Genomic DNA, 135,443 nt, shown 5'->3' on the forward strand with positions numbered 1-135,443 from the left:
TCTAAGCCTGCAGCAAAGCCGAGTATATTAGCACCTATAAGGAATAGTATCCCAAAATGTGTGAAAGAAAATATTTGGAAGGCCATCAATGTACAAAAAGCTCACTTTCATTACTTCTTGTCACTAATTATTATTACCATATTACTAACAATTAGCATGTCATGTATTGTAAGTTACCTATGAAGTCTTTACCAATGCAGACTTTAAACCTAGGTTGATGATCTAGGCTTGTGAGCGTTAGAGGAGTTTCAAGATATCACTAACTCATAGATATGTGCATGTTGAGGTGCTAGAAGGACAACCTTGGCCTGACCCTTGCACCCAGTATACATTTTTAGATGCAGCTACTTTTGAAGAATTCTTTAGGCTTTGGACTACACTAGAAGCTTTGGTGGATAGGTTTATTTTAATTTATTTTCTATTAGTTCATTTAATTTACATATGTTTTGTTAATTTTAATTCACAAGAAAGAAGGAGAAGGGCATAAGAGATTAGGAGGATGAATAATTGTCCCTAAACAATGTCTCGTGGGGGTTATGCTTTAGCCAATAAAGTCTTGATGAAAGCCAAGAGGATGAAGAGAGAAGAAGAAGCTCGATCTGATCCTTCTATTCTACTATTTCCACCATCTCCAGTATGTCGCAATGAGAGATGTATCCACGCTCACCAAAAGAAGGACGGATCCTTTTCAAGCGAGTATGCTCGTGATGTTGGTGCTAAAATTATAAGTATAGTGATTTCCCTTTGTGCATTTTCTTAAACATAAAACATTACTAATTATTTATTTTTGTCACTTGTATGTTACAGAATTAGCTTTAAACAAAATAATTTGATGGATCATTCATTCTAGAGGGAGGAATGACATCCTAAATGTTGCTATAAGGAAACTAAAGCATTTTGGATGTGTTAGGGGAGTTGGATCAGGGGTGAGCATAAGAGCTATAATTAGACCACCTCATCAACACCATCCTTCAAGACTTGTGATAAGGGAGGAGATAACTACGATGTTAGCTCAAGAAAGAGCAGAGGTTAGGGCAGAGGATGAGATTACCCTTGAATCTAAATTGCAAAAGATGAAGGAGGAAATGTTAATGATAATGATTTTACAGAAGGAGTCGAGTGCCCTACATACCCACTCTCCTACTTGTCATCTGAGCACTAAAGGAAGTAACATCATTCCACTTCCTTTAGAGGATGATCCAGCTCCTAACCTTGAGCTATGCTTTTTATATGTGGAGGATCAAAAGAAATGCATAGTAGCATGCGATCGCATCCATGAGGTGTTAAAATGCCACTTTTAGAAAGTCGAAGAAGATGTTTGTCAAGGTCACCATTAAAGAGGTCTAAATTGACGATGCTCATATCTCGTTCCCCACTGATGAGATCAAGATAGTAAAAAATGCCAAGGGTACCTTTACTTGTGGTCAAAGAGACTTGTTAGGATGCATTAAGATGTAGTAATAAAACTAATTAATTGTCATGCATTCCTTAAATTTAAGCATGTTTTGCTAAACTTTTTTAATTTAATAGGAGACCTAATTATTTGATAAAGTGGGTCAAAAGACACAGTTGCATGAGCTGAGTCCATAGGACCAATTTGTCCTATTGGCATATGGTGGATTGTTTCCTCCTATTGTCTATGAGCTTTTAAATGACTTCAAACATGCACAAATTATTCAACCATGAAAAACACTCATTCAATACATACATATGTAGAGCTAAACCTAGATTCCTCTATAAGTTGGACAAAAAAACACAAAAAAAAAACTCCAACTAATTTTCAAATCCAGATTCCTAACACTGAATCACAGTCAAAAAACAAAAGGAAAATAATCAACTAGGTAACATAAGCTAATTGATCAAAATCAGAGTAATTTGGATTCATGAATTTCAAACCTATTACAGTAACTGGGAATTATCAAACCTCTCTCGCCTTTAAAGCCTCAGATTACTTCCAAAATTAGCCGTGAATTCCACCAGTTCTCTCGGTCCCCTTCTCCAGAAAATCCATAGATATTTCGATCTCTTCTTACCCAGTTTTTATTCTCCCCCCAGAATCCTCTTTCTTAAACTTTATATAGAAAGTCAACTATCACTTACCATTACATGCTTCCCTCTCAAATCATCATCTCTATTTTTTTGCTTTTCTACCGTATCAACTGTAATATCCTCTTCCTTTTATCTCACTATTAAAACCTAAATCTCAAGAAGTCAAGAAAATAAGACGATAAAAAATCATTAAATACAAAATTCTTATTGGTTAACAAAATGGGAACCCAGAATTATAAATCTAAGTCAAATCAAGTCTTGTAAATAGGCAAAACAGAGTTCGTAAAAATACGGAAGCAAAAGATTATCACATAAGTGGTTATATAGGTGTAAAAATCTGGAACAAGAAAAATTTTGAAAATTTAAAAGGTGTGCGTTGTGGCTCGTTGAACATGCACTGTGGTGTGTTCACCTCTGTGACATGCACTATAGCTTGTGACACCATGCGCTGCAGTGCAAATACACGAACTTTGACAGTGAATTCTACTGTCAATTTAACAGCTTTAAGGCCAACTTTCGACGCGCCCTAATTCTCCATCCAACGTCCAAATGACTGAACTAGGAATCTATAGAAAGCACTTTTCGAGCTCTAACTAATGGCATTAGTCTCAGGTTTAAATTATTTTTAAAACAAGAATTGGACACCCTTTTCAAAACTTACTCCTTTACCTCAACTTTTACAAAAATTCAAGTGTCCTATCCCAAAATTAAAGACCAATGGCCACCAACACCAAATGACCACATTCAACTCAACAAAGTTAATTTGTGTAAAGCACCAAAACCTAAGAAATAAGTCTAGATCAAATTTCCACTACTCGATCCCTTAACTCAAGATCATAGGAAAAGGGAGTTTGCCATAATTTTCATCAAGATTTCCTAAATCATCACATAATATGCACTACCCTCACTTGCATTAGTATTTTGGCCCTATCAACATAACACAAATTAAAGAGCAATCTAGTTGGCAATCAAAATTGACATACATATAAATTACTCAAATTAAAGAGGCCTACCACAAAACGATCATGATCCTAAGCCTCAAGTTATTTTCCTCTGTCCACACTTCTGGAGCTATTTCCTAAAATATTGAAGGTAACGGAGTGAGTATAACTACTCAGTAACTAAGGCCCGACTAGCTCATGCTAATGCATAACAATTAGTTTAAATATAAGTGGCAATTAATATTAATACTCTAGACCATGTGAGATATTTGAAAACTTAATATCCACAGTTTAGCTCACATAATAGCAACTACTGGGAAAATATCGCTTTTATAAAGATAAAGTTGATCAAGTAATTTATTGACAATAATAAAAGTAGAAAAATAATACTCAACTCAAAATGCCATCATTATAAACTCAATATAGACAACAAGTGTCTTTACTAACTATATATATGATCACACCTCCCTTATCACCTCCTTATTCCTCTGACACAAAACTGTGGGCTATAACTTAATGGGATAGTTTGTATTCTTTTACTTCCTAGCCTAAACACTTGTGAAGGGATTACCCGGCCAAGGCGTATCTAACTCACTTATAGATCATGGTTTCCCTTATTTCTCACATTATGGGGTTTCATATACCCTAGACTAACTTTCTCATTAAACTGGTAGATAGCTAGCTAGGTTCGAATCTCTTGTTGAACTAGTGGGATAGTCCCTCGTTGAACCAGTGGGACAGTAAGGATAGAATTAAACTAAGCAATCCACCACACGAATAGGGCCTTACCACATGGATTTCTCATCTACTTCGCTTCCTAGGAGAACTCCCGCCTCTCAAGATCATGCAATAGACATTCATACCATAAGTCATACATATACAATTCATAGAACATCACATTACACAATCATTGGACTTCTCATACACATTTCATGGAACTTTAAAATCCAACAAGTCATTGAACTCTCAAATCACAATCATTATACCTCACACATTTAAAATCATTGAACTTCATAATTACACAATCATTAAACTTCAAACACATTTTATGGAACTTCTAAACCAAACAAATCATTGAACTCCCAAATCACGATCATTGTACCTCAGACTAGTAAAATCATTGAACTTCTCAAATTGTAAAAATCATTACACTCCCAATAACATTAATACAAAAATCCACCACTATTGTTCTCAAGGAACACTTAGCATCATAAGGCATAAAACTCACAAATTTGATCTAGTAGATTTCTTTACAAATTAAGCCACACTTGCATTTCTTTTATTTTACACATTTTAGATGATAATTCATAAATCAATAAACTAATAGACACAGAAGCACAAGATAGAATTCCCCTGGTTACCTCAAACTTTTGAGAGGTCAAAGGTTTCACCCCCCAACTATTCACTCTCGAAGCTTCCAAGAAACTTGAATGGTGCTAATAGTAATTACACTATAAACATTTACCATGCAAAACATCAATATCTATTTTGAGCTATTTTTTACTAGCATTCTCATCATTTCTTAATACTCAAGCTTTATTCTAAACTCATGTAGAAGTATCCATAAGGTTTTTTAGCTTCCCATAACTCTCATTTATAACATTAAGCTCTTAAATGGGCATTAATGAAGCCACATTATTCCTAACTACTAAATTTATGGGAATTTCAGACATTTAATGTCCTCCAACCACCAATCATCATAAAATCATAATTATCAAGTTTACTTAGCTCAATCTACCCTCATTAATTCTATTTAAGTCAATGAGTTTGGACCTATAACCTCTATGGACCGAAAATCAGCCTTAAAAATCAAACCCTAACTTCTACCATTAAGAAAATGGAAGAAGAGAGGAAGATTCAAGCTAGAAGGCTTACCTTGGGTATTTATGAGCTCCAAATTACTCTCAACAATCAGCTTCTTCAAACCCTAGCTTAGCTTTTTCACCACTCCTTTGTTCTCTTTTATTTTCTTTTCTGTTTCACATTAGGTTCGCGACTTAATACTGTAAAATTCTAGCCATATGTCATGGCGGACGCGCAACGGGCCGTGGTACATAGTACAGAGAGCTTTTCCCAAGAATGTTGCCAGGCATACACCATGGCAGACCAACCCCATGCCACAACGTGTGGCACAGAACCACTCCCTTTAGAGATTCTTCTTCTTCTATCCTCGGGTGACCTGATTCTCTTTCAAACCCGTGTTTGATACTAAAATCGAGATCAAACATACTCGTTAGGCCTCTCTGGCCACACACCTTAAAGATTTACTTTACTAACCTTTTTAAGTTTAATTAATTTGGATTTAAAATTGAGGATGTTACATCAACTTTGAATTCACGTTACATGCTTCCATCTCAAATCACCATCTTTGTTTTTTGCTTTTCCTTCCCTTCTGCAGAGTTTTTATCTTTGCCATGTCCATGTGCATCTGCTGTCCTCTCACTTTTCTTCTGGTTCCTCTACTTTTCTTTTGCATTTTCGCACATGTCTGATCTACTCTCCTCTTTCTACCTCCATCTGCTATGTCGTGTGAAAGCTTTTTACTCTGCTCTTCTGCTCTCGTGTGTGGTTCCTTTTGTGACATGTTGCTTTTGCTCTCTTTCTCTCTCATTTCTCTCTTCTCTTCATCTACGCTGACTGAAAGGCATTTAGGGCTTGCTCCTATCTTCTCTGCTTTGTTCTTGGCCAGGCTCAACCAAGGGATAAAAAAGGGGAGTGAAACACTATAGAGTGCAGCGTTTTACTCCCCTTATTTTCTAATTTATTTTTTTTGTTGTTTTTTTAATTTCAAAATTTAGATTGAGAAAAAAAATTTTAATTTTGAATTAAGCAAGAACACCTCTTCTTCATTTTAAGTTAACTCTCACAAATTGACTCCTAATATTTTGAATTATTGAGAGATTTTTTCAAAGATTTAAGCAAGGTTTGTTTTTTTTTTAAAAAAAAGTATAATCCTAAAAAAAGGGGTCAAATTTCATTTTTGCATTTATATATATATTTTTAGTTATTTAGGTGAACTAAAAGACATAAAATCCTGGTTATAAGATTAAGTTCTATTAATAAAATTTTTTTATTTTGAAAATATAATCTTAAAAAGATTAAATTTCATTTTTATTATTAAATAGTGTGATTTTTAATTCTTACATAAGTGACAAGTAAAGATAGAATACATATTTTGATTGATGATGCAATATCTATGAAATGACTTAATTGTCCCTGCCATAATAAGATGTGATTAAATGTGAGACTATCGGATAACAAACACAATAAAATGATTTTTTTAACAATGTGATGCAAATGAAAATGACCAAGTAAAATATAGAAAGATACTGTAAACAATTGACTAGGATTCAAACAAAATATATGTTGACTAGGTGCCTTTCTCCATTTTATTTCTAAGTAAGGATTTCATGAGATGATATTCCTATCTTAGAAATGAATGAAGATAGAATATTTGCAACTTCCTATTCATTCATTGTCAACAGGGCTTACATCAATATTTACAACTTCAATGTATAGAGCAGCTATAAAAGCATCATCCATGCATTAACATAATATTGAAAACCCATTCCAAAAATAACTACATAGGCTGCATGGATATACTGCACCTTCAAATGCATTTACAAAAAAATACCATATGTATTTACAAAAAAATAGCACATGTAGTTATAAAAAAATATCATCTACATAATCAAAAAAATTACATCTCCCTAATATTAATTAGTATAGATTAGGGTTCTTGCAAGTCCTGAAAGTATGACCAGTCTCATGACATCTTCCACAATGATAAAGCTTCTTCTTTTAAAATTGAGATTCACGTCTTTTCATCTTAGGCCTTCCCGGAGGCCTTTTAGTCTTCGGTGACTCCAAGAATGTTTAGGTTAACATATTTGTCACTGTCAATGCATCTGGACATGGAATATCGTGTGTGGACACAAGCCTCATGTTGAGAGCATAAATTTTTTGTTGTGATATCAACTTATAGCATTCATCCATAAATGTGTACACATTTATATGAACCAGCTTTATTGCTGCATATGGTATTCCACTCATTTTCCATGCCAAAAAAGTACATTTATGTTTTGCAATATCTAGATTCAAATGAATTATTCCATTAGGAGAAAATGTTTGTACCAAGATCCAATTTTCTCCATAAAATTATGCATGTAAATTTTTAGCCCTTACAGCTTGCTCCATCAATTTTACATCTATATTAGGTCTTACCTCATCTTTCTAATGCTTCAACCAATTGTGCCAATTATGGACTGAGCAATCTAAAGTTTCTCATAGCAATATTAAATTCTTCCTCATGCCTAGCATAATTAGCAACATCAAATAATTTAAGTATAGCCTCTTTGCTATTCCCTGATGTCCTCCTTTGACTTTTATTGATTTTTTCATATTCTACATTAAAATTTTTCTTCACATGTTGGTAGCAATATGCATGCCTCTCGCCACTAAAAATAGCTTGCACAGCCCTAACAATGGCATTATGCCTATCAAAAACTAATTTTATAATATCTTTGACATTTTTGAGAAACCAAAACCAATCTTTAAATGTTCCCCCACTCACAATAGCATATGCTAGCGGATATAAGTCATTGTGCATGTCATAAGCATAAGCTACCAACAATGTTCCCTTATATAGACCACTTAGAAAGCATCCATCTATAAAAAATATGTGTCAACAACCTTTTTGAAAACCCAAAATACAACATCCATTTACAATGAATAACCTCTCAAATCTATTACTATCGGAGGCATCACATTTTGCAATTGTTATTGGATCAGTTTCCCTTAATCTATCACAAATCCAAGGGATTATCATATAGGAATCTTGTGAAAGACTATGTATATCTCGCAACACTTTTCCTCTTCCCCTATATGCTTAATTGTAGGTCAATCATACACCATACTCTCTGTATAAGTCTCTTCTAATTTATTTGTACTCTTGTCTATAGTAGACTTCAAAGCATCAGCAATGATCGATGAAGTTAAATCTGACATTGCTCAATATGAAACAATAAGCTTGTCCTATGCATTGTGGATGTAATTACTATTGAATCTTGTTACCCTCAAAAACTCACTATACTTTCCTATTGAATATGTTGCAATATTCCATCGCTTAACCTTACACTTAGCAATAAACTTTTTCATATTATTTTTCTTAAACTTATATGAAAACTTGTGCTCAATACTATACTTGTACAAAGTTTGTCTAAAGGCCACTGCATCAGTAAACAATTGGCCCTTACCTACAAACAAGCCTTCCATTTTGCTAAATTCATTTCAGGTATTGGCGTAAGCACCATTTGTATAGCACATTCTAATGGAAAGTCTTCAATCTCAAGATACAAATTAGGTGGAGATAAAGAGCCTCCCTCTAAACCTCCTAATAAATTATCTATCCTGTAGAAAATTACAATCCAAATGCATTAGTAATACTACATTTTAATATTATCTATGTTAACAAAAATAATTAACACAACTTACACATTTTGGTACTCAGTTGGGTCATCCATTAACACTTGTGCAGTGTCTTTTCTATTTACAACTATACATACATGTCCACTTTCTTCATTATACTTAATTAAATGTTCTACTCCATCATCATCAAAAAGATCTATAAGTGTTATTTTGTCAATGCTGAGTGTGAACTTCATCTCACTTTGAATATTTTCACACCCTATAAATGATGATAACATTATTCTCAACTCTTCATAACTTGTCCTTTCCTTTATACTTCTTGTTCTTACACTCCTACCCATATATTGTATACTACCTTAGCCATCATATGTTATTTTTTCTCTTATATGAAAAAAATATAATAGATGTTTCCCAGAACTACTAGCCATCTTTCATGTCAACCTGTACCATACACAACATATTGACAACTATGCATAGCATATTGATAACTTAAACTTTAGCAATTAACAACACACACAATATATTGTCAACTTATATTGCACACAACATATTTACAACTACCCATAGCATATTAACAACTTAAGCTTCATCTATTAACAATACACACAAGGTATTCTCAACCTACACTACACACAATATATTGACAACTACCCATAGCATATTGACAACTTATGCTTCAGCTGTTAATAATATATCTTACTATCTCATGACAGACTCATTAGCTCAACCAAGTAGCACTAGATTCTTGAATATACTATTATTAATATAAGCCTAAAGACCACTTGTGACAAATATATCGATCGAGAGAGAGAGAGAGAGAGAGACCACCTATGACTCCTATACCTATAAGGCAGAAAGAGATAACCCTATTTTATTAACAAACCATAAAACAATAGATTAAATGATTAACAAGGAGTATGTGCAAACTAATCTCATCATTTACCTAGTTCCATGAGGTCATACTATTAAATTCTTTGAAACTCAAAGCTGGGTGCAAGAACGTTCAAACGTTAGTCCTCTTCCTTCACAAACTCTTATATACCTCAAACTAAAGATGATCACAAAAATGGGTTCATACTCTAGCTATAAGATGATCCTTCCATACTTCATTCTATAGATAATCGCAAGATGCACCTTAGTTGTCTTGCCTCTATCATGCATAAAAATGGGTCTTCTTTCCTCTTTCCTTCTTTTTTCCCTTTTAATCAGCCAAGGGGCAAATGGGTCCTTTCAATTTCAAAATTATTTACCCTTAAGGACCATGGAACTTCATGATACTTTGCCTTATTCACGGGACCTAGGAGTATTTAACTTTGATCTGTGGAACCTCATCGTAATTTTTCCTTTTTTTTTCAACCAAGCCTTTATTATAATATATATATATATATATATATTATAAACTATCTTGATTGAATATTTAAAATATAAATATGCTTTAGTTGTTATCATCATCAATCTTTATTTAAAAATAAAATATTATTAGTCCCTTCAAATAAGGGTTCATTTGGAAGAGGTGGTGTTATTTTAACATTACAAACTTTATTTTTATCACCTATAATAAATATTTAATAAATTATATTCTTATATATTAATTTAAAACTTTAAATAAATTATATAAATAAAGTTTAAAAAAGAATAAGAACTTAAAAGCTAGCTCGAGCTCTTAAAGTGAGAGTTTAGGCAAGGTTTAAAAATTCTTTTATACTAAAATCTCTTATTTTTTTTAAACTCAATCCCCAAAAAAATGCAAGCCTAGCTAAAAGGATAGCTTACAACCTCACATTTATTAAGGGCTCTATGGGAAACTTCTTGCATAAGTAGCCCTCTATGCCTATAATTACTATAAGGCTAACATCACAAGTCCAATTTTTAAGCATCTGGCTTCATTTTGTAGACTCCTTTACCACCTCCAAAATGATGCCCTCCATCATTATCATTAGTTTTCTACTCTTCATAGTTCCTCAAACTCATACATTGCAAACTAGAGCTTCCATGGCTATTGGGTCAAAGACTAATAGGCTTGCTTTACTTGCTCTAAAGGATAAGTTAACGAATGATGTTCCTAAAGCTCTGCCTTTATGGAATGATTCTGTTCACTTTTGTAAATAGCAAGGAATTTCTTGCAATCTTCATCATATAAGATTCTTAGCCTTAGAAGTGTCAAATCAAAATTTTAGGGGCACATTTGCTTCAGTATTAGGTAATTTAACCTTTCTTAGACTCCTTAATTTTTCCTTTAATGGATTGCATGGTGAAATTCCTAAAAAAATTGGCTATTTTAAATGGTTGTAGCTTCTCTATTTGTATAATAATTATCTTGAAGGAGAAGTTCCTAAAGAGCTGGTAACTGTTTTAAACTCCAAGAAATGTTATTGTATCGCAATAATTTGATTAGAAAAATTCCATGCGACTTATTGGGCTAAATCTTAGTGGTAATGAATTTATTGGTACTATTCCCTATTCCCTGGGAAATATTTCATCATTGGAGTACTTTTCTCTTTCATTCAATAATTTGGAAGGTAGTATACCTGAATTTCTAAATGGTTTGTCTAATTTGCATGTGCTCTTTCTTGGTGTTAACCATTTTTCTAGTACAATCCCTCCCCTTTATAATCTTTCTTGCATGGAAAATTTTGATATTTCCCTCAAATATTTGTCTGGACCCATCCCATCAAATATAGGCCTTGCTTTCCCTAATCTTCAAGAGTTTAATAGCAGACAGAACATGTCAACTATAACTGTTCCATCTTTACTATCCAACCTCTCTCAATTACAAATATTTGATAGATACAAAAATAATTGTAGCAGCCTAATCCTAACTTTTTTGGGAAGATTGCAAAACCTTCTTCAATTTGTCATTGATATCAACAACTTTGGGAGCAAAGGAGACCATGATTTTGGATTTCCTTTCACCATTAACAAATTATAGTCAATTGCAAGTGTTAGCTTTGCAAGGAAGTCATTTCGGTTGTGTATTGCTAAAATCAATTGGGAATTTCTCTTCACGGCTTAATGTACTTAGTATAGCAATCAACTCCATTTCTAGAAGCATACCTAAAGAGATTGGATAGTTAGTTGGCTTGTTGTCTCTTGAATTTTTAATGAAATTTCTTTAAGGGACAATTCAATATTCGATTGGAAAGCTCCAACATCTTGAAAAATTACTCTTGCATGGAAACCAACTAACTGGGAACATTCTAGATATCTTTGGAAATCTTACTGTGATGTATCATCTTGAATTGTTTGACAATAACTTTGAAGGAACCATTCCAATTAGCCTTATACATTGTAAAGGCATGCAGTTTGTGTACCTTCACCAAAATAACTTGAGTGGCAACATGCCCAATGATACATTTGGTCAACAAGAAAGCATAATTATTCTTGATATGTCTTCAAATTCCTTGACTGGTCCTCTTCCAAATGAGTTTGGCAACTCGAAGCAATCAGTGGAACTAAATCTTGGTGAAAATAATTGTTTAGTGATATTCCAATGGAACTCAGGGGACACATAGGGTTGACACATCTTAATATGAGTACAATCTTCTTCCAAGGAAGGATTTCCTCATCTTTTAGTTCCTTAAAATCTCTTAAAAGCTTAGATCTTTCCAATAATAATTTGTCAGGAACAATCCCTGATAAACTAAAAGATCTTCCAATATTGTCAACTTTGGACCTATCTAATAATCATGCATCTTTGTGGTGAAATACCTCAATTAAACCTACATGCATGCTCACATAAGTCAAAGAAGCATTTCAAAGTGATAATCTTCATCATTGTGATTAGTGGTGCTCTATCTTCTTTTGCCATTTTCTTCATTATTTGCATGAGGAGAAAGCAAAAGAAGTTGTCTTCCTCCTCATCTTCACAAAATAGAAACTTGAGAGTTTCTTATATAGAGCTCCATGATGCAACCAGTGGATTTTCTTTGTCTAATTTGATTGGAGAATTGGCTGTCAGCAAACGAACTTGGTGAACCAAGAAATTTATGTATGAATTTTGCACAAAGATTGGATATATATCTTGATGTGGCTCATGCTTTGGATTATCTTCATCATGATTTTGAGGAAATTATTGTTCATTGTGATATCACCTCCATTTATTTTCAACTAATGTTTGTTTATTTTGCACCATGGGGCCAGATTCAGTTTTAGTGCTCATCCTAAGATAAGCACCGTGATGCTCAGCACCAATTAACACTGCATTTGCAATGCAAATTTTTTTCTTTTATTTTTTTAAATCACAAAATTATTATTATAATAAATAAATATTATAAAATTATTATTTTAATATTTAATAAATAATTAAATTTAACCTCTTAAAATTTGACCTGAATAGTTTAAATAAAAATTTTGGTCTAAATAATTTAGAATTGTACTGAAAAAATTATAAAAATGATCTAAAAAATTTAAAATAAGGGTTGAATCTAGCAAAATAAACTAGTTTCTTATTGTGTAAGAAAACAATATTTAAATTCCTATTAAAAAGAAATACTTATATTTAATACCCGATCATATCTTGAATAATATTACTTCTTATAGATGGACAACTATGCAAAATCAATAAAATAAAAAATATTTAGTCACAATTCTAATTTTTTTACTACAATTCTCAACTGTTCAATTTTTATTTGAACTGTTCAAGTCAAATTTTAACAAGTTAAATTTATTTATTTATTTATTAAACATTAAAATAATAAATTTATAAAATTTATTTATTATTATAAATAATTTTATAATTTAAAAAATAAAAGTAAAAAGTTAATACTGTAAATGCAGTATTAATTGGTGCTGACCACTAAGATGAGCACCAACCGGACCCTGTTGGGCCTTCTCTTTTCCCCCCGACCCTCTCCCTTCCTAACCCTCTGGCTTCTCTTTCCGTTTTCGCACTCTCTCACCCTTTTACCCTCTCTCACCCTCTCTCCTCACCATTCTTCTTCTTCTTCTTCTTCTTCACTATCGCTTTGCCGGAGAATGTTGCAGCATCGGCCTTGGGAGATCTCCATTGTCAAGTTGCTGGAAAAATGCTGTTGAAAGCTAGGCCGAGCGTCGTTGTAAATCGTGGTTCACGGCATTGGGAGGATGCCGTGTTCGCAGTTGTCATGGTCGCCGGAGTTGGAAGCTGTAGCTGTTGTGTTCACCGCTGTCAGAGTCATCGGAAAATGACTCGAGACACCGTAGGTTGCTACTGCTGCTGCAAGGTCTACGACTCCGGCTTTTTTTGAAGCACTCTTGACTGTGAGGGTGCCTCTCAAGCTCGAAGTCTGTATTGTGGAGATTCCTCCATGAACTGAAATCACTTGCTTCAGTTGGGTTTGTGAAGTTGAAATCCCTGCCAGTAAGCTCCACCCACCCTTTTAGCTCGCCTTCATAAAGTCTTGCAAGTTAATTGGGTGATGAAACAACATCAATGATGTGCAAACATTGGAGGTTTGATAGGCCTCTTTAACGCTTTTATTGTATCCTGTGAGATCGAACAAAGCCTCTATCAAAACGAGTTAATAGTATATGGGGAGCATGGTTTTTCTACACGTTCTATTTTAAGCCTCGTTGAATGAAAAATCCAAGGCTAAGATAATTAAGGACAGCAATGGTGTTTCAAGGTTTGATAAATCTGATCGTGCTTGACGTTTTCATGGTTCAATATGACGTGGAAAACATGTACATGTGAGTTTTCAAGGAGAGGCCGGAAAATGCATTGGGCAAGGTGCAGTCGAGAAGTAGAGGGAAGGGGGGGTTTCACAAACGAGGAGATCAAATGAAGAGACGACATGTGGTTGGGTAATTTTTAAAGTCAAACAATTGGTTAAACAAACGTTTTATTCAAAACTAACGGTAGGTGTCTGTTGTTTTGTTTTTATTAATTCAAAATTATTTAATAATTTTTAAAAGAATAATTTATAATTAAATTTATATCTTTATTCAAAAAAATAATTATTATTTAAATTAAAGTAATCACAGATATTTAAAATATTTTAACTTAAGTGAATAAATATTTTGCATATAAAAAGTTATAATTATTTATTTCATTTTAATATTAAAAAAAGTAATCATCACTTAAATTAAAATACTTATGAATATTTACAATATTTGGATTAGTCATTGTTAAAAAAAATATTTATTATTTAAATTAAAGTAGTCACTGTTATTTACTCTCTTTTTTTGGGGTCGGAACTTACTTTTTTATTTTAAATTAGTAGTATTTTAGCTGTTTCACCTAAAAAACAACAATGTCAAAAAAAATTTTCAGGAACTTGAGAAGAATTATAACATTTTATGAGATCTTCTTATCATTTGTATATTTTAGTAGTATTTTTCTGTCATTTTTCCTTCTTTGTTTCTATTTTTTATTATTTTTTAAAAATAAAACCAAGACTCAGCAGTGCTTTTCTTATTTTTTACGAAAAAATTATATATTTAATCTCATATATTAATATGTTTGTTTCTAATTAAATTAAGACATATAAATTTTTTATAAGTTATTTATTATTTCATAATAAGACTGAATACATTGAATATATAAAACTAAGGACTCGTTTGCTTAGAAAGAAATGAAATGTAATAGACAAAATTTTGAAAACAAACAAATTATTGAACTAGTTAAGGTAGTAATTTACAGTTCAATAGTCAAACTAGAATTAAATCACTGTCGAACGAATCATCAATAAATTAATATATTTAATATGTAATTTGAACCCTGAGCTATAAGTCTGAGAGCAATTTTAAATCCTAAACTTTTAAAAGGTGTATTCTAAACTCTAAATGATTAAAGTTGGAGTAACTTTTCCTTAACGATAACTTGCAACAAATATTCATCAAATTCATTTAGAGAAAATTACATTTTAGGTCCCAATTCAATAGACCTTTGTTAAAAGTTAACAGTAGGTGTGAAATTACCTTAACTTTAATTGTTTAGAGTTTAAAATGCACCTTTTTAAAAACTTAGGATTCAAATCGCCCCTAGATCTATAGTTCAAAGTCTAAATTGCATATATTTTAAAAAAGACACTCTAATTAATAATAAATCAACAGTAAAAATTGTATTTTGCATATTATATCAAATTTTAAAAATATTTTGAAGGAGTGTATAAGTTTCTTGATTTGAATTGATCGATGAAAGTGAAAATTTATAAAATAGAACTAAATGCTTTTATGATAAATAAAGAGATAGAAAAAAAAGTGTATGAAGAGAAATCTATTTTAGATTTTTCCCTAACAAAGAATGATAATTTTTTTTCACTAATATTATTATAAGATTCCATTACGCTAAAGAACAAATAGGACAAAAATATGAAAGTATGCTTATAGCGAAAGATTATGTTATACTCTCATTGCTGCCATTAATAGCCTATCAAAACCCCAGCCATCAAGTACAAAAATAGTCAACTTGACATCATTTCATTCATACCTATCATAATCTCCACCAAAAACTTATTTAGTCGTTATAACAATTTACAATCTTCTTTTATATAGTTTCATCATCATCATCATCATTTACCTTTTTTTATTCCTTCTTTTGATCATATCTTGAAAATTTTGTAATATTACCATGGGTTAATATGCAATGTGAACCCTGAACTATAGGTCCAGGGGCGATTTGAACCCTAAACTTTAAAAAAGTATATTTTAAATCCTAAATAATTAAAATTGGGGCAATTTTACTCCTATTGTTAGCTTTTAACAAACATCCATTAAATTAGGATCTAAAGTGTAATTTTTCTCAAATAAAGTTGGTGAACGTTTGTTGAAAGTTTACAGTGAGAGCAAAATTATCTCAACTTTAATTGTTTATAATTTAAAATGTAGTTTTTTAAAGTTTAGGATTCTAATCACCCTTAGACTTATAATTCAAGGTGTAAAATAAATTAAATAAATATTTCTTAAACAAAAAGTAGGGAAAGCAATCAGATTTTGTTGAATCTTTGGAGCCACCAACATGCATATGTGATGTGTCCTCCTTAAAAATAAACTCAACTTTAACACGTAAGATTCAATCAAAGTGATCAACTTCAGCTAAAATTGAAAGAAAAATATTGTGAAAGATTATTGATTTCACGATTCAAGAGATTCACAATAGAGATGTGAAAGGCAAGAGAAGAAGAAGCAGAATTAGAAACTTGATAGAAGAAGAGTGAAAAGATGAACATAAACCTCAGATGATGGTGTTGGTTACTTCGAGTTCTTTCAGAGTGAATAATGGCTAACTAAAGGAAGGAGGAGTCAAGAGCGAAGCCAAAGACTGGAGGAAAAAACAAACCAACTAACCAACCAAACCGTTTGGTCTAAACAATGCCGTTTTACTATTTGAGGAGAGAAAAAAAGGAAAATTATCAATCAATGACCACCAAAGAAAATTTATATCAATCAATGATTACTTGTTATTAAAATTTAAATGAATACTTGTTGATTTAAGTTAGTCTTTTATCAATAAGTATATATTTAGGTTTTAACAATAACTTATTTTAAATTAACAACAATCTAATCGACTTTTTTTCATTTGAATTTTAGTAACAACTAATTCTTAATTGATATAAATTTCTTATAGTGGTCCTTCATTATTATTTTCCCCAAAAAAAATAAAACCACTAGACCAGATAAACCCTTAACTAGTCACTTTTTTTAGTTTTGATTGGTTTGATTATACCAATGACCAATTGGCAATTGAACTGGTTGAACCAACTAGTCTAATTTTTAAAATCTTGTTATACAACTAATTTTTTTTTCATTTTTTTCAAATAAAAATGAAGAAAATTTATGCAAAATTTTGTATCATGAGTCAAGAATCCCTAATCACTCCTCTCAAATCCATCCCATAATCAATCCACAATCATTCAACTACAAATCTATAATAATAGCATCAACCACAAATGATATTGAACAAAAATGCATCAATCTGTTGCTTTATTTTTTCCCCTCTTGTTTTTTTTTTGAAAAAAAGAAATGCATTTTCTTATTTTTATTTATTCATATTTTTTTAGAGGGAATGGCACTAAGGGCCCTAAAAAGCAAGAATTTTGCAAATAAGGCATAGTAAAATATGAAATTATTCTGAGGGCCTAAAGGCCTCATTTGCAATTATGTTTTCTTATGAAATGACCAATTTGTCCCTCCCATAACTAACTTCTAAATGACAATTTCTTCTTCTTCCCTTCTTCTTCCTCCGTCTTCCTTCTCTCTCTTCCTCTTTTAACACTAATGCAATAACCAAATTTATCTTCCTCCCCATCATACTTCTCTATTCCCTCTCTTCTTCTTCCTCCTTCTTCCTTCTTTCTCTCATTTGAAGCTTTTTTGTTTAATAGGTATGAGTAAGCGATCCACTTTTATCCAGATGGCTGTGGAGAAGACAATCAACCATTCACCCGATTACATTCCTCTCACGCTAATCAGCTTCTTGGAATGATCTGTCATAGTATGGAAAGAATAGATCAAGCTACTGCATTTGTCATTATCAATTTTATTTTGTCAAAAAAGGATATAGAGAGAGTTTGAGCCATATCAATTTTATCTAGACATAATGTACATGTTCATATTCATTTAATGAAAACAAGTTGTTATTTATAGACTTTTTGTTATTTTCGATACATATTTTTCTATAGCTAATATACATGTTCTAGTATAAATGTTATTTATCAAATTTATGTTGTTATTTATGGGGTTTATGTTGTGCAAAATTTGCAATTAACTTGTGCAGATATTTATGCATATCATATCGACAAATCTTATATTGTAAATATATAGAGATTGTGTTGTTAGCAAATAGATACTTTCATATTATATACAAACTTTTTGTTCTTCATAAACTTGAGAAATTTTTTCAAATGTTCAGTTTAATCACACAAATCATGTGAAATAGATGGATATTGTATTATTAATAAATGAACCTTATCATGTTATATATAGACTTTTTATTGTTTATAAACTTAAGAAACTTTTTGTTAAGCCTAGACAACTGATAAACTAAACACATATGGACTTTTAGTTTAGAATATATGAGGATTGTGTTATGCATAGTGGATATTGTGTTATACATTATTTGCCTAACTTGTATATTTTATTAAACTTAACCTACTAATAAACTAGACATGCATGGACTTTCACTTGAGAATATATAAACATTGTATTGTGCATAGTAGATATTGTATTGTACATTATCTGCGTAACTTGTATATTTTGTTATGTCTACTCTACTGATAAACTAGACATGCATGGACTTTCATTTGAGAATATGTGAAGATTGTGCTGTGCATAGTGGATATTCTATTGTACAATGTCTACCTAACTTATATATTTTGTTAAGCCTAACCTACTGATAAACTAGACACGTATGGACTTTCAGTTGAGAATATATAAATATTGGGTTGTGTATAGTGGATATTATGTTGTACATTGTCTGTTTAACTTATACATTTTGTTAAGCCTATCCTATTAATAAACTAAACACGCATAGACTTTCATTTCGAGTATTTCACTAGTCTAGAGAAAAATTATTTTGTTTCTTCCAGTATAGTGGTGAATTTGTGAGGAGTGTTGATAGTAGTATGAAGTATGAGGGTGGAAATGTAATTACTAGAATCATAACAAAAGGAATGAAATATACAAAGCTAAGATCATTTATATAATTAAAAGTTTGCCATGGTGATAATGAGAGTGACATAAAGTTCACAGTTGAGATTGATTCAAGCGCATTCATAGATGTTCTTAATGACGTTAGAGTGGAACAATTGTTTAAATACAATAAAAGAACTGCTCATGTATTTGTCCTTCAATTCTTGGGTTGTCAAGGAAAGAAAATATAATATTGCTGTTTTTATGTATGAGTATAGGGAGAAATTAACAAAGAAGCTACACAACAGCAAAGTGGCATTGGAAAAATGGACAAATGGAGTTAGATCAAATGTGAAGACCAAGCTAAAGGAAAATGTGTTAAGAAGTGATACATCACAAGCAAATTTTTACGCGCTAAACACTGTTAGGGTGAAAACATTAAATGGAGATGTGCGAGAAAATCTTGAATTATGTGAATGCCTTTGCTTGGCGTGGCAGATGTCTAGACTACCATGTCCTCATGTATGTACTACCATAAAGCTTTCACATGGCAATATATATATCGATATGTTGAGGAATGATATCATTTAACTTGATAAGAAAAAATATATGGTAGTAATATGATCCCATTTGAGACTTTTGACATTCCAAAGCTTGATACATCAACATTGACAAATAACTTCTCACAAACTTTCTTGCAACTGCCTTTAACCAGCCGTCCTCTCGGGAGGTCACAAACAAGGAGGATAGATTTTTAATTCCAAGATAAGAAGATTTATTATTGTTCATGATGTGAGGAGGTTGGACATAGTCGTAAGAAATGTAAAAATTCTAACTTAGCATGAGATAGTCACATTGTACTTTTTTGGTGTATATAGGCAATTATAATAATGTATATGGAAGCATTCCCAATTAATATTTTTTTTCTGTATATAGAGAAGCAACTATTAAATGTTTTGGATATGATGGCTAACTTTTTGTATACATTAGACTTAAAATATCATGTCAAATTTCATATGGGTACTTGTTTTAGTACTTAGGCTAGTACCTACATGAAATTCTTATATGATATAATTGTCCTTATTATTATTGAAAATGCATGGACTTTATGTTGAGCATTTGTGGATATCATCTTGTGTATAGTAGATATTGTGTCATGTATAGTCTGCCTAACTTGTCATTTTTGTTCAGGCCAGGTTAGTGAAATACTCAAAATGAAAGTCTATGCATATCTAGTTTATCAATAGGACAGGCTTAATAAAATATATAAGTTAAACAGACAATGTACAATACAATATCCATTATGCACAACACAATATTCATATATTCTCAACTGAAAGTCTATGCATGTTTAGTTTATTAGTAGAGTAGGCTTAACAAAATGTACAAGTTAGGAAAATAATGTACAACACAATATCCATTATGTACAACACAATCTTCACATATTCTTAAATGAAAGTCTATGCGTGTCTAGTTTATCGGTAGACTAGGCTTAACAAAATGTACAAGTTATGCAAATAATGTATAACACAATATCTACTATGTATAATACAACGTTCATATATTCTCAAGTGAAAGTCCATACGTGTTTAGTTTATTAGTAGGCTAGGTTTAATAAAATATACAAGTTAGGCAAACAATGTATAATATAATATTCACTATGCATAACACAATCTTTATATATTTTAAACTGAAAATCCATGTGTGACCAGTTTATCAGTTGGCTAGACTTAACAAAAAATTTCTTAAATTTATGAACAATAAGAATTCTGTATATAACATGACAAGGTTTATTTATTAACAACACAATATCCACCTATTTCACATAATTTGTTGATTAAACTAAACATTTGAAAAAGTTTCTCAAGTTTGTGAAGAATAAAAAGTCCGTATATAATATAAAAGTATTTATTTGCTAACAACACAATGTCCATATATTTACAACACAAGGTTTGCTGATATGATACATATAAATATCTGCACAAGTTAATTGCAAAGTTTGCACAACATAAATTCCATAAATAACAACATAAATTTCATAAATAACATTTATACTAAAACATGTATATCAGCTGTAGAAAAATATGTATCAGAAATAACAAAAAATTTATAAATAACCACTTGTTTTTATTAAATGAATGTGAACACGAACATTATGACTAGATAAAACTGATATGGCTCAGACTCTCTCTATATCCTTTTTTGACAAAATAAAATTGATAATGGCATATGCAACAGCTTAATCCATTCTTTCCACATTATGGCAGATTGTTCCAAGAAGTTGATTGGCGTGAGAGGAATGTAATCGGGTGAATGCCTGATCATCTTCTCTATAGTAATTTGGATAAAAGTGGATTGCCTTCTCATACCTGTTTGAACAAAAAAGCTTCAAATGAGAGAAAAAAGGAAGAAAGAGGAAGAAGAAGAGAGGGAGGGAATAGAGAAGCATGTTGGGAATGAAGATGAACTTGGTTATTGTATCAGTGTTGAAAGAGGAAGAGGGAAGAAGATGAAATTGTCGTTCAGCAGCTGGTTATGAGAGGGACAAATTGATCATTTCATCAAAAAAATATAATTACAAATGAGGTCTTTAGGTCCTTACAATAATTACAGATTTCATTAGGCCTTTTGTATAAAATTTTTGCTTTTTAAAATCTTCAGTGCCATTCTCCCTATTTTTTACCAGCATTTAACAATTATTTAGTGTTTATTTTATTGATGGTTTAGTTTGACTGGCTTCGCTCACACAAACATAAAAGTTTCACGCATTGTTTTCCCCGAGCAGCGAAAAGGAGATTCCACCATGGAAGGAGAGTCGCAGGAGATCCTACTGAAAACGATGAAGAATAATGGGATTGTGATCCCATCGAGTGCATCGTCCGTTGGAGAACTCACTCCTAGTAGTTTTGTCTCGATCTGCGCTCAGTGTCTGAACTCGATTGATGATTCGGCTTCAATTCCCATTTCTCTGCCTTTGGAACCAGAATCAGAGCGCGTCAGGATCTGTACGGATATTGCATCGGCCGTTAGGAGTCTGGGTTACGCCGGAGATATCAGCTTCCACAAGGTACGTGACTGGGATAGCGTGTAAGTTCTGAATTTGTTCTCAGTTGTTTTTGGGGATTGTTGTTTCAGTCCTGAGAAAAAGAAATCGAGTAGGAAGACTTTGAATTGTAAATTGAATTGAGGGAAAGTGATGGAAGTCATAGGTTTTATCTTTGCTAGATGAGATAATAATCCTCGCTATATGTTACGAAACCAACAATGTGCAAGTAATTGTTTATATGGTATCTTTATGTCCTTGTTTATTTCAGTTGTCTTCTTTTTTAGGAATTTTTATTGGCAATTTAGGTTGTTATTTGAGGGGCAGTCCATCTTCGATTCTATTTATCCTGCTTTGTTTTGCTATAACATGCTTCATAAGAATTTTTAGAATCCAAATCTGAAAACGATCTTTAACATACAAAATTAGGCTGTGCAGTTGCTCTTTTGGTGAATCCATCTGGGTTAACTTAATTTTGCGTTGTCTGTAGAACTTGGCCACCAAATACCTTTTTCTCATTATTATAAAACAAATGTAAATGCATTGGACACTTATGTTATGATAGGACAATTATTAGAAATGTCTTCACAGTCATTTCTGATGATATGGGCTTCTGGTTTGCTTGATCTATGTCACTTGCAATTATGCCTCTGGTCCTTCTGCCTCTGTGATATAGGAACATAAAGTCCCTTTTTATCGGCGGCATGCTAGTTCTATAATAGATGTGATGCTTGTTAATTGTTACTAATTTGGCGTGTCTGCTCCTTTTTTTTTTTTCGGTACAGTTTGTTATTCTTATGTAGTTATGTTCTGGATTTATGCTTAAAAACAGAATGTATATGTTGCTTACGGCAGTTCCTGTACCCATCTGAAGAGGACCTGTATAATCTGATAAGATTCTTGGCAAAGAGGATTTCTGAGTCTTCTGAAACAGGAAGAATTTCTGACACTAAAAACATCAGCAAACCAGGAGAATATAACTTGAGAAGCTCTTTGGAAGGATCAACTAAAAGGCCAGATGATGAAGGGGCAGCTTTTGATTCTTCTAATCCTGTAACCAAATTAAATGATCTTAGATTGGAGATGGATACACCTGAAACACTGAGCACTGAGGCTGACTTATCTATCCACCTGGATGACCAAACTTCTCATGGATCAAATGAAGCTGCTAATCCATCCAGCTCCAGCATTGAAGATTTTAGGAAGGATGAATTGACTTGTACATCAAATGAAAAGGATTCGAGCAGAGGACTAGTTGCTACTATAACAGATGCAGTTGGAAATGAAGAAACGGATGCTTATATTGGCAGTAATATGCCAGGGTTAAAACAGGAGGTAATGCTCATATTGGTAATAATATGCCAGAGTTAAAACAAGAGGTCTCTTTACCTGAAGATATAATGTGATAGACTTATCTTAAGCAAATGTCTCATTGAACAGGAGGATTGGGATAATTTGGTTCTCTTTCTTATGGATAACAGAAGAATTTTCATATCCAAATAATAGGTCTTATATTGTTTTATTACACATACGCAATCGGATCTATATTTCTGATGATTTCTTCTATTCTTGCTTATGTATTTATCAGACAAGAATTGAATATGAGAAAGTACAAAATCAAGACAAAGCAATGATTGATGATCTGATTATTGCAATGACTTCAGAGGTAGAGCATCTTGATCAAGAATTGGATCTGACAACATCTGCAGCTGAAATGGCATTCAATAGCCAACATTCTGTTGATTCCTACCTTGACCAGCTCAATGAACGACTACAATCTAAAAGGAATTCCCTTTTGAAGTTAGAGTCAGAGTGGTAGGTCTTCATATGTAATTGTCTAAACTGAACTTACTGCATTTTGTATGAAAGTCAGTAGTTCCAGGTTCATATCCCTTCGGAATGACTGATATAAATTGCACATTTGAAAAAAAAAATGATATTTTATTTGGTTTCTGGAAGATGGACATTTCCTTTCCTGCAATTAAAAGGAAAGAGAGAATATTCTTACTGGCTTTAATATATGTCTCAGGGATGCTATTAGAAAACCTTTGGAAGAGAAAAGGAGACGTCTCCATGAATCTCTATTTTCAAACATTCCAGAAGCACAGGAAATGCTCCAAAAGTTGAGGGAAGTTGAGCAGGAGCAGCAGTTCGTTTTGTCTGAAAGTAAAAAGAGGTATACTTCTATGAACAGTTCATTCTACTTTTTACCTTCTAACTGTAATGAATTTTCCAGGAAAGCTAGCAAGAATGGTTTAGAAAACTATATCAAATGGGTTAGCTGAATTTCTACTTGCTAGAAGTTTATGAAACTGCTGTCTGTTAAAATATATAATTCACAATGTATTGAAGTTTGGTTCGTAAGTTTATAAGTCTTAATTGTTGTGTGGTTTCCTCTTATCTATCATCTTAATTATGATGAATTAATTATGAATCTGATTCTTTAATTTCTAGAAAGGGAGTGTCAACTACACTGGATTTATCTAATACTCCCTCCAGTCCAAATTATTGGTATTTTTTAGGAAAAATATGCATATCAATAAAGTCCTCATTCTCATAAAAATATAGATTGTTTTTCCTTTTTACCTTTATTCTCAATTACCAATATATTTCATGATGAGTGAGAGATAACTTTATACAAGGATCCAGGTTAATAAACATAAGGGATAAAATGAGATTTTTTTTTTTTAAAGCATATACTAAGTTACTTATATTTTGAACTAAAATTAGTTGAGGGAAAATGTTTATATTTTGGACCCAAGGGAGTATAATTTACCGGATGGAGAAAACTTTCAACTGCTTTCAGTCTCTTTTCTTCGGATTGCTTTGAGCAGTGTGACTGTATTGACAAAATCACATTCACTAAGAACATACTGTTGCCTTGTCTTCTTGACAGAGACGAAGAATATTCAAAACTTTCTGTAGATCTTGAGAAGCAGCCAAAAGTGGCGTCAAGGAAATCCTATGTTGAACGAATTAAGGAGATCACAAAAAATAGTGGCAAACAAGATGCTGATATTGAGCGGATCTTGAAAGAAACTAGGGAGGTTCAATTAGAGAGTAATTCTATCCAAGAAAGCTTGCATCGAACATTTGCTGTTGCAGACGAAATTATATTTAGGTATGCACGTTTCATTGTTGCCAGCACAACCACACACATGTGCAGTAACAAATACACAGAATGAAGAATTCAAAAGCATAGTAATACTCTTCTGATCCTATTTATGGGACAAAGCATGAGAGTGTTTGTTTTAATCCTATTTATAGAACATTTCAATACTTATTGTGTCTATTTTTACCCTTTGCCCTTATTAAATATTGAAAAGGTTATTAAATGTAGAGTGTTTTGTTTCTAAGTATGTATATTTAATAATAATAAAGTTGGAACTTTGTTGAATTTTTAGACTGAGTTAATAATGTTTAAGGCTTTTCTTAATTTTGGTGAAATTGCTGGAATTGATTTATAAATAGATGAGGAGAAAGATGCAAGATCATCCAAGGAGATTTTTAGTTGTGAATGCTATTGGTATATCATTTTGAATGACTTTGTATCTCACCAACGATAATCAATGAGCATGTTTCTTTTTGCAGGGAAGCAAAGAAAGACCCTGCGGGCCGGCAAGTTTATAGGCTCCTCACTAGCATCCATGAATGTTTTGAGCAGATATCTGAGAAAATTCTGGCAACTGATAGAATTCGAAGAGAAGTAGCTGAGTATGAAATGAAACTCGCAGCCATGGCTTCGAGAAATTTAGATGCGGACAAAAAACACGCTGATCTTGATGCTGTTACTGGGGAAAACGAATACCTGAGGCAACCGTTAGAATAAATGATTTTGTTCAGGAGTTCTTTCAAATTTCAAGTATAATATTGATCGAATGTTTTGAGAGAGGCCTTCGTGTTATGTTGGTTGGTTTTGTCCATTAGTGAGTTTCTATATTCTAGATGTAAGTTCTGTATGGCAATATTATTTCTGTTCCATATTGATTACTATATATATATATATATATATTAGTAAAATCGTTTAGTTAATCTCTAAATGTTGAATTTAAATAAAATCAATAGGCCATTGATACCGGCAACCCTACCTGAGAGAATCATATAGAAACACTGTTGTATAAAAAAAAAACTTAGAAACACCAAATAACCTAAATCAGTCCTATCTAGGGCAGTTTGAGCCTTGGTGGACGATAAACCTAAGTACCCCTACTTGTCCCTTTCCAACTTGAACGGTCCCCATTAGCCTCAAGCTCAAAGTAAAACGCCAAAATAACCTTTTGGCCATGCTATGTGATAACTTTAAGGGCAAGATTTAGATGATATACTTAATATATTTTTATTCAATTAAATTGAAACATGTAAATTTAAATATACTAATAATATTAATAATAAAAATTTATTATTGAATAAATAATTTATAAAATATATACATGTTGTAATTTAATTGAAAATAAACATTTTAAATATATAAAGTTAAATATATAAATTTTTCCTAACTTTAATGCTTGGTTTGGATCAAGAGAAAAATAAGGGGCAAGGAAAATTAGGAGGGAAAATTGTTAAAAATGAAAAAAAAAATTAGTATTTTGACAATTTTCCCTCATAGTTTTTCCCCAAATTTTCTCCCCATCCAAATTAAGAGCAAGGAACTAAAAAAAACCTCTATACAAGCCCATGAATTCTTAATCCATGACCTAAAAAAAAAAAATCTCATTAGCCTAAAGGAAATGAATTACACAATGTTGCTGACTTGGTTGACCTTAATGAAGCAGCAACTTGTGATAGTTTCATTCATAATGTAAATGAAAATTGAATAGAAGATTTCTTCAAATATTTTAGATATCATCTTATCACTATGGTCGAACTTTGAGTCAGTTTAGAAGATCTCAACTTATGTTGGAAACAAAATTTATCCTAAGTCAATCTTTCACTGTGAGCTATTAATCTCATTTTTTTATGAGCATGTCCAGAATCATCCTCTTATAATCTGATGAAGAACATTAGCAATATTATCCAGTGGGATTAGATCATTATACTAGATTATATTTTGATAAAAGCAAATCGATATGCAGACAAATTTGCTGGCCAATTGTCTCATGACAATTTTCATGTTAACATTTTTAGCAACCCTCCTTTAAGGTGTAGGGATCTTCTTCTTGACTAGACCTACTTTCGTCCTTTCCTGCATAATTTTGACTGTGGCCCTTTTTTTTTTTAAAAAAAAAAAAAGAATTACCCAACCCTAGGTAAACGGACCTATGTAGAAGAAGCTTCATGTTCCACATTTTTGCCACATACAAACATGACCTAAGGCCCGCATTGCTAAAATAATCATCCGGAAAGCACCAAGTCACAATCACGGTAGTATAGGAGGAGGAAGAGTTATAGAAGGACAAGGTTTGATGTAAAAATAAAATAAATTTAAAATGCAAAACAACAGGAATCCTTCTTTGATACAAAATGCCTCAGTTTCATCTTTCAAAGCAAGCATGATGTAAAATTCCACATAAAATACTTAAGCCAAAATATTTCATTAAAAAAAAGGGCCAAAATAGCAAAAAGAATCCACAATGCGTTTTTCTTTTTCCCCGATCCACAAATCACAAAATTGGTAATTACACAGTATATTTCTGCCAAGTTTAAATGTTCGCCTGCTTATTTTCATTTGTGCATAATATCTTCAGGCTAAGATATGCTTAACCTCTCATAAGTTTGGGTTGGATGCAAATTAACTCTAAACTTTAACTCGTTATAATTCAGTCCTTGAAATTTTGACTCGATTATACATCAGTCTTTGAACTTTGCCTTTTACAATTTAATCATTGAAGTTTTAACCTCTTAAATATTGATTTTTATATTTTAAAAAATTTAATTATAAAGATTAAAAATATTTTAAAATTTTTAATATTTATAATATTTATAAAAAATTAAAAGGGTTTAATAATTTAAAATATTAGTAATAAATTTTAAAATATTTTTAATATTTATAATTTTATTTTTTTAAAATATACGGATCGATATTTAATAAGTTGAAACTTCAGAAACTAAATTGCAAGAGGCAAAGTTCAGAGACTAATTTACAATCTAGTCAAAATTTTATGAATTAAGTTATAATAAATCAAAGTTCAGGAATTGAGTTATAACTAAGTTAAAACTATAATGACCAAAAGACTAATTTTCTCTAATAATTTTTTTTAAAAAATAATATTTTACATAATTAAATATAATAATTACATTAGAACTAAAATTATAAAAATACAAGTAAATTTTTCATCATTTTTATTTTTAAAAAATTATATTAAACATGTTAATATAGTGATTTATATAAGTATGCTCTTCATATCTTATTTTGATTACTAAAATATTACATATTTAATAAAATTTTGAGCTTAAATATTTTTTATTTTTATTTAGAGGGTAAAAAAATATTAAGAGTTGGGGTGTAAAGTTGCAAAATTTATATATCTTACTTATAATTTTTCTTAAAAGGAGAGGGTGTATTTGTCTACCCTTATTACAATATGAATCTGCCGCTATAAATGTATGCATGACCTAAAGGTCAATATTTCATTCAATAAATATATTTGCAAACACCTTGAGGTTATCCCTTTTCTATAGATCAGATCATACCTTCCTATTATTAAAAAAAAAAAAACAGGAATTGATGCAGTGCCTGAAGGTGGATTAGTGGGTTTGATGTGGATGGCTGAACATGCCAATACCATTATGGGGTCATATGATATTAAAAAAAAAAAGATAACTAGATTAGTCATCTAAATCAATTTTTTTAAAAACCAAACCGGCATCAAATTAAAAAAATTACTAGGTCTCAATGTTTGTTCAAGTGTTCAACTAATTAAGTTGATAGTCATATCAGAGACATAACCACAGATTAGAGTTAGTAAGTATAATTAGCAGCATAATAACACCACAATACATATGAAGCTTTAAGTAAGATAACATCACATAATTGCAAATGACTTGATGTTGTGCTCCATTAGTTTATTTTAATTGTGTAACTCAATGATTTTGTTATTGTTATTATTATAAGGTTGCCTTTACTAATCTACATTTAACACCAAAAATCATGGTAATCACAAGTTAACCCAAATGAATTACCAAACTTGTAAAATTTATAATAATGGAATCTCAAGTTTTCAAACTTAAAAAATACTTAAATATCATTTCATAAACTAAAATTAAAGTAAAATATGATTATGCGAAAGTATGAGATACCAAAAAGATTCAAAGAATTTGCAATTAGATTGAAAATAACTTTTCAGCATAACAACATAGTGATTTGTGGTGGCACTCCGCATATGCAACGTAGCACATCTTTCTCTATGCTTTGCATTGTGACACATTGCACAAGTTTGACATCAATTCTACTATTAAATGACATCTCTCAAGGCAAACTTTTAACACGCCCCATATCTTTATCTGATGTTCGATTGAAGTGACCTAAATATCTATAAAAAGCTATCTCCACGCTCTAATTAATGGAATTAGTCTGACTCACATACCACATCTCATTAATAAGTTAGACACTCATTTACAAACTCACTCTTTTTAAATTCAAAAACAGATTAGGTTGTTTAATTTCATTTCTAAGTGCCAAAGCTCACCTAAACCCCTTAGATCACACTCAATAAATTACAGAGGATTTGTGCAATACACCATGACAATTTAATCATACATATAATTCATTTTCAATGCTCAACCCCTTGATCACAAAAATAGAAGGGAGAGCTTATTTATTATGAAAAATGATATTTCTCCTTTACAATCATCCACATCATAAATATAATACTTGCATTAGTATTTTGGCCTTGTTTAGACATCAATATTTAACGTACAACATCATGGGGCCTAAAATACGCCAATTAACTTAAATCATCAATAGTGTAAGTAGTCAAAATAATACAACTCCTAGTTAGAAAATTATCAATAGAAATACACATAATAAAATTTATGAGAGGCTTACAATTATGATTTGACATATCTTAAACCTCTAGTGCTTTCTGTAAAGTCCCACAAAATATCATGGCCTTTACTTACACTTTCCACCACACACTACATTCAAACACTATGTTTATTTTGAGAATACAAGATTTTGACTTGATTTTTAAAATCACTACGAATATACAAACAAAACTGAATAAAAGAGGTTATAGAAGCATAGGCATCATGCCCCTAAAATAAAGATTAAAACAATTATTTTTCTTTAAAATGTGTCATGCATCGTAACATGTGATAGAGAGAGTCACGAATTCTTATTATGTCATGTACCATGGCATGTCACAATACGCTATGGCAAACATATATCAGATTTTGCTACCATGATAGCACAAAACTCATAAGACAAGCTAGCTAACAAAGCAAATTCGGATACAATCCAATAGTCTAATCTCAATTTGGAGACTCTGATACAAAAAGAAACTTTCCTTTCAAAAATAAGAACCTTAAGTGTTTAAATTTCACATCTTATCTCATTAGACCACTTTGGGTCTTGAACTAAGTCTAAAAAAACCAGTTACACTTGATTGGCACATTATATCACATGCAACACCTTAATCATACAATTTGACTTCTCAATGCCACTTATAACATATATGGTCCTATATGAGAAACACACATCCTGTCACACATGTACGTTTGACTTGTTCTACTTTCACACTTATTTAACTTACAAGTATAGGGTTAAGCTTAGCCATATAGTCAGATCTTATACACACATACTTGACTTGTGCAAGTGAGGATAAGCCTCACTATTTAGTCAAGATTCACACACATACCTATTATCACAAGATCACATATACATAATAGTGGAATAAGTTACACCTTTACATTAACAAATCTTACTCATTAATAATCACTTCTAGCTTTTCACGGATACCTACATGTTAGGCACCACAAGCTAGAAAAGTATCACTTTTCACATAATATGAGGCAAGATTTCACAAATAATGAAACATTCTAACTCCACTAAATACCATTAATAAATGGAACACATGGTAATCAAAGGATTAGCTCAAAGAGTGATTACCAAAGTTTAATCTAAAAGCAAGGGATCTGAAATTTTCTAAATAAAAACAAGTTAAAATTGATCAAAACCTTTCATATCAGAGTAAAAATAAGTTTTGGAAGTATGGGATACCTTTAAAGAGTGAAAGAAGTTGAAAATAGTTGAAAAACAAAACATGTGCTGTGATTCAGAGCCATATGCCGTGGCTCGTGCATACTGCACCGCGGTGTGTTACTCTCTGTGCCAAGTACCACAGCTCAGGCACCATGCGCCGTGATGTGCTGCATGAAATTTTCACTAGTTTTGCTATCATTTGACAACAGAATTGGGAAAACTTCCGACTTGCCCTGATTCTCCATCCGACATCCGAATGACGTGATCTAGGTGTCTACGGAAAGCTTTTTACATGAACTAGCTAATGGCATGGGTTTCACTTCTAAAACATGTCATACTAGGAAGTTAGACCCTCAAATACATTTTAACCACTTTTCCACACTTTTACAAAAAATGAGTGTCCAAAACCCTTAACAAGTGCCAAAAGCTTTTTTTAACACCTGGACCATATTTGATGGACCTAGGACTATCAATACAACATGTCATAAGCACTGAAACATTATTATAAAAAAAATTCACTCCTCAACCCTAATTTATCAAAAACAAAGGGGGAGGTAAATTAGCATTGTATTTCGCTCAAATCATTTAAAACATACTTAAATCTTCATTTTTACACTTGCACTAGTATTTTGACACTATCAACATATATATATATATCAACATACATAAAGGCTAAGGGCTCAAAATACAATTCTAACATTCCAACAACCAAAATAGTGCAAGTGTGGTAATATGCATCCTAGAATTAGCAAGCCATATACTATTACATAATTAAAGCTAAACTAGAGGCATATAGTAGGAATATGCTAATTCTCTGCCTCTCTAGTCTTCTTCCTTTCAACACTAGAGCTAGAGCCTGGAAAGTATTAAATAGGAGGGGTGAGTCTAGCCACTTAGTAATCAAAGTTAAACCTATCCTATGCAATTATATATCAATTATAAAACAAATACATGCACAAGGAAATCAAATATGCAAATCAAACTCACATGTATCATAATTTACCATTTATCACTATATAGCTTCTTTAACTTACATAACTAGGTGCATTGTTACCATATTCTTAAATATATGACATGAACCATACTCTTGCGACCTGCCACCACTTAGCACGTGTGACACGTCTTATATTTACTTAGGCAATGATCAACCAACCTTATATCCTCATTATTTCCTCAAATTGAAACTGTGGGTTATAACACTGATTAAGGCTCCATTCGTGTGACTGGACTATCCAAGCTCACCAATCGTGAGGTGTGACTTGACCAAAGATCACAGGACTCACTCTCAGACTACAACTTCCCCCATTCTCGAATCTCTGGGGTGTCTCATACCCTAGGCTATTCTCCTCATTGAACCGGTGGAGATAGCTAAGTTCTAGTCCCTCGACAAACTAGAGGACAGTCCCTCAACAAATAATGGGACAAGGCTATAGCCCCCATGCACTGGAGGGCAGCCTAAATACCATATGGATTTTTCTCTACTTTCAATCCCTAGGCGAACTTCCGCTACTGATCATGCCATAAACAATACTCACTTGTGTTTACTTTTTCACTTTCATTTATTTACTATTGCAACAACCATGTTGGCCTCACGACCTTGTACTACCCAAGTGTGTATTCTCATCATTTTCTCAAATACATTTCATCACTAACACACAAATACCTTTATACATCATCACATTCATTTTTCAAAAGTATAAGCATTTTCAAGCCAAAAATAGCTTTTTCATGCACTCAATGGAACTAACATATAGTTTTTACTTTAATAATCTATTCCCTGCATGTAACATTCATAATCTCACATTTAATAACCAATTAACCATTAATTAACATACAACTACCCAAAGTAGATTTTTTCCCTGGTTACCTCAAACCTTTAAGAAGTTAAATGTTTACCCCTCAATCAACTAGATTCCAAGCTTGAAATTCCAATCAAATAGGTGTCCAAGAGCTAAAACTACAATCAACCAAGTTGAATTCCATCAACATAACAAACTCAAATGTTTGAACCCTTAATCTCTACTTCTAAATTGGCCAACCTTCGCTTTACAAGAGGTGGAGTCTAACCATTAGGTTTAATAATTACCTTTAGCCCCTAATAGCATTAATGAGCCATTAAATCCCTATTAATGGCATCACAAATTGCCAACCACCCATAATAAGTGGGATTTTTCGACACTAATAATGCCCAACAACCTAAGATACTAAAACTCATTATACCTAGGTTTAGATACTCTAATCTACCCCCATTAACTCCATTTGACTCAACAAATTTGGACTCATAACCTATATGGATTGAAATCTCACTTCCACTATCAAACCTTAACTATAAACTCATAAATGTGGAAGAAATAGGGAGATTAATGAGTATGATACTTACCTTGAGTGTTTGTAGCCTTTAAAATACTCTCAAAGCTGTCCTTAAGTAAACCCTCTTTCTTTCTTTCCTATTCTCTCTATTTTCTGTCTCATTTCATGTATGATAAACTATAGAAAATGGCCATGGGCCACGGCGGACGCACAACGTGCCGCGGTGCATGGCACATAGAGATCTTTTCTCACTCAAAAATGGCTGTGCGCCATGGCAAATGATCTATGCATCGCGGCATGTGGCATAGCAACTTCAACTCTTTCTTTTCTTCTCCTTTCGATGCCCGAGTGGCCTACTTCAATACCGAACCCTACCCACAACTAGGGCTAAAATACCACCAAATATAGTTATTAGACCTCTGTGGCCACACACCACTTCAACTTACTTAATTATCCTAATTAGGTTTAATTAATTAGGGAATTAAAAACTCGTGATGTTACAAATAGCACATTTACATACTTTCTTGTAATAGCATATAAGTCGCCTATAAAATCATATTTACACAAATGGCAAAGATGCACACAAAATAGTACAAGCAAGTCATAAAAACACTACAAATATATGTATGTATCCTAGTTGGTAATTGAAACACTTAATACAGTTATACATCCATTACACCTTAAGGGTAGCTGTACAACTACTAGAAATGAAGCTACTCTTCTCGTGTTTCCTTTCCTAGCCTCTTGGAACTCTCAACACTTGTACAAATGAAGTAACGAAGTGAGACATACATACCATTAACTTAAATAAGCCCAAGCATCAATTAGCAAGTGAAATTAAACACAAGAATAACAATTATGTAGACTCTACATGTTATGCATGACCAATTCTATTCTTATATCCTCTTGATATCTCCAGTATGAAATCAGTGGCTATTTATGGGGATTTGAAGAAGCTCATCTCGTGTGCTCTATTTTCTTGTTTTTTGGCGGGAAAAGTATTGATGGGAAGTGCTCTCATCCACCGAAAATGTTAGGAAAAAAATTAATGCAATGCATAATCATCTTCTAATAGGTAATTATATGCATTGCTTCTTTTACATTTCATCCTCTGCCATGCACGTAAGAGAAATCTGCATCTTCTTCCATTTCTCTTCAATTACTCTATTTTCTTCTTTTACACACGTCCTCTGTCATGCACGCACACAAAGAATGTTTTAGTCTTTGCAAATGTTGTCTTGTACCATTTCTCTTTGTTGTATATCTAGGGAAAAAAGTAATCTTCTTAATGATTAATAGACTATATATATAAACATGTGCAATAAATGATTTTTGAGAATGACACGATTGAAAAAGTTGAGGAGTGAAAAACAAGAAAGATGTAACATGGATGCTGAATTTTTTTGATTTGTGTTCAAAAGTGTGTGAATGTTGAAAAACGTAACATGGATGCTGAATTTATGTAGTCAAGGTTGGGACTATGGAATGGATAGTTGTGAAGTACTAAATTTGTATGTTGCTTGTAGTTGTTCCAGGTTTATTTCCTATATGGCAAGTACTTTAGCAAAAGAAGTATTTTGTTATCTTCATGTTGATGGATATTTTGTAAAAGATTCATAAGGGAAGATGACCTATAAAGGTAGGAGATTAATTTTTAAATTGATTAGAGAAGGCATAAATCATGAAGAGCTGTTGAGGATGGTGTCGTCAATGACAGGAGTTGAAAGTGGTACAGTTGACTTGAAATTTACAGTGAAGTTTAGTGAAAACACATACAGAGATCTATTAGATGATGAGGGAGTACAACATTTAATGAAGTATAATAATGATTCAGCACATGTGTATGTTGAGACAAATGATAATGAAAGACATGGAGCAATAGTTAATTCGATGGAGTAAGTTGTTGTTCTTAGTTATTTATGTGTTTAATTAGTTTAATCACCACTTATATTGACCTGTGAGTAATTGTGAATGTAGGGTAGAGGATTTGTTACCATGGTTATCGCCAGAATCTCCATGTAGGTAAGAGCTTGAAAGTATATCACCCTCTTTGCCATGTTCAACACAAATGCTCTTGCACCACTGCCTGAGGTTAATTAGGTAAAAGGGAAGGATTTATTTATGGGTGTTGGCTAGACATTTGATGGTGCAATTGTATTTAGAAAAGCACTATATAAATACAGCCTTGCTCATAGGTTTGGTTACATATTTGTAAGAAACAGCCTTAAGAAAATGATTGTCAAATGCAATATTGATGGTTGTAAATGGAAGATATCAGCTTATGCTCTTGGGAAGACAACCTCTATATTGTGTGTGAAAAAATTCCACAATAAACACATGCATTCTGCTTAAGACAACCTCTTATTAAAGTAAAAGGCTGATTCAAGATTGACATCATCAATCATCATTGATGTTGTGAAGGGGAATGTGGAGAAAACTTCAAATGAGATTAAACAAGACCTCTATAAAGTGTATGGATTAAATCTCACATATCAGCAAGCTTTGAGGGGAAAAGATAGAGCATTAGAGGAAATACATGGGCTTCCATAACAATCATACATGTTAATCCTATGGCTTTGTGAGAAATTAAAGGAGACAGACCCAGACACAGTTGCAAAGTGGGTAGCCTCAACAAATTACAGATTTAGTAGACTTTTTATTATATATGGATGCTGCATCAAAGGGTCTCCTTAAGGTGCTCGTCCAATTTTGTTTATTGATGGAAGTCATCTAACTGGTCCATATAAGGGGACTTTGCTAGCACCTTCTATAATTGATGCAAATAATGACTTATTTCCTTTAGGTTATGCAATAGTGGGTGGAGAAACATATGATAATTGGGCTTGATTTTTTGAAAATGTGAGAGAGATCACATACCAAGTTCAATTGACCATAGTGTCAGATAGGCATAATGTTATTGTTGGTGCAGTGCGTGCAATATTTGATGGCAATCGACATACTTTTTGTTATTGTTATGTCAAAGAAAATTACAGCTCTAAATTTACAAAAATTAATAGAGGCATGTGAAGGATTGATGGGATGACCAAGAAATATGAACTTAAGTTATTGGATAATATTACATATGTAAGGTTGGAAATAAAATTTCATGTTGCTACGGGTCATTTGATGATTTTCTCCCCACAATTGGCAAGTTGGTTAGAAAAAAATGGGGATATAGATCGCTGGGCCTTAGCAAGATTTTCATATAAAAGATGGGACAACATAACAATAAACCATGCTAAATCTTTCAATGCTTGTCTAGTGAAAGAGAGAAAACATCATATATGTGCATTGATAAATGACCACTAAACAAAATTAGCAAGGAAGCTATACAATAGCAAGATAGAAATGGCAAATTGGTCAAATAGAGTTGGACTACGTGTTGAAGTAAAGTTGAGGGAGAATGTATTGAGAGCTAAAATTTATGGTGGTTAACCATTATAGTGTGAATATGATACTAGTGAAGGTAGAAACAATGATTTGAGAGTGAATCTAGTATTGCGAGAATGCTCTTATCAAGAATGGCAATTGGTAGGAATTCCTTATGCATACGCATGTGTAGCAATAAAATTAGTTCATGGTAATGTGTATTCATATGTTGAAGAATGCTACATTATCCATGCACAAAGAAAAAATTTATAGCTCCATAATGATTCCGGTGGAGACCATTGATATGCCTTAGTTGATCGAGCTACATTATAAAGATTATGAAAGGAATACCTTTTTGGAACTACTATTAACTACACGTCCCCCAAGGTGACCAAGTACCAAGCGAAGAGAGTCATAGTTTCAGAATAAAAAAGTGTATCATTACTCAAGATATAATTAAGCTGGACATACTAAGAATAGATGTAGGAATTCCAATCTAATGTAGGGATTGACAGGGGGTGAAAACCATATACATATTAGTTAGTTTAAAATTGAAATGCACATGGTTTTTATTTATTTTGGGTATTTTGCTATTGAATGACTTTTTGTATAGACACCCACCTCATATGTTTTTTGTACTTGTAGAGGTGATAGGTTATGTAAATGGGATTGCAGTCTACATTGTTTTTTGGTAAGTAGACTGTATAGGTACCATTTAGGTAGATGGGATTTTTTGTGTAAAAAAGGATGCAAATATGGTGTACATGTATTGAAATCAGTGTAATATAATGCTGACAAAAATTTTAGGTCTAAATTTGTGCGAGTGAAAATGCTGTCATGACATAAGACTACTGAATTCACCAACGTAGCATAGAGATATTGGTAATATAACTACTGACAACATAGAAGCTCACTTGGGATTAAATTTTTCTGTAATACTTTAGACATTTAAGAGACTTTTTAAATAATGGGATCCAATAACATTAGTTGGGAATTTCATATCCAAAGCAAGAGAAATTCCTACCATATGTTGTGAAATGAATAACCCCACTTAGGTATCATTGTTTATTGCAAGGTACCTGTCAAAAATCAAGATCCGGTAACCTTACCTGAGAATTCCCTAACCTAAGTTAGAAAAGTAGCTAACAGATAATGTGAAATGTCCTAACATGACTTGGGAACTCTTGTTTTAAAGGTAAGCCTTGCATAGATTGGGTTCCAGAAACCTTATTTGGGAATTCCCTAACATACCTTGGAAACGTAACTAACGTATGTTGTGAACGTGCCTAAAGTGATTTAGGAATTCATTGTTTAAGGATAAGTCTTGCCACAAGTTGGGTTCTAACAAAGTTACTTGGAAATGTCCTAACCTAACTTTGGAAAAAGGTCAACGTATGTTTTGAAAAAGCCTAACGTGACTTGGGAATTCACTGCGTAAGGATAAGCCATCTGGCATAAGTTTTGTTCCAGCAACCTCACTTGAGAATTTGGTAACATAAGTTGGAAAAGTAACTAACATATGTTGTCAAAGCTCCTAATGTGACTTGAGAATTTATTATGTGATGAAAACTGACGTGGCACAAGTTGGGTTCAAGCAAAATCTCTTGCAAATGTCCTAATCTAACTTGGGAAAAAGCTGAATGTATGTTTTGAAAGAACCTAACGTGAATTGGGAATTCATTGTGTAAAGATAAGCCACTAGACACAATTTGTGTTCCACCAACCTCACTTGGAAATTCCATAACATATGTTGTGAAAAAACTGAACGTCAGTTTTGAAAGCAATGTGAGTCAATGAAAATCAAGAACGATTTGTCAAATTTCTTATACATGTATCCAAAGTTTTTTTTTAAATTAATTGCTGTATCATATACAAGAAGCCATAGAAAAATACTTAATTACATAAAGATGTAATTTACATATCACAAATGTCTACACTATGATTTCAATCTTTTGAATTCTATATGCCCAGCATTCAAAATGGACGTCGTGACTTGAGAGCCCACTTTATTGTGTGGATGAGTCACCAGCCAATATAATACCTCACTCCTCATTTCACTCAATTGTTCCTACACAATCAGACAAAGTCAACTCACAAGATACAAAATTGTCACACATAAAAGTTATATCTTAACTTGAACATTTGTTCATACCATTGTTAGAGAAGGCATAGTAAGGCTGCCTCATTCCTCTCGTGTAGTATTATTCCACCATCTAAGGAAAAAGATGATATACATTCCATAATCAGATCTACAAAAAATATAAAATCTGTTAGCACATAGTTAGAAAATATACACTTAATTACATGTACATAATTTTAGCTTTTTTACTCACGTCGTTGGTTGCTATTCCATAGGCACCACTTTCAACTTTAAGTCATAATTGTCATTAACAAGTTTAGGTTTTAGTTTCATTAATATTTCTATAAACTTGTTTTTCTGAGAATAATAACAAAGTGAATGAGAAGCTTTCACCAACAAAATTTTATATATCATTATATGAGAAAAGGCATACCATAAAACATGCCATTTTTTTCTTCTCTTTTGGTAACAGAGCTTCCTTCACTTTCTTTATATTCTTCTTTTTCTTCTTTGATTCTTTATCAGATAGTAGCATTGAGTCCAGCATATATATTGTGGCTGTTTTTGGCTCCACAACATAGCAAAACTAGTGCAATGCAAATACTATATGGAAAAAAATAAAATCGCAATCTCCTATGTTATACCCGATGTTAGTTGGCATAAAGTCTTTTAAATGGCTATCCAAGTCCTATCTTTTTTGTTGGTGGATTATGGTTCCCTAAAATGAAAAATGTAATACTTGTAACTTGTAAGCATCTAATAAAATAAAGGAATTAAACCGTAAGACAAACCATAAAATTTGGATAAAAAATCTGTCGCCACACAACTTGATCCTTTTCCTTTTGCTCATTGACCAAAAGTCTTTCAATTAATGTAACAACCTATATAAAAAAAATAACAGTTATGTTAAAATTTTACTATAACTTGATCTATTTTAACTAGCACACTTGCTCACCGAACTACTGATCCATTGTTTAGAACCTAGACACTTGCATTCATATCTTGTCAGATAATACTACTCAATCTCCATAATTTTTCTATTAGAGAAAACAAAATTATATCAACCAATCAATTATGAACATATCAACTAGTAAGGATGAATATCATACTCATGTCCCTCATTAGGTGGAATAGACTTTATATAGTATTAGTAAACTTCTTTCTCTGTACATTGTCTTCTTTCTTCACGTCCTTTTTTTGCCTTCCCTCTATCATCCAAAAATAGTGAATGAATAGTACTGACTATTTGTTGTTGTGACCTTCTTAGTGTCATTTCACCTTTATAATCTTGTTTTCTAATTGGCTTTTTTACTTCTTCTTGTGCACTCGATTCTTCCTCCTTTTCATTTTTATCTCCTTTTACTTGTCCTTCCTCTTCTTCTTTTTCATCTTTTCTTGGTCCCCCTTCCTCTTCATTTTCATCTCCTTTTGCTTGTCCTTCTTCTTCCTCCTTCTTATCTTCTTCGGATTCTTCCTCCTCTTTATTTTCATCTCTTGTCTCTTCTCCTTCCTCTTCTTTATCATCATGTTCCAACTCTTACTCCTCTTCCTCTTCACCATCATACTTTTGAACAACTTCCTCTCCTCTTCTTTTACCTTGAAGCTTGAGGAGTCTTTATGCAATTCTAAGTGTAAAGGTCATAACATCTTTGTATACCTCTTTTATGCCTTGCACCATATAAAATATCATATGTTTAAAATTATATACAAAATAACTTTGCTAATTAACAACCATCATTTTGCCTTTACCGGATCATAAAATGAATTCATTTTTGGAAGCTCCACTGAGAAGTTGTCATGTCCTTGAGAAGGGTGATACACAATGCCATAATCACTTGCCTTCTCAAGTTGAACTTGTACTATCACTCTCTCCTCTGTCCAATGTTCCAGAGCATCTTCTTGCGATGACACCTTAATTGGCTCCAATGAAAACATTTGAAAGTAGAAAATCTGCATACTTACATCTATATCATATAACCCACAGAATTTTGCAAAATAATTAACTTATAACAAATTATATCTTAATTCATCCATATACCGCAAGAAGAAATAAGCATCCTCTAATAATTTTTTTTGTGTCCATCCTTCTTCTCCCATGCTTTATATTCGACTACCTCATATTTAAAGTCAGATAGTACAAAGGATGATCAATCATAACGTACAGTTCCCAAATTTAATCCAGACATAACCTTCAATAATTTATCACTTATTTTGGAACTCGAACTTGGACAAAGAAAATTCCCTAAGCAATAGAGAATGAAGAGAAACTCAAATTTATCCTATCCTTTATTACTTTATAGGATACTTTTTTAAAGTCCTTGTTTAAGAACTTTAATTTATTCTTATCCCCATTCATATCAACCATCTCCTCATCATTAGGCAAGCTAAGTAAGGCATAAACTGCTTTGCCACCGATGACTTTCCTTTAACCTCTAATGAAAAGGGATGATGTAGGAGGATCAAATGCCTTTATCACTTCGTCACATAAATCTCTAGGCAACTTGTGACATTTAATATTTAAAAGCTTACCAAATCCTATTCTATTAACCCTATCCCTTAAAGATTTTCGCTTTTTGATATAATCAAAAACTTCCTTCATCTTTGTTGGAAAACATCTTGTCTCAAATGGAATCTGTCCAAGAAAAACAAGTCAGCACCATTACTTGAATTCATCACATTTTTCATGCTTGAGGCCAAAAACAACGTACCTCATAAGCTTTTACACCATAGTTTTCCTCCTTAGCCAGATGCTTATAGTGATCTTGTTCTTTTGATGACAACTTTTTCCATGCTGTAATTGCTTCTCTGTTGAGTTTTTTCAAATCATTTTCCTGGGTTGTATACTTGCCACAATATGCCTCTTTGAACTTGCTTAAGCTAGAACAACTTTTTTTGCCTTAAAGGATTTCCTTTTGTTTAGCCATTATCATGCACACAAACAATGAGGGTAAAAAACAAACTACTATTGAATATCTAACGTCACTAATGAATACATATAGTAACATTATTGGATTTACCAAACATGAAATCTGAATTTTCTCCACATGACAAGGGAGGGTCAGGTAAAGTCTCCCTAACCTTTACCTCCAGAAATGGTACAAAGAATTTAAATAAACCATAGCTCATATGACATCACCAAAACAATATTTATTTCGAATGGGATCCCAAAAGGACTGGCTTAAATATATGAATCTTAGTTATATCATCCATCAATTTAACATCAACGATTGTTGTAAAAATAAATCAATTCAGGTCAGAGCAACTCGAGCATCAAAAGAATGTTTAAGCTTGGCAAAGAGTTGCATAAACAGATATCATAAGTAGGTAATTATCTATCCTAACTCATCATACTTCATCAACAAAGAGTTGCAACTTCTATTGCATAAATATAATATTTGAGCTCAACATGCAGTATCTGAGCTCAAACAATGTTAAAAATTTACAGCAAAACAAGAGGAACTAAGTGATGCAATAAGACGGACATAGAGCCTAAATAAGAGGAACCAAGATACCAATTAGGCTAACAAAAGAGCAACCAAGAGGAACCAAGTGAACTAAATGTTACAAATTTCCAGTTCATTGCCAGTATATGTGCTCGGCCAATAAAAGAACAGAGGAAAATAAATTCATTTTAAAATATAAAAATACCAGACTAATAAAAGGCTTCTCACTCTTTCTTCTCAAATTCATGGAAAAATTATAGAATAGAGCAACAATCAGGTTCGAATATCACAAAAACATAAAGAAGTATGGAACCATTTTGGGATCACAAATCAACATTACTGCAGTTTGAACACTATTGCAAATGCCTTACTAGAATGACACTAGAAAAAAATGTACAATCAACAAAAAACACAAAATCAGTCTCGCCCCCACCGAAGAACAGATGGAAGGAGGGAAGGATGGAGAGAGAGGCACCGAACCTGGAAGAAGAGAAGAGGGGCCACTGACCACAGAGCAAACACACCGGACCAAAAATGGGAGCAACAATAGAGGACATCTCACTGACGACTGTGCACCCCTGGAGCTGATATGGAGAACTCGATCAACGATAAAGCAGACGGTTGAGCCACGACGAGAAGAAGCAACCGAGGAAGATGCCGAAACAGAGCACGAATAGGGCTCTCTCATGTGCGGGTACCTTTATTTTGAGCTTAGGGACATTTTTGACAATTCTGATTATTTTTTATCCCAAGGTCCTTAATTGAGATTTTTATTTTTTTAGGGTCCCTAATTGAAATTAATGTCTTTATGGGGTCCTTAATTGTCATTTTTCCTTAATTAAAACCTGGATACTATAGAAGTTCTTGTCACAAAAAAGCTTGAGACTTTAAACAATACCAAAGACTTCTATGATAATCACAGGGTAATTGCCAATATTAGCACTAAAATCATAAAGCCAGCAAGCACTACTACCACAAATCACATCATTACACTTACTAACCCCATCTTTAAAGGAGCTAGTGTTGTTATGCCATTTTTTTTTTTGTTCATGATAGCTTTCGTTATCATAACTCACAAATATAAGGCCAAACTAATCCTGATCGAGATCGGATCAGCTCATTTTTAGGGAAAGCCTTTACCACATCTCCTTAAAGGATTTATCATGCTGACTGCATTCTCAAAACTTGAACTCAAAACTTTTGATTAAATTAGAATGAACTCATATTAGTCAACTAAGCATTTGATAGTTGATTATCCCATTGTTTAAATTGTTATTGGTGTAACTCAGTTATTTAATATATAAATTTTTATTGTTTTGATTTTAGATTTAATGAGTAATGTGATATAATTTAACAAATGTTATTATCTCCCTTCCATGTGCTTTACTAGGATCCAAATCAGATGGGATACGCCCACTTTCTAGGACGGGACGATGATCGACACCCCTATTTAATATTTAATGTTTTAGCCTATTTTCATAAAAAAATAAATAGATAGACAAGATTAATTTTTTATTAAGCCCATTTGTTCATGTTGGAAGGACTACAATTCCAAATCACCATCAACGTGAGCTCATACCAATCCTATCTCATTATCCAATCAGCCATGGGGCTGAATGCAGAATACTGTAATAGGATCTTCTTAGGTGCAGATTCGATGCAGTTTTATTTAATTGAATCCCCACGGGGGAACTGAGTCTGAGAGCTCAAGCGTGGGTGTTTCGGAGCCTTTGATTTCGGATTCACGGAAGTCTCAGTCCCCAGAATTGGAGCGTATCTCGGAATGGAGGGACCAAATCACCGTCAGAGGATTGGTGGTCAGTGCGGTGCTTGGGAGTTTGTGCTGCATGATCACTCACAAGCTCAATTTGACGGTTGGGATTACTCCTGCTTTGAGCGTCGCAGCTGGCTTGGTGGGTTTTTTCATCGTTAAGACCTGGACTGGCTTCTTGTCCAAGTTGGGATTCTACACCAAACCCTTCACGAGACAGGAGAATACCGTCATTCAGTCATGTGTTGTTGCTTGTAATGGGGTCGCTTTTGGCGGTAACCCTCCCTCAACCCCCCCCCCCCCCCGGGTCTCTCTAACTCGCACACAATTACCCCCCTTGGTTATGCCTTTGCATGTGCTGTTGAATCAAAAGGATGTTTTCATTGTAATTTTATATTTCCTACTATGTTGACTGAATTAGGGTCCCATTATATTATTTTGTATATGACTTTTCTTGTTCAGGTCAGCTTAGAGGGTTCACAAGTCTCAGAGAAGTAACCATTTTTTGGGCTAAACATTAATTTCTCCCTGATTTATGCGATGTACTAGTAATAGGGGTTGGATTTTGGATTCTTGATCAGCCAGAGCCATTTCCCATTGGTATTTTCTAACAAACGTCTCAACTCTAATGAAGATAATAACTAGTGTGAAAAATTGAATTATGTGTTTGACAAGTGGCACAAGCATGTAGTTAGATGTTGGTTTACTCCCTCCGGTTCCTTGTACAAGATGTTTGAAACAATTTTCATACAGATTAAGAAAAGTTGTTAGATTTCTTTATTTGTTCAAATCATCCTAATATTCCCATTATAACCTTATTAATTAAAGGGAACCTCATCATGCCATGCTATAGTCACAAGAAAGCTATTATTAAAATTGTAGGGGTAAAAATGGAACATTGTTTGATATTTTGACTAGGCACCTTACAATTTGGAGTAGCTTTTATTTTTAGAAGGCACCTTATGATAAGCCACCTGAGAGAGTATATGTTTTAAAATTACATAAAGTATTGTAATCGCTCATTTAAATTTTGAATGTGATTATTAATTTTCGTAAGTTCATATTTTATTAAAAAAGCTCAAGGCTTACATATTGGAAGTGTGTCTGAAGGGAAACCTGAAAGAGGAACCAGCGCCACTTCGTTCTTGAGATCCTACTCTGAAACTTCAGTTAGTTCTGTAGGGAAAATTCTGGACGTTGTTATTGGGGCTCTGCAGGTGGTTGTGATATCTCCTATGGGTGATTTGTCAGATACCCAGCAACAACGTAATGGAGGCAAACTTTACCTCAAGGACAATGGGATTTGCACATGTTTCTAAGAACATGATGTATCTTTTACATGCTAAATTTCTAACAAGTGAGACCATTGGAGTTAGCACCTTTTTTTGTGGAATAACAAACTCTAAAATACAATGTGCTACTAAGATTTTGTAATTTTTGTTTTGATTCACTCATGAGGCAATCGTGTGTAAGGTTTAAAAATAGTAATGGATGTTAAAACTTCAAATGTGATTGTTTCCTTATTTGTATGAGGTGAACATGGTGTTCTTCTCTGTTTCTGCACTATTTTTCATTTCAAATATACTGATTTACCTTCAATGTCTTGTTTCTAAGAGTTTCTTCTTACAGAGTGTTGTGTTTTCATTACATATCTTATTTGCTAATTGTGACGCTAATGACAGGTGGGTTTTTTTCATCCGTGATTGCAATGGATGAGAGAACATATGAACTTATTCGCCCTGATTATACTGGCAATAGGGCTGACGATATTAAAAACCCAGGCTTGGTTTGGCTGATCAGTTTCATGTTTATTGTCAGTTTCCTTGGACCCTTTAGTCTTGCCCCACTTCGTAAGTTATTCCATATGGCTCAATACTATCTTATTGAGTGTCCTAAAAATTGTTTAGTTTTGTCTATTCTTAGTTACTGCAATCTATTTGCATATATTCCCCCCCCCCCCAAAAAAAAAAGCAATCTAGTTGCATATATCATTTGCTTTTAATTTTTAAACAAGATGTTGACTAAAGGAAGAAAAAAAAGAAAAACTTTGAATTAAGATGCCATCTAAAATCATGATTGACGGTTGGAACCTGTATTTTGATTTCTACCTCCTCCTGACCAGTATTCACTCAATATCAGGCCATGATCATGGATTTTAAGCTTTCATATCCTAGTGCAACTGCTACAGCAATGTTAATTAACAGCTTCCACAACATTACTGGAGCTGAACTTGCAGGGCATGTGGCAGAAATTAATGCTGGACTACTCCGAAGCATGCTGTATCTTAATTTCTACTAGTATCATACTGGTTGATAACTATGTATTGGCTGCACTTCTCCTTGAATCTATCCGATCAATATGCTGTGGTTTAGTCACTGCATCATAAAAGAACCCTAAACTTAAGTGACAAAATTCAGTTTGTGAACTGGTGACATTTCGGTTTTTCTTTTATTTTTGTATTCTAATTAGTATTATCTATTAGGAACCAAGTCCGTCAACTGGCGAAGTATTTAAGTATAAGCTTCTTCTGGAGCTGCTTTAAGTGGTTCTTCAGTGGCATTGGAGATTCATGTGGATTTGACAACTTTCCTAGCTTTGGATTTACACTTTTTAAGAAGACGTAAGATTCATAATTTTGGCCTCTCTGGCCTTTTCTGTCTTGAACATTCCCCTATTCTGCATTTGATATATACTGTTCAATCTGCTGATGACTAAGTTTTTAACAGTCAAATAAGCTAGTGTCACATTGTATGTGGGCTGCAGCAATATGCTGCTATGGGAAAATAGAGTGTGAAAATGCAGGCTTACAAGTAACAACAACAACAACAACAACAAGTCTTTATCCCACTAGATGGGGTCGGCTACATGGATTGCAAGACGCCATTGTGCTCTATCATTTATCAAGCTTTTAGGAATATTATTAATTAAGAGATCGCGTTTAATAACTTCTAAGAGTATTCTCTTAGGCCTTCCTCTACCTCTCTTACAACAACAACAACAACAACAAGCCTTTATCCCACTAGGTGGGGTCGGCTATATGGATTGCAAGACGCCATTGTGCTCTATCGTTTATCAAGCTTTTAGGAATATTATTAATTAGAGATCGCGTTCAACAACTTCCAAGAGTGTTCTCTTAGGCCTTCCTCTACCTCTCTTAATTGGACTCAAAGTTATATGTTCCACTCTTCTCACTGGTGCTTCCCTTGGTCTTCTTTGTACATGCCCAAACTGTCTCAACCGATTTTTTACCATTTTTTCCTCAATAGGTGCCACCCTCACTTTTTCGCGTACGTGCTCATTTCGAATTTTATCTTTACGTGTATGTCCGCACATCCATCGTAACATTCTCATCTCTGCTACTCCAACTTTATGCTCTTGCTGTCTCGTTAGAGCCCAGCATTCACTACTATATAACATTGCCGGTCTGATAGCAGTGCGATAAAACTTTCCTTTAAGTTTATTAGGCACCTTACAGTCACAAATAACTCCTTTAGCTTTTCTTCAATTAAACCACCTAGCTTAAATTCTATGTGAAATATCTCCACTGATTTCGCCATCATTTTGAATAATGGCTCCTAAATATATAAACTTTTCCACTTGAGGTATAATTTGATCTCCCAATTTCACTTCCAAATTATTGTCGAAGAGTCCTTTACCAAATTTACAATATAAATATTCCGTCTTACTTCTACTCAGATGAAAACCTTTCGACTCCAATGTCCTCCTCCATAACTTAAGTTTGCAATTAACCTCTTCTCTTGTCTCTGCTATAAGAACTATATCATCCGCGAAGAGCATACATTTCGGAATTTCCCTTTGAATATGTTCCGTCAAAACATTTAAGATCAAGTTGAACAAATAAGGACTTAGAGATGATCCCTGATGTAGTCCAATCTTTATAGGAAAATTCTTTGTTTGACCACTAGGTGTTCTTATACTAGTTTTTCTTGAAAGCTGTAAATCACACTCAAGTTTATGTATGTATATTGATTGTATGCTATCCAATTACACCCTATACATAGTTTGCACTACTACCAGCTCATCTCTCAATCTAGAACCACCCAATCTGGAGTATTTATATTGGCTCTCAGCTTTTTATGAAGATGCAGAACTTTTTCTCAACAGCATTCTACTCCAGAATCTTATCAACCAATTGTAGCTTAATAAACTCAGCAAAGTAGTCTCATAGCTCGATGACAACACATCTTGAAGTATTAAACACAGCTAGGATCAACTTGCTTTGCTGGGAAAGATTCCCTGTAATTGCCAAATATGGAAACAAGATGACTAGCATATAACTTAACTTCTAAAAGTGTAGGCATGAGTGTAAAAGTTCATGTTTGTTAAATCACATAATTGCTGAGAAAATTGCAGTATGTACTTTGTTAACTGACAGACTTGAAAAGGCATCTGGTTTTTGAGGAGTAACAATAAAGCAGGAAAAAGGCTTTAGATCTTCCCAAACTGGTGTGTCACCCTAGTTCATGCCCAATCTTGTGTATCAAGTCAGGTGAAAGGTCTGAAAATAGCACAAGTAAGATAATGGAGATTGCATTCAGAGTGATTTGAATTTTTAGGCAATTGAAGTCCTGATTCTTGAGTACTAAGGTTGAGAGGATATTTCTGTTATCAGTTGTCCTTCTCTGGTCAGTTGCTGGATGTTCTATTTTAAATTGTAGTTGGGGTTATTGAAATGAATAAAGTTTTCCTTGCTACATGGATCTAGGACCTCCTAATACGGGTCACTCCACATCATTCTCCCCTCCCTTTTGGGTGCAATTTGACAATCCCCTGCTGCACAGATGAGGGTTGCACATCCTCTAACTTTTGACATATCATGTTAAGGTGGAAAGCTAGCGATTGAAGTTACATAAAAGATGTGAAACTTTTTGTATTGTATCAAATCACCTGTTATTTGGAAGCCATACTGGACTCCAACTTCTCTAGGTCAAGCCAAGAAAGACCTCTAGGCTGCAAAGCTCTCTCAAGCAGCTACATGCCCAAGATTCAAATTCAAAACAACTGGTTAAGTTAAAATAGTCCCCTACCAGCTGAGGCTGAGCTATGCGCTCATTGGTACAACAACAACAAGAAGCCTTATTCTAATAAGTGAGGTTGGCTACATGGATTGTACGAAATCATTTTGCACTCATTGGTATATTAACTAAAGGATTTATGTGATACCCAATGATTGTTGCACTTGTTTTTATGTTGATGCTTCAATTTTATGATTATAAATTTCCATATTCCCTCAAGTGCAGCATCAATATTCATAACTCAACGTATATATTATTAAATCTATATGAGACTGCACTATTCATAAGTCATAAGTAGTGCAACATTAGACTTGATGTGAGTGCGATTGGGTCCACAATCTGGTTAGGTTTTCCTTTGAGATTGATACAAACATCTCATTTTTTTTTTTTTTTGGTCTGTGTTGAGTCTTAATTGTCCTTCCTAAGGTAACTTAACATGAGTTTTTGTACTTCATCAGTACCATGTCAAACTTTTCTAGTATTGATGATTTGAACATTGTGCTATATACTTGTAATTGGTGAATGCTGTTGCTTTTGAGTAATGAATGTGATGGGGTTTCAAGCTACGAGAATTTATTGATGGATGACATGGTTTTCATTTCATGCAGGTTCTACTTTGACTTCAGTCCAACTTATGTTGGATGTGGTCTCATCTGTCCTCACATGGTCAATTGTTCACTTCTTCTTGGAGCCATCATATCTTGGGGTTTCTTGTGGCCCTTTATCTCTGGCCATGCTGGGTACTGGTACCCAGATAATCTTGATGGCAATGACTTTAAAGGCCCTTGTGGGTATAAGGTGTGGCAAAATAATTATAGTTGCAGTTCACCAGTTGAATGTATTCAAAGTGGAATTGTCTATCCTTAAAGGAATACATTGTTTTGAGATATTGAAAGAAGTGCAAGCGTAGATTTAGTGAGGGAAAGGTGAAGTCTTGATCAATCAAGACTGAGGAGCTAAGCTTGGGTGGCCTATTACTTGTCTTGTACATAATCCTAACTGGGATCAATGGTATCTGATCACCAGTGCATAATGAGGAAAATTTGTTCATTTTCAGTATGTGGGGTTCTAAGTTTACTTTTGGTTCGTTATGGCTAAGCTTAAAGTACATTTTTTCTGAACAATTATGATGAATTCGATACTATCATTCTTAGAAGCTAGTTTGATTTAGTATTGGAATGTTTGTTGCAATGGAATATGCGCACTATAACAAGCTGCCATGAACATGAACTAGGGTTGTGCCAAGCTGGAGTTTTTCAAAATTTCTAAGTTAGCTTATCCTGTCTAGTTCAGCTTCTTCATGAAAATTAATGAGACTTTTTTTTTTTTTTTGCTTCTCTGTTGATTAGTTTGTATACTGTACCATGAATGCCTTATCGTTCTGCTGGAAAATACTTGTTGCGCTGTGTGCAGGTGTTGTTGCTGTGTGCAGATGTTCATATCTATTTCCCTTATTCTAGGAGATGGTATATACAATCTGGTCAAGATTATGATGATAACTGTAAGGGAGATGTACAGAACTAGCTGCAGATAGAATAGCCTTCCTGTTCTAATGGTGGTTCATGGTGAGTACAGTAAATACCATTTCCCCACTTTGGCGCAAAAAAAAAAAAAAAAAAGGAAAAGAAAGAAAGAAAAAAATCTCCCTCCCCTCCCCCCCCCCCCCAAAAAAAAAGGAAGAAAGAAAGAAAGAAAGAAATGAAGTCCAATCTTGTATTTTAGAAGGTCATGTGTAACTTTTGGTATTGAGTTGTATTTTGGTAAACCACTTAGCTGAATTGCACTGACACTTATTTTAAAGTGGCTGATTATATGCTCGTAGTAATATGTAGCATCAAGGGGTGTATGTCGATTAGAACATGGCAATAGTAATATTTTATGACCTCTTTAAATAACTGTTATCTTCATTTAATTTTAAAAAGTCATGTTGGTCTTTTATATTTATTTATATTTGATAGCTAGTATAATCCTCATCATGAATCAATGGAAAATGGCAAAGGACCATATCTCTCATTTTCATGTCTTGCTTGACCTGGCTTGGATTTGAGTCCAAGTATGCAATCTATAGAACTTAAATGTGCCTCTTATTATGCATGCTTTTAGATGATGAGTGTTCTCGACTGCAATTAGAATGAAGGATGAGGGATGAGATATTTTTAATGGACCAGATACCCTTCTGGTTTGCAGCCTCTGGGTATGTGGGCCTTGCTGCAATATCCATAGCAATAATGCCAATTATCTTTCCTCCTCTCAAATGGTACCTGGTTTTGTGCTCCTCCATTCTTGCCCCTGTTCTTGCCTTTTGCAGGTCTTACGGCAAAGGTCTCAGAGACTTCAGTCTAGCTTCCACTTATGGGAAGATTGGTCTTTTTGTCATGGCCTCATTAGTTGGCCCGAATGGTGGGGTAATAGCTGGAATAGCATTTTCTGTTGTAATGATGTTGATTGTGGCAACTTCAGCCGATCTCATGCAAGATTTCAAGTCGGGTTACCTCACCCTATCATCAACGAAATCAATGTTTGTGAGCCAGTTAGTTGGATCAGCCATGGGTTGTATCATCGCGCCCCTTACCTTCTGGTTGTTCTGGACTGCTTTTGATATTGGATCACCTAATGGTCCCTATAAAGCACCGCTTGCTGTTATATACAGGGAAATGGCCGTAGTAGGTGTTGAAGGATTCTCTTGAGCTTCCAAAGTATTGCCTGGCCTTATGTTGTGGTTTCTTTGTGGCTGCCGGGCTTATCAATCTTCTGAAGGATGTGACTCCAAAAAGGTAGAGTTGGGAATACGGGTGGGCCCGGCCTTTTAGGGCCTGAGCCCTAAAGCCCGGTTTCCCATTTTGACTCCCATTTCTCAAGCCCGGCCCTTATACTCAGGGCTTAGGGCCAGGCCCATAAGCCCTTTCTTAAAAAATAAAAAAATTAAAATAAAATTAAACATTATAAATAAATTAAAATATTTTAAAATTAAAAAAATTAAAATCATCATAATTTTTTAAAAATTAAATAACATACATTAGAAGTCTAGTAATAAAATTTAAATCTTCATTTAAAAAATAGTTCATTTTTTTATAAATATACAAACATAATAATTATAGAAAAATAAAAAATATCATAAATTTTATACTATACATTGATATTTATTAAATTAGATTAAATTAATTTTAGAATAAATTAAAATTAATAATAATATAATGTGTGTAGGATCAGGTGAGCAGGTCATTGATTTCAAACACGTGTTTTACTAAAAAAAATAATAATAAAAATAATATAACAGGGCTTGAAGGGCAGTCTGGGCCCGAGCCCTACTTTACAGGGCTTATCAGGGCCAAGCCCTCAAGCCCGATTACTTTAAAAAAAATTTATTTTCAAAGCCCGAACTTTTATTTAAACAGGGCTTTTAGGCCCGGCCCTCCAAGCCCGGCCCTTATTCCCAGCTCTACCAAAAGGGTATCACAGTGTATTCCTATAGCAATGGCCATGGCTGTTTCCTTTTTCATTGTATGTATGGGAGCGGTTGTATAGGAAGGATGTCGATGACTATGCTGGAGCTGTTGCTTCGGGTTTGATATGTGGTGATGGGATGTGGGCAATTCCGTTGCCAATCCTCTCTATTTTGAGAATCAGTCCCCCTACCTGCATGTCCTTCAGCCCATCTGTAAGCAGCTGATTATAATAAACTTCACACTGGTCATACAGTTCTCTGGGTGACAATGGAAACTGAAATGATTTATCAAGCCCATGTAAATGCATGATCATGTAAGTATCACTGTAATTATCTATCCCTATGTGTATGTCTTTGCTTTGAACTATTTCCTTTTTGTAGAGCAACAACAGATTTTTGTAGTAGAATCAGATACTAAGCTCAGAGAATCCCTCAAAACACTGTGTTTGGATTAATTAAGATTTGTATTTGGATCAAAGGATTTAGGCGAAGTTTTTAGTATTTTGACTTATTTTATTATATTTTTATAAAATATAAAATCTTATTTCTCTTTTTTTAAAATGGAAAACTGCATGTAAATTCACCACTATCAAAATTAAAAGATTTAAATTGAAATCATTCGTTTAGGTTTGCAAAAATTTGTAGATTTGAATTTGATCTATCCAAGTTTAAATCCATTTTTATTATATTTCATTTGTAATTTAAAATTTTATTTATATTTTAAATATTTAAATTTTAGTCAATTCAAATTTTTTGTTCATTTCGTGTTTCCATTATTGATACTCTATGATTTATATTTTTTGTTATCTTTTGTTTTCGTCTGTCATTGGTTGAAAAATAGGAGTAAACTTATTACTTTTGTTTTTTTAATTTTTGTTTTAAATCTCAACTCATATTTCTTGTTCATTTAAAATTTTTTAAACTATCTAAATAAATGATTTTAAATATATGAAATTTAAATACAATATATAAAATACAAGATTTTAAATCTAAAATTTAAATTCTCATTTCTTAATGCGAATGCTAACTAAATTTATTCCTGAGGAGGGGAAAGGGTGTGAATGACTGAAAGTGTTTGACTTTTAATTAGGGTAATTTGTTGTATTCATGTATTAGTAGATGATGCGTTCGATGCCTGAGATGTTTACACACGCACACCCCTCACCTTCTATGCTTGAGTATCTATAATCAATATACAATCAATGCATAATGAGAATGTAGTAAACTTGGAAGTTATATATTGGAAGTTATATTTGCAGGGTTTGACTTGACTTCACATAAAAAGTAACATTTTCATCCGTTATCTACTTCACATGAAAAGTACAATGAAAAGGTTGACCATGTGCAAAATATAGGTCTTTGCAAAACTGGATTCTTATTTCTTGGTAGGAGGAATTCCAAATACTTGGATTTTTGGTACAGTAATAGGTTTTGTGTGGATAATAAATTTAGTTGGAATTGTGTTTTGAAATATTGAAGAAAAAGTTTTTGTATGATTTATGCTTCAAATAATCTTTGAGACTACAAACAATAGAAGAAAGCAGAGAGAAGCTGAAGAACACAGACAACAGAATCAGCCAATGGCCAACCAAGAGTTTGAGAGAGGATCTAATAAAATAGATTATATATTCTATTTTTCAAAATAGATTTGTTAATTGTTTATTAAAATACCGATGTCTGAGTTTTTTTTTGTAATAATAAGGTTATTAGATTTAATAAAAGCATATTTATTAAATCTAGTGAGTGGTGATCAAAGGTATAAAATATACTTCTCTTATTGAAATTTGCCACATAAATAAAGACCTATTAATATTATCCTAAACTCAGCTTAGTTGTTAATAAATTTGAGAGTAATTAATTGTGTTGAGTGGGATTTCTATGCAATTCTCCCTTTCAATTTTATAGTAGTTACAATGATGGTTCCAAAGTTTCAAAAAATATTTGAAATGCCCTTCTTCTATTGCTGAGTTGTAAAATTCCTCTAAGGATTTTGGACAAATCCGCATTGAAAGATTTTTGCCTAGTGCAATTTGTATCATTAACTTTTAATTGATGTAATGTTATTCCAAAAGTTTTTAAAAAAGGTGTGAAGTCATCCTATGCTAATGTTTGATCAATGTCAACTATTAGTTGAAATTTTTTTGATCAAGACTAAAGGATAACTTTGTCTTAGAAGCTTTTTTTTTTTTAATGGTTTAAAGAAGCAATTGGTATCATAAACCTTCAATTAAAACAATATTTTTAAGTTATCAATGTTCAAATCAAAAGAAAGATCAACAACCCATTATCAACGTTAAAAAATGGTTTGTATTTTCATATTCTAACCAGAGGCTTTACTTGAGGGTGACTAGGTGCAAGACCAACTCTTTTTTAAGAACACAAAATACATGTTAGCCACAGAAGGCCTGGCTTGCTCTAAGATATCCCCAAGGTCATCCGAAGGTTGGAAGATAGCATGAAGCCCACGAGTTGCAGCCAGTCCAGCTTTAGCAAGAAGATCCGCAGCCATATTACAATCATGAGATGGATGGAGAAGATTGATGATCCAATCCCTTTCGAAAAGGTGCAAAACCAACTCTATTTAAGCGTTCCACGAAGTTGCTATTGAGCAGCAAAATCTAGACTAAATTACTCTTATTTTTTCCATGAGCAAGTCCAAAAATGTACCATGAGCAAGTCTTTGAGGTTTTGCAGGATTAATATTGAGAAAATATAGACTTGCTCAGACTTTTATGTAGGCAATATAAACTAGCCCATGGTAGGAGGAATGAAAATCAAAGTGATTTGGACTGAATTTTTGTGAATCATGGTAGTAAGATCACTCTATGGATTACAATACCAAATTGCATATTTAAGTTCTTTGCCAACTAAATAAATAAGTAAATAACGCACATGCTTAGGTATGGGATTCGTGCAATATATATATATATATATACATATGAGAGAAAATATGATACTGTGTTTTGTTTCTAAATTTTATATATATTGTTTTATTTTGTTATTCTCGGTCCCTTCAATTTAATTCCTTTATAATATTAATTTCTATAGCTTTAGAAATGCACATAAAAACCATGACTTAGTTCTGATTGATTGAATTAATTTTATTGACATGTACTCATTCTGTTTCTATATATAAGATAAAAAATTGTATCATACAATTTAAGAAAGTCAGTTAATTATAATAATTGTGTTTGAAAATAAAAAAAAGACTAAAATACCTCATGTTAATCAATATAAACATACATTAATTATTTCTCGTTAATGTAAATTATAAGGGGTGATTTAAAAAATGTGTAATAAATGTTTATTAAAATGAGTGATTTTACTTATAAAAAAATACAAGTGAAAAGTGATAGTTTTTCTAATAATAAAAAACGAAGGGAATGCTTAATTTTGTTAACCCTTCCTCTTTTGATAATTGAGATTTATGGACAAAAACATTCTCTCTGCCCTAGCACAGGCTTAGGTATAAGGTTGGGATTCAGGTTCCAAGAATGAATTAATGTATGAATACATACATGAGAAAATACAACAGTAGGTCCCTGGTATCCAAGTTTGAAATGAAAGCCATGATTTCAAGAAATTTAGATGCTGACAAAAAGCATGCTGATCTTGGTGCTGATAAACCAGGGAAAACGAATGCATGAGGCAACCATTAGGATAAATGTTTTTGTTCATTAAGGAAAATTCTTTCAAATTTCAATTACAATATTATTGAGCAGATGTCTCGAGAGAGTTGCATGTTCCAATTGGTTGAACCAATCAGTGAACGTTACGTTAAGTCATCTTTTCAAGTTATGCAAAAACTTGAAACCCGGTATTTGCATTAACATAACAGATAACACAGACTTCCCCACATGCGTAACAATTTTTTTTTTAGTAGATTTTATGAATACTTGTAAACTAAATTGCTGACGTATTAAACAGGTAAGCACAAGTTAAATCAAAAGAAACTACTAATACAAAAAAAATTAAAAAAAGAAAAAGATCAAAGCAAATATCCATCGCTCATTTACTTCCATCATCGTTAAAGCAAATGTATATAAACACATTTAATTTCCAGCACTTTATTTTACAAAATTTGAGGCGAGTAGAAGCTCCACTTATAAATAATGCAACTTTTTATATATTTTACATGATTTGTACAAATGAATGAATATAGTTATGCCTGATCAAACTAATTAATATCAAATCCCTTGGTCCAGTCCATTTAATGATAACCCTAAAAACTCAAAACTCAGGGCATCCCAAGGTTATGACACCTGGAGCAGTAGGGCACTTGGCCAAGTAACAATGGTCATTAGCTTCAAGTCCAGCCCAACTGGGTCCCATAATATCGTAACTTTGAAGGGTAAAATATATAAGAACAGCACACAAAACGGCCTCAGCATCAAGTGCAGCTGATACAACATAGGTATGTTTGGCCCACCAAGCCTTGCAGCTTCTATAAACATAAAGTTGAAGAAGAGTCCAACGATTCCCCACATGATGAAGTTGACAGATCTTGCAGGAAGTAAAATTCTACTCCTGAGAAGATAATGGGCATGTTGATGAGTGAAATCCACTTATGGTTTGTGAATTTGCGTGAGAGAACCCACACTGGGACTGGAGCTACAAGATCAATGAGTAAGAACCAGTTCATGCTTGAGTAAATACCTTCCTCTGTGAACATGTTATTTGGACCAATCACTCCCCAGATGATTGACTCATTGTAGAACACGCCATCTCCAGGACATGTCCATGGACATCCCTCTGGCACTAGTTCTGAGTTACAGATGTTTTCCACAGTTGTTAGAAGCCACCATGCTGTGCCAAGTTACACTATTGAAGCAGCTATTGTGCCAGCCAACTACAAAATAAATTATTTTGCCGAGTTATTTTCATGTCATATATGTGTAATAACCTTAAAAAAACATACATACATATAATAAATACGAATAACAATAATAAATACTCCCTCTGGTCTTATTTATAAGTTATTTCTGCTAATCTCATCAATACTAATACGGCACAAGTATAAGGAATAATTATAACTAAAATTTCAAAAAGTAACCCTCAATGAAAAGGGCAAAAAGTATATTTAATATAATATTATTTTTCAGAATTTCTCTCGCCCTTACTTTGTAAATATTTGACTGAAAAAGTAGCTAAATTTTCTGGCAGGAGTTGAATTATAGTGGCGGGTGAAATGCGTAAAATTAGCTCCCTTTAAGGGAGAGTCAAACAGTAGAATTGAAAAAGACAAAAACAAAAGCTCAAAAACTTTAATCTCCACCATGAAAAAGTGCTCCCTCTCCATTGATTTAAATGCTCCAACTAATGAGAAAGATAGTGGGGACAGCAGTACCATTAACTTGTACTTAAATGTTCCTCCCATGTGTGCGAATGTCCACCTAAACAACAATAAAAATGAAGGTCAACATATTACAATCAATGAAAAAATAAATGATAAGAACATCTCTCTTTATGAAACTAATGTGCTTCTCCATGTAAAATTTAAGAAAGAAATGAATGCATTTTTTTAGTGTGATTAATTTTTCTTACTAACTCATGAGCATCCCCATCTCTCTTACTAACTCATAATATAGTTAAAAATAGGAAAATGAACATATACGTTTTTTTTTCTTGTCCCGTATAGTCAGTTGTTTCTTGTCTTATAGTGAGCATCTAAACTGGTTCTATGTAGGCTTTTGCATTTATTCTCAAGAAATCTATTTCGCTTCAGTTGTCAATAAAACATGTTTTGATACAAAAACAATATTAAAAAGGAAATCAATACAAAGAAACACATCATTTCTTAGTATTTATATGTATAACCTACAGTAAGCTACATTATTCACAAATTACAAACAATGCAACTTTTTACCTGAATTCCTCATGATACAAGGAGTTGACCAATCAAGTTGTTACTAATCTCTCCAATCTCCCATGAGAAAGAGAAGAAATAATTCAACAATAAGTGATTTTAAAATTTTGAATGCAGTTAAAAATTTATGTACGTATTATAATTCACACTTAAAAGCAATGACTTGTTGGTGCAAGCATAACGCAAATTACGTTTAAAGAGTGTTCAAGATAATTACCCAAAACAGACAACCAAGTACCTATTTATCATGAAGTTAGGATAAACAAAAGCATATATAGCTTTTTTTCCAAATCAGTCATAGCTCTCTTTCCTTTTCATTGAGCTGCTTTAACAACTTCGAATGCTAACCCTTTCAAACATCTACATCATTAAATACAGTCCTTAGTACCCAAACAACTCTTGGTTACAGGGAACATTGAAAAAAACCCGCTTGTTGAGAATACCACATAGCTGAAAGCATTGATAAAAATCCTTGTGCTCCAATTACAAGCCCCAAATTCCTTAACACTTCAATTACAAAACCCTAATAAAATACACACTATCCAGTGTCATGCTGAGTAGCGTGATGCATTTTTCAATTTATTCATGGATATGCTATTGTACTTATAAAATGGCAACTATATAAAGATCAAGGATCTAATCAAACATATGAATAAAAATAACATATTATTAGATTTTGTTTAAATTATTTAGTATTCAATTAATAATTATAAATTAATTAAATAATTAAATAATTTAATTAATGACAAATATTCATACACAATTGCTAATTTATCCATATCTGACATAAATAATTTAAGCATGCCCAACATTTTGAGGAGCTCTGAAACAAGTCAAAACAAAAATATTTAAGAATGAATTACTAAGTTAAGAAACACCAACACAATGTTTTGAAACGCAACAAAACTTTGTCAAATTTAACATGGGTTTGGACAGCATCATGCAATACATTTAGTCAACTCCAAATAGTAGGATAAGTGTTATGATTTTATAATAACGACAATAATAAGGATTATGTTTTAATGATTTAGAATGTATAATATATGTGTGGCTGTTAGTAGCCGTTAGGGGGGTATTCTTACCTTTATAAATACCCTACAACTTAAGATGTAACTCTATGGATAATCAATAATAAACCTCATGTACCTTTTAGCCTACCCTCTCTTCCATCTCTCTAATCCTTCTCATTCCTCTGTGTTTCTCCTTTCTCAATCTTCTCTTTATCTCTTCTACCTTTTTGTTCTTCCCTCTACTTCTCCTTGTTCCATTCAATCTCTATATCAAAATTATATTGATATAAAAATATGGCTGCTTGTTTATGATTAATAATTTACTAACCTACCCAGCTACATGCCAAATTCTATGGCACTATTGGTTAACTTTAAAACATAAATCAAACCATATCATGTGTTTGAATTCTTCATTTATAACACTCTATTTATGAAATAACTTAACAAGTTGTTATGCTTAAATTTAACAACTTAACAAGTAGAGTACCTTGTTGTAGCTTGCATCTTTTTCATCTCCTATAGGTTTGCTTAATTTTAAATGTAGCCCAACCTCCCTTGAGCCTTTTTTCTACAAAAAAAGTTCATTATATTAAATGGTTTGCCAAGAAGTCTAATATCTATAAAATTTTGAAATACAGACATATAATGGGGGCAATACAATTAAATCACCAAGGCAATCACTGTGTAAAAGAAGAAGGTTCTTATCAAATGAAGAGCGTGTATCCATTTACAAGGTGTTGTTAAACTCAAGCCATCAAGGTAAGTTGAAGAGTATTACTACAAGAGAGATAGCTTGTAATATCCCAATATAAATTTTAATAGTTAATTTGGGTTAATAGAAAATTTAAAAAAAAATAAAAAAATAAATAATTTTAAAAAAAATAAAAAAATAAAAAAAATAATAATAAAATAATATTATTAAATTATTATTATAATAATAATAAAAAAAAAGAAAGGAAGAAGAAGAAGAAAACGAATTTGCTTCGTCCGCCGCCTCAACAGTAACAATAATAAAATAATAATAAAAAAAAAGAAGAAGAAGAGAGAGAAAATAATTAAAAAAAATGTGGGATCCACTGAATTTTTATAAAAACTCACCTGTTCCTTCATTTCTTCATTCCTTCTTTCGTGCGTGAGCTTCGGCAGAGAGAGCATCTGTGAGCCAAATTCACCGGTGCTGGGTTTTAAGGTAAGAGTTTTTAATAGGATATTTAGGGTGTGATTTTAAGCTTTTCAAAACTAAGTAAGTGTTCTAAAATTTTTTCTTAGTCATCCTTTTTCTTTGGTTTTTGAGTTTGTAGTGGTAGAAAATTTAAGATCTGGAAGAGAGATGAATTTATGTTGAATAAATATGGTTTTTGAGGTTGTTAGTAGTATAATAAATATTTTAGAGTATAAATTTATTGGTGATCTTTGAATTTGTGGCTTATGGATCAAATTCTAGACTAGATCTAAAAATATATGTTGATTTATGAAGGTTTAGATGATTATTTGGGATGAGAAATGAATTATTATGGCTATAGGATTATGATTCTAAGCTAAAGACTCAATTTTTAATTTTTGAGTATTTTAGGTGCGAATTTATAAAATAAAAAGAAAATTTTGATAATAGAAATTAGTTTAGAAGTTGATTTTTAGATTATTAATGTTTATTGATAATTAAAAGAGGAGTTAAAAATTATACTTAATAGTATTAACTATAGATTTGTATTAAGATTGAGATTAGGAATTATGTTATATTTTTAATTCTATTATTAGAATTATTTTATTAGTTTCAAAAATTGAAACTAATATTTATAAATAATATGTTATTTGTAGATTGTATTACTGGTGAAGATTGTGGTGAGAGAGAAATTTTAAGGAATAATTTATTGAAAAAGCCACAAGGTAACCATGCTTTTAATTTGTGATTTGTGTTACTTCTTGTTAATTGGGTGATTATTGAGAAAATTATAAATTTTGTAATATTATATAATTGTGCAATATTATTATAAATTTATTTGATTATTGTGGGAGGTGTTGGGAGATTTGCTATTATTGTTGTATTTATGTGCCACGTGGTATGCCCCTATTGGAGCTCAATAGGTGGTTTGTAAGGGCTCGGGCTAATCTACCTTTGGCCGGGTAATTTAGCACCGAGTGAGGGCTACGGCTCGAGGTTAATGGAGGGATATAAGGATGGTTGTTTGTGTGTATTGTAATATTTCATATATTTGTTGAAATTATATTATTTTTAATTCTCACTTAGTAAGCACACACTTAACTGTTTGTATACACTTTCATAAATTGGCTTTGGTTACTGGGACTTTTGAGTCTCATTATGTGGTTAACAATTTTCAGGAGAAGAGCCACGAGTGACACGTGGAGGAGTCCCAGAGGCTTAGTGGTATAGATCCACTGTCTCTTTTGGGTATTTAATTTATGATTTATAATGTGTTATATTGCCAATATTAGTACTTTTTTTATATTTATTGTCAATTATATGAATATATAAATGTAATCATGCCTTTCAAACTATTTCTATTTTTGGTACAATTTGGATGACTGTAATTTTAATATTTGGTTTACTTTGGATTGGTTAAAATGGCATAATTATAAGGCCAAATAACTGGCTTGTGTTAAAAATTGACTAAATTGCTTATTTTACTTGTTGGGAGTATAAGGATGGACAAATGCGATTTAGTTTACTTGTTAGGAGTATAAGGATGGACAAATGTGATTTAGCCTAATGGCATGTGGGAGGTAAAAATTTATCTGAAATGTTATAGTGTGTGAGTTGAAGCCAATTATAAAATATTTTATATCGAAATTATTGATATAAAAATGTGTTGAGTGGCTGTAACCCAACTATGGTTGAGTTAAATTATTTAAAAAAAAAATTTGGTGTGTTACATAGCTTCAACATATTTAGTTTCAATGAGAATCATTCAACGCATTTGGCATCAAGTTAAGGAAACAGGGGATGCAAGTCATAGAAAGACAAATAGGTGTAGGAGAAAGAGACTTGATGTGAACATGCAGCAACTCATGGCAATTCCTATACATCAACAAACTACTTATAGGTCTCTTGCAAGTGCATTGGGGGTTAATAAGACATCATCAATCAGGCTTAAGAAAAAAGGAGTTATATGGTGCCATAAAAGTACAATTAAACCACATTTGAAGGAACAAAACATGCTTTCTCAATTGAGGTGGTGCTTGTCTATGTTAGAACAAGAAAGCATACCAAATGACCCAACTTTTCAATCTATGCACAACTTAATCCATATTGATAAAAAATGGTTTTACATGATAAAGAAATCCCAGACTTCCTACTTGGCGGTAGGGGAGGAGCCACCACATTGAATATGTAAAAATAAGAACTATATTAGTAAGGTTATGTTCCTAGTTGCTATGGCTAGACCTAGATTTGATGCACAAGGAAATGAAATTGTCTCTAGGAAGATTAGATTGTTTCCATTTGCAATAAAGAGGCAGCAAGGAGAAAGAGTATGAATAGGAGCAAAGGCACAATGGAAACAAAACCAATCACTTCCATTACAAAACAAGTGATAAAATCTTTTTTAATTGATAAAGTATTATCAACAATCAAAGTCAAATGGCCAGTAAGTCATGCAAGTGAAACTATTTTTGTTCAACAAGATAATGCTTCTTGTCACATTGATGACAATGATGTGGATTTTTGTTTGGCAGTAAGTGAGGGTGGGTTTGACATTCACTTGATTTCTCAACCCCCAAATTTCCCAGATTTAAACATATTGGATCTTGATTATTTTAGAGCAATTCAAGCATTACAACACCAAAAAGCACCTAAAACTATAGATGCCCTTGTCAAGGCAGTGGAGAAGTCATTTGAAGCTTACACATCTAAGCAATTAAATAGGATCTTCCTAACATTACAAGCTATTATGATTGATATTATGAAGGATAAAGGTTCAAACAAGTATAAACAAAGCCATTTCAAGAAGGATATTATGGAAAGAAGAGGGGAGTTGCCTAATCAACTTAAGTTTGATCCCTACCTAATTGAAGAAGTATTGGAGCACTTAGCACAAGTGGATGGATGATTGAGATTAAGGGGTGGATATTTTTATGGACCCTCCATGTTTTAGTCATTAATATTGTGTTATAATTTGTCATGTAAATTGCAACACATAATATTAATAATGGAAAATTGCAACCCATATATGTATTAAGGCAAAGAATCAACCTAAATTCTACTTAAAGATCTTTGATTTTGACCATGTACAAAAAGATAAAAGGGAATGTACTGAATTACCCAAGCTTTTATTTAGGAAAAAAATACTTTTTTTAATATTCTATTTTGAATTACCCAAGCAAAAAAAGGTTTTGAGATCAGATATATGAAATGCATAAAGAGAAAAGTACTTTAAAATTAGCATAAGGTATTATACATGTTGAAAAACCATATAAAAGCTTCAAAATTATCCAGGTACATGAAAGTCATTGGATGAAGAGAAACCACATGCTCACAACTAACGGACTAAAACCAAACACTATTTTGAATTAGTAAAAGGAACGGATATTCGAGAGCTTTAGCTAATGCTCATGAATTTACAAGGTATAATAACCATACTAGTTCAAGTTGGTATTTCGAAAATTTAATGCAATATTTGAAGGCATCAAATCTCATTTCCTGGTTCAAGTTGTCTTCTAATAGGGAAGAAACAAAGTAGTGCACTGTGCAATACATAAGAAATGAAGTAAGTATTTAGTGCGTGATAAGTGCTTATTTGTTCATCTATTCACCCTTTAGGTTCTCAATAGTAAGAGATTTTGTAAAAAAAGTTAATTTTTATTCAATGAATAAACGATTTGTTGTCCATCACATTGAAATTCAAACCAAGAAATCATTCAAATCAATAATTAGAACTAAAGATATAAAAGTCATAAACAAAGATCATATAAGATTCCAACATTTTGGTCGTTATACAGATAGGTTCTTCTTATGTTTATAGAACAAAACAAAAATCAATAATCAACATTGAAGGGCCATATCGTGGCCTAATCTCTCTCTTATAAGATTCTTACACAAGATCCATTTCCCATTAAAACAGAAAACATGCATTACAATAGAATAGAATAGAACAGAGAGGTGCATAGAACAGAAGTGGATTAACAGACTAGAATATCATTGTCTATCAGACTAACGAACCATAAGCTTAACATCCATCATTGATTAGCCTAAGCTTAAATTCTAGACTAACCAAAATTACACAAAAGGCATAGAAATTTGAGACTAATCAAAGCATGTAATGTAAAATGTCATACACAAGTTGCTTATGGTCCTTTTCTTCCTTGGTCAGATGTGCATAGTCTTCCTCTGGAAATGGAAACTTGTTCAGGTCAAATGGGTGGACAATCTTCTTCTTTTTGCTTGCTTTCCTGAACCCAAGATCTGAGTTATCATTACCATTGTCACTGCTTACTTCTTCACCATTCTCGATTACCTCTATTCAAGTCAGACGAGTAGAACTTCTTCTCATGTACAACCTCCTCTAAGTAAGAAGACGCAAGGGAAGAATTACTCAGATGAGGTGCCCTCAAAATCTTTTGATTCAAAGAGGTTATCTCTCCAAAAAAGTTAAAAGGCCATAAACCTTCTTCCTCGTTAAGAGAATCATCAACTACATACCTCATTAGTTAATCCCACAACAGACCCTCAAAATGCTCTTCTATCAAACTTGATCAGCAAGCATTTAGTGACATCTCATACTACAAATTGATCAACGAGACTTGTGCGGGCTACAACAGGTAAGGAACTATAATAGAGGATGATGAGCTTGGTGGTCGAGAGGCGATTGACAAAGAGAGACTTGAGACAATGAGGGAATGAGTAGAAGAGAGAGTACATATGGGAAAGAGAGATAGAGAGAGTAGGTCAGACACATGGGAAAGACAGTTAGAGAGAGTAGGTCAGACACATGGGAAAGAGAGAGTCAGAGAGAGAAAGAAATGGTTATTTTAGGAATTCTATTTTAAAAAACACACAATCCTAACCCGAGCGACTAATAATATAGACCATGTTTGCCTTCTAGAAGGTGACTTATAATTCGAACCAAGGGGAGTAATAATTTGTTTAGAATATATTTTATTGATATTTGGAATAATTATGATATATGAAGCATTAATAGAGTAGAAGTGTGCATGCTAATTATTTTAAAGGTCCCAGGTCTGAATCACCTGATGCAAAAATGGGATTTTATTTTTGTTTATCTTCTCTAAAATTACCAAAATACCCCTCCCTCACTAGATTTATTTTTCTTTCTCCTCTCTCTTATTTGAGTTGGTTTCCAGAGTGTGAGAGAGGTAGAGAAATTTAGAATTCTCGTGTAATTTGTCTTTCTGTCCTTTTGTATCTTCATCCTTCTTCTTATTTTTAAGGGTCACTAGTGAGAATAGAGGAGCATCACAGCTCTAAAACGTTTAAGAGATTCACCTTTGTATCTCCTATCTTTGTTTTTATTTATTCATCTACTGCTCTATTTGTGTCATTCACGTACGAGTTGCTAGTGATGCTGTCAAGAGCTTAGTTTGTCATTGCTAATTCAATTTCTTTTCCTTCTTGAGAGTAGTGTTTAGCATACCTCTCCCTTGTTTAGCTGTAGGTTTTGTTTTTCTTCTTCCTTGTGTGTGCATTGTCGACTACTTGAGATGTAAAAGAAGACTGTAGAAGCTCTGTTGATTTTTCTCCTCCCGTAATGTGTAGTATCATCAAGCTTTCTTCCTTATTCTACTGTAGATCTATTGCTTCTTCTTGTTTAAGTGTTGTGGCTTCCAAGGTAAGGGGCCTTTTGTTCATCATCTTCTTCTTGTTAGCCTTGTGTGCGTGTGAGTATGTGTTCTATTATTACTGTGTAAAATTACAAAACTCCAGTGTGTGCTTTGCTATTGCTTGTGCCGTTTTAGAGAATGTTGAGCTAAAATTCTAGTTTAAGATTGAGTAAGTTAAGATTGATTTGTCCAATGAATAGAAGGAACTTAGGAGGTTGATTGTTCATTTATATACATTAGAGAATTGTGGAAAATGGAATCAAAGAGGTAGAAGTTTGGTTGAGCTTGAATAATTAATGAATGAAAGGTGTTTGATATAATGCCCTATTAGAAGAAGCTTTACTTGACTTTGCATTTTTGAAAATTTCATTGGTCCTTGTAAGAAGTATGTTAGCATAGAAGTTATTGATTTGGGAATTAACTTGTAAATTTATAAAAGAATATGATAATGAGTTTGCATGTAGCTATTTAAATACTTGAAACTTGTCTGAGTATTGATAGATTTTTGGATATTTTAATTGAATAATTGAAAGCAATGCACTTAAGGTGTTGGTGCAAAGCCTAAGAGTAAATTTGGCCTCAAGTAAGTAGATTGTTTTGACTAAAACCAATTGATGAAGATTAGTGATATTAAGGATAATACTTAGATCAACTCTAAAGCATGAATTTTGGTTTTGAAATTTTAAATGATGATGGTTGGTTGAGATTGTGTAATAAATTAAAAATTTATTAAAATTGTATTCATTTATATTCTTATAGGGTGTGTAAAAGAACATGACCCTAATAAGAATTAAAAGAAGGATTTCTTTGGGAATTTGAAACTCTGACGTATAAGTGAATAGCATCCCATTTAACTTATCATTAATAGTTTTTTACAAAAATATTTTACTTCTATGAATTATTTTAGTTTTGAAAATTATGGAATAATGATGAAGGATAATTAAATTATGATATGTGCATTTATTTTTTCTCAAGAAATATACTTCCAAGATTTATGAAGGCATCTTTGTTTAATAAGCTTTGGAATTTCTTGGTTACTCAATTAATGTTAGTATGTACATTAGCTATGAAGTATTATTATGGCAAGTTTTGATACCTAAAACAATTCATATGAGTTTGATATTGAGAATGAAAATTTTATTTTAAAAATAACTATTTTCTCGCATGCTTGAAATATGATTTCTAAGAGAATAGAATACTGCTGCTAACAGCAGTTTCGTTAGCTCGTAGCATATTATGGTTAATAACTAACTAGTTTGTCTTTTGGGCTTTGTCCTCATGTTTGCCATTCATGGGTTTAATACCTATGTTTGATTTTGTGGCTTTTAGCCACGTTTAGTTAGCGTTACCTTCATAAAATATGTGTCCACATTTGTTTTGTAACTCAAACTATATTTGGTTACTAACTCTCGTAGACTATATGTCCATGTTTGTCTTCATGGCACAAGCTGCGTTTGGTTATTTTACTCTCATGAACTGTGTGTTCATGTTTATTACTTGTTCTATTAAGTCCTCACAACTCTAAATTTGAATAGATTGGTATACTTGAAATTTAATGGTTTTAGTTAGTAAGTGTACTATCTTGATTTACATGTGAATAATGTATTTTTTTTTCTAGCATAACAAGATAAAGTGTTTTCAGTTTACTTTTATTGTTATTGTTAAAATTAAGATTTATAAATTTAGTAAGTGCATTATACTAAATTATCATCTTTTTAACCATTTTACATAATTATTTGAGTTTATTATTTGTAGTCTTGAATTTTATTTATGAGTTGTTATTCACTAAAAAATTTATTTTGGTCTTAAATTTACTATTTGATGTTGATCCTATTGTTGACCTTTGAAGGGTAAAATAGCTATACTGGGTGAAAATTTTTCGTGGCATTGTTACCTTTTTATATAAATATTTAAGATTTATGTATGTTAATTTAGAAGAAAGATTAGTTGCTTCACATTGGTTATTGTTAGGATTTTATTTTGATTTATATATATATATATATATATACACACACTATTTGTTGGATGAAAGGAGTTGAGCTCCTAATTTAATTGATATTTTAAGTGAATCAATGATCATAAAGTTTTTGAAAGATTCTATTTACAAAGAAGGTTCTACCAAAATTTTTACAAATATATATGTTGAAATTTTAGTATAATGACTAGTATCAAAGGTGTTATGATTTCAATATAACTCTGATTTCATTTTTGAATTAAATGAATTTATGATTTGAGCCTTACGAAAATGTGTGACACAGCTCACACCCCGTGTAGATCATCTTTCATTTTCAGGGCATGACAATATGTTAGCCTAATCAAATCCTCTCAACCGTACGGTCCATGAAACTAGAAAGATACTCATCTTTTGATTTCCATTTTTTTTAACCTAATTTTAATCTGTATGTGATTTATCATTTACAGATAATGATCTATAGAGAAGCTAGACTAAGATAAACATGCATGGTGATGCTTGACTTGGACTGGTTCTTTAGGTGGAAGTTTTTTTAGGAAGATGATAACTAAATATCTCACAAGAAAAGTAATGTCAAATTAAGATCTTATCATAACTTAAGTTCTCAAATTCGGTACTAATCCTCTTATATTTTACTATTGAAAATTTTTAAAAAGTCTTTAGTGCTAACCTTTTAAGAGGTCTTTAATTGTCATTATCATTTTTTTAATAAAAAAGAGAAAATAAGAGTGGCCAAGAATGATTGATACTATGACTTGATTAATGTATATCAATCTAAGGTCTTATTTGGTTACTAGAAAGGAATGAAATGGAATGAAATGAAAAAATAAGATAAAAGTGAACAAAATCACTCTTCCTTCCATGGTAAGTATGATCAAATTCATTAACATATATTACAAAAGTGAAAACTATCACACCCTCTAAAAATCCTATAAATCATAATTTCCAACTCGATGAACTAAATGACTCCTCCCCTTTATGAATCCCCCACATATTGATGACTTTCAACATTTTATTGAATTTATTGGTGGTTTTAATGTAATTGGAAGTCATTTATTTGAATTTTTTTGGCAAAAATATGATTAAGTGGATGAATGTGTGTGAAAATGAGCTTGGAAATGTGTTAGAAGTTAGTGGACCAATTCTAGCATTAATTCTGGATTTTATGCATATAGGGAAGCCTAATTTAGCAGCCTAAAGAAGAAAATTTTGGAGCTCAAAGTCAAAAGAATTAAATTTGAATAGGTCATGTTCGCTATAGTAAATATGCGTTTCGTTGTAATGAAGCGCGATTTTAATAAAACACACAATTTTGACTTTCAGTGAATTTTTAGGATTTGGGTGCCTCATTTTCGTGCATTCTTCACCTCCAGCAGTTGCAGAATGTACAGGAAGAGCAAAAAGAGCCAAAGAAGGGTTGGAGAAGCTTAGATTTAGTGGAAAATCAAGGGTTTTGCTCAAGATTGCTCCTATTAAGCTTTTCTTTTCCTTCTTTTCTTTACTTTGCTGTATATATTGCTGATTTTGCTGTCATTGAAGCCATGTGTTGCTAATTTTTTCTTAATCTAGGGTAGTTATAAACTGATTCATATAATAGAGCATGTTTGAACTATTTGTTTGAGTTTAATATTATTTTTGTTTATTTAATCTTGTGCTGATTTATCTATTTAATGCTTGGCCATCATTGAGTGTAAATTTGGGGGTTTAGGTTTTGTCTTAGAAGAGAAAAAATTGAATTAGACTATTGGATTGATTAATGTGGGATTAGAATTTATTCTAAGTTGCCAATAGGATAGAAATATACTTACTGGACACATATAATCACATTAGAGTGGAATTATGCATTTTTGCCTTTTGGGTAATTGTGTTAGAAATAGCGTGTTAATTCAAGAGAGGGGTGTAATTAATTGGAAGAGAATTATTCCTGTTAATACTCTAAATTAACAAATTAATATTAAGTGAATTTATTGGGGTAATTACATGCTCTATGAATTGAAGAAGAGACTAGCCACCATAGGTTGCCTTGACTATTTGTGGTTGTTAAAATTTTAATTTTAGTGCATTTATATAATTTTAATTTCTCATTTTGTAATATCAAATCCAAATTTTGTTTTTCTTGATTTAAATAAAAATGGTAAATTTATTGCTTAATTATCAATTAACTTAATTTTTTATGAGAACGATCCTGATTTATCACTTATTATTTTACCAACCATTCACTTGCGACATTGGCTACATAATTGCATGCATCGCATATCCCATTTTCTGGCAGGGAGAATCACATTAGGTAGAAGTGTTTTAAGCACTACTCATATTTACCCCATGCACGTGGCTAATTAGAGTGACTATTACAATCTGCAATGAAGTTGAAAACTTGCAAAGAAAATTCATTTGGGAAGACGTCCGATTGGGTGGGATAAACTATGTATGCCGTGTTAAACCTAACGGAGGCCTTGGCTTTTGTAAGCTTTCTTCTTTTAATAGAGCTTGTGGTGCAAAGCTAGCTTGGTCTCTGATGAGTAACACAGGATCTTTGTGGGCTGGAGTTCTGAAGGAGAAATAAATAAGACCTCGGAATGCTGCTGTGCGGTCAGTCAAGAACAATGATTCGACATCATCAAGAGTGGTATGTGCTGGCAAGTGATGAGGGATGTCCTTAAGGTAAAATTCTTTTCTGACCCTTGGGCTAAACCAAATTTTTGCATTAAGGCCTATCTCGGAACCTGGAATTAACTCTCTTGCTGCTGATTGGGTGAGTAATGGCCAGTGGGATTATGCATTATTACAAGGTTTAGTCTCAATAGATGTTCTGAAGTGCATGCCCACCAATGTCTTCGTTAGGGGATCGAGAATTTTGTTCACTGGTATTCTCTCAACTTCATGATAGGTCACATTGAAAATCCAAGCTCTGCTCCCCTTTAACTATAATGCTATATGGAAAAGGAGGAGACTTGAAAGAATCAGATTTTCCTGTTCAGGTTTATAGATTACCTACCAATGTGAGACGGAGTAGGTGGAATAATGCAAATCCTGTTTGTGATTGTGCATATGTCAAGTCATTGAGACTTCATGTAGGCCACACCTTCTGAAGTGCTCTTGCTTTTAACTTTTTTTTTTTAAACTTTTTTAATTATATTATTTAGTGGGTGTTTTGAAAGAGTTGACATACAAAAGTGCATTTTTAAACAAACACTCCCATGCATTTCTCCTCCACTTATGAGAGCGCTTTTTAGTTAAACGCTTTTAAAGACCTGCTATTAAACATGTACTTTTTTTATTTAAAAATGTAAAATATTTTTTGAAAAATTAAATGTTAAAAAATATAAAAAAATTTTAATCTTTTGAGATATAATTCTTGTCTTTTTTAAAAATATTCCTATTAATAATAACTTTTTATTTATTATAGGATGCTTAATAAGGATAAATATAAAAAGATAAGGTTAATTTAAAAGTAAGTAACTACTTTATTAACAGGTGAGATTCGATTAAAAATATATTATATTTTTAAACAGATGGAGTATCTTATAGTAGTATTGTCATCAACAATACACACACAAGAATTATTTATTTAGTGTGCAAGAATTATATATGTACTGGGCTTTAGCCCCTCTTTCTTATCAAAAAGAAAAAAAAAAAAAACTAGTGTGTTTGGCTTAAGGAGAGAGGTGGGGAGGAAAATAATTGTAATAAATCTTTATTTATTTTAGGAAGGGATGTGAGAGAAATCCATAATAAATTAAAAATTTTATTTTTATTAAATTTAAGGATATTTTTAATTTTTTTCTTTGATGTATTATTAAAAAATAGTTATATTATAATTTATTAATTTTTTATTTTAAGGATATGAATTTATATTCATAAAAGTTTTTTCAAGAACAAATACATTAATATTATATTTTATCAATGTATCTAATAAAAAATATTAAAATTTTAGAGATTAAAAAAATTATATATTAATTTTTGTAAGGTGATAATATCTATTTTATTATGAGAGGGGAAGATAGTGCACAGTTTTGTTAAATATCAAAGACAGTTAAGGATTTTTAAAACAATAAGTGTTTAAATTAATCTATAAAAAAAACCCATATTGGAGGAGAGTTGCTCTCCTTTCTTTCCCTCCAATTTTTTAACAAATAATGAGATTTCCTCCACTCCTTTTATTAAATTGCAACCAAATAAGGAGAGGGTAGCACCTCTCCAAAAACTTCCAACTAAAAATTGGAGGATTAAAAGTTAGATTTGAAGATTAAAAGTTAGATTTATTAGTATTCTCTTAATTGGTGACATGTTTTTTTTTTGTTGAGTTCCTGAAATCTAACTCAATTAAAATTTTTAGGTTAAATTACATCTATAAAACCCTCCAAATTTTGAGGTAACTGCAAATGATCCTCTTCACCTTTAAATATTTAAAATTAAATTCTTTTAAACATTAATTAACTCTATTATGTTATTCATAGAGTTTGCTATGTCAAATTAATGCAATACACATGGCACATGATATAGAATTTTTTTAATTATATTTTAACACAATTTAAGGAGGGCAAAATTGTATTTTTTTACTTTTAACACACATGATGATGCTCTATTTTTTTAACTGAACGATATTGTTCTCATTGTTCATTGTTAACACAATTTAAGAGGAAAACTATAATTTTATTATTCTTTATCAATCAAAATAGCCTTTTATATTAAACAAGTGAAAAGAAAAATATTTAACAGTTGTCATTGATAAAAATCATATAAATAAAAATTTAACATTTAATACAAGAAAATTATGTATCATTAATTAAAAAATGATAAAACTAATTCAAAATTAAATATTTAAAATTTTACAGTGATAATAATATATTTTTTGGCTAAAAGGTAGTGAGAGTTTTTTTTAAAGATAAATAACATTTTAATCCTTATAAAAATAATATAATTTCTTATACATTTATCATTTGTTTGTATAACATATCTCGTAAGTTTTTATCTAGCTTTTCTTAATCTAATATGACAAAATTTTGTTAATAATTTAATAAATTAATTAATAATAATGGGTTTTGAAAAACAATTAAAGATAAGAAAGGTTAATTTTAAATAATTAAAGAAAAAAAGTTATATATAACTATTATAAAGTTTAAAGAATTTCATACATTTTAACTAAATTTGTATTATCAAAAAAATAGAGATATATCAAAAGCAGAAACAAAAGCAAAACAAAAATCCACCATACCTGGCTAGTCAATGCAAGCAAATAATCAGCCGGGGGTTGAATACTCCCATGGTAAAAAGACTCAACGATGGTGATAATATGAATAGCATAAACCCCACTGGACCCACAGCTAGCATAGACGGTGATGAGCACGTGCTCTTTCATAGTAAAAGGTCCTGGATTCACAGAAAATGACCACCCTGTCAGTGGGACCCTTATCTTCTTTCCTGGCAGCGTCGCCGCCATCAGCTTCCCCAAAGGCAGGCTCACAATCTGAGCCGACAATGACGTGATAAAAGTGGGTTCGTCCTGTATTTGAAGAACTGTTTCACGAACGCCAGAACATACATGACACTAAACCGAGGAGTCCTTCTTTCAAAATATAAAATATTTTTAATAAAATTTTATAATAAAATTTTTATATATTTTTAAATTAATTTTATTTTTTTATATTTACTTCAATTAACTATCCTATAATAAATATAAAATCACCATAAATAAATATACTTTAAAAAAATAATAATTACACCTTAAAAAATTAAAAATATTTTATTTTTTAATATCTTATTTTTTAAAAAATATTTTATATTTTTAAAGAGAAGGAATATATATTAAAAATAAAAAATTTAAGAAAGTCTCATATTTAAAAGATATATAAAGAATGTATAGAATTTAAAATATGTTTAATTAAATAATTTAAATTATTTTTTAAAAAAGTAAATTATCTCAAACTATTTAATATAAATAATTTAATAATACCCATGTCTGAAATGTCAGCGCTGGTTGGCTCAGGTTGTCAGTGATAGGAACCGTCAGCGTCACTTGTTCGATGGGACTATCGTTGATTGTCTCTTCTGAATCATCCTCCTCAACAATGCAAAGGAAAGAACAGGTTCAATGATGTACAGCGCGCGCGCGCGCACATCTCTATTACACGATTTTTAACGTAAGATTATAGATACAAACAAGTGATTTTAATGTAAGATTATTTGACTAAATTCTGAGTTGTCAAATATCATGGACCAGCTTTTGGTATATCACTCTTTTAGATGATTCGAACCATTAGTAGTGATTGAACGGTCCACTGAGTCATCCATTGCCCTTCAACTTCAAGTTCAATCTCTCAGTCTTCTTTCGGTACGAAGAAGGTGCATGGATAAATAAAGTCAAGAGATAATGACATTAAAGGTTATAAAAAATAAAAATTTTGCAGATAAGATTTAATAAATTTTAAAATTATTTTGAGGGCTTAAAGGCCTCATTTATAATTATATTTTTTTATAAAATGATCAATTTATCCTTCTCATAACCAGCTGTTAAATGAAAATTTTTTCTTCTTCCTCCCTCTTCTTTCTCTTTCTTCCTCTTTCAACACTAATGCAATATTTAAATTTATTTTCTTTCCTATTATGCTTCTCTATTTCCTCTCTTTTTCTTCCTCCTTCTTTTTTTCTCTCATTTGAAGCTTTTTCATTCAATAGTTATGAGTGGACGTTCCACTTTTATCCAGATGGATATGGAGAAGATGATCAAATATTTGTCTGATTACATTCCTCTCACACCAACTAACTTCTTGAAACAATCCGCCATAGTGTGTAAAAAATAGATCAAGTGCGGCATTTGTCATTATCAGTTTTATTTTGTTAAAAAAGGATATAGAAAGAGTTTGAGCCATATCAGTTTTATCTAATCATAATATATGCGTTCACGTTCATTTAATGAAAATAAGTTATAATTTATGGACTTTTTATTGTTTCTGATACATATTTTTTTGCAACTAATATAAATGTTCTGGTTTAGATGTTGTTTATGAAATTTATGTTGTCATTTATGGAGTTTACATTGTGCAAACTTTGCAATTAACTTCTGTGGATATTTATGTGTATCATATTAACGGACCTTGTATTGTAAATATATGGACATTGTGTTGTTAGCAAATGAAAACTTTCATGTTATATACGGATCTTTTGTTCTTCACAAATTTGAGAAACTTTTTTAAATGTTCAGTTTAATCACACAAATCATGTAAAATAAATGAACATTGTATTGTTAATAAATATACCTGGTCATGTTATATACATACTTTTTATTGTTTATAAACTTGAGAAACTTTTTGTTAAGCCTAGCTAATTAATAAACTAGACACACATGGACTTTCAGTTTATAATATATGAAGATTGTGTTGTGCATTGTTTGCTTACTTGTGCATTTTGTCAAGCCGAGCTTACTGATAAAGTAAAATCTTATGGACTTTTAGTTGAGAATAAATGAACCTTATATTGTGCATAATGGATATTGTGTTATGCATTATTTGCTTATTTGTGCATTTTGTTAAGCCTGGCTTATTGATAAAGTAGAATCTTATGAACTTTTAGTTGAGAATAAATGAACCTTATATTATGTATAGTAAATATTATGTTATGCATTATTTGCCTAACTTCAGTATTTTGTTAAGTCTAGCATAATGATAAATTAGAATTACATGAACTTTCAGGTGAGAATATATCACAAACTTTTGTTTTTTGCAATCGTCTTTAACTAACCATCCTCCCGGGTGGCCAAGAACAAGGAGGATAGAGTCTTTCAAGATAAGAAAATTATCATTGTTTAAGATGTGAGAAGGCCGGACACAGTCACAAGACATGCAAGAATCCTAACCTAGCATGAGAAGTGGTTACATTGTACTTCTTTGGTGTACACAAGCAACTATAATTATATATACGAAAGCATTTCCAAATAATATTTTTTAAGTAAGTAAGAATCACAAATATTTTTGGTTTGTATATGGAGAAACAACTGTTAGATATTTTGGATATAGTAGCTAACTTTTTGTATATATCAGACTTGAAATATTGTGTCAAATTTCATGTGGGTACTTGTTTTAGTACCTAAGCTAATACTAACATGAAATTATTCATATATGATGTAATTGTCCTTCTTAATATTGGAAATGCATAGACTTTCTATTGAGCATGCGTGAATATCGTCTTGTGCATAGTGGATGTTGTGTCGTGCATGGTCTACCGAATGTCATTTTGTTATAGCCTAGGCCAGTGAAATACTAAAAATGTATGAATTTTTTGTTCAGCACATGTGGACATTGTATATGCATAGTGAATGTTGTGTCGTGCATGATCGGCCTAGTCATTTTTACTAAAGTCAAGGTTAGTGAAATACTTGAAATGCATGGACTTTCTGTTGAGATATGTGAATATTGTCTTGTGCATAGTGGATGTTATAACGTGTATGATCTATTTCATTGTTTTAAGAGTTCACGCAGGTTCTGAATTCAAACCAAACAAAGGACAAAATTGTATTTTTGGTCTCAAAAAAATTGATAATAAGGGCCTCAAGGTTTGCAGAATAATATCAGATTCATTCAGGCTCAAATTGCAATAAAGTCTGTTTTTAAAGTCGTTAATGCCATTCCTCCTAAACTCTATTCAGAAGGGGGAAAAACAAAGGGAATTTTTTATTAGTTAGTCTTAGAATGTTCCTTGGATATTAATTATGTTAATTATTTTCATTTCAAACGTCCAGCTTTGCGCTTTGTTAATGGTCATGTGTAATCTTTCGAGATCATAGATCATCAAGTGACTCCTGTTTTGGTCTTTATCTATGTAATTTTTTTTTTGAAAAAAAAAAACAGCAGATTGGAGCTAATGAAGATTAATTTGTTCGTTAATTAAAAATTCATCAATTAGATGTAAGCAGCTTTTTGAAGCGATGGGATCTACTTTAACGAGATTTATCAAAACTTAACCCAACTCTTTTTTTTTTTTTGTATTATATATACATACATATTCTTGGAGAATATGTTTGATGGATCATGCAATTGAATATTAATCTATATATATATATATATATATAAACTATGAAAATTAATTAAGTAAAATAGAGGCTGGAAAGCTCGATGTATAGACACATCTTTTGTAAAATGAATAATTAAATCAAGACATGTAAGTGGATCTTTTATTGATCTAATATACTTGTTTTCAGTTAAATCAAAACATGTAAATTTCTCATAATAATAATTATTAATATTACTTGTCATGATTTGATCGGATAGAAATATATTAACTATATTAAATTAAATATATAAGTTTTACCCCATATTCGAAAATTAACTAAATTAAACTGACCCAGGGCTAAATATGCGAAAATGAATTTCTTGATTAAGGCAAATTTAGAATTCAGAAAACTAGAATCCTTAATTTTAAGAAAAAAGATACCATATGACGAAACTAAACAAAGTAAACTAGGTTTACGTGCATATTGCTGACCATTAAATTATTGCTTAGGAATTTAATTAAAGAAGTGTCAAAAAATCAAAAAAGTTGGCGCGTATATCAGTATAGCACTAATGCATATTTTCGTTGGTTCCGGCAAAAAATAAATAAATAAATAGTGCACATTTTAATTGGTTGAACAAGTAATATTGCCGCCCCTCGAATTAGCATTTGAAGTAAGAAAAATGAGAAACTTGTAACCGATATTGTGTATATCATCGTATATGCACGTCAAAAATACCTTACATCATACCCAATCTATTTTTTCAGAAATAGAAACTGTTACAATAGAGCTATATACAGAGGCACGAATATATATTATAAGATTTGGATTTGATGAGTAGGTTAAGTATACTCATGCAATAAGTGTCTCTTATGGTATAATAACAATAGTTTGATTTAATCGATTATCAATGATTTTATCATATATACTTATTGAGAAACACCAAAATTAATGAGTTTTTTTGATCATGTTGATTGTTTTGATTTTTTTTAAATATCTTAATAATTTTCTAGTATTGATCAAATTTAACAGCTATAATCCAAACAGTCATTAAATGTACATAATCATTAAGTGAGTGTACATAGGACATTTAATGAATCCAAATTTACACACACAGTCATTAAGAGTGTGTGTGAGAGAGAGAGAGTAGTAATAGGAAATCAAACCGCCACTGGTGATGATACGTTCATTTTGTTGATTAATCTGAATTGAAAGTACAAACAAGTGTTTGTAGTTAATTAACACATACATTTACACTTAAAAACTAGGGCATCCTTCAGGAGCCTTGACACCCGGAGCCGTAGGGCACTTAGCCAAGCTACAATGATCACCAGCTTCAAGTCCCCACCAAGTAGGACCATAAATATCATAACTTTGAAGAGCAAAAAACAGAAGAACGCCAGTAAAAGCAACACCAGCATCAAGTGCAGCAGATAGAATATACGTATGTCTCGCCCACCAACCCTTAAACCTACTGTACACATAAGAGTTGAAGAAGATGCCAACGATTCCCCACATTATGTAATTAACAGATTTTGCAGGAAGTAACCCTCCAGCTCCACTGAATATGATGGGCATGTTTATGAGAGGAATCCATTTCTGGTTTGGGAATTTGTGCGAGAGAATCCAAACAGGGACGGGAGCAAGAAGACCGATGAGGAAGAACCAGTTCATTTGTGGGTAGTTTCCGTCCTTTGCGAACATCCTCTTGGGTCCTATCACACCCCAAATGATCGATGCGTTGTAGAAAACGTCGTCACCTGGGCACGTCCATGGACTGCCTTTTGGCAATAGACTTGGGTTGCATATGTTTTCAACAGTTGTTAGAAGCCACCATGCTGTTCCAAAATACACCATAGAAGCAACAATGGTTCCAGCAAGCTGCAAATTTAAATGAATAAAGTACATGCTTAGGCAAAGGGTTGGGATTCAGGTTCCAAGAATGAATGAATACATGCAAATATACACATACATTTTAGTCCCTATAGTTTTATTTCACCATGTTCACAGTCCCTTCAATTTGATTCCTCTACAATCCCTTTAGTTTTAAAAGTGTACATAAAGAACCATGACCAATCACTGATGGAGTCAATCTTTCTGACATGCATTGAATTTTGCTGACCTCTTCATCTCCTGGTGAGTGAGACTTAAGAGTGAACTAAGTCTAGTATAAATCAACAAAATTAACTCTTAAGTCAGGTCATGGTGTAGAGTTGGGAGATCAGGTTCAAAGAATTAATATCGAATGAATACATATATACATATATGAGAAAATATAATAGTAGGTCCTATACTTTGATTATGTTTTGTTTTTAGTATTCATAGTTTTATTTTATTATTCACAGTCCCTTCCATTGATCCATTTACAATAATATTAGTTCTTATAGCTTTAGGCCTGCACATATGAACCATGACTTAATACTGACATAGTTAATTTTGTTGGCATATACTTATATCCCTTGGTCTTCCATGACACAGTTAATTCCCTGCCCTAGCGATGTTTGCCTTCATCCACCACACCATGTTTGATCCAAATATAAAAGAAATTTTTATTTCTCCTTACCTTTAATTTTTAATCAAACCTATAGTCAATTTATTTTTATATAAGCATATTTTTTGAATACCAACATAAAAGTTATAAACATTGTCCAAGTATACTAACATTGCAGACAAATCAAACTGAATAAAAAAAAAAACTGGAAATAAAGAATAAAACTATAAGAACAAAAAATAAAACACAATCAAAATAAAACTGGAGAGATATATACCTGCACAATGAACATAGATTTTGGAGGAATTTTCATGTAGTGCCCCAATTTAAAATCAGAAACGAAGGCAAGGGCATGAGCCATGCTACTGTACCCGTAGGTCTTGAAAGCTACATTAGCAAGAGGCTTTCCGGGATAAATGTACCCAATAATTAACTCTGTGATCACGTTAAGGCCAGCTTGCTGCACGAAATATGTTGAATAATTATGAGAGGTAAAATCAAAGTTTTTACAGAGCGAAAGGAATGATAGTTACTGAAAGTTTACCATGTTCGTTGTGGCTTGGATGACCCCAATAGGCAAGGTGAATACAAACGCAACAGCGAAAGAGAACAAGACTCCCCACCATGGAAGTTGAAGCTGACCTCCGAAACCTTCACAAGCAAACAAGGCAAGACCTCCCATTAGAACCAAAATAGAAATAAACCACCTCTCAGGAACTTGTTCGTAGTTCTTCTTCATAATTCTTGTGTGAACATCATCTGCAAAGTGACCTTTAAGCTGATCTGTTGTCTTCTTCCACATCTGATATATTGTTCTTTCAACAGAAAACAAATGTATAAATATCTAACGTGAAACCAAATATCTACGTATAAATCTCAAGCTTAATTAACATGAGCACTTTGGAAAACTTACTTTCCATGGAAGAGGCAGACATGTGAGATAGTAGCTGTGAGAATTGCAAAGCTCAGGCCATAGTTGAAGGCAAACAAGACGCTTAAATAGAGCTTGCTGTAACTGTTGTATTGGTCCATGTCAATGTCGAAGTTAGCATGATTCAAAACCCTAGTGACGTTATAATTAGCACCAGTGGAGTCAAAGGTGTGAGAGCTCAAGAGTGGAAACTTCTTGGCTTCGTAAGCATTGGACCAGTAAACAATGGGGAGGACGACGTAGACGAACAAGCAGAACCCTACGAGGACGTTGACGATAACGAAGCCAGGGTTAGCCAAGGGGCTGCCCAAGAATCCGGCCACCGTGTTCCAGTCAAGGCCAAAGGAGCCGAGGCCAAGCCCTGACATGCCGGAGCCGATCTGCTGGGCGGTGACAGAGTTCTTCCATATCAAACAAACAAATGATATGGCTGAGATTGAATGGAAGAAATAACCAGGGATGGTGTAATAAGCAAAGCTTGTTGCGAAGACGAGGAAGAAGAATTGAAGTCTTGTGATTCCACCCTTTGGCCTCCTTTCTTTCTCGTGGAATGCCCTGAATGCACACACACACACACACATATATATGCATATATTTCATTTATTTTGATTCAAGGAGAACAGAAAAATAATATTGAACATTTTATTTTATATTAATAATTATTTATTGAAATAAATACCTGAATAGGGAGACCTGAACAAGATTTGCTGGCCACCACATGTAGGGAGAGTCAACAAGGAACTTCCTAAATACTCCAGCCCATCCATATCCGATCATCTGGGAAAAATTATCCACAAACATAATATATAACTAAAATGTTTCACAAACACAATATATAATTATTGTGTTTGATTTGTTTTATAAGCATTTTGGATCCCAATTTTTGATAAAATTTGCTTTATATATAAAATATAGTTTAAAATTTTTCTATCATAGCAGTTTTTTTTTAAATAGTACTAGTTTCACAGGATATGAAAAACTTTCAATCCCTTGAGTTTGCCTTAGTTATTAATTTGGCCATTTAAGTGTAATTTTTATTGATTTTGTCCCTTAAGTTTTCTTAAATTATTATGTTTCGTTTAAATTTTAGGACACCATTTGACTCTCAAAATAGTCTAATATTGTGTAAAGTATATTGATGACTTAATATGTGTGTGAAATTAAGTGAGAAAAAATTAACTCTCATCAATTTAATTTTTATCAATATAATTCCTTACAATGCATTTTGTTCTCTTATTTTTTTTTAAAAAAATTCCAGTCTATTTTTTCTCTAACTAAATAATCACACTTCTTTTCATTAACATATATATATGGTTACCATCAATAATTTATCATCCATATCAGTAAATTTTAACAATGTTAACTCATTTTTAAACAATAAGAATGAAATTGATAACTGAAATAAACTTAAATGGCTAAATTGATAAGATTAAATTTGAGGGATCAAATTGATAGTTTTAAGACAAATTTGAGAATTTAAAAGTATCACTATCCCTAGATTAATCATTTATGCTATGGTAGAACCCTTCTTTAATTGGTCTAATTAGTCCTTTTCTATCATGATAGGGTAACTTAATTGATAAATTTTAACTATGACTGAGTCTTTTCTACCATAGTAATATTTAATTATAATTAGTTATCTTTTAATTATCATGGTAGGGTGGGTTAAAAGGTGGTGAAATTAGGAAGCCTTACACTTATAGTGCGGGGAACAATTGGGTTTTTGTTACCGAATAGGTATCATTTAGCTGAATAAGAGTTTTTGGGCGTTTGCACCGTTGATTGCAAAACAAAACCCATAAGTACTAAATTCTTCAAGATTTGGATTTCACGATTGCCTAAGTTCACTCAATAATTTTTTCAGTTACAATCATTAAATTTAATCAATACTTGAAAATTATTAAGATTACATTTCTCTTCAAAATATCTAAACAATCTTAACAATTAAAACACTCTTTACGTTTACATTGTTCCCTCCAAAAATTTGATATTTGGTATTTTATGAGTATTATGTATATGACAAAATCTTCAACAACCATTCCATTAAATCAAATGGCCATTATCTTGTCATATGAGATATTCATTAAGTGAGTGGATTTGGGCCACTCACTGAATCCAAATTCAATGTTTGGAATTATTAAGAAACTACGGCAAATCAATTGCTGTGAGTGTGATGGGAATTAAGGGATGAATCAAAATTTAACATTTAATATCTTTGATTTGTTGTAAGGCATTGGAGGATCATTAATTAGATCCAAAGCCAAGAAGATGAAAGAAGCCATAAATTCATTAATTAGGAATTTCCTAGATGAGCAAGCAGTCCTAAAAGCAAATGAAATTTAAAAGACCCAAAAAATACTCTTAACATATTGGATTTAATAGTTATATTTCACATAGAGGAAAGTTCAAGTAAAGATATTTATATTTAAAATGCTATAATTCATAGTAGGAGTCCAAATAAATATATTGAAGGCCCAATACATAATACACTTGAGGAGGCAAATTGGGCCATAATCTTGCAAACATTTTTATATTTGATACATGTGATTTGAGGATAAATTCTCTTTAGGAGGGAAGGAATGATAGGAATCAAAGGACAAGTCAGAATCTAACATTTAATACCTTTGATTTGTTGCAGGACATTAGATGACCAATGACTAGATCTAGAGTAAAGAGGATGAAAGAAGGCCTAAATTCTTTAATTAAAAATTTCCTAGAAGACTTAAAAAAAAAAACTCATGCTTGACCCAATATACTCAAGCCATGAGTTTAATTTAGTTTAGTGAATATTATTTTTTTAATTTAGGAAATTAGTTTATCTTATTTTAAATTAATACTTAAATTTAAGAAATTATTTTATTTTTGTTTTAAATTCAAATAAGGATAAAATATATTTATTAAGGATATGTTCTATTGATTTAGAATCTTATATTAACTAGGATTGCGTTATTTAAATTTTTAGAAGTCTATTTAAACAATTAAGTCATTTGTATTTTAAAAATTTGATTGAATTAATGAATTAATTTTTTTTTTCAATTGTGAGGGTATTTCAATTAGTTTTATTTTCCATGAAATAACAGACCATGGAATTTTGATTTATCATGAGCTTTCCACATGTTGCCCCGTATCAGAGTGAGCAATTAATGGTGAGCTCAAGGATTAAAAGTTAGATTTATCTAAAGCAGAAACTTCAAAAAAAAAAAATCCTCCACATCTGGCGAGTCAATGCAAGCAAATAAGCAGCCAAAAAAAAAAAAATTCCTCCATACCTGGCTAGTCAATGCAAGCAAATAAGCAGCCAATGGATGAATGCTCCGATGGTAAAAAGCCTTAACAATGGAGATAATATAAATGGCGTAAACACCACTGGAACCAGAGCTGGCAAAGATGGTGACAAGCACGTGCTCTTTCAGAGTAAAAGGTCCTGGATTCATAGAAAACGACCACCTCGTCAGTGGGACCGTTATCTGCTTTTCCGGCATCGTCGCCGCCATGAGCTTCCCCAGAGGCAGGCTCAAGATCTGAGCCGATACCGACGAGATAAACAACGGGTTCGTCCTGTAACTGAAGAACTGGTTCACGAACGCCAGAACGATACACGACAATAAACCTAGTACCCATGTCCGAAACGTCAGCGCCGGTTGGCTCGGGTCGTCGGTGATCGGAACTGTCAGCCTCACTTGTTCGATCGGATTATCGTTGATCTCTTCAGAAACATCAACAACAACGCAGGGGGGGGGGAAGGTTCAGTGATGAACAGGATATTACAAGACTTCTCACGTAAATAGAAATAAATAAGTGATTTTAATGTAAGATTATTTGAATAAATACTGAATTGTCCTATATCATGAACCAGCTTTTGGTATGATTCGAACCATTAGTAGTATTCGAACGGTCCACTGAGTCTTCCATTGTTCTTCTTCAAGTTCAATCTTTCACTCTTCCTTTAGTGCGAAGAAAAGATGCATGGATTAAACTCTATTAAGAAGGGAAAAAAATAATGGAACTTTATTATTAGTCCTTGGTCTTAGATTGTTTATTAGATTTTGATTATGTTAATGGATTTCATTTCAAATGCCCAGCCATTGCTTTTTGTTAATGGCCATGATGTGTAACCTTTCAAGATCATAGATCTTCAAGTGACTCCTGGTTTGCAGTCTTTATCCACGTAATATTTTTTTTTAAAAAAAGCAGATTGGAACCAATGAGGATATTAATTTGATAGGTAAAAATTCAACCCATGCTCCAAAAGGACATAGGTTAAAAAAAAAAAAGGCAGATTGGAGACAGGGATGTACCTAGATGTATTGTAGAGGGGGCAAGTGCCCCCAAAAAAACAATTCATTTTGCTCAATTTTTTTATGCATAATGTATATAAATGGTTTTCAATATTTAATAATATTTGTTCTAATGGCGCCATAAAATATATGCAAGTGCATGTTGTCCTCACATTCTAAAATTTCTAAGTCTGTCGCTGATTGGTGCTAATGAGAAGATTACTTTGGTCGTTAATCATGCTCTACAGGGACGTAGATTGAAACCCTGCTACAAATATGAAAATCTAAAGTCTCATCAATTATCAATATGTAAGCAGCTTTTCGAAGCCATGGGATCTACTTTATCCAGGCTTTAAAAAACAACTCATACTTTTTATATTTTATTTTTTGGTATCTCACACAAACAGACACATATTCTTGGACAACATGGATTGAAGGATCATGCAATTAAATATTATATGTATACAAACTATGAAAAATAATTAAGGAAAATATAGGATGGAAAGCTCTATAGACATCCTTTGCAAAGTAAATAATTAAATCATGATATATGGATCTTTTATAAATTATATATAAAATTAACATATTAAAATTTACTCTTCATGATTTAATTTAATAGAAATATATTAAGTATATAAATTTAAGTATATAAGTATTAGTTATTGAATATAAAATTAACCAAATAAACTGACAAAGGGCCTAAATAAGAAGAACGTGAATTTCTTTTTTTGTTTCTTTTTTTGTTTTTTAGGTTTATAACACAACGTGAATTTCTTTATTAAGGCAAATTTGGAATACCATCAGAAAACTAGCGTCATTAAACAAATTAAACAAAGTAAACTAGGTATGGGTACATATTTCTGACCACTAATTTATAGCTTAAGAATCTAATTACCGAAGTGTCAAAGAAACCAAAGAAGTTTGTGCATATCAGAAATGCGTACTAATGCATATTTTCATTGTTACAGCCAATTTTATTTTATTTTTTAAAAAACACTGCACACATTTTAATTGGTTGAACAAGTAATATTGCTGCACATCAAATTAGTTTGAAGCAAAAAAATGAGAATCCTGGAACTAATATTGTATATATCATTATGTTATATGCACGTCAATTATACCTTATATCATACTCAATCCACTTTCTCAGAAATAGAAAGAGCAAGATGGTGTTATACAAACACACACACACACATATAGGGAGGGAGGGAGAGGATCAGAGAAGCAAAAGGAAAGCAAACCGTCACTACAGTTACGCTCATTTTGTTGTTTGATCTGAATTGGAAGTACAAACAAGTGTCTGTGACTTGTATATTTACACTTAAAAGAAGGTAGGGCATCCTTCTGGAGCCAGAACACCTGGTGCCGTAGGACACTTGGCCAGGCTACAATGATCACCAGCTTCAAGTCCCCACCAAGTAGGACCATGAATATCATAACTTTGCAGAGCGAAAAACAGCAGAACACCAGTAAAAGCAACACCAGCATCAAGTGCAGCAGATAGAATATACGTATGTCTCGCCCACCAACCCTTAAACCTACGGTACACATACAAGTTGAAGAAGATGCCAACGATTCCCCACATTATATAGTTCACAGATTTCGCTGGAAGTAACCCTCCAGCTCCACTGAATATGATGGGCATGTTTATGAGAGGAATCCATTTCTGGTTTGGGAATTTGTGCGAAAGAATCCAAACTGGGACAGGAGCGAGAAGACCAATGAGGAAGAACCAGTTCATTTGTGGGTAGATTCCGTCCTTTGTGAACATCCTCTTCGGTCCTATCACTCCCCAAATGATCGAGGCGTTGTAGAACACGTCGTCCCATGGACAAGTCCATGGGCTGCCTTCTGATAATAGACTTGGGTCACATATGTTCTCCACAGTTGTTAGAAGCCACCATGCTGCGCCATAATACACCAAAGAAGCAACAACGGTTCCAGCAAGCTGAAAATTTAAATGAATAAAGCACATGCTTAGGTAAAGGGTTGGGATTCAAGTTCATAGAATGAATACACGTACATAAATGCGTACATACGCATACAATTTAGTCCTATAGTTTTATTTTGTCATGTTCACAGTCCCTTCAATTTGATCCCTCTACAACATCAGTCCCTATATAGAGTTTAAAAAGTGTACATGAGAACCATGATAAAGCACTGGTAGTGTCAATTTCTCTGACATGCACTTAATTTTGCTAACCTCTTCGTCTTCTAGTGATTGAGACTTCTGAACTAAAAAGTTAACGAAGTCTAGTATACATCAACAATATTAACTCTTACGTCAGGTCATGGTATAGGGTTGGGATTCAGGTTCCAAGAACTAATAGTGAATGAACACATATATACATATATGAGAAAATTCAACAGCAGGTCCCTATATTTTAGTTGTGTTTTGTTTTTAGTCTTTATAATTTTATTTTGTTATTCACATTCTCTTCAATTTGATCCCTCTACACCATTAGTCCCTATAGCTTTAGGCCTGCATTTGAACCATGACTTAATACTAACATAGTTTTGTTGGTGTGTACTTATACGCCTTCATCTTCCATGACATAATTCCCTGCCCTAGCTGTATTTACCTTCATCTCCCACATCATGTTTGATCCAAATATGAAAGAAATTTTTATTTCTCCTTACCTTTAATTTCTATTCGAACCTATAGTCAATATATTTTTATATAAGCCTTTTTTTTCAATACCAACAAAAAAGTTAGCATTATCAAGTATACTAAAGTTGCAGACAAATCAAACTAAATTAAAAGAACTGAAAAAAAAGAAATAAAACTATAAGGACTAGAGCTATTGTTTTATTTTTCTCTTTATATATGGATAGATATATACCTGCACAATGAACATAGATTTTGGAGGAATTTTCATGTAGTGCCCCAATTTAAAATCAGAAACGAAGGCAAGGGCATGAGCCATGCTACTGTCCCCGTAGGTCTTGAAAACTACATTAGCAAGAGGCTTTCCGGGATAAATGTACCCAATAATTAACTCTGTGATCACGTTAAGGCCAGTTCGCTGCACAAAAAATGTTGAATGATTATGGCAGGTAAAATCTAAGTTTTTAAAGAGGGAAAGGAATGATAATTACTGAAAGTTTACCATGTTCGTTGTGGCTTGGATGACCCCAAGAGGTAAGGTGAATACAAATGCAATAGCAAAAGAGAACAAGACTCCCCACCATGGAAGTTGAAGCTGACCTCCAAAACCTTGACAAGCAAACAAGGCAAGACCTCCCATTATAATCAAAATAGAGATAAACCACCTCTCAGGAACTTGTTCGTAGTTCTTCTTCATAATCCTTGTGTGAACATCTGCGAAATGACGTGCTTTAAGCTGATCTGTTGTCTTCTTCCACATCTGATATATTGTTCTTTCAACATAAAACAAATGTATTAATATCTAACGTGAAACCAATTATCTATGTATAAATCTCATGCTTAACATCTTGGAACTTACTTTCCATGGAAAAGGCAGACATGTGAGATAGTAGCAGTGAGAATTGCGAAGCTCAGGCCATAGGTAAGTGCAAACAAGACGCTCAAATAAAGCTTGCTGTAACTATTGTATTGGTCCATGTCAATGTTGAAGTTGGCATGATTCAAAACCCTAGTGACATTATAATTAGCACCAGTGGAGTCAAAGGTGTGAGAGCTGAACAGTGGAAACTTCTTGGCTTCATAAGCATTAGTCCAATAAGCAATGGGGACAACAACATAGAGGAACAAGCAAAACCCTACGAGGATGTTGACAATGACAAAGCCTGGGATAGCTAAAGGGCTACCTAAGAATCCGGCCACCGTGTTCCAGTCAAGGCCAAAAGAGCCGAGGCCAAGCCCTGACATGCCAGAGCCAATCTGCTGAGCGGTGATAGAGTTCTTCCAGATCAAACAAACAAAGGATATGGCTGAGATTGAATGGAAGAAATAGCCAGGGATGGTGTAATAAGCAAAGCTTGTTGCAAAGATGAGGAAGAAGAATTGAAGTCTTGTGATCCCAGCCTTTGGCCTCCTTTGTTTCTCATGGAACGCCCTGTATGCATATTTCATAATTATCATCAATCTCTTTCAAACTATAGTTTTATTTTATTTTATTTTCATGTTTTGCATTAAGGGATCAACATTTATTATTTATAGGTCATTTGCTTTGATACATTGGAAGAGGATTACATGTAATCCTGATGCACTCCTCCTATTTATGCTATTTGGCTGGTCCATTGTCATGTTAAGGGGATAACATCATGTAAAGGGAATTTCATCAAATGGTGTATTAGGGATTATATTACTTGACTTATGTAATCCCCATTCCTACTTCCCTAAATCTACCTTTATACCCAAACACCTCGGTTATCTTGTCCTCATTTTTTGACCCACCCTCCTTCTCTAACGAACACTTCCACCCTCCTCCATCTATAGCATCCCAACCACTAATGGTATCCCACCCCACCCTACTCCATTGATGGCTTCTTTCTCATAGTCTTTATTTTCTACCTCTTCTACTCTGTTCATCTCCTACCACAATACTATTGAGGAGATCCCCAAACCTTATGATGAAACCAACATTTTACACATCATCTTTGGAATCAAATCTTCATCCTATAGAAGAGGAAAGAATACATCAAGCTTAAAATGCATGGCATCATTTGGCTGTGCCATGGATTCTTGGGTTTTCCATATTTTCCATATTAAAATCACACCAATAGTCCTTATCATCTTCAACTTGATTTTCATGGTGTGTTGTTGGGTTTGATTTTGTTATTGTGTGTGGTCTGTGCTAACAAAGAAGGAAGTTGATGTTGTTGTGTTTTGCCAGGAAAAGAAGGAAGAAGGAAGATGCATGAATGTTTTTTTTTTAATTAAGGGTTGATAGGTAATTTCATTATTCTTTTGGTATTTTTTCTTATAAAAATATATTCATCCTATAATATACCAAACAAGCATGTGTAATTATCATTACTTTACATTTTATTCCCTTTTATTTAGTGAACTAAATAGGTCATCATAAGTCACTTACAACAAGTTTCATTAGAACCAAATCTTAAAAACTAATTGACTTATAATGAATAGGACCAAAAGAAATTATTCTCTCTTCACCTTATAAAAAAGGCTAGAATGTGTAACATTCAAAAAATTTAATCCAATGGTTTGATTAATTAGTTATCTTTTCTAAAAGGTTAATTAGAGAGTTTGGATAGCCTTTTAGGCCTATTAGATCCTTCATGGAGTGTAAAATGAAGTTTAAGGAGCTTTTGAGCCACCTTGGGCATAAAATAGTTGGCTTTAATGGGGTTAGCTATTGTTGGCAATCCACCACAATGGATAATGCTATGTGCTGTGACGAATGCATCAATTTTAAAACCACCAAGACCTATTCATGACAACAAAACTAAAAGGAAAATTCTGAATAGAAGCAAGAGAGAACAAATAGAGCTATACCAAGGTTCATCTTAAAGGGTATTTGGAGGCTGCTTAGGGTTGTTAAATCCTTGGGTAAGCTTCTTCTCTCATCCACCTCTCTCTCTCTATTTTTTTTGTAGCGTATGTGCTTCTTTAGGTAGCTAAGGCTTAGGTTTGAAATTATGACTAGGTCCCAACCATTCCTATAACTCTAGTATAGTCTATGGGTGTTAATAAATGCTTTTGAGTTTTGGCAGTTGGCAACATTTAATGCTATTAACAAGGGGTTTAGAGTTAACTCTATTGTTAAATAATTAATTTTAAGCTAATAAGGGTAGCTAATTGTGATTATTAAGCTTAATAGGAGATAAATAAGCTAATGAAAGTGATTCTTGAGCTTAGTTGGGCTTAATTATGACTAATGAGATTATTAGGCCTTAATGGTGAATAAAGATTAATTAATGACAATTAGTCATAAATGATGTTTGTTAATTTCAATTTGTAGAGTAATTTCTTGGAGCTTGCCAAGTTGTGGGAAAGCTTCCTTGAAAATTTAAATCTACACTCTTAGGATGGTAAATTCAATAATTGAGGTAATTAGAAATTTAATTATAGTATATCATCATATTTGCTAATTAAAAATTTATATTGATATTGATGCCATGGATTAATGGTAGAAGCAAGAAGCATGTTTTGTTACTATAATGTTTACTTTGTAAGTTGGGAGCTTGCCTTTTTTTGATACAATTCTACTAGTGGAACTTTGTATAGCATGATCATGTGATTATGAACTTGTGGTTTTATGATTAAGTATGCATTGGTTATGTGATCAAGAAATATATGTTAACTTGGGTTTATGATTAATGTAGTAAGTGTAGCATCAAGTTCTTAAGATAAGGAAATGAGTATGCCATGGTTATGTAAATGTGTGAGATGATGGGAAGCATAAATATGTTGGCATATGATTAATGAACTTACATGATTATTGATGAGTGGGAGTTTACTCTGGTGTAGTAAAGGATGTCATTGGAAAAATCCACATGATGTAGATTCCATTGAGTTTGCACACAATAGTTAGTATATTTATCTAATATATGTGCATAGTATTGTCATTAGCCTTAAGGTATGGCATGGGTTAAGCAATTATGACACCTCAAAAATCAAGAAGGGAGAATCTATGGTTTGAGAGTAAGTGTGAGAACTTTTGGCTAGGTAACCACTCACAATTAAAGAGCAGGTCTAGCCTAGTCACATAGATTAAGCCTATATGGGTTGGTAGCCCATAAATTCAGTCAAATAATATAAGGAGTGGAATAAAGTGGTTGCATTTAGTCATGAGAATATTGCATAGTGATGCCTAATGATATTGCACAATTTGTCTTATGTGCTATTGTACTCTGTTTGGATGCAATTGTCACACTTTAATATGATTTAATTAAATTGCTTGGTTATTGAAATTGTATAATCTCACTCCCATTTGTTAATATCTTTCTAGGGAACGATAAAGTGAAGGGCAAAAGAAAAGCCTCCAAGGACAAGAATTAAAGATTTGTGCATGTTGTAATGCCTATAGTTTCCTTGTGTTGTAATGAAGTATATATTTTACCAACTCTAGGATTTCATTATCATGGGTACTATTGGTCATTTACATATTGCCCTATTTGTTTGACTTAGGGATTTTGTTGTTGGGCCTTTTTTTTTGGAGGAAGGCCCCCATACAAATGTGTTTTTAATGATTGATGAATTTACTATTACTCATATTTATGTATAAGAGTGTTTATTGCTTGTAGAATATGAATGCTAATGGCTTGTAAAGGGATTAGGCAGTTGAAATTGGTGCTTTAACCATGAATGCTTGTTTTGGCACCAAATTTTTTAGGATCCTCATTTAGTACTGGATGGTAATGATACCTAAGCCATTTGTTAGAGTATTTATTTATTGGCATGTGAACATGTCATCTTAATTAGAGGTCCGAGTAGTTAATTATAGGTGCCTATGAAGTTTAAATAAATTGATGTCTTCTGTGATGATTTTGGATATGTACCATGGTGGATATCCTTGTTTGTCGTAACAGATGTTTTGCTTGTGTTGGTTGTGGCAAGTGGCCTTTGTGTCACAAGCCGTGGAAAATGCATCCAAATGGCTGAAATATTTGTTTTGTCTTATTTAACCTATTGTAAATGCTTAATTCTTCTCCATATTCTATTCTACTTTAAATTTAAGTGATTCTACAAAGGACTTATCTTATAATCTACTTTTATTATCTTTGAAATCCCATTTAATTGAGGATATTTTAATAAGATTTATCGTTACAGTCAAAGTTGATACTTAGTTATAAAAATTGAGTTAATTAATTAAAACTAAATAAGTTATTGGTTAATGATAGAGGTCATTAGATTGAGTATATATAAATTTGGGAGTAGAGTACAAAATTTTTTGAACAGTGAGTTTAAAATATTGATTAAATTTAAATTTCAATAATAGATAAGCCCTTTAAATTTAAAATATTACTATTATATCATCACTAATATTCTCATTTTTAATAATTTGAATTTATATTTGTAATTTATTTTTAAAAAATTTATCAAAGCTTAATTGTCATTAATTCAATTTTTTAAAACCTAATTATCACTATTCTCCTTATCCAATTTAGATGCATATAGATGCTTTTATTTATTAAATAAATTCCATCTCAATTGTTTTATATATATGTATAATATCGAAAAGATATAAAACTATTAATTATTGAATCATTTTTAAATATAAATAACATTAAATATTTTTTTGGGACAATACCAACCTAGTGTTATAATCTATATATTAACAAGATACATTGAAAACAATTGAGATAAAATTCAATATTAATTAAATTAATTGAAGAATTTATTAGTTAATTAATATAATTGAGGGTTAATTAGGAAGTTTGGATGGCCTTTTGTGTCTACTAGACTCAATATGGGCTTAAAATAGGGCATAGGAAGTTATTGGGCCACTTTGAACCTCAATTATTAGGTTTTAGTATAGTTGCCATTTTGGGTAATTTGCCACAGTAAATGAAGTTATGCATCACAGTCGACGCAAGGAATTTTGAAATGCACAAAATGCATTCAAATAAAGAGTAGATGAGATTTTGAGAGGAGATTGAGAGAGAAGTGAGGAGGCTCTGCTAGGGTTCATCCTAATAGGTGTTTGGAGGCTTTTTAGAGCTTGTAATCTTGTGGGTAATTCTTCTCTTCTCTTTTCTTCTCTTCTCCCACTACCTTCTTTCTACATTTTTCATTAGTGTTCTTGATTTGGGAAGTGGAATTCGAATGTGTGCCTTAGTTTTGAGCATTCTTATCACGCTTAATGAGGGATTAAGGCCTTAACTGTGATTAAGGTTAATTAATTGTAGATCGATTGTTTTTGGAGTTTATGATAGTGGGAAGCTCTATCAAGAAATCCAAATTATACTCTTGGAGGTAATATTCCAAGGGTTCATATAATTAAGAATTTATTTTTTGTATATAATTATGCTTACAAAATTATAAGTTGAGATATGTTATGGCATGATGTTGTATGTGTCAATGCATTAAGCATGATTACTTGTGTAAATTCAATTAATGTTATGAATTGTTATTCTTGAACATGTTGGAATGAAGTTATGATTGTTATTGTTATGTGTTATGGGATATCATGAGTATGGATTGAGAAGCTTGATAATAAGCATGTAATGAATTGAATACAGTAAGTCTATGATTATATTGAGTTTAATTTGAGAAAATTATGAGTATGCCATTGCATGAATATTGATTTTGCATGACCATAGATGGGTAGAAGTTTACCCAAGAGAGAGAAAAGGACAACATTGGAAAATCTACATGGTGTGGTCATCACTGAAAGTTGCACATAATGGCTAGAATATATTGATAATTACATGTGCTTAGTATTGTCATTAACCTTAAGGTATAGCATGGGTTGAGAACAATGCTCAATATCATCAAGTCTTATAGGAGATTGTGTGGGTCGGATAATTATAACACCCTGTAATTCGAGAAAAGAGAATCCATAGTTCAAGAGCAAGTATGGAGGCCTTTAGCTAGGTAATGAACCCTTCATAATTAGAGAGTGAGACTAACTCAGTTACATAGGTAAGTCTTATATGAGTTAGTAGCCTATGAATTAGATCATAAGATATAAGGAAAGGAATAAGCTGGTTGCATTTGATTATGTGTTATATCTCTTGTTAATGCATTATTGTGATCATATGAAATGCCAAGTGTAAAAATAGGGTTTTCTTTCTTATGATTACCATTTGATATACTTTAATTAAATTGCTTGGTTATTGAGATTGCATAATCTCACTCTCATTTGTTAATTCTTTCCAGAAGATGATAAGAGTAAGAACATGTAATGGGAGGCATTCGATACTAGAGATGCATAGCTTGTATTATAAACTTTCTAGCTACTTTTACTTTTGTATAATTGAATTTCATACTTGCCAATATTAGGCAATATTGTTAGACTATTTTACTGCTTGCACGTAACCTTGCTTGTAGGCTTGAGCATTTTTAGTTTATGGCCTTTTATGTTTTTAAGTTTAGGCCAAACACATGCATGATTAAGTTATAATTTTTCAATTTGCTGAACAATGTGTTTTGATTATCATAAAACTAGGAGAAAGGGGTTGTTACTTGTGTAGATAAGATATTTAAGGGTTAAAGGGCAAAAATGTCTTAATGTTTTTTCAAAAGAGCACCTAGTACCCTTACCTTTTAATAAGAGTAATGTTTTCTTTTTTAACCTTTAACCAACATTTGACTAACGAATGACTAAAAAAGATTGAAAATTCTAATATGGCTATTGTCTTACTCTTATCAACCTCTTGCAACTTGCTACTATGATCTGATCAAACACAACTTAAAAAAACACCTATAATCATCCTTTTCTCCTTGCCATTTTCCTTCCTCATCAAGGGAAATTTTCTAGAAACTAAAAGAAAAAACAATTAAATCTAACCCTAGTAATAAGAGATGGCAAAGATGGAATTAAAACATTATAGCGATAACAATTAATAGTTTTCATAGCAAAACCCAAAGCATTTGAAGGAACACAGATGCAAATTCATTCATTGTTCATTCTAAAAACATCATATTTAACAATAAATTAAGAAAAAGTTACACAATCCCAACTAAATTAAATTCAAATCACTTACAAGTTAAGAAATAAGTAATGGCGAATATAGAAAGGGCTCACCAAACTATTTAGACCTTAGCCTCTTCAATGAGATCATATACAAAATTCATAGGCTTTAGTGTTTAAGGTTCCCTTAATTTTCTAGTATGATTCACCTATGAAAGTAAATCCCTAGCTTTAAATTCAAACGTGAAGCCAAAACATTAAATCTTTGAATTAGGAATAATGATGCTAATCGTGGTTCATCTAGGTTCAGTTCAATTTTCTATAAGCTGGGTTTTTCCAAAAGCAATTTTAGATTCCTTGAAAAAAGATAGAATAACATGTATGACTCTTGTGCTAAGAATTTAGAAGAAGAAGGAGAAGAAGAAGAAGAAGAAGAAATAAGAAATCAAAAGCAATCACTTAAAAGCTAAGACTAAGGGTAAAGGATGAGAGTAAGATCTAGCGGCACCTTAGCACCATGATAGAGGCAAGATCAAATGAGGTCCAAGGTGAGAATTAGAGGCACTTGAAGCATAGAGTGGTTGAGCAAAATCAAAAGGTGATAGGTGAGATTAATGAAGAGTAAAGATTGACTTACTGAGAGGAGTCCAAGTGCATGACTTGCCATTTGAGATTGAAAGGAGAGAGGAAAGAGAGGGGAGAGCACTATGAGGGAGAGAGATCAAAAGTAAAATGCCACTAATCAAAGTTAGGTTTTATGTCATTAAGTTCAATTAGTCAGTGTTAGTCAAACATTGGAAAAGGGTGACTTTGCTCCACTTTTAATACTTCCATGGCAATATTGCTCTTATTAAAATGTAAGGGTACTGTGTTCTCCTTTAAGAAAATTTTTAAGACATTTTTTCCCTTAACCTAACATTTAATTATGAAGCGATAAAATCTTTAAGAGCATGAAGATCAAGAGAAGACTTAGAATTATATGATTTATATGTTGTTTCATCTCTTAGATTCAATATGAAAACTAATGAGAGCTATTCATATAACTTAACTAGTAAGAATGCATCCATTTGATCTTATCTTAGGCTCATAATCCTTAGAACATCATTGTCAAACTTATGGAATGCACCTTTACTTATTTGTTTGATCCATGCAAGTTCTATTATGAATTCACACATTATCTAACCATCTTTTATGCATTATAGGATTTGATGGATCCAATTCAAACTTGATTTAAAATTGAAATTTGCTTAAATCAGACAACATAAGCATTGTTTGATTCTGTAGGATAATCCATATGTGACCTAGACTGGTCCTATATGTGTTTTAGCCAATAGAGAAGACAAGTATCTTAGATGTGTTTGTATGATCTAATTCTCACTTGAGTTAAATTTTATCTACTCTTTAATTATCACATGGTGTTAGACTGAAGTGTGCTTTAAAAGTAATCCATATTTGACACCTAGAAACTTTAAGTTTAACTTAAAGAGCCTTTAGTATGAACAAGCTAATTCAAGCTTGATTCATAAGTGTCTTAAGTATGTTTTGATTTATAAAGAGTACCTATCTTATCCATGCTTGAAGAAGCTTAAACCCATACATGTTTAAGCCCACAGAGGAAGTAAGGAGCTTTTAAACTCTAATATACACCTGATTCCATTATAGCTTCACACTTGAACTAGATAGAAGTATGCCAAGTCATTGAGCCTCAAGCTAATACATGTGTGACTCCCTTCCCATCCATGCATGAGTCACCTTTTGACAAGTATTTATTGCACTTTGCAAAAAACAAAGTGTTTTTTCAAGTATTCTTTAGTCTTACACATCTTTAACGGCTATAATCTTTACCCTAAGTATTCCTAACATCTCATTTAGTGTCGAACTATGAATAAGACCTCATTTAAATTAATTGGTAATGAATTACCATGTATTAAGTTCCTTATTTTTCAAATCTTACCCTCTTTCATTCAGTTTATGTGAAACTATACTTGCTCTCACTGGTTCATAAGCCATAAATGTATTACCCACTCTATTGAGAGAGTTAGGATTAAGTATGCCTAAATCATTCTTATCATCTCTTTGAGAGAGAAATCATTAGAAAAACACTTCATCTATAATCTTGAGAGATTTAAGGGAGGTTTTCCCTTAGTTTAGTATATAAAAAGCTTTCTTTGTGAAAAGTTGAAAAATTCTTAGTATCTTTAAGTGAGGAATTGTAAATGGCTTACAATTGCCTAAAAGTTATGATTGTACTAAGATGGCAAGCACCTATTAAAGATTGTGATATAATGGAGAAATGTCGTAAGTGTTCTAAGGACTAGATGTAGGCCAAGTAGTTAGACTGAACCAGGATAAATTCTTTATGCAGTATCTCTATTTATTAACTCTTTACATTCAACTCATTTACTTAGTATATTCTCTTTGCCTCTAGTCTTATAAAGTGCTGTTACTTTACATCTAGAACTGAATTTTGATGAACTAATTTTTTTTCTCTTTTATTTAATCTAATTTTCAAATGTTGGTGAATTTTATGTAAAAGCTTTTCATACCTTTATAATAGAAGTTCTTCATTTTATTCTCTTTTACAATGACATATACTTGTTGCTTCTTCAATTATGCCAATCTTTTGAAAAGTTTTTATTTAGTTTGAAAATTTACTAAACACCCAATCCATTCCCCTTTGAGTGTTATCGCCTAATCTTACAAAATTAAATTAGCATGTTGAGTGTTTAAGTGTGCATAGTAAGATTGTGGTTTATATTGATTATGGTTGTTATGGCTAATGGCTATGTATTGGGTTATGGCCCTTAATTGATCGAGGAAAAAATATGACATATATGTTTTAGCCCATAGTGCCCAAAATACCCATGTGATATCAATTTGAGGTGAGACTATAGTCATTAGCTAGTTTACTTAATTGTCGTCGTGTAGATATAGGGATCACCTTAATCATAGGTTCAAACTAAAAGTTAGATGCTTCGGAAGTTGGAGTTTGAGAACTATCATATTTGTTGTTAATATTGTGTATGCACCACAATGGGGTGTTTGTTTGGCCATGGCTAACATGGTCGACTATGTTGGCCACTACAGAATGTGTTTTTGGCCATGGTGGATGACGCATTATGTATTAGCCATGGAAAATGCTATCTTGGTTGCGACGGTTGGTGCTATTTTATTTTGCAAAAATGACCTTTTTAACCTTGTTTATTTGTTTTAATGCTCAAACTAATTTCTATGCTTCCACGACAATTTGGTACTCTAATTTTAAAGGCCTTAGTTATTGTTTCCAAACTTAAGTTGTTTTGGGATCTCATTTGCTTGAAGTATTCTTAATTTAATCTTGGAATTGCAAATAGCCAAGGTTTATCCCATCTTCCTCCAGTATCTTTTTTATGTCTAATTAATTAGTCTTAAGATTTCTGGTTTGTTATGAGTTAATGTCTTGGACATTACAGTAATGGTGATGTACACATCCCATAAAAGGAATAAGAGGAAAAAGCCATGACCTATAACAAAGTAGTTCCATTTTCTCACTCTGTTTTGAAATGCTAACACAATGAACAACTAAACTTCTACTAAGCAAGAATAGTGCCTCTTCTCAAACCCATGACCTCTTGAGCTCTATTGAACTTAAACTAGTAACTCTCAAACAAGATGGGAGATTGACCAACACATATCTTGGATGGTCATTAGAGCAGTTTCTGTAGGAGGAGCACTTCACCTAAAGAAGATTGTTGTTGGTTTCAACAATGAGGAGAAGACTTTATGGTGGGGATCAAATTCAAAGAGATTAAGGACGGATTAGGGGATGGTAAAAGAGTATGGGTGTGACCACCAAGGGGAGACTAAGGAAGAGGAAGAAGGACAACATATGTGGCAATAGTCAAAATTTCTTGTGCACATGTGGCATATGTGTGTGGCCCATTTAACCAAATTAATACAGTTAAGCCCTCTTGGTAGTTAAGCATGACATTATTTTCTGATTAATAAAAATGTTAGGGCAACATTGTTAACAATTGTACCTTTTTGGAAACTTCTGGAACATATTTGTACTCTACAGTGTCCTTAAATAAAGAACAAACAAAAACAAAATCTTGAATGCATACTTATTGAATTATTTATTATTTAATATAACATAAAAATAAAATACTTCTATTTCTTGTAAATATTTACATATAAGCAATGATGTAGAATTGTGATATATATTATTAAAATTTTATAAATTGATAATCAAAGACAATTAACTACAAACAACTAATTCATTGATTCAAGGAGAACAAAAAAATAATATCGAAAATTTTATTTTATATTAATAATTATTTATTGAAATAAATACCTGAATAGAGAGACCTGAACAAGATTTGCTGGCCACCACATGTAAGGAGAGTCAACAAGGAACTTCCTAAATACTCCAGCCCATCCAAATCCGATCATCTATTAAAAATTATTCACAAACATAATATAAAACTAAAATTTTTCACAAACACAATACATAATTATTGGGTTTGATTTTTTTTTTTATAAACCTTTGGGATCCCGCGTTTTTATTCAATTTTCTTTATATATAAAATGTACTTTGAAATTTTTGAAATAGTAATAGTTTAATGGAATAATGAAATTTTCAATCCCTTGAGTTTGCCTCAGTTATTAACTTGGTGATTCAAGTTTAATTTTTATTGACTTGGTCCCTTATATTTTCTTAAATTATCATGTTAATCCTCTAATTTAAGTTTTAAAACACATTTGACTCTCAAAATAGTTTAATATTATTTAAAATATATTGATAGCTTAACATGTATATATAGTTAATTGAAAATAAATTAACTCTCAATTCAATTTAATTTTTTCATATATAATCCCATACACTTTATTTTTCTCTTATTTTTTAAAATTTCAAAGTCTTGTTTTCCTAGCGAATTAATCACACCTCTTCTCATTAATATATATATATATATATATATGGTTACGATCAATATTTTATTATTCATATTAGCAAATTTTAACAATTCTAACTCATTTTAAATTATAAGGATCAAATTGATAACTAAAATAAACTTAAGAAATAATAAAAAATAAAAATAAGGGACTAAATTTATAAAAAGTAAAATTAAGGGACCAAGTTGATAGTTCAAACAAATTTAAAGGATTAAAAGTTACATTATCCCTAGTTTAATCTTTTTCTAACAACATAGGGTAATTTAATTGGTTAATTTTAACTATGATTGAGTTCTTTCTACCATAGTAATCTTTAATTATAATTAGTTATCTTTTAATTATCATGATAGGGTGGGTTAAAAATGGTTAAATTAGGACACGTTACACTTTCATTACAAGGATCAATTGGGTGTTTCTTGCTCAATAGGTTTTTGGGTGTTTGCATTTTTGATTACAGTATAAAAATAAGTACTAAATTGTTTGAAGATTTGAATTTGACTCAAGAGTCTACTCACTCAATAAATGTCTCAATTACAGCCATTAAATTTTCATCAATATTTAAAAATTATTAAGATATAATTCCCTTCAAAAAATCAAAGCAGTATTTACAATTAAAACTCTCTTTACTTACGTTGTTTTCTCTCCAAAAAAAAAATTAACATTTGGTACTTTAAGAGTATTATATAACAAACTTAATTGATGAATTATTTAAAACATATATCAAATGCATAATCAAAAGTGGTTATTCTTATTGTTGAGACAATGGAAATATGAGAAGCACTTAATTTGTTTATTTTACATTTTTTTTACTTTTAAAATATAATAATGCCTAAAAGAGTCAGCTCTTTTATTTTTTGGCCCATTAGGGCGGATCTTTTGAACTCGAAATTTATTTTCACACTCTAAAAAGTTGGCCAATATAATTCCCAACTCTAAACACACTTTACAGGTATCAATTGGGTGTTTCTTATCCAAGGACGCATCGATTATAAAAAATATATATAAATATTGAGTTTTTCTAAATTAAGAAACTACAGGAAATGAATTGTAGCAAGTCAGAAACAAAATGTTAGTTCAAGGATTAAAAGTTAGATTTTATCAACAAAAATAAAAAAAACAAGACAAATCCACCATACCTGGCTAGTCAATGCAAGCAAATACGCAGCCAAGGGATGAATACTCCGATGGTAAAAAGCCTTAACAATGGTGATAATGCCAATGGCGTAAACCCCACTGGACCCCGAACCGGCAAAGATGGTGATGAGCACGTGCTCTTTCAGATTAAAAGGTCCTGGATTCATAGAAAACGACCACCTCGTCAGTGGGACCCTTATCTGCTTTCCGGGTAGCGTCGCCGCCATGAGCTTCCCCAGAGGCAGGCTCAGGATCTGGGCCGACAACGGCGAGATAAACAACGGGTTCGTCCTGTAACTGAAGAACTGGTTCACGAATGCCAGAACGATACACGACAATAAACCTAGTACCCATGTCCGAAACGTCAACGCCGGTTGGCTCGGGTCGTCGGTGATCGGAACCGTTAGCCTTACTTGTTCGATCGGACTATCGTTGATCTCTTCCGAATCATCTTCATCAACAACGCAAAGAAAAAAAAAAAGGTTCAGTGATAAACAGCATAAGACTTTTGACGAAAGATTATACATATATATATAAAAGTTATTTTAAGGTAAGATTATTTGATTAAATACTGAGTTGTCCAATATCATGGAGCAGCTTTTGGTTTATGATGATCACTCTTTTAGATGATTCGAACCATGAGTAGTATCTGATCGGTCCTCTGAGTCTTCCATTGCCCTCCAACTTCAAGTTCAATCTCTCAATCTTCCTTTAGTGCAAAGAAAAGGTGCATGGATGAAACTTTATTAAGATGCAAATAAGGGAACTTTTTATTAGCGGATAGTCTTAGATTGTTTATTAGATTTTAGGGAGAGTTTCAATAAAGAATCCTTGATCAAACTTATTTACATTTAAAACTCTTAAATTTTTAAAATTTTACTGTAATTCAGGGATACTAATTTGATATTAAATTTATGAGAACTTCCCTACTTTACTTATTAATTTTCTTACTTTGCTTATTTATTGTCCTACTTTACTTGTTCATTTACTTATAAAACATGGTTAATTATTCTATTTAACTTGTTTATTTTTCTAAAACAAATAACAAGTTGTCTTAAGATGATTTAAATATTCAAAATGAAAATAAGTTAAGTAAGATAATTAATAACATTTCGTAAGTAAATGAACAAGTAAAGTAGGATAATTTTGATATTAATTTAAAGGAGGAGAAATTTTATCATTTATGGCAAAAATTTAATATCAAATTAGTACTCCTAAATTGCAGTAAAATTTTAAAAATTTAGAGACTTTGAATATAATTAAGTATAGTCAAGGGTTCTCTATTGAAATTCTTCCTAGATTTTAATTATGTTAATGGCCATTGCGCTTTGTTAATGGCCCTGATGTGTAACCTTTCAAGATCATGGATCATCAAGTGACTCCTGGTTTGCAGTCTTTATCTATGTAAATTTTTTTTTAAAAAAAAAGCTGATTGGAGCTAATGAAGAATAATTTGATCGGTAAAAATTCAACCTATTCTCTACGAGGACGCGTGTTAAAAACCTGCCATAAGTATGAAAATCTAATATTTCATCAATTATCAATATATACGTAACCAACATTAATTTTTGGAGCAATGGGATATATTTTAACGAGATTTCAAAACCCAACTCATAATTTTTTTTATATTACATATACATGTGTATCTTGGACAATGTGGATTGAAGGATCATGCAATTAAATAATCTATATATGTAAACTAGGAAAAATAATTAAGAAAAATAAAGGCTGGAAAGCTCGATGTACGGACAAGGACAGAGCCACGTTGAAATCAAGGCCCTTTCCAAGGCTACAAGGCTCCACCCCTTCATATACATGTAGATATATATTTGCAATCCCATGTTTTTCTGTTAATTCCACCCACTAAACAAATATATATGTATATATATATAGTGTATTCCAAACCTGGGTAAGATCATGATATTTACCTTCTTCCCTCTGATTTCAGACATAATTAATAAACACAATTAAGAATATAATTTATATTTTAATTTAATTAGTTTATTTATTAAATGATATTTAATATATGAAATTTTAGACATATGATTTATGGCGACAAGTCTTTGGTGTAACTGTCAACATAAATGTGTAGCCTGTTACTATAAATGTATCTGATTTCAGAAAATTTCAATTACTTAATTAAATTTCATCTAATGATTCACGCAAAAATTTATGGAGATAGTTTGTTTTTAGGCCTGTCACCATAAATGCTACATTTTTCAACTTATTTATATATTTGTCATTAAATCTAATATTATCATAGTTTTTGAATAAACTGTAGCAAAAAATATATAGTTAAAATTATGTTTTATACTAGTGATATTCAGGTCAATCTAAACAATTAACTTCACATTAATTTTTAAAAAAGAAAAAGGCTTGAAACAAATTATGTACGCCCGCGTGTTTATATTTCTATTAATATATTTAGAAAGAAATAACAATAGTCTATTCAGATATATTATTAGGAGTAGTGTCGACATCATTTTCTTAATTAATTAAGGTTTTGTTACACTGGATTTTTCTAATAAAGTTTTTTAATGAGACAAGTTCAATATGTAATGTATTTCTTTTCATTTACTAGGATTTCATTTTATCAGGTCTTTTTCTAATAAATTTTAATGAGACGTATTATTTGTTATAGATAATTAAAGAGAAGTGTTATGTATATGTCCATAACTTCTCCCAACTCTTAAATTTTGCTATGCCATACTCCGTAATCTCTTTGATAAATGGTTTTTAGCAATTTTTCTTAATTATGTTTGATATCCAAAAACTCTTAGATATAGTTGGAGGGTTTAAATAGAAATTGGGGAAAATTTCATTGAGGACCCCTTGACTAAACTCAATTTCATTCAAAACTCTTAAATTTTGAAATTTCACTGTATATATGAGGGATTGAAATGAAACTAAAGAGTAATTTAAATGACATTCTTGTCCCTAGTAAAGCAAGGCACATGAACAACTATGGTAGAGAAATTAACAACTAATGTATGAAAAATGAATAGTTGATATGGGTGAAATTGTAGCTCTTATTAATAGCATAGCACTATTATGAATTTACAACTCTTATTCCACCTATGTGAATTGGTCATTTCCCATATATCAAATGTTAATTTTCCTATAGGAATTATTCATTTGCCTAGCTTCATCAAGAATAATAAGATAATTTCAGTTAGGTATTTAATTTTATTTAAATCCCCCACATGTGCAGTGAAATTTTAAAATTTTAATGGTTTTGACTGAAATTTGATTTGATCAAAGGGTCCTCAATGAAATTTTCCCTACAAACTATTTACCATATATTTTGCACACCTTAGTTAATGGGAATCACTTCTCATTCATTCATCAATTCTCTCTTGTTTCTTCATCAATCCATTATTCTAACATTGCTTGTCTAATTATTTTCTCGTGTTTTATTTTTTCATAACAATAAATAAATGTATGTATGTACATTAAAAAAGTTGGCCCCCCTACATATTCATGATGGGTCTACCCCTGTGTATAGACATCTTTGTAAAATAAACAATTAAATTAACTTATGTGAATGTTTTATAAATTGTATGTTTTATAATAAATTCTTATTATTAGTATTATTAACACATTAAAATCTACTTGTTATGAAGTATATAAAATATAAAAAACTAAGTATATAAGTCTTGCCCGATAGAAAATTAACTAGTTAAATTGACAAAGGGAAAGATAAGAAGAACCTGAATTTCTTGATTAAGGAAAATTTTGAATTCAGAAAAATACTGTTAAGAGAAGAGAAGAAGGAAGGGAAAAAAGAGTCTGAATTCATTCACAATGAGCAGAGGTGTGTAACATAGCATGTAAAGCTACCCTAGACACATGTCGTCACAAGTGTGGTCCCAGTTTGTTAATAACTAACCTAATACAGCAAACAATAACAATATATGAGAGATAACAGTAGTATAAAAGACCATAAAACCCTTTAACATAAAAATAATAGATAACAATACTCCCCCTAAAAACATCCCTGTCCATGAGGATGGGAGTGGCAGTAGGTACAACAATGGAAAAATGAGGAAATTGTTAGTCACTAGTACAAAATATAAAATTTATGAGGTATATTTTACATCGATTGGAAGGCAAATAGTGTAAAAAATAAAGGCGGTGACATTTTTGTAATTATATTGAATTATTTGACACTTTTTACACCAGGTGTCCATGAACCCAGTGTGAAAAGTATTTTTTAAAATTCTTCCTTCCTTCCTCCATTTTCATCAGTTCCTTCTCCTCCTTCTCGCGCCTTCCCCCTTGTCTCCCCTTCACTCGCCCTGCCCCTCCCCCTCGTCTTCTCCCTCACCGGCCCCCTCCCCCCCATCCGCCCAGCCCCCTCCCCCTCCTCCCCTCACTGCCCACTCCCCTTCACCCTCAGTCTGTCCCCTCTGCCCCCTCCCCCTCCCCCTCGTCCCTCTGCCCCTTCCCCCTCTTTGTCTCCCCTTCATCTGCCCAGCCCCTCCCCCTCCTCTTCTCCCTCGCCGGCCCCCCTCCCCCCCATCCGCCCAGCCCCCTCCCCCTCCCCCTCGTCCGTCGAGCCACCTCCCCTGCCCCCTCCCCCTCCTCCCCTCACCGCCCACTCCCCCCTCCTCCTCGGTCTGCCGAGCCCCCTCCCCCTCCCCCTTCTCCCTCGCCATCCACTCCCCCTCTCCCCCAGTCCGCCAACCCCCTCCCTCTCCCCCTCGTCCTGCCGCCCCCTCCCCCTTGTCCCACCACCCACTCCCCCTCCCCTCGTCCCCTTGCCCACCCCCTCCCTCTCCCATCCCTTAGACGCCCCCTCCCCTTGTCCCTCCCTCTTGCCCCCCTCCACTACTCCTTCTCCCTCCCTCTTAGTGTTGAGCCATTGCTGCAGCTGTCGCCTCCCAGATATGTATTGAATATAAATTTTTAAATTTTATAATGCTTAAATTTAGTTTTTAATGATATTGATTGTTGCTATGAGTACTGTTAGTGACTTCATAAGGCCTCAGGTTGTTGCATGTGATCATTTATTTGGTTTAAAATTGTCAATTTTCTCTTGTAAATTTTTTTAAAAGTCTTGGGAGATTCAATTTTCAGGGGAGATTCTGCCAAAATTTTTTCAAATCTTAATTTAATTAGGAACTTAGTTTCTTGAAATAGTTTGAAGGTAATAACATTTTTTATATTCTTTAAGAGGTGACACATGGATCGTAGTTAGATGAATGCTAAATAAACGAGTGACAAGTATGATAATGGGGTAAAAGAATTTTTGGAATTTGCTAAGAAAAATGCTGTTGACAATAGTGAAAGGTTCTATTGTCCTTGTGTTAACTGTTTGAATGAGAGGAGACTAGGTGTTACCGAAATAAGAGAGTACTTAGTTTGTGATGGGATTTGCAAAAATTATACAATATGGATTTGGCATGGTAAACGATTGAAAAATTATAATAACACATCTCAATGTGTGGGAGTTGATAATCTTGATGATGAAGTAGAAATGAATGAAGATCGATTAGAGGACATGATCTGTGATGTTGGGGAAGAGGCTTTTGAACGAGTACATGTGTATGATAACTTGTGCACTGATGCAGAGAAGCCTCTATACCCGGGGTGCACTGATTTTAGTTTGTTATCTGGGGTGTTGAAACTAGTGACCTTAAAGGCAAGAGCTGGGTGGAGTGACCAAAGTTTCACATGGTTGTTAGAGTTACTTCAAATAATGTTTCTGAAAGGTAATGCACTACCAAATCGTTATTATGATGCCAAGAAGATCTTGTGCCCAATGGGTATGAAGTATAAAAAAATACATGCATGTCCTAATAATTGTGTGTTGTACAGAAAAGAGCTTGAAGGGGAGGAGATGTGTTCGAAATGTGAGGCACCACGGTACAAAGAGAAAGCAGCTCCTACAAAGGTCTTATGGTACCTTCCAATTATACCAAGGTTCAAGCGTTTGTTTGCAAATACTAATGATGCAAAGAACTTGATAGGCATGCAAATGAGAGCATATTTGATGGAAAACTTCGACATCCAGCTGATTCTCCTCAATGGAAGAAAATTGATCAATTGTTTCCTGAATTTGGCAATGAGCCAAGGAACTTGAGGCTTGGATTTTCTACTGATGGAATGAATCCTTATGGTAGTCTTAGTAGTATATATAGTTCATGGCCTGTTCTTTTGGTGATTTACAATCTATCACCTAAGTTGTGCATGAAACGAAAGGACATGATGCTATCCATGTTGATTTCAGGACCAAAACAATCGGGAAATGATATTGATATTTACCTAAGACCTTTGATTGAAGATTTGAAAGTGTTGTGGGAGGTAGGTGTGGAAATGTTTGATGCAAATCAGAAGGAGAATTTTAAGTTACGTGCTATAATCTTTTGTATTATAAATGATTTTCCTATATATGGAAATTTGTCTGGTTATAGCGTGAAAGGTCATAAAGCTTGTCCAATTTGTGAAGAAAGCACAAACTACCATCAACTTCAACATGGAAGGAAGACAGTCTACCTTAGCCATCGAAGGTTTCTTAGACGAGATCACCCATATCATAGATTGAAGAAATCTTTTCATGGTCACCAAGAACACAATGATGCTCTGGATGCTTTGACTGGGGATCAAGTATATGAACGTGTGAAAAACATTAATATTGTCTTCGGTAAGACTAAAAAGAATACTGGTGCAAAAAGCATATGGAAAAAAAGGTCTATCTTTTTTGACCTCCCATATTGGCGCAATCTTGAAGTAAGGCATTGTATTGATGTTATGCATATGGAGAAAAACGTGTGTGATAGTATTATTGGAACGCTTCTGAACATACCAGGTAAGACTAAGGATGGTGTGAATACAAGATTGGATTTGAAAGAAATGGGAATACGGGAAGACTTACACCCAAGACCAGAAGGTAAACGAACTTATTGTCCCCTAGCCTCTCATACATTGTGCAAATCTGAGAAAACAAGTTTTTGTGATGTTTACATGGAATTAAAGTTCCTTCGGGGTATTCTTCAAATATTATGAAGCTTGTATTTGTGAAAGAGTTGAAACTAGTAGGCTTAAAATCTCATGATTGCCATGTCTTGACGCAACAGCTATTACCTTTGGCTATTCGAGGCATATTGAAAGAAGATTTAAGACTTACAATAACCATACTTTATTTATTTTTCAATGCTATATGCAGTAAAGTTATTAATCCCCATAAACTGGAAGAGTTAGAACAAGAAGCTTGTACTATCTTGTGCCAACTTGAGATGCACTTTTTTCCTATATTTTTTAACATTATGGTTCACTTAATAGTGCATCTAGTGAGGAAGATAAAATTGTGTGGCCCTGTTTATTTACGATGGATGTACCCAGTTGAGAGATATATGAAAATACTGAAGGGGTATGTCAGAAATCCATTTCGACCCGAAACATCGATAGTTGAGAAATATGTTGCTGAAGAAGCTATGGAGTTTTGTTCTGATTACTTGTCAAGTACAGAATCAATTGAACTTCCTAAATCTTGTCATGAGAAAAGGCAATATGGTCAAGGCACACGTGGAGTATTAGTGAAAAGCATGAATCATGATGAATTACAAGAAATACATTTATATATCTTGAATAATATTGATGAAATTAAAGATTACATATCTTCTCATAAAGAACTTTTAAAGGCTACAAATTATCGAATGAGAATGACAGAACAAAAGTTGTTGAAAAAGCATAATAGGACTTTTGTGAATTGGTTCAAGCAGAAAATTTTGAATGAAAGTGGTGTTTCTAAAACAGTTAAATGGTTGGCTAAAGGTCCTAACTTTGATGTTATATGTTGGAATGCCTATGATATTAATGGGTAATCTTGATCATAGGGCAATGAGAACATATCAAAATGTAGTCTTACAAAAGCATAGACATGAGCTTAAGGATCCCACATGGATTAAGCCAAAAGTGATGCTATACTTTATTAATATGTTCAATTATTAAGATTTCTTACTATTTTTTTATGATTTGTTTTTATACAGAGTCATAGACAATCGGTGAGGACGAACTTGTGCGTTCTATATGTCATGAGGCACATGCTCAATATTATCACATTAGGCATTACCGAATTTACAAAAGAGGTAAATATATTTTAAAAATTTTATTTTATTATGTTATTTGAGAATGATTAATATGCCTATTTTATGAATCAAATTTTAGATGTTCGACAATTCAGATGCGTTTTCTGAAGCTGAAATTGAAGACATCCGCATACGTTGGGCAACCTATTTTGTGGAGAACTTGTGGAGTTTTTTGTTACTTTTAGACATGTTTTAATTTTGATAGTTGACACAATTTAGATAATTATTAGTTTTCCTAATAGTTAAATAGTTTTGTATAGTTGATAAATACTTGATAAACAATTGTAAATGAATTGAGTTGTCTGATTTGGCAATTTTTATGCATAGGAATGACAATTTTAACAATTTAGACAATTATTAGTTTTTTTAATAGTTAAATAGCTTTGTATAGTTGATAAATACTTGATAAACAATTGTAAATTAATTGGGCTGTCTGATTTGGTAATTTTTATGCACAAGAATAGGTAAAATCGATAAAATAAATATAGTATAAAAAAATAAAATACTTTTTACACTGCTTATTACCACAACCGTTGTAGAATATAATATTTTTTACAACGATTATGGTAATAACCGGTGTAAAAAGTGTGTAAAAAGCGGTTGGGCTCCAAACTGGTGTTAAAAGTATACTTTTTACACCGGTTCAAAGCCCAACTGGTGTAAAAAGTTAAAGTAATTTTTTTTTAATTTTCTTATATATAATTTTCAACATCGACTCTATAACTAATGTAAAAAATTTAATTTTTACATCAGGTTTATAACCGATGTAAAAAGAACTTTCTACACCCCCTGAAATAATATCGTCTCTTTTAACTGCTGTAAAAAGTCATTTTTGTACTAGTGTGTATAGCCTAAATGTCTTCCCAAATGGCATCTTCTGGCTGAGAAAATTTTTAATGAATCAAAACTTGAGTCGCAGGTAGATTATGACGCTTAACAATCTTCCTACCTAAACTCTATTTGGGTTCTAACATGAATTGGCCCTGATCATCTATTAATAGGAAGGTAGAAGTAAGAGAAACATATGGGTTAACATGTTTTTTTCCATAGAGACATAAAACACCGAATGAACTCTAGTGGTAAGGGGTAAATCCAAGTCATATGCAATAGCCCTAATGCGCTTCATAACCTTAAAAGGCCTAAAATACTGGGCAACCAACTTATGCAAAGAAGAATTATTCAACAAATTCTTTTGGAAATGATGCAATTTGAGGAAAACCATATCTCTGCCCTATTATTGATTTAATATTTTATTCTATCAGATTAAATAATTATTTATTATAATTTGTTAAAGAAATAAGTTTAAATAAAATATCACATCATTTAATAAATAAAATAAGAGAGGCCACATTTGCTATGCTCGAAAATGCTATTCTCTATAGGGGTGAGCATCGGTCGGTTCGGTTCGGTTCGGTCTCAAAATATGCAGAACCGATCGATCGAATAACACTAAAAATGAAAACCGAATTGAACCGAACAAGCCAATCGAACCGAACAAGGACCGAACTGAAATTTGATAATTCGGTTCGGTCGGTTAATTCGGTTTTTCGGTTTGGGCCTAATTTTTAAATATTAAAACAAACAACACTATAAAATTGGGCCTTTTTTTCTTTTCGTTTTTTTCAATATGAGCCCATTCTAATTATACTCATATGACATAAAGCCCAAATATTATAAAGACATGAATAATCAAATAAACAACCATAAATAAACACCGATGATTAAATAATAGCCTCATAATTCAGTCACAATACCTACTGATGAGAGTGACTGATTGAAATGGGGTTTCAAGTGATGTTATTATTTTTTATTCTTTATTAAAATAAAAAATAAAAATAAAAATAAAATAATTTATAAATTAAATATAATTTATAAATTAATAAATTATATATAATTCGGTCGGTTCGGTCTATTCGATTTTAAATTTTACTAACCGAATCGAACCGATCAACCGAAATATTTAAAATAAAAAAACTGAATCGAACCGAAAAATCAAATAGACCGAATCAAATAGACAAAATTCGATTCGATTCGGTTCGATTTTCGGTTTCGGTTCGGTTTTGCTCACCCCTAATTCTCTATACTTTCTTCTTGATTTGAAAATTTGTTTTATCATATTAAAAATTATTACATTATAATTTACTTATTAATTATTCATAACAATATTTAAAAAAAAATAATTGAAGAGAGGTGGCATTTCCAAACTTGAAAATGCCACCTCTCTTCCTATTTCACTATTTTATTGTAAGATAAAATATTATTTTATTAAATTTATTTAATTAATATTAATTATTAATATGTATTATTATCTAATAATTTAAAAGTAGAGAACTGGCATTTTTTTAGCTTGGAAATGCAACCTCTCTGCCCTGTTATTGATTTAATATTTTATTCTATCAGATTAAATATTTATTTATTATAATTTGTTAAATAAATAATTTTAAATTTTATATCATATCATTTAATAAATAAAATAAGAGAGGCTACGTTTGATGTGCTTGAAAATGCCATTCTCAATACTCTCTTACTTATTTAAAATTTTTTCTATCATATTAAATAATTATTTCATTATAATTTACGTATTAAGTATTTATAATTAATACATCATAATATTTAAAAAATAATTGAAGAGAGGTGGCGTTTCTAAACTTAGAAAGGCCACCTCTCTTCCTATTTCACTATTTTATTGTAAGATAAAATATTATTTTATTAAATTTATTTAATTGATATTAATTATTAATATGTGTTATTATCTAATAATTAAAAAGTAGAGAAGTGGCATTTCTTCAGCTTGCAAACACTACCTCTGTAATGTCCACCTTGACATTACCAAAATTCACCACACAATCACAACAAATAATCATAATTAGGAGCAAAGCTCACATTATCCATATAAGAGTTAAAACTAATAATTTTTTGAAAATAATTGTGAAATAATTGGGATCCCATAAAAACCCTTTAAATTGATAGTTTGAGTTCAAACTTAATGATTTATATAGGCATTGAAAGCATGGAAAAGTTTTGAGAAGCAAACCACTTCAAAACAGGGTCAAAAATGTCATTTTTGAATATTTTGGTCCATGCACCGCGGCTCGTGGTCCGTGCACCGCGGCATGTGTCATAGAATGCCAAATTCTCTTGCTGTACCATGCACCGTGGCTCGCGCGAAATGCACCGCGGCACACCTATCCATGACAGCAATGCTGTCATGATAGCTTTTCTGGACGAACTTCAAACGCGCGCCATTTTCATATTCGATGTTCGATTAGAGTGATTCAAGTGCCCACGCAAAGCTTATTCAATAAGCTAACTATGGTACAAGTTTTGTTACGATCTAACACCATATGAGAATTTTAGACAGTCAAATGCAAAAGTCAGTTTTTCAAAAAAAATTTCAACTATCCAAGTACCCAAAACTCATAACTTATACCATTATCCCATTGTGAGACTTGAACCAAGTCCAATAGACCAAAATACACTTGAGTGACCAATCAAACACACAAAAACATACCAAACACAAAATTTGGCCACTCAATAACCATTTTGCCCAATATGGCCAAAATACACAATTAACACTACAAGCATTATTTGGCCTCTATTGCCATATAATACGCTACCAATACATTGTTAACACATAGATAAAACATTCTTTGTATTTGTATTAGTATTTTAGCCCATCACCACAATAATTACCACATATTCACCTCATATACAATATTGGACTAAAATACACCACAACATAGTATGAAATAAGTGCAACTAATCAAAATGATATACATTCATAGTTGGCAACATATAATATCATATAACAAGTTTATGTACACCACTCAAACTAAAATCGAGCATTACTATTCGATATAGCAAATCTACTAGTTCTTGCCTAATTTCTTTCCTTGCCCAGTCTTAGAGGTAAAACCTGTAAAATGATAATTCATGGGGTGAGATAAAAATCTCAATAACTAAGATAATCTACATGATTGATTAACAAGCCAAGTTATAAACAAGCATTAAAATATGTAACATAATCATATCATATAAGATTACCACAAATTTGCATGCATGATCCCTAACCATCCGGTCCTCCAATACTCTCGACCAAACCAATAGGCTATTTCACAAAACCAAACCATATGTATGGTTCCCAAGCTCACTATCTATGGTAGGACTACCCGGCCAAGGTGTCTTAAACCACTTCTGGACTACTATTTCCCCCTATTACAAGTAATTGGGGTGTCGTTACTCCAACACCACATCTTACGGATGCTAAGGAGCATAGTCTCCAACTCCACACCCTTTTGAGTACTAAGGAGAGTAAGTCTCCAATACCGCACCCATTTTCGGGCACTAAGGAGAGTAAATGCTGCACCTGGCGTCTCGAGGTATTAGCAATGCCATATGGACTTAATCTTCACTATCTCTACTAGGGTGACCTCCCATCCTCTAATATGCCACATTTCACTATATATCTCTACTTGAACATGCATAAACAACTTTCTAAACAAATATAACAAAACCTTACTGATGGACCCCATGGCACGGGTGACATAGCATTAATGGCAACGAAGCTTGAGGATGGTAATCATGAGCATGGTGACATAGAAGGGGTCCAATACTTCTAATCCAACGTACCTAAAGACCCATTACAATATATTGGAGGTCCAATGACAAGAGCCTGAACTAAAGCCATGAAGCAAGCCTTATTTAGTCTTGTGCAAGAAGTTCAAGAGCTTGGCGAGCATTGGGGCACTCCTCTCAAGCCCAAAGGAGAGCATCTATACGTGTATAATATATTTAAGATCCAAACTCATGAAGAGTCAAGCCCAAGAAATGCAGGCCTTAGCCCAATGTAAGGAATATTACAAGTTGAGCCTCTTGCAAGCAAGGAAGCATGAAACCCTAGTAAAGAAGTTAAGGGTGGCGTGATTTTAAATCCTTTATAATCCCTTGATTGTCTCTTAAATTCTTTCCTATTTTAATGGTCCTTTGATTTGATTTTCTATTTTAAGTCTAGTCAAAGGTTAGAATTAATTATAGTATTAATTTCTAAATTTTATAATCCCATAATTTTAGGATCACATCTCCTAAATTATGTGGCTAAATATTTTATCATTATTTTATATTATTTCTCCTTTTAGTATTAGGAAATTAGGGTTTTAATTTTAGGAAATATTTTTTTCTATGAGCCTATATAAATTAGGCATGCTCCCTATTGTAAACAACAGAAAAGTTGAATGAAATTATTCATTTTAGAGTTTATAACTCTTGTGAGCCTTAGTGCTTTGTGGTGGTATCCCTTGTGAGAAACAAACGTGATCAAGAGCGTGATCAACTCTTGTGGTGTCTTCGAAGGTTGAGGTTCCTAAAGGCAGGTGCTCTAGAGGATCTTCTCCTTGATCATTATCATATTGTTTACTTCATACCTTTCTTTATTTCCATCATAAATTTTGTCCCTTTCTTTTTGTTCTTGTGTTTTTGTTGTTTCAGGGTTCTGTCCCTAAACTAGCACGATTCTGCTTCCGCGTTCCTATCAGATTGGCATCAGAGCTTTGGTTGCTAGTTTTGGTTTAAATTCTTGTCCTTCCTTCTTCTTTTTCATCTTGAGTTATTTTTTTTTTGTGATCATCTCTTATCTACCCCATCTACTTCTATCTTTTGGTTTTTCTCTTCTTCATCTTTGTGACTTTTATCTTATGTGAGTTTTCATTTTATTAGCCTTCTCAAAAAAAAAGAAAAAAAGACCTAGAAATTCATGCAAAAAAAGGGCAAAAAAAAGTGTTAGTGTGTTGAGAAAAAAAAGAGAAAAAAAATCCGAAAATTCAAAAAAAATTACAAAAAAATATATTACTGTGAGTTATGACTGTAGAAAAAGGATATTCTTGAACTTCAAGTCACCAAGAGGTTGCCTAAAGAGAAAAGGCAACTTGGGTATAAGAAATTCTTATATGTTGATCACTTTCTTATTTTTAATTTTTGGTAGCACTTTTCAAATTCTCTACTCTCTTATTTGCTATTTGTGCTACTTTCTTATTTTATTTAGTTTTTTATTTTTGTCTTTGAGTATTTGACTCTTTGACTTTTATTTTTTTCTTTCTTATTTTTGTTGTCACGTGTGGTTTTTCCTTTAACAAGCTTAATTTTATTTGAAAATTTTGCTTTCCTATTTGTTTCAAAATTGTAAAAAAAAAAATCCTCTTTTCACCTTGTGCTTGTTTTCTAGTTTCCTTAATTTAAAAGATATTCACTTGATTGTTCCTTAGTTTCTTGATTTGTGTTGGTTTCACCATTGAATTCTATCCACAAGCTTAGTGAGTGGTAAAAAGTAAGTGTGTTTTTCATCATTAAAAAAAAAAGCCATTACTTTTTTTTGTGAAACACGAGTGACTTTATCTTGAGAGTAAACACGTGAGTTTGTGTCTGTGAGGACCTATTTTTATCTTATATGGTTTCTAGTGCTTCTGTGAACATGAGTAACAAGGATGAATCCTCTAGTATTGATATGAACTCTGTTTTACAACTTATCAAAACACAGTTGCAGCAGTTTCGCTTGGAACTTGATCATAGGTTCTATAAAGAGGATAAAGATGAGCCGGAGACTTCCTCTTCTAAAGGAAAGAAGCATAAGATCCCCAGCAATGATGAGGAGTATGAAGAACCCCCTTCTCCTAAGGGAAAGAAATCCTCAAAGCGTGGTGTTGGCTTACCGGATCAAAAAGTAAAGTATCCTTTATTCAAGGGTAGCAACAATCCAGAAAAATACCTTGATTGGGAAATGAAGACGGATCAAATCTTTATGACTCTTGATTTGTCTGAGTCAAGGAAGGTAAAAATTGCTTCTTTTAATTTCACTGACTATGCTGTTTATTGGTGGCAAGATTTACAGTACAAAAGAAGCCAACTTGGGAAAAAGCCCATTAAAACATGGGAGAAGCTTAAAAGGTACTTGAGAAAGGCTTATGTCCCTAGCTACTATTATACAGAGCTGAATAGAAAATTGAAAATGTTTTCTCAAGGATCTATGACAGTAGAGGAGTATGTGCACGAGTTGAGTATCTTGAAGTTTCGTGCAAACATTCAAGAAAATGAACGTGAAGCAATGTCAAGAATTATGGATGGCTTGAGGCCAGAGTTGAGAGATAAGCTTGACTTGTACACTTTTGTAGACAAGGAAGAGCTCATACACAAGGCTATAAGTTGGAGCAAAGAAATAAGAACAAACGTTTCAAGTCCTCTTGGAAAGACTCCAAGACAACTTTTAAATGGAAGGATTCCAAAACCAAAGATACATCACAGGCCAAGGAAGAAATAAAGACCAAGTATGAGGGTAAAACTTCTGACCCTAAACCTTCTTCTTATTCATCTAACACTTCTCCTATTAAGTGTTTCAAATGTCAGGGTGTGGGCCACATGACTAGAGATTGTAGCAATAAAAGGGTTATGATCTTGAGAGATGATGGTGGCTATGATAGCAATAAAATTTTAATGATTCTCGAAAATTTAAGTTATATGTTGTGCCGTGCGCCGCAGCGCACGCCATGCAAGCCGCGACTTACGACGTAGTGAGCAACAACTTGATTTTGCTCCCCTCAATGCTTCCTAACTTGATTCGACTTTCATCCTATCTTAATTTAGAGTCAAATATGACCCTAAAACTTAATTAAATAAATCAATCATATTTTTAACTAATTTATTCCTTAATTAATCTATTTTTTCAGATTTAAAATTTTAGGATGTTACAACCTCTTTGCCCTGTTATTGTTTTAATATTTTATTCTATCATATTAAATAATTATTTATTATAATTTGTTAAAGAAATAACTTTAAATAAAATATCACATAATTTAATAAATAAAATAAGAGAGGCCACATTTTTTATGTTTGATAATGCCATTCTCTATACTCTCTTATTGATTTAAAATTTTTTTATCAAATTTAAAATTATTACATTATAATTTACTTATTAATTATTCATAACAATATTTAAAAAAATAATTGAAGAGAGGTGGCATTTCCAAACTTGAAAATCCCACCTCTCTTCCTTTTTTCACTATTTTATTGTAAGATAAAATATTATTTTAATATTAATTATTAATATGTATTATTATCTAATAAATTAAAATCAGAGAAGTGGCATTTCTTCACCTTGAAAACGCCATCTCTCTACCCTGTTATTAATTTATTATATTTTTCTATTAGATTAAATAATTATTTATTTTAATTTGTTAAATAAATAATTTTAAATAGTATATTATATCACTTAATAAATAAAATATGAGAGGCCATGTTTGTTGTGCTTGAAAATATCATTCTTTATACTCTCTTACTATTTTAAAATTTTTTTATCATATTAAAAAAATATTACATTATAATTTACTTATTAAGTATTTATAACTAATATATAACAATATTTAAAAAATAATTGAAGAGAGGTTGTGTTTGCAAACTTGAAAATGCTACCTCTCTTCCTTTTTCAATATTTTATTGTAATATAAAATATTATTTTATCATAATTCATTTAATTAATATTAAATATTAACACATATTATTATTTAATAATTTAAAAGTAGAGAGGTGGCATTTCTTTAGCTTGGAAATGCCACCTTTCTATCCTGTTATTGATTTAATATTTTATTCTATTAAATTAAATAATTATTTAGTATAATTTTTTAAATAAATAATTTTAAATAGTATATCATATCATTTAATAAATAAAGAGAGAGAGATCATGCGCTGGAAAATTCCATTCTCAATACTCTCTTATTGATTTAAAACTTTTTTTATCATATTAAAAAATTTATTTCATTATAATTTAGTTATTAAGTATTTAAATCAAATATATAATAATATTTAAAAAATAATTGAACAGAGGTGGGAAAGGCCACCTCGTTTTCTTTTTCAACATTTTATTATAAGATAAAATATTTTTTATAATTTATTTAATTGCTATTAATTATTAATATGTATTATTATTTAATAATTTAAAAACAGAGAGGTGGCGTTTCTTCAGCTTGAAAATGCCACTTCTCTACCCTGTTATTGTTTTGATATTTTATTCCATCAGATTAAATAATTATTTATTATAATTTGTTAAAGAAATAAGTTTAAATAAAATATCACATCATTTAATAAATAAAATAAGAGAGGCCACATTTGCTATGTTTGAAAATGCTATTCTTTATACTCTCTTATTAATTTAAAAATTTGTTTGATCATATTAAAAAATTATTTTACCATAATTTTGTCATTAATTATTTATAACAAATATATAATAATATTTAAAAAATAATTGAAGAGAGGTGGCGTTTCCAAACATGGAAAGGCCACCTCTAGTCCTTTTTCAATATTTTATTGTAAGATAAAATATTATTTTGTCATAATTTATTTAATTAATATTAAATATTAATATGTATTATTATCTAATAATTTAAAAGTAGAGAGGTGACGTTTCTTCAGCTCGGAAATGCCACCTTTCTGCTCTATTATTAATTTAATATTTATTATATCAAATTAAATAATTATTTAGTATAATTTGTTAAATAGATAATTTTATTAACTAAAACAACAAATTTTTGTGGACCATTAACTAAAACAATAAATTAGAATAGCATAAATGCATAATTCGAATCACATAATTTCATTTGGACACTTAATAGAATAACATCATCTTATGATAATAATACGATAATCAAGTTCCATTTTTTAATTACCAAACTCATACCACATAGCTAGAGAATACATCGTTCATTATAAAAAAATTTATATATAAAAAAAACTTGTTATGAGATTGACTTTTTTAAAAAAAATAAAAGTCTTAAAATATTCTTAGCAAGACTTCATCACAACAAAAAATAAGCGTGAACACACAATTTATGAGAGTAAGTAACCAGTCAAGTGTGGCTGAAAACTACCACGAGGGTAAGTAACCAGTCAAGCGTGGCTAAAAGTCATGATACAAGCACGGCAGGAGCTACGAAACAAGTGCAGGCACAAAGCCCATGAATAACAAGCGTGAGTCTAATGCTCACAAAAAATTATCCCTCCATTCCACGTGTGTTGGCCTTCGCACAAGACTAGCCTACAAGCATCTCGCTAGTTAGATGTATTGTGGCACACCAAGGGCTAACGAGGCTGCCTTTAGCAACCAGTGTTCTAATTCAGACCCACAATTTAAACAAACATGTATGGGTCCATATATATATATATAAACCATTTCTTTTTAATATGAACTTGCATAAATAGATTTATCAATATTTTTCCCATGCATGAATTAAAATAATTAATCCTTCCTCAAGTTATAAAATCAATCATTATCAACATACCGAATGAATAAGGGTGCACATTCAAAGAATATTCCTTTCTCTTCTTTAAAACTAAATAGCACAATGAAAACATTCCCAATTATAATCGATACATCAGAATTAAAACACAGCAATAAAATTATAACAATACAAATAGTCATATGCTTATGCCTTATTTTGATGAAAGACATTTATTAATAAATCATTTAGGATGCTATTCATTTACTTTAAATATTCTCAAATAGGTAACTTACTCATAATGAGTCACTTTCGCATTACTATTCGCTCCTTAAATTCCTAGTACCCAAATTAACATCATTGTCATTCCTTTTATACATTTTATGAACCCCTTAAAAACTCGTTCATTTTTATGGGACAAATTCAAAACATACAACATACAACATCCGCGTATCAATGTTTTGTTCTTGGAAAAAGTTAAGCCAACTTGACTAAATAAAAGAATAAGCCAACAACTGCACTTTCAAATGCATTACAAGTTATGTCCTAATTGAAATAAATTCTTCATCAAGAACCATAACATGTTTTAGTAGGTAACTAACACATTTTATAAAGTTTGACAGTTTGCAAGAGCTTCTATCAAAATTTTGGTCATTCATACTATGAAAAAAACACCAATTAAATTCGATCATTTAATAAATTCCTTCATGCAAATAAATACAATAAATCACCCAATTATTTAAAATATGCTTTAACTATTCAAGAAACACTTTAAAATTTTATCATATTCATACCACTGACAAATCACCACCTACATCCATCTTAGTCCTTAACCAATTACTCCCACAAAGTTTTATGGCACATCACGCCAATAGACGTATGATACACACACAAACACACTCATTTATTTATCCATGTATTATTAATAATAAAACAAATGACTCAAATACTAAAATTAACCATGGTTAGCTTAATTAGGTTTAGCCACTCATTTGAATAAAATTTTTCACTCAAACATTCTGACCAACACTTTATGTGTGAAACAAAATAAGTCAATATAATAAGGTTCTTACTTTTTCAATCCTTTATTCAAACCACACATACAGAACAACTAATCTTCACATGATTTACTAATTCTTAAATTCATTTTTCAAATTAAATCCTCTAATTTGTAGACATAATTTAGATTTGAAAGAGAAGGAGAAAAATCATATTATATGGTTTATCCTTTCAGCAAGACACAACCAAAAATGCAAGAAAAATACCTCTTAGTAGAAGCTCTCTACCACCCAACTATTCAGCCAATCAAAAACCCACTCCCCTGTTTTTTTTCTTTTATGTCCAACCGCTGCAGAGAAGCAAAGAAAGGGAAGAAACAGTGGTAAACACATATGCAAACACACTGATGCAATGAGTAGGAGAAGCCATGAATTGAGGAAAGATGGACAAGAAATGGAAAGAGGGAATCAAAGCTCCCTCATCCATACCAGTACAGCACAACGCAAACAGGGGAGGAGGAGAAAGATTCAGCGACATTGAAACGAGGAAGAACTCACGGTTGCCTGCGTTGGTGTCGAGCAAGAAAGATGAAGAAACAGCGGTGGAGAACGAGGCAGAGATGAAGCTTCTGGACCCCCAAATCACTTGTGTCACTCGCTCCGTTCTAGAATGAAAATGGGGAAGAAACATATCATTTGATATGTGCGTGCGTTTTGCTATTTTTTTTTTTTTCTGAGGGTATTTCAGTAATTCCATTACTTCAAAAAATTAAAATTTCTTTAGTTTAAAAAAAAATTTAAACCCAAATCTTGTAATGGATTGCACACAAGATTCCCTCTAGCTAGACCACAAATCCCTCTTATATCATTTACTCCAAAATTTTAAATAAAATATAATTAAAATTTCTTATCATAAATTTTAATTCTACTAAAATTCTAGGGTTATTAAAATTTAAGTAAAAATACCAAGAAAAAAATTAATTAATTATTTCATCTTAAATTTTTTGAATTCACACCTACTTCTCTTTTGATGCTTGAATAAAATTTATTGCATTGTTTAAAATTCTTGAATTTTCTGATCATTACAAATTACAAATTAAAATAGTTTATCATTTATTTCAATTTTACTCAAAATTTCTGGGTTGTTACATTACCATTGAGCTACCAATTCCCTTTGTTATATCTACTCTAAAAATTAATAAAATACAATTAAATTGTCTAATTATAGATTTTAATTTAATTTAAATTTTGGGGTTATTACATATTCAGTGTGGTCTAAGTGTTAGGTTATGCTTTTGGTACTTGGTTGTGAATTTGGGACACTTAGGTTGTGGTTTAAGGTTCAAAATGTGCTATTTTGCATTTGAGTGTCTAATTTGTAATTGTACTAAAGCTTGGAAATGATACTAGTACCATTAGCTAGAACTTAAAGAAAGCTTTTATTAGACACCTGAATCACCTTAATCGAACGTCGGACGAAGATTTAAAATGCGTCAGAAGTTTGGCTAGGAAACTTACCATGTCATGCTTTTTGTAGTTTATGCCGTAACATAAAATGTTTTGCTACAGCATAATTGTGCCAAAATTAATTTTTGCTATTTTGATCTAATTTGATGTTATGTTACCTTATATGATGTCCATGCTTTCATATACATATTTTTCTTTGATTTTGGTTTTTTAAAAATGATTTTTACAGTATTTTAAGTTTTGAAACTTGGAATCCCAGTTATGTAAATTTTATAAACTTGGTAATTTACTTAGGTAATTCCCATTATTACCTCCAATTTTAAAGCTAATTGTGGATTAGAAAGGGTGATCTTACAGCCTCAAAGGGGACATTCCAATCGAGGATTGATAAGTGATATACCATAATTCAGCTAGAGGTAACCACTTGACCCATTATTTTGGAAAATCACTTGTCATGCAATGGAGATAGCATTCCAAACAATGGTTAAGCACTTTGTTTTGGCTGTCAATTTGTGGATGATAGGCAAAAGAAAATTGCAACTTAACTCCACGCAAGCAAGAGAACTCCTTCTAAAACTTGCCACAAAAATCAAATCTCGATTAGAAATAATAGACTTAGAAAACCCATGCAAATTCACAATATTATCCATAAAGACATTAGTGACATCCACAATAGTAAAAAGATGTTTCAAGGCTACAAAGTGAACAGTCTTGGATAAATGATCAACTAGTACTAAAATAGTTGTCTTAGGGTAGGATTTTGGAAGACCACTGATAAAATCCATTGAGAGTTCAAACCAAACATGATTCAGAATAGGTAAGGGTCGAAGTAAACCTAGAGAAGCCACCATTGTTTCTTGATATAGCCAAATAATTGCAAAGTGGCCGCACCCTCCTTTCCTTTAATGGCATTCACCAAGCCAGTGGGTTTGATGGGTTCGACCCCCTCTAAGGCATCCTTAAAACTTTTGTATCATCTTCTACAATAAGGGCAAAGACTTAGGAATCTTTGCATCAATGGCTATTGGTGTATTTGTCCCTACACTAGTAACAAAGACCTCTGTGGTGTCTCTTATCCATCTCACACTTCGAAAGGGTGTGAGAAGGCTTGGATGATGTCGAACTGGAGAGATTGAAGGAAGCGACTATTGGTTTGGGGTTGTCAATAGCTGGGCTTGAGTAGGATATGGGTTTGAAAACCAGGTCGAGTTTAAAACTTGATAGTATCTGAGGGGAAAATCAAGAAGACCCGGTTGAGTAATGTGATTCAAAAGTTGCGAAGGGTTTATATTGTGGCCTAGATGGTGCGTAAGCATGTAAGGCACTGATGGCAATAAATTGACGCCTAGCCATTTTCATTTCAGCAGTTAAGGTCATTAGTTGAAGGCTCAAAACTCCCTATTGCACATTGTTTCACAAACCACCTATGAAGCAAATCATGGCTACCTCTTCTGACAAATCTACCTCTATTAGAAGCTCATCGAATGTTTCTTCATAGTCTTCAATAGAGTTATGCATTTGTAATTTCTTAATCATAATCATAGGATTCTCATCTCTGATATCTCAAACTTGATTTCCATTTCATGAAAATACATATCCCAAGAGAGCTTGTCCATCCGTCTTAGTTTTGTGAAAGCCAAATGCCATCAGAGTGCTTGTTTTTCCAAATGCCATCAAACTTGGGAAGCTCTACATGACTATGCTTTGTTGGGATAGAATAAGGAGGAGATAGAGCAGGAAGAAGGCCATAGAATGACCCAAATTGGGGTAGTGGTGTGAAGATGGGAGGAGGGAGGGCTCCAACAAAGGGGGTATAAAATGACCCTAAATTTTAAATTAAAAAAATATCCCAAATTATATCTTATTTAAATTATTTTTATGACAAATGGAAAGTGGTGACTTAATGAAATTGATGCTAATAGTTTACCTGAAGGTCTAGGGTTTGAATTTTTTTGTAGCAATGGATTAATTTTATTTAGTTTACAATTATAAGAATATTACCAAAGTGCCTGTGTCTTTTAAGATATTAGAGGAAAATGTTATGCCTTCTCTCATAACTTTTGCAATTTTCTAATGTTTAGATTTTCATGCCTTATTGTTGATCAAAATCACGCACCAGAAGAAAAAATTCTGGACCCTTCCACTCAATTTGCGTTGCCGTTGTTATCTCCCTTCATTCCTCTTCAATTTTTCAGGTGGTCTCTCCTTGTTGTGCCTTCGATCAAGTCTTTCCCTTCTCTCTTCCTCCTTCTATCAGCACTATTTATCACTGGTTTGGTCTTCTCTTCTTACTTTGTACTTTCTGTTACTATGGAGAGCATGGCTGTGCATTATGAGGGTTTGAGCTCGGGTGGGCATTGTGAGAGGTAGAAGGTCAGTATATATATACAGTCTTCATCTTCTCTCCCTTATCAACTGCTAGACGTTACGTGTGTCCATATGATCTGTGAGGAGAGAGAAGATCTGATTTAGACATTTCTCCATCTTTCCTTTGCACTTCATCTCTTCCCTCCCATTTTTGGTGGTCGCCATTGGAAGTAGAACCTCATTACAGCTGTGCAAAGCTCAGGTTCTCTATCATGTTTCCCATCCCTATTTGCCTTCTTTAGTTTTTATTCTGTTCTCGATGTTCACATTCAGGTCATTGGTGGGTGTGAGAAACCAAATCGCAAGAGTTGGTGGTGCTATCACAAGCTTAAACGTGTGCTGCTAATTCAATTTCTTTCGTTTCTTGTGAGCTGTCTTTAGTTTCCTACTTCCCCTGTTCAGCTGTTGAAACTATCTCCTCCCTCCTTGCTTTTTGCCATGGAGATCTAAGTTGTTGTTTCACTTTCTTCTCTGCCCCTAACTACACCAAACAGAGGTAGGAGATTCGGGTCCCTTCTTTTTTATTATTTATGTACTTGTGAATATGGTATGCTGTTGATGTGCGTGAGAGTGTGGTTTGCTCTGTGTATGCATGAAATTATAGAATTTGTGTGTGTTCTGTGCTGCCGTGCTATTATAGGGAAGAGACAATTCAAATATGGAGTTAGAAATTTATCTTAAAGCTTGAAAATGATACATACATACATACATACATACATACATACATATATATATATATATGTTATGGTTGAGTTAAATTAATTTGTTTGGAATGGCCGTTGTTGAAGAAATTGTTAGAATGAAAGTGGAAGAGAAGAGCTTAGATGGGATACTTGGTAATTAGTGTTTATAAGATGTTTGTTAAAATTCTTGTTAGAAGAATTAAACTTAATTTTGAAATTTCATTGATTCTTATGGAAAGTAGAGTTAGCTTAGATGTTATTAATCTATAAATTTGACTTGAAAGTTGCAAAGGACATTTGACTATGAAATTAATAATATGTGATTATTGTAATTCTTGAAGATCGATAGTTTGTTGAAGAAATATTTAAATGCTAGAATTGTTATGAGGGGATTGGAAAGGTTTTGTATTTGGTGCCTTAACAAAATGCTAATGAGGAATATTTTTCTTAGTGTAAAGCTTTGGTTTTAAACTTTTAAATTTATTATAGTTGATTGTTGGTGAGAATGTTAAAAAGAAATTATTGTAATGGCTGAGAGTTGAATATAATTTTAATATGATTTATAGGGTGTTTGGAAGAAGAGAAATTTAATTAAAGTTGAGAGGTGAAATTTGAATCTTGAAAATTTCAAGTGAATAGCATCCTAATTGATATTTCAATAAAATTCCTTTATTAAAATATTATATTTTTATGCAAATTTTTTTTACAAAAACAATGAGATTATTATATATTTTGATAATTAAATAACTTTATTTCATGAAATTATTTTACTAGATTTGATTATTTTAATTAATCAATAAATACGAGTTTAGATTCTACTTATGAGATTTCATTCTGAAAATTATTGAATTGCTACAAAAAATGATTCATGCGAGTTTGACATTAAAAATAAAAATTTTATTCCAATGGTGAATATTTTCTCGCATGTTTGAAATTGAGTTTAAAAAGGAATTTTATACAGAATACCAGTTACTAACAGCAACTCCATTAGCCCTTGGCGCCTTAGCTAATGACTAACTAGTTTGTTTTTGTGAGCTTATTCTCAAGTTTGTTATTCATAGGTCTAGTACCTGCATTTGTTTTTATGGCTACAAGTCGTGTTTGGTTAGCATTACCCTCATAGACTGTGCCTACATTTGTTTTATAGCTCAGGCTGTGTTTGGTTACTTACTCTTGTGGATCGTGTGTCCACGTTTGTATTCATGGCATAAGTCACGTTTGGTAATTTATCCTCGTGGATTGTACATTCACGTTTGTTACTTGTTCTGATAAGTCTCTATAATTATGAGTTTTTAATTATTTGATAGATTTATTTTTCATTGGTTTTGATTAGTGACATATTTACAATTATTTAATATAGTTATTTGCTTTATTGAAATTAAATAATAATGACATTTGATATGATACTTTAATGTATTATGATTATTTAAAATTACATAGAGTCCTTTTATGCTGAATTTTATTAAATATTTGTTGTGAAAATTGTCATCTCTAGCACACATAATTATTTTAAATTTTCCTTTTATACATATTTAATTATTTATTGTTCGGATGCTATTCACTTGAAATTTATTTTGATCTCAGATTTATTAGTTGATGCTAATCTTATTACTAACCTCTGAAGGGAATGTAATTGTTCTGGGTGAAATTTTGCCTACCATTATTATTTATTTATTTTATGTAAATATTTGAATTCGTATTTTATTTTGAAAGTAAGATTAGGTACTCCACGTAGCCTATAACTAGGTTTCTATTTTAATATATGTTGGCTGTTGGCTGGAAGGAACTAAGCTCCTAATTGATACCATATTTTGTGTAAAATATTATACTGTAAAATTTTCGAGAGATTTTATTTACAGGGGAGGTTTTATCAAAATTTTTACAAAAAAAATATTGAAACTTTTATTATAATAATTTTTTTATTATTAAGTATGTTATAATTTTCAGTACAAATTCAACTATGTTTTAAAATGAAAAGATTTCTCAATTTAAGACTTGAGGGATGTATAATATGGTTTACATCCCGTACCGGTTACCCTCTGTTTTTAGAGCGTGACAAGATAGCTGGTTTAGATAATGGTGGCAATGACGGTGCATTGGTCGGTGAGGGAGGAAATGAGGTGGCTGGACGAGGTGGAGCAACAAAGGTTGTTTGAGAAGGAGGTGATTGGGAAGGTTCGCCTACCCCAAGTTGCGAAGAATGGGATGGTTGGTGGGTGATCATAGAAAGCTTATCAGAAATCTCCTTCATAAACTGATTCAAGGTATTTTTTATCTCAGAGATATTGCTAGTGTGTTGGTCCAACGCTAGTTGAGTGCTTTGAAGCAAAGCAGACTGCATTTCCAGTCGGTGTTCCACGTCGCCAATTGCGTCTCCGGCAGAGCTATGACAAGAGAGATGGCTCTGATGCCTTAATATTAACAGAAGAGAAGAAGGAACGGAGAAAAGAGTCTGAATTCATTCACACAATGAGCAGAGGTGTGTAATACAGCATACAAGGCTAACCTAGACACGTGTCATCACAGGTGTGGTCCTAGTCTGTCAATAGCTAACCTAATACAGCCAGCAGTAACAATATATGAGACATAACAGTAGTCTAAAAGACAATAAAACCCTTTAACATAGAAATAATACGTAACAACTAGAGTCCTTACTTTTCATGAAAAAGATACCATATGATGAAACTAAACAAATTAAACAACGTAAACTAGGTTTCCATACATATTGCTGACCATTAATTTATTGCTTAAGAATTTAATTCACGAAGCGTCAAAGAAAACAAAGAAGTTTGTGCATATATCAGTAATACGTACTAACGCATATTTTCATTGGTATGACCAAACTAAAAATAAATAAATAAACAGTACATACATTTTAATTGGTGTTGAACAAGTAATACTGCTGCACCTCAAATTAGTTTGAAGTAAAAAAAATGAGAATCTTGTAACTAACATTAGATGTATCATTATTGTATATGCACGTCAATAATACCTTATAATCTATTTTCTCATAAATAGAAAGAGCTAAAATGGAGCTACACACACATGTATGTATATAGAGAGAGAGAGTCAAAGGAGCAATAGGAAAGCAAACCGCCACTACTGTTACGTTCATTTTGTTGCTTGATCTGAATTGAAAGTACGTACAAACAAGTGTCTGTAACTTAGATATTTACACTTAATTAAAAGGTAGGGCATCCTTTTGGAGCCTTAACACCGGGTGCTGTAGGGCACTTAGCCAAGTTACAATGATCACTAGCTTCAAGTCCCCACCAAGTAGGACCGTAAATATCATAACTTTGCAGAGCAAAAAACAGAAGAACGGCAGTAAAGGCAACACCAGCATCAAGTGCGGCAGATAGAATATACGTATGTCTCGCCCACCAACCCTTAAACCTACTGTACACATAGAAGTTGAAGAAGATGCCAACGATTCCCCACATGATATAGTTCACAGACTTTGCTGGAAGTAACCCTCCAGCTCCACTGAATATAATGGGCATGTTTATGAGAGGGATCCATTTCTGGTTTGGGAATTTGTGGGAGAGAATCCAAACTGGGACAGGAGCGAGAAGACCAATGAGGAAGAACCAGTTCATTTGTGGGTAGTTTCCGTCCTTTGTGAACATCCTCTTTGGTCCTATCACTCCCCAAATGATCGATGCGTTGTAGAACACATCGTCGCCTGGACACGTCCATGGACTGCCTTCTGATAATAGACTTGGGTCACATATGTTTTCCACAGTCGATAGAAGCCACCATGCTGTGCTAAAATACACCATAGAAGCAACTACGGTTCCAGCCAACTGCAAATTTAAATGAATAATGCACAGGCTTAGGTATAGAGTTGGGACTCAGGTTCCAAGTACACGCACGCGCGCGCGGGGAAATATATATAAAAGTATATCATTAAACTTCGATTGTGTCTTGTTTTTAATTTTTATAGTGTTATTTCGTTATTCATGGATATAATCCCTCCAGTCTTACTCTACAATATTAGTTACTATATAATTTTAAAACTGCTCATAAAGACTATGACCTGATTCTGATGGAGTTAACTTTTTTGCTAATGTGTCCTTAATTTTGTTACCACTTTGTCTTTTAATGATTGAGACATCTGGACAAAAACATTCTCACTGCTAGCCGTGTTTGCTTTTGTCTCATACATTTTCTATTTAAGTCAAATATAAAAGAAAGCTTTTTTTTCTCCTCGTTACCTTTTATTTTTAATAAACTTGCTCGATTTATTTTTTTCATATCAGCATAATTTATCATGCCAGCAAAAAAGTTAACAAAGTCAAGATACGTCAGTGAACTTAATTCTATCAAAGCCAAGTCATGGTCCGTACGTGTATTTTTAAAATTATAAGAACTAATATTATAGATGCATCAAACTAAAAGGAGTCAGAAAAACAAAGAAATAGAACTTTAAAGACTAAAAACAAAACGCAATCAAAGTATAGAAATTTATTATTGTATTTTTCCTATAGATAGATCGATAGATACCTGCACGATGAACATTGATTTGGGAGGAATTTTCATGTAGTGCCCCAATTTGAAATCAGAAACGAAGCCAAGGGCTTGAGCCATGCTGATGTAACCATAGGTCTTGAAAGCTACATTAGCAAGAGGCTTTCCGGGGTAAATGAACCCAATAATTAACTCTGTGATCACGTTAAGGCCAGCTTGCTACACCAAATATATTGAATGATTATGAGAGGTAAAATCAGAGTCTTTAGAGAGCGAAAGGAATGATAATTACTGAAAGTTTACCATGTTTGTTGTGGCTTGGATGACCCCAATGGGCAAGGTGAATACAAATGCTATAGCGAAAGAGAATAAGACTCCCCACCATGGAAGTTGAAGCTGACCTCCAAAACCTTGACAAGCAAACAAGGCAAGACCTCCCATTACAATCAAAATAGAAATAAACCACCATTCTGGAACTTGTTCGTAGTTCTTCTTCATAATCCTTGTGTGAACATCTGCGAAGTGACCTGCTTTAAGCTGATCTGTTGTCTTCTTCCACATCTGATATATTGTTCTTTCAACAGCAAAACAAATGTAGTATGAGCATATATATATCACTATACGTATGTATGTATGTACGTATGTATCTCATGCTTGAGATGGGAACTTACTTTCCATGGAAGAGGCAGACATGTGAGATGGTAGCAGTGAGAGTAGCAAAGCTCAGGCCATAGTTGAAGGCAAACAAGACGCTCAAATAGAGCTTGCTGTAACTATTGTATTGGGCCAAATCAATGTCAAAGGTGGCTTGATTCAAAACCCTCGTGACGTTGTAATTTGCGCCAGTGGAGTCAAAGGTGTGAGAGCTCAAGAGTGGAAACTTCTTGGCTTCGTAAGCATTGGTCCAGTAAGCAATGGGGACGACGACGTAGATGAACAAGCAGAACCCTACGAGGACGTTGACTATGACGAAGCCAGGGTTAGCCAAGGGGCTGCCCAAGAATCCGGCCACCGTGTTCCAGTCGAGGCCGAAGGAGCCAAGGCCGAGCCCCGACATGCCGGAGCCGATCTGCTGGGCAGTGACGGAGTTCTTCCAGATCAAACAAACAAAGGATATTGTTGAGAGTGATTGGAAGAAATAGCCAGGGATTATGTAATAAGCAAAGCTTGTTGCGAAAACCAGGAAGAAGAATTGAAGTCTTGTGGTTCCACCCTTTGGCCTCCTTTCTTTCTCGTGAAATGCCCTGCATGCATGTTGTTTCATAATTATCAACCTTTCAAACTGTAGCTTTATCATCATCATCATCATCATTTTTGCATGGTTTTTCATACAGGGATCAACGTGTTAATGTAAAGTATGAAATTGGCAGAATGGCATGAAAAGATTGAATTAATAACGATTATGAGTTTATGACAAAATTTTTAAAATAGAAATGAGCTAAAAAATATCAATTAAGACAATTACAAATTCTGTAATTTAAATTTCAAATATATATATATATATATAACTCTTATATTATCACTGATATTTAAATTGATATTTGTAACTTATTTTTTTAAAAAAATTAACTATTCAATAACAAAAAAATTGTTAAGAACCTAACTATTATTAATTTAATTTTTTATAATCTAATTATCATTCTCGATATTAAATTTAGACTGCATATACATGCTTTCATTTATTAACTGCTAGTTATAAATATTTTTCTGAGGATAATACCAATCTAGTATTAATATATATTAACAATATACATTGAAAACAATTGAGACAGAGTTTAAAGGAAAAGAACAATCGAATCGAACATATCGTTCTTAATAAACTATCAAGATTATAAGCATACGAAGTTGTAAGTGTAGCTTCCTATAATTTTTATACACAAGACATAAAGGGTACAACTTATTTTTCTGATTGTGTGAAACATATGGGCCGAAAAGACTTATCTAGCTACACTTAAATGCAATTTTAGGCAATTATTTTCAATTTTTTAAAATAAATTAAAATAAATGAAGATATTGGATTTCCTGCCTATTTTTCATATGTGAAATATATGTACCTAGACATACATTGATCTAAAGTATAGTCTCCTAGCTAGAGCGCAGTTCTCTTGTCAATAAATAAAAAAGAAAACAAAAAAAATCTTGAATATATATTATTGAAATATTTGTTATTTAACATTATCTAAAAAGATAATACTTCCATTTCTTGTAAATATTTACATATATAGCAATTATAGAATTGTGATGTATATCATTAAAATTTTCTAAATTGATAATCAAAGACAATAATAATTAATTCAAGGAGAACATAAAAATAACATTGAACATTTTATTTTATATTAATAATTATTTCTTGAAATAAATACCTGAATAGAGAGACCTGGACAAGATTTGATGGCCACCACATGTAAGGAGAGTCAACGAGGAACTTTCTAAATACTCCAGCCCATCCATATCCAATCATCTGTTAAAAATTATTCACAAACATAATATAAAACTAAAATGATTTTGGAATCTCAATTAAGTATTCTCGGATTCAAAGAAGCAAGTGAGAACATCCACAAGATTCGTTAGATATTACTGGCAAGTACTCAATGATCATGTTTTAGGGAAACTAATGCCTATATTGATTGATTTGCATGTAATGCGGACGTGTGTTTTCATGAAATCTCTCAAAAGATGTTTAGCTATGATGAATTATAATATTATCAATGAACTCGCAAGATTCCCCCCCCCCCTAGATCTATTAAAAAACTAAAATGTTTTCGGCTTGTAAAATTTTGAATTTTTTTCTTCTTTTTTTTTTTTTACAATTCAACTGTAAAAGTGTTTCATTTCTGTTTTATTGCAGAAACAGAAGATTCATTGGCTGCTGATTTTTTCTTGTCTTCTTCTCATTCTCTAGTTTACTCTTATTTGTAGGACGTTTTATTACAAATATTATCATTTGATCTTTTTATACAAAAAAAAAATTGGTAGCCGATTAAAGTATGGCATGGAATATCTCCAAAAAAAAAAAAGTAAGTGTGGGCAAAAGGGTGTGTGGCGGACTGTGCGGGTGTGTGATCATGTTTATGGCATTGAGTGCAAGTTGTGAGAAAAGAAAGCAATGACGCACAGCCTTTAAGAGGCGCACATGACATGCCTTGTCCTTTGGTTCAGCGTTTTCACGCAACCATATGCATTGACCGTTTTTAGGGATCTGATCACAACACCACCGCCTTTGAAAAATGACCCTCATGACATGCGCGTGATGAAATATTATGAGACTTTAGAAATTTTTATATTTAAAAGGGGATTAAAAATTATTTTCATCCTTAAATTTTATATATAAAGTTATATATACTCCTAAACTTAATTATAGATAAATTTTATTTCTTAATTTTAAACATTCTCTTCCTCATTCATCCCCTTTTTCTCAAGTTAGTTGATTATTAGTAGACACCATATTATATTTTTTTTATTACAAAATATTTGAGTTGAGGAATAAAAATTACCTTTTAAATAGAAGTTGAAAGGTGAAAATGACTCATAATCTAATAAAAATATTTAGAAAATAATGGTACCTGCTAATGACTAACATATGTTAAATATTTTTAACATCAGAATGATAACGAAAAAAATATTTAAAGTTGAGATAAAATTAACTCATAATTAAATTTAAGGATATTTATAACTTTTTTTGTATAATTAAAGGATAAAAATAATCCTTAACCTTTAAAAATTCATAAATTTCAAAGAAAAAGAAAGAAAATATGTCACGGGAAGCGCTGGTTTTAATTATTATGAAAGCCAGCCGAAGTTTCAAATTTTGTGCAAGTTTACAAATTTTCTGTATATTCATAACTTATTAGAAATAATATAATTTATAAAAAAAACCATATCGTATATTGTTATATTAATTATATTGGAGAACTCATAATTAAAAATTAAAATTAGAATGCAAACCGGTATTTTATACCTCTATAAATTTTAATATCTGTACATATAGACACGTGGAAATAGATACTCCCTTCATTAAAAAAAAATATAAAATATTTTTAATCAAAGTTCACTCCTTAATAAAATAGTTATTTCTCTTCAAATTAACCTTATTTTTTTATATTTACTCTTATTTAATAAAGTGTCACACACTAAAATAAATATAAAGTAATTTATTTAATAAGAATATTTTTAAAAAAAGATAATAATTATATATTAAAATATTAAAGATATTTTATATTTTTTAATATCTAATTTTTTAAAAAATACTTTATATTATTTTTCAACACTCATGAATAAAATATATAAAATAAAAAATTAAAATATTCCTTCATTGGCTTCCGCTTGGAATTGGTCAGGGATGTATCCAGTTTTGGGATGACAGGCAATCACTGCCTAATAATCGGCTGTTTAGGCTTTTATTTTTAAATCTTTTCTTTGTTGCTTGCTTTTGTATTGCAAATATATATATATATATATATATATATAAAATTTTCAAAATATTAAATAACCGTCAAATCTTATAAACTATACAAAGTAAAATTATTATTAAATTTTTTAAAAATTAATTTTTAATTAAAAAAATTATTTGAAAAATATAAAACCAATTTTTCCAAAATGAATCCTCATAAAAATCTCACAGGAACAATTTAATTTTGGAAAATAGTAATGACTTTTGAAATAAAAATCTTTCTATATATAGTAATTCTCTTGCATTCAATTCCCTAATTATCGTGTCAACATCAAAATCTTCACCTACTCTCTTGCCTCATGATTCTCCTCAAGATTCCTAAAAATATACAGTTTTCCATAGCCACATATGCATAGATTCCAAAACAAGCTCAAACTCAAAAACACAACAAACTATTTCAACAACAATTAGACAAAAATATGTAGTAATATAATTTTTAATTCCTAGAATTTCTCTCAATTATCCATTTGGTCACCAAATTTTGACTTAGTTTAACTTAATCGTAATTTATTGAATTACTAAGAAATTATCTGGGCTATTCTAAGTTAATAAAGTATATAGAATGAGTTGTTCCAAATCAAAAAACTAATGCAATACTTGATAGGTAAGAAAATTTAAATTTCTCATTTAAAAAAAAATTTCTTACCAAATTAAACATGTAATAATGGCCAAGGTTTAAAAGCTTACCAAAAATAAATACAAAAATTCTCCATACCTGGGTAGTCAATGCAAGCAAATAAGCAGCCAAGGGATGAATATTCCGATGATAGAAAGCTTTAACAATGGTGATAATGTTAATGGCGTAAACCCCAGTGGACCCAGAATTGGCAAAGATGGTGATGAGCACGTGCTCTTTTAGAGTAAAAGGTCCTGGATTCATAGAAAATGACCACCTCGTCAGCGGCACCCTTATCTGCTTTTCCGGCAGCGTCGCCGCCATGAGCTTCCCCAGAGGCAAGCTCACGATCTGAGCCGACACCGACGAGATCGTCAGCTGGTTCGTCCTGTAACCGAAGAACTGGTTCACGAACGCCAGAACGATACATGACACTAAACCTAGTACCCATGTCCGAAACGTCAGCGCCGGTTGGCTCGGGTCGTCGGTGATCGGAACGGTCAGCCTCACTTGTTCGATCGGATTGTC

At 32.2% G+C, this 135,443-nt stretch overlaps 5 protein-coding genes, 1 long non-coding RNA gene and 2 pseudogenes across 6 annotated transcripts in view; 2 read left to right on the plus strand and 6 right to left on the minus strand.

Annotated features, from left to right (window-relative positions):
* The first annotated feature begins 21,712 nt into the window (after positions 1-21,712).
* LOC129303417 (uncharacterized) lies at positions 21,713-26,040 on the plus strand. The gene is made up of 6 exons (XM_054942706.1): positions 21,713-22,032; positions 22,864-23,343; positions 23,597-23,823; positions 24,038-24,184; positions 24,905-25,129; positions 25,600-26,040. Exons 1-6 carry the CDS (start codon positions 21,769-21,771, stop codon positions 25,835-25,837), a joined length of 1,581 nt encoding a protein of 526 aa, XP_054798681.1. The 5' UTR covers positions 21,713-21,768; the 3' UTR covers positions 25,838-26,040.
* A 17,985-nt stretch (positions 26,041-44,025) lies between these two features.
* On the plus strand, positions 44,026-55,395 carry LOC129302607 (probable metal-nicotianamine transporter YSL6; annotated as a pseudogene).
* Positions 55,396-56,831: 1,436 nt separating this feature from the next.
* Positions 56,832-75,028, minus strand: LOC129302608 (oligopeptide transporter 5-like; annotated as a pseudogene).
* Positions 75,029-78,487: 3,459 nt separating this feature from the next.
* Positions 78,488-84,383, minus strand: LOC129302609 (oligopeptide transporter 1-like; the record flags this gene model as incomplete). Its single annotated transcript, XM_054941523.1, has 6 exons — positions 78,488-79,111; positions 79,999-80,181; positions 80,266-80,536; positions 80,635-81,207; positions 81,332-81,429; positions 83,922-84,383. Coding segments are annotated over 6 exons (2,211 nt in total), but the record flags the coding sequence as incomplete, so codon positions are not given.
* Positions 84,384-86,250: 1,867 nt separating this feature from the next.
* On the minus strand, positions 86,251-102,195 carry LOC129302611 (oligopeptide transporter 1-like). Its single transcript, XM_054941524.1, has 7 exons — positions 102,159-102,195; positions 101,524-101,972; positions 99,789-99,886; positions 88,397-88,969; positions 88,040-88,310; positions 87,773-87,955; positions 86,251-86,877 (listed from the first exon to the last, which is right to left on the minus strand). The coding sequence occupies exons 1-7, from the start codon at positions 102,193-102,195 to the stop codon at positions 86,251-86,253; spliced, it is 2,238 nt and encodes a 745-aa protein (XP_054797499.1).
* A 3,615-nt stretch (positions 102,196-105,810) lies between these two features.
* On the minus strand, positions 105,811-106,305 carry LOC129302612 (glycine-rich cell wall structural protein 1.0-like). Its single transcript, XM_054941525.1, has one exon. It carries the CDS (start codon positions 106,303-106,305, stop codon positions 105,811-105,813), a length of 495 nt encoding a protein of 164 aa, XP_054797500.1.
* Positions 106,306-119,546: 13,241 nt separating this feature from the next.
* Positions 119,547-121,481, minus strand: LOC129302243 (uncharacterized). The gene is made up of 3 exons (XR_008591224.1): positions 121,352-121,481; positions 121,130-121,212; positions 119,547-119,683 (listed from the first exon to the last, which is right to left on the minus strand). It is a non-coding gene; the product is annotated as an uncharacterized LOC129302243 (long non-coding RNA).
* A 6,981-nt stretch (positions 121,482-128,462) lies between these two features.
* Positions 128,463-135,443, minus strand: part of LOC129303921 (oligopeptide transporter 5-like) — a 7,682-nt gene continuing 701 nt past the window's right edge. Inside the window, exons 2-7 of the mRNA XM_054943504.1 lie at positions 135,015-135,443; positions 132,213-132,310; positions 130,521-131,093; positions 130,153-130,423; positions 129,886-130,068; positions 128,463-129,185 (exon numbers count right to left, since the gene is read on the minus strand). The exon at positions 135,015-135,443 is cut by the window's right edge and continues 32 nt beyond it. Coding sequence (XP_054799479.1) covers positions 128,562-129,185; positions 129,886-130,068; positions 130,153-130,423; positions 130,521-131,093; positions 132,213-132,310; positions 135,015-135,443 — 2,178 coding nt within the window. The 3' untranslated portion in view covers positions 128,463-128,561. The remainder of the gene's footprint in view (positions 129,186-129,885; positions 130,069-130,152; positions 130,424-130,520; positions 131,094-132,212; positions 132,311-135,014) is intronic.

Source organism: Prosopis cineraria, unplaced genomic scaffold, assembly GCF_029017545.1.
Source record: "Prosopis cineraria cultivar Desert tree isolate PC_DT_omini unplaced genomic scaffold, ASM2901754v1 PC2, whole genome shotgun sequence".
Taxonomy (NCBI): domain Eukaryota; kingdom Viridiplantae; phylum Streptophyta; class Magnoliopsida; order Fabales; family Fabaceae; genus Prosopis; species Prosopis cineraria.

Excerpts from the sequence above, each read along its gene's own strand:
- LOC129303417 (XM_054942706.1), top strand. The coding sequence starts at position 21,769 with ATGGAAGGAGAGTCGCAGGAGATCCTACTGAAAACGATGAAGAATAAT. Across the intron at positions 23,344-23,596 it reads TGCCAGGGTTAAAACAGGAG|ACAAGAATTGAATATGAGAA; the intron begins GTAATGCTCATA and ends TGTATTTATCAG. Across the intron at positions 24,185-24,904 it reads TTGTCTGAAAGTAAAAAGAG|AGACGAAGAATATTCAAAAC; the intron begins GTATACTTCTAT and ends TCTTCTTGACAG.
- LOC129302611 (XM_054941524.1), bottom strand. The coding sequence starts at position 102,195 with ATGGAAGACTCAGAGGACCGATCAGATACTACTCATG. Across the intron at positions 99,887-101,523 it reads TGCTTGCATTGACTAGCCAG|ATGATCGGATTTGGATGGGC; the intron begins GTATGGTGGATT and ends AATTTTTAATAG. Across the intron at positions 87,956-88,039 it reads TCCAAGCCACAACGAACATG|CGAACTGGCCTTAACGTGAT; the intron begins GTAAACTTTCAG and ends TTTTTTGTGCAG.
- LOC129302612 (XM_054941525.1), bottom strand. The coding sequence starts at position 106,305 with ATGGGAGAGGGAGGGGGTGGGCAAGGGGACGAGGGGAGGGGGAGTGGG.